Below are 144,179 nucleotides of genomic sequence, written 5' to 3'. Positions count from 1 at the left end.
TAATTAACAATGAATCCTATGAGCTGCTTATAAATATACGTTGTTGAGAAGGTCCTATGATGGGAAAAGTATAGTTTATACAGAGAATAGAATACTCTAGAAGCGCAGGATCTAGTAGAATTCACCAAGGACTTCCAAATATAGCAATTTTATATTCAAATGGCGATTCAGCACATGTTTGAGTTACAATGGCCATATGACTATTTCTGCAGTTTTTAAAGAGCGGAAATACAATTTCATATGAAAGTGAGTGCTTAGATTTTCGAATCAAACATAATAACTGGGACCCCAATATGCCCATTTTTCCTTGTGAGGCAAGGCAACTACTCACACAATTGGTGACTTATATACACTAATATTACATATTTTGCATAAATAATGGTTCCTTCATAGATTTTCACAAGACCATGGTGGTTCGACAAAATATTCAGTCAAAAACTATTTTTGAAACTCCCAAGTCAGCAATGACAAGGATTTTAAATGACCATTCATTGTCTTCTCACAAAATATTTACATGAAAACGTAGAACGACCATTCATTCTACCTGCCATTCAGTGGTTTTTTTCTTAATCTCTAGAAAAAAGTGTAAACATGGTAGATAAACACATTTTTTTTTAATCTGTAGAAAGAAGTGTAAACATGGGTAGATAAACACATACCGTTGTGTTTTTTTCTTTTTAATTCTACCCATTCCATTCACAGCGTTATACTGTGCAGTTTCCAATATTTTGGCCTCCACTAACTGTTCAACGATAATAAATATCTAATACACAAAAGGCCGATAAAACTACTAATTTTTCTATGAGAAAACACTCTAGGTTTTCTTACCTGAATCCCAAAAGTCCCTGGTGAAAATCACCACGACGCCATGGATGTCAAAAATGGAACGGTGAAGAGTTTTTACTTTGAAACCTGTAAAAGTCACTCACTTGGATGATGGTTTCACTTACTTGGGCTTCTTCCTAAAGCCGAATGGCTACAAAAGCAAGGATTGGGATTGGCTTCTTAACAAAATTGGTAAGCGACTAAAACAATGGTCTCACCATTGGATCTCTTTGGGAGGGCATCTCATTCTTATCAAGTCTGTACTACACAACATTCCCATCTACTGGATGCACATATTCAGACTTCCCAAAGGAGTTTCTTGTAATCTCAATGCCAGTATCTCAAGTTTCATATGGGTTGGCACACAACCAAAACGCAAAGTTCATCTTGCCAATATAGAGATCCACAACGTTGTGGTCAAAAAAGGTTGTCGGGGACTCACAGACATAACCTCTTTCAACTTGGCTTTACTTCTTAAAAGCCTTTGGAGAATAGTGTGCAATTATGGTCTATGGAACCAGATTATGAAGTCAAAATACCTCTAGAATAGAGATCTTATCAAATGGCTTCGTGTTGGTGCTCCGAACCCTCCCAACTTTTCGATTTCGTGGCACAACCTCCTCCTCACTAAGCACTGGTTTTTTGGGACCCTGAAATGGGATGTTGGTATGGGATCCACTTCAAATATTGGCCTGGACCCCCTCTCAAGCATAACAAGTCCACGTCTATTATCTCAACTCCTCGTTATTTTTTTGCAAAATCAAGGCATTTTTGTGATGAATGACAAAGAAAATGAAAATCTAACCTCTCCTACCACTGCACGTTAGAGAGACGCTGCAGAGCTAGAAATTTCAGTCCCTCTGATTCGAGAATGGTCAGCATATATTTCAAATCTTAAACTATCTGGGATTGTCCTATCCACAAAAGCAAACAAGTTTATCTACTTCCTTGGCTCACAACAGAAAAAGGTAATCGTAAATGAAGCATATCAGATAATCTTCCAACCTGCAAGCAATATATCACTCCTCTCTTCATTGGCCTTTCCTTATCAGCTAGAGAGGACATCAACCACCTCTTCCTCCACTGCCCATTTGGCTCTTCTATCTGGACACATGCACTACAACTGACAAAATCCTCTACAAATTGGGACTCCTTTGATGTTCATCTAGATCACCCTCAACACAAAACACTAGCCTTCTTTATCATCCTGTGGGATTTTGTGCCCAAGAAAGTCTCTAGCATGTGAAGCTTGACATCTCAAAAACCAGTTGTAGAATCTTCTCTTTCTATCTTTAGTACTCTCCATTGAAGTCATTGGTCTCTAAATGTCCCGCTCCACCTCAAAAAAGTTGGTCCTCTTACCCAGTTGTCGTCTTTGACAAGGCCTCCTCTTTTGACCTTTGTGGTTGTGGCATGGTCATCCATTCAGGACCTCAGAGTTTCTATAGGTTTCATTGGCACTGTGGAATTGGAACTATTACCTGCGTTGAATTACTAACTCTTTGGGGGTCTTACACTAAGCTTCTTGGCTTGACATTAGAGTTTTTACAATTTTTGGAAACTCCAAATCTATCATCAACTAGGCAAATGATTGAGGCTCCCTAGAATCTCCTAACCTCCACAGCTTGAAATTCATAATCAACAACCCGCTCATGGAGTTCCAATATGTCTCCATCACACTCCTTTATCGGAGTGAAAATGTTGAAGTGGATCGCCTCTCCAAGGAAGAATGAATTTCGAACACTCTTGAGATAAAATTCCATTTTTTTCTACCTCTAAAACTTATCATAGGTCTCGGTATATTTTGATCTAACTTTTGGCATTTTATTGTACATCTTGCACTCTGTTCCCTTTTTGTGCAAAATACCTCTGTTATGATCATTGTAATCAGACAACTCTCTACAGTTTTCATCTCTATCTAATGTATCCTATTACATATTAGAAATCAAATGTATTAGATATAGTGCTTGATTGTTGCTTTAGCTTTCACAAAGCCATCAATGAGATTTCCTCTCTGTCAATGTACGTTCTCTGATTATTAATAGAAAGTGTTTTTTTGTCTTTTGAAAAAAATACGATATATTTTGATCTAACTTTTGGCATTTTGTTGTACATCTTGCACTCTATTCCCTTTTTGTGCAAAATACCTCTATGTTATGATCATTGTAACCAGACAACTCTCCACAATTTTCATCTCTCTATAATGTATCCTATTACATATTAGAGATCAAATGTATTAGATACAGTGCTTGATTGTTGCTTTAGCTTTCACAAAGCCATCAATGAGATTTCCTCTCTGTCAATGTATGTTCTCTGTTTATTAATAATATGAAAGAAAATCAACCATAATTACATTACTTGAAAACTAATTTTAATAATTGAAAATTAATTACAATAATAAAATAAATTAGATAATATTTTCTTTGATTTAAATAATCAATTTTTTTTCTCACCAAATTAGAATTTTCCTATGTAAATTAGTTTGCCTTAATTTTTTTTAAAGTCATATTGTTTTAAGAAAATTTAATATAGGGTTATTTATGAAACTATTATTTAGTTAGTGTATATGATCTTTATTGTGTACATGATTGTATTTTTATTTCATATAAATATTTTGGAGTCGACATTAATCATAGATTTAACTTGACTTGTAGTATTTGAAAAAATATAATAGAATATGGAAAACCTAGTTTGCTCTCAAAAAACAACTTAGTTTTGTCATAATTACTTGCCCAGTATCATACTTATGACTTTAGTTTTGTCATAATTACTTGCCCAATATCTTACTTATGGCTTATGAAGGTCGGTAAAAGATCAAGATATAGAATCTTCCGATTATTTTTTTATTACAGTAATTTAATAAGGATGATTTGTTAGATATTTAAAGATGACATGGTAATTTAATAAGGATGATTTGTTAGATATTTAAAGATTAGCACGTTCGATAAAGATGATGTGCTTGATACTTAAGGACAACTTGTTTGATATTGCATCATATGGTTGTGTTAAATGTTAATTGTTGTATTAACACTTAAGGCAAAAGAAGTACATCCATAAATTTGAAATATACAAAAAAAAAAAAAAAAATTTAACAATAATAAACAAAAAATTATTTATAATAAAATTTGGACCAATTCAATTTGATTTTATATTAAGATAGTTTGTGTTATGAGTGAAAAAACTTACTAAGCAACCCCTTTTGTTTCTTATCACAATTAGAACACTTTAACATTATATTCATGCTCAATATGGTTGTGTTAAATGTTAATTGTTGTATTAACACTTAAGGCAAAAGAAGTACATCCATAAATTTGAAATATACAAAAACAAATTAACAATAATATACAAAAAAATATTTATAATAAAAGCTGGACCAATTCAATTGGATTTTACGTTAAGATAGTTTGTGTTAATACACTTAAATGCATGTTTTGTGTTTTTACACGTGTACATTTTCTTTGTTGCACTCTAACTACGCATACATATTTAATTTTTGTATTCTCACTATACATACTTTTTGTGCTCTTATTCTATTCTTTCCACCATAGATAAATAAAGGAATTTTAAAATATATATAAAAGATATATATATATATATATATATATATATATATATATATATATATATATATATATATATATTCCATCCTTAAATGTTAGTATTGAAATGGTAAAAGCTCAAATCTTTATCTATTTTTGCAAATTTTATTATAAGACATGTATATTGTACTTTAAAAATTTAGTCCTTTTTTGATAAATTCAAAAAATATATATATATATATACACACACAAAATCTATGTACTTCCATCTATTATTATAACTACACAAAGTTCCATGGTAATGATATGTTAGTCCATGCATGCAACATCCAATAAAATATAAATATATAAGTACCTTAACTTGCATATTTGATAATTTGTAAATAAAAATAAATAAATCCATTCTCACTACATTTATAAAACAAAGTTCCATGGTAATGATATGTTAGTCCATGCATGCAACATCCAATAAAATATAAATATATAAGTACCTTAACTTGCATATTTGATAATTTGTAAATAAAAATAAATAAATCCATTCTCACTACATTTATAAAAAATAATGTAACATTAATAGAATATAACATCAAATCCACATCATGAATTTAAAAGTCAATTAAAACATTGTGATATACACATATTTTATATAAGTACCTTAACTTGCATATTTGATAATTTGTAAATAAAAATAAATAAATCCATTCTCACTACATTTATAAAACAAAGTTCCATGGTAATGATATGTTAGTCCATGCATGCAACATCCAATAAAATATAAATATATAAGTACCTTAACTTGCATATTTGATAATTTGTAAATAAAAATAAATAAATCCATTCTCACTACATTTATAAAGAATAATGTAACATTAATAGAATATAACATCAAATCCACATCATGAATTTAAAAGTCAATTAAAACATTGTCATATACACAAGTCCAAATTCATGTATTTGTATTCAAAATTGGTTCAACTATAAATTTTTCTTTTCTACAAAATGGATCTTCATTCCCAACATAGATAATGAAAATTCATGCCCATAGAGATGACATAATGGAAAAATAGCATCATTGTTGATCTAGAAAATTGGTCTACAAGTCACTTTTAGCACTCCCAAGTGCATTTCCAAATTGAAATTGCTACAAAAATTACATTATAGAAAATATCATGGGTATCCTTATTTTGGCTATGAACCCAATAATCATCATTACTCTTTTCATCAGGCACACAATCTTCATTTGAGATTTGGTTAGCTCTACACTTGAATGAATTCAATTGTTCCTCAATTTTTCTGGGTCGTACAAAACCAGCGTCTTTTAAATGTTGCATACACAATTTTCATTTGAGATTTGGTTAGCTCTACACTTGAATGAATTCAATTGTTCCTCAATTTTTTTAGGTCGTACAAAACCAACTTCTTTTAAATGTTTCATATGATTGTAATATAATACCACTTTTGTTAACAACACATAAATTAACCAATCAACCCATCTATGGCATGCATTGTTCTTTTCACTTAGGTACCTTTCCTTGATATGCCAATGGTAAGATTCAATTGCATTGATGCTTTTGCTCACATATCTGTAGAAATAAATTTATTAGTTATGCAATAACAACCATACATATGACATGCAAAATAGTCATTAAATCCCCTTACAAAAAACTTGCATATTTTTTGTTGACTAACCAAGTGGTTTTAAAATATTCCAAAAACTCTTTATGTTCACTGAATTCTTAAAAGAACTTTTCAACTTTCTTACAAATTCATTATCTTGACATGTGCACATAATTTCTCTTAAAACACAAAAAATGTGTATTGGGTTTTCCCTTACTTGGACTTTATTTCTAACATTCTCCAACCATGCACGCAAGACATGCCACAGATAATAATATTATACACTTGATTGAAGACCTAGAATAACATAATTTTTAGAGAGGAGATACATTAACAATATTTTTTGTCTTACAAAAATAATAAACACATCATCTTAATGCTTCAATTTCGGCAGTATCATCATCTATGATGAAGGCTTGAACATGTCAATATGGTCGCTCTTTCTTTCCAATGGCAAGTTTGGTCGACATCCATTTAGAAATGATAGCTATAGTATTGTGGGATGATATCACCCAAGCTATTGAATAAAGCTCAAAAAGGGGGAATAAAAAATAATATCTTATTCATGAGTAGAAAGGTTAAATTTCTTCTCTATATGATAAGTTAGAGGCAATTTTCTATTGACAATGTCACTCAAGCTAAGAGATGAGTGAGATGACTGGGGGATAAAACATTGGAATTGATTGTTCTTTCTATGGATTGAGTGGATGAATGACATTGACCCCAAACTCAACCAACGTAGTATATTTGCTTCTCAAGCATCCAATTAACATTCAACGACTTTATACAATGAATGGGAGGAACGAGGTCAAGCCCATCAACTAATTTTTTGAGGTCAAAGAAGCCTTTTAGTGAAATGACAAAGGTCAAAGAAGGCACAACCAATAAGATTTTTCGTCAAGTGCATAAATGTGAGGGAATAATAGTTAAATCTAGTCAAGTAGTCTTAAGAGGGATTTATCTCTCATGACTTTTGATTGAATGAGAAATTCCTAATGGGGGGACCTTATTTTTAGCCTATCCAACTAACCAAATTAGTTAACATCTATTGGAGAAAAGAGAAAAAAAAAATTAAAAAGACCCGCACAATACCATCCGTATTTGCCTATTTTATTAAAACGACAATAGGTTGAAGCATCCCTCATTTAAAAAAACTTTCAATCAAGATAGTAATAAGAACTCGAAATATTTTAAAGAGAATGATTACCTCAATGCTAGGGTTACCAATGAAGAGGAGAGAATCTCAATGATGTGGTTGGTCATTTGTGGTTCGCTAACAACAATAGACCCTTGTTCACACTAAAACACAATACCATATTTCAAAATGGTTGATCGAAAAAAAAAAAGCTCACTGGTCCTAGTCTTGGCCTACGACCAATTCAATAAGCTAGCTCGCATTAAGATTGAAAAAATATATATTGTTATTGTCCCTTTTTCCATTATTTTAATCTAAGATATTTTTTTTAAATGCAACTTATTTTGTTAGCAAAAGGGATACTTCCTTCGGTTAATTCAAATGCAATGTGATTCATTTGCCACAAAAGTTGAATAATACATTGTGCGAGGGATATATTCCCTACAAAACTTTCGAGGGATATAAACCATTTTTCTAACAATTTTCCTTTGGAGATTGAGTTGTTTACTCAAATTGCTCTAATGGACGAAAGGTTAAAATCAATTCATGGGCCCTCTGCCTCGTAGCCTAGTTCACTAAATGAATTGAAAAAATTGAATATTGGAGCAAAACAATCCTCTAACATATTGTTCATTGGCATATATTATGGAAACAATTTACAAATTTCTACCACTCAAAGAAGAATACTCTAGAGAAAGCTCTGAATCACAAGAAATCGGGCAAGGAAGAAACAACTCTCAAGACAAGCAGGGAGAAAGTCTCGCCCAACAAATCAATAGTTATGACGATTCGAATACTGCACAAAATAAATCTTCATTTAACAACAAAGTAGATCTCCTAGACCAAACTTCTTCTCCGACTATCTTCAAAAAGACAAACACAATAGATCGCGAAGCTAAGACACCAATGTCCCAAGAACCAGAAGAGATGAAGGAGATGCAAGATAAAGGAAGTTGGAAGACCGTAGAGAAAAAAAAGAGAGCTACAGAACCAATCTCGCCAAGAAAGACGAGTAACCAGATAATTAAAACTAAGAAAATTGTAGGTCTGATAGACCAATTTGGTCTCAGTGGATGTTAACCATCATCATCATCATCAACAACAACAACAAAATTTGAGGAAGCTACCAATTCTTGCATATTTGGATCTCTATTTCAACTACTTTGTGGATAAGACAAATTCCATCTAATTTAGGTGATTTAAAAAAGGAGGCACTTCAATTTCCGTATGATATATAATTAACATATAGAGTTCACCCTAATCTTTGGAGTTCGAAAAGGTAGTAGCCATGTTTGTTGTTCACTCAGTTTTTGACATATCCACTGTACCAAATTCCTTAGATTTGGTCGATGCTTTATGCTTTCGCTAGTAATTTAACTATACAATCTTAGATTAGAATGGATCCTGTGGACTACTTATAACTATAAGCTATTGCAAAGTTCCTACCATGTGCAAAGTTGAGTGATCTTTTATAGGTGTTTGACTACTATCCACTCACTCACATTTATGCAAATTATAACTTTCATTTTATAAAGAACCTTTGAGGAAGCGTTGTTAAAATGAGAAACTAACTTTGCCTTTACTTGATCAAGCTAAAACTTAAACTAATCTGGTTGCTTAGGTTTTCGTATGGAACATGGTAACTAAGCCCACAATGCCCCTTTTCCTTCCAAGGCAAGACAACTACCCACACAATGCCCCTTATCTACACTCAAATGCTGCCATTCATATGTCATAACATTGAAGCAAATTAATGCATGGACTAGTGAGTAAGGTGGGTTTTTAGTAGTGAAAATGGCAAAAAAAAAGAAAGCTCCAAGTAAAATTTTGAATAATAATAGGTATTTCAACACAAATTGGGAGGTGGAAGCAAAAACCACAACACATAATTTATTATATATTTTATATCCCTTATGCATTCTCTACCCACCTTCTCACTCACAAATACCTATATAGATGTTAACTAAAAACACTACATTTTTAACATACAACAAATATTTTCTTATATTTTTCCTTTTGAATTACTCCTTTCTATAAAACACAAAAAAGAAAGCGAAAAGAAAAAATGGGTAATAATGAGTGTTCCCACACAAATTGGAAGGTAGAAGAAAAAAAACCATTAAAGGCCAATTGTAAGAATTCAATCGACCACTATTTTTAGAGGCTCAAAATTCATGGTCTCAAGTTACGATTGAAAAATGTCTTGTTATCTTGTTATTGTCCTTTTTCTTTTTTAACATTATTTTTATCTAAAGAGTTTCTTTTGAAATGCAACTATACTTCGTCAAAAAAATAAACAAAAAATATTTCCTTAGGTTAATTTGTATGTAATGTACTCCATTAGCTACAAAGGTACAAGGGATATGTTGGATTATCGTGTGAATCTCACTCCTTATAAACCATTTTTCTAACTGCTTACCTTCCTAGATTGGTTTATTGCCTCAAGTTGCTCTAATGGACTGAAGACTAAAATCAATTCATGGGTTCTCAGCCTCGTAAGCTTGGTTCACTAAATGAATTGAAAATATTGAATATTGGAGCAAAACAATCCTCTAGCAGCGTGTTCCATTGACCTAATCAAATTTTCAAGGCTTAATTCTATAGATTTAGGAGGCTACCAATTCCAATTCTTTCCTTTAAATGGTCAACACAAACTTAATGCTAAATTTTTAGACATTTATTGTTTAAACAATTGAATCTTGATTATTTAATATTTGTAATATTTAATATTTAATATTTTAAATATTTTTTTAATAATTTTTATTTATTATTAAAGTTTTAGTATTTAATATTCGTCGTGTTTAAATTTTTAGTATTTAATATTCGCAGTGTTTGTAATATTTAAATTTTTCACTCTTCATTATTTAATATTAAAAATGATTTTAATGATTAGTTATGTTTATTAGTACTGATCAAACCCACTAATGTGTGGAAAATTGCCTTCAAATTCAAGGAGGGCCTTTTCAAATGGCTAGTCATGTCTTTCAGGCTAACAAATTCCCTCGCAACCTTCATTAGGTTGATGGACGACATCTTACGAGTCTTCACCACCTCATTCGTGGGGGTGTATTTGGATGAAATTCTGGTCTTCAACCATAGTTGGAAAGAGCACCTCCACCATATTCGACAGGTCCTCCAAACCCTGTGGCAACACAAGTTGTGCACCAATTTGGAGAAATTCACTTTTGGTATGACTCACGTTCAATATCTGGGATACAATATTGATGAGCGAGGCGTGTATATGGACTCAGCTAGGTTACAATTCATTCGAGATTGGCCACCCCTAACCACTCTAACATAGCCCTGCAACTTTTTGGGCCTTGCCAACTTCTACCACAAGTTTATGTTGGGGTTCACGTTACCTGCAACAACCATTTGAGATTGAGACAAATTCCTCCAATTATGTTATTGGTACAGTTCTTACTCAGCAGGGGCATCTAGTGGCATATCATAGTGAGACACTTTCAGACATAGCAGAGAAGCACCAACAACATTGTAGACTTCCTCAGTTGACCACCGATCACGACGTTAACTAATGTGCTCGACTCTTGTGGAAACGACACGACGAGGTGGTCGCATATTTACAAGAGCGATCCAAAAATAAACTACACATACCAAATGCTCCTAGAAGGCAAGCAAATTACAAATTTTCACCTCCAAGATGCACTGTTATGCGACCTAGGACACCTATATGTTCCTTCAAGCAGGCGTTCCAAGATGATTTGGGAGGCACACTACAATGGGTTTGCTGGATATTTCAGGGTAAACAAAACATTGGCAGTGCTACATAAGTATTTTTATTGGCTGAACCTCCGATATGATGTTGGGAAGTACATCAAACCCTACACACTGCCTGTGCCATTCCCAAACCGACCATCAAGAAGAAAGGTCTATATACTCCTCTGCCTACTCCTATTCGAACTTGGGAATACATCTCCATGGATTACATGTTGGGCCTTCCTTCTACTAAGCATGGCTGCCAACAACTGTGATTTCATGGTCGTCGACAAATTCTCTAAGATGGGCATTCTGACACCCTGCAAGAAGAGTATCACAGCAAAAACCACTACTAAGCTCTTCTTTGAATGGGTGTGCCTACACTTTGGGATACCACAGTCCATTATCTCAGTTCGGGACAACAATTTCCTAAGTACATTTTGGTCAAGTCTCTCTTTGATGTCAATACCAAGCTCACTAATTCCACGACTTTCCACCCCCAAACTAATGGCCAAAAAAAGGTCGTCAACAAGACAATGGTACACATTTTGCGCATGTACAACTTGAAACATCCACGCACATGGAATGAAATCCTCTTTTATGTCCAGCACAACTACAACAGAGCTCTCCATAGCTCAATTGATCATAGCCCTTTCCAAGTGGGATTGGGATTCCATTCACTATGTCCCATTGATGTGCCATACAACCTGCGACTACTCCAGCAAATTCGGTTCATGTCCAATATGAAGCTAACAAGGTTAACAACTTCATTTAGAGAATTCAACACATCCACCGGCAGGTACATGACATATTGGACAGAGCCAATGCTAAGTACAAGTAGCGTCATGGTCAGCGTGAAGTGCAACACAAGTTCCAAGTGGGAGACAAAGTTTGGTTACATTGGCAGAAGGAGCGCCTCGCTGGACCCCACCGTAAGCTTCACCTACTCTGATATTGTCCTTACACCATCACTAAGGTTGCAGGGGAAAATAATTTCAAGCTCAACATTCCACCATTCCTTGACTTGCACCCAGTGTTCAATGTGGACCGCCTTTCATTCTCATTGCAAATAAAGCTCCCAACCATCTTTTAATATCATCTATGGTATTGCATGAAGAAATCATCCAAGCCATAAGGACACCATTACAATGTTTGTCGAATACCACTAAAGTATAAAGTTGATACTACATTCAAATCACATAATCATAAGTATTATGTTCAACAACAAAAAAAATCATTTTTATCACTCTAGAAATCAAAAGAGTGATAATACGCACCCATGGAAAATTTTAGGGGCTAATATTCACAAGTGGGCCTATTTTCCATGATTCTTCCACAAACATGTTTCGCTAATTTCCATTTTTTATAAAAATGATTCGCCTAAATTTTACAATATAAAATTAATTTACCTTAAAAATTGCCAACATTATATAGATACTATATATAAAACCATTATAAATTTGAATAATTTACAAATATATCAATAAACATTTTATATTTTTCATATTAGGGACTAGTGAGATTCCCCAATGTTTTTAAACTTCAAGATAATTTTTCATCCTTAAAATTTTCCTTGTACACACCCCATACATATTTGTAATAAATATAGAATCCATTGACATAACATTGTTTTGTGAATGTGTCACCATCATGGAATGCATCCAATGTGTTTGTATGCCTATAATAAATGGTATTTTTTGCACAATAACCTATTTTTTTATAGAAAAAGAAACTATCTGGAAACTTATTGTACCAACACTCGACACTTGTTGGATCACTGTTATCCTTCATATATTATTTTTTGTCTAATATTATTGTAGATGTTAGAAATATCCATCCTTGTCATTAAAGTAACCTAATCCATCCCTATGAATAACACACCAAGTTGGTTCTCCACATTAGAGATTAATTTGTCCCAAACCATTGTGACATTAAAACCACCTTCAACCATCCTTTTGAAACTAGCTCGTAAATCCAAGGATATATGTGGCACATACTTGAACATTTGAGTTCTTCCCACTAGACTCTTCCCCTAAAAGAAAACACTAGATTGATCAAAATATCTACACTCAATGTATGTTATAATAACATCATTTAGAAGCACATAAAGATGGTGCAAGATGAAGTGACGTCTACAACCAACGTTCATGCTTTCGCGTGGAATGTGTTTTTGTTGTTGTTGATCCTCTTGGATTATTTATATTTACATCACGTCTTTATTTACATGTCGACCCAGGACCATATGCACACCAATAACTAAAGAAGAGAAATGATAAGAAATTAGAAAACATGTATACACATTTCGACTTCATTTGAATTTGAATAAGATGTATCTGATTAATTGAACAAATAAAGACACACATGGCATATTTCATATATGTCTTAATGTGAGCACATACAACATCCTCCACTTTTTAAGATCTAATAGTATTAACAACAAATTGAGTGGGAGCATCTTCATCTAATTTCTCTCCATTTATAAAATATTTTGGTTGACTACAAGGAATAATAGCAACTTGATCCCCTTCAATTTATATCTATGTTAGATGTTTAGTAGAAAATTCTATCATAGTTTCTGAGTATTGCGCGTCGAGTTCCATAATTTCATCCCACTTTCCCATAAGCTTTTATAAATATTTTCCTATTTTCCTATATTGTCTATATATGCATGTTGTTATATATATGTGTTTACAAAAGTCACCCATATACAAATTTCAAAAGTGCATTTATGAAAGTTGATTCTCTATATTTGTTTGCATATCTATATGCATATACAAAAGTTCTTGCATACACAAATGGCTTCTTGCATTGAAAGGAATTGATTTTGGGGGAGTTGTTTTCATCTGTTGCGCTTTCCTGGTGGACACTAACATAGGGCAAGAGGTATGACAATGGAAAGCACATGGGTGAATTTTTTGTGGGGCTTCTTCCTTAAAGACACCATAAATTCTCTTTGGGGCTTCTTCCTTAAACACAAAATAAATTGTCAGAGGCACCTCATCCACAAGGTGCATGATGCATAGGACCACCACTAACAAGATAACCACCGGAAGGAAAAAGATCAATCAACTAAGGGCTTGATTGTACCACAAGAGGTATAGGGTCAAGAATTCCCCCAGTAGGTATGTGCATACTAGAAACATTGCCCCAATTGGAAACTATCTAGGGGTTACAACTAAGAAGAGGGTTCCAACCAAACAGATTGTTGAAGGTAGTCGAACTAATAGCACCGAAATGGGTGATAACTGAAGGTCAAGGAGATGATATGAAAAAAGTAAGGACATGAAAATGTTGAACACCACCCATAATAGGTGTAAACTATCTAGGGGTTACAACTAAGAAGAGGTTTCCAACCAAACAGATTGTTGAAGGTAGTCGAACTAATAGCACCGAAATGGGTGATAACTGAAGGTCAAGGAGATGAAATGAAAAAAGTAAGGACATGAAAATGTTGAACACCACCCATAATAGGTGTAGATGGGATTATTAGACTAGACATAGTTTGAATAGTAGGATAATAAATCAACAATGTTTCACTGGTTGTAAGAGGGGTAAGTAGCAGTGGAGAAAAGGTTTCCATAAATACCATGACTCACAATGCATCGATGGATGGTGATGTTCCAGATAGTGATAGGGATCTAGAAAGAAACTAAAGATGGAAGTCATGGTGTAGTATTATCCAAATCAAATGCCATAAAATGCAAGTCGGTAATGTCAATTGCACCTAATGTGGAAAGATGTGCTTTCCTTTGGGTTTGGCAGGTTTTCGAAACCTCCAATGCTAACATAGCTAATGCAAATTGAGGTAGAACATTAACAATGTTGTAGTTCTGAGCTGCTTTTGAATTATGTCTTACACGACATAGTGACATTTCGATCATTCGTTTGATGGTTTCTACAACAAGTCGAGTCAATGTCAAAGGTTGCATCGCTATAGCGTCAGTTGATGTGCAAGGATTGGTTTCTGGAGGGGTTTCGTAATCCTAGTTTCGAGTTTGTAGGAGAACATCTTTGACCATGAAAATGTCACGATTGGTTAGGTCACTGGAACTATCCTCGGTTGGGATTTGATACAATGGTGGGGGGTGCTCGTGTTGGGTTCGCACAACTCCTTAGTATGGGAAAATATTATGAATGACTACAGGTTGGTGGTTCGTCCTTGTCTACCTTCCTACTTCTCTCATCCTCTTACTCTGGGAGTTGTGGGAAATTATGGGTGTAAAGCCCATATTCCCCACAAGTAGCACAAGAGTGATTAGTCCTTAGTCTATTATTCTTACTCTAATTTTGTGGTTTATTATTGTTGTGACACTAGTTCTTTTTTTTTTTTTTTTTTAGGGGGATTTCCCCTATCCGATGTCCGTGGAGGTTGGTTTTGGTTGTTACGCCCTAGGTTCCCCTTTTTGTTTGTTCTTTCCTTTATTCTTATTAGCATTTGAAGGGTTTGTTGTTCTCAACTATTTAAATCATTGTCATTGTCGTGGGAAAGTAGGCTACACAAAATTGACCTCCACTAGGTTGAGCCTTGGGGTTGGTCTGTTGGAGTGTTCAGAAAAGGATGGTAAGTGTTCCCTTGTCTCGAGTTAGGGGAAGTTCCTTTGCGACACATGGCGGGTACTGGCCACCCTACCTGGGAGAATGTTGGTTACCCTAAAGATTATTGAGAGAGTAAGCTGATTAGGCTATATCCCGTGTTGGGTGAAATTTGAGTTGCAAGTGGATCACCATATGATGGGAAATAGGTTTGTCCAATGTACACATTTCCAGTTTGTTGGAAAGTGCTTCCAGGTTCATTTTGGGTCATCTGGATTGAAACGTGCCCCTATTCCATCCCTCTACCCATCCCTTCCCACACATCCATCGTCTACCTTTCCACCCTCTCATCTAGCGGTCTCCACTCCCCTGTGTCAGATGACCTTCCTACCACCCCCTTGTGTCATTTGCGACGTTTTCCTGAGCAGATAAAGTAGTTCATCCAACAGAGGGGTGGGGTCTCCCTACATGTAACCCGCGTTGTTGTTGAGCTCTATCGTTCCGGGGCACTGCCTTCACATGAGACAACCAGGGTTTTTTTGCCCCTCACTAGACACTACCATGATTTCGCCTCCTATGGACATTGTTCCAACTTCTCTCCTAGGCGGGCACAGAGGAGGTAAACATGTCGCACGAGCCCCATTTTTTGAAGGTTTTTTCCTTGTGGATCCTTTCCGTCATCCACGTTTCCTGAACTCTAATGGATTTTGGCTTTTGATCTTTTTACAGAGGAGAAATGCGGCATGCGACACAAATCTCGATAGTACTGGACCGCTGCCATATTATATGTCGCCTACCATGTTTTTATATGTTTGCATTGGCTGCTTTGAAGAGCTTGGGTCCGTAGCTCAAGGGTTGGCTTTTTCAGTTTACTCCTCGCTGTCTCTTGCCACAAGTTTACAAGTTAGGGTTTTGTCCTCGTTGTTTCTCTGCATGGGCGCTTTCTCCTTAGGGTTTGCATACTTGGGGTTTGTTGATGCTACGGTTTGCATGCTTAGGGTTTTTTGCTTCAAGAAACATAGTGTTTGTTTCTTTCAACTACTTGCATGTCGAAGGTTGCAAACCTTATTTGGGTTTTTTTAAAAACGTTTGACATATCTTGAAATTTCTGTGTTATGCAGGATTATTTGATTTTTTTTAAGGAACACTCATGCCATCTATTGCCCTTGCCGCAAAGAGAAAATTTTACTTTGAAATGTTATTTCCCCTATCTGATTTCGCGCCCCATGAAATTATTTTATGAATGTTTTTTAATTTCCTCGAAAGCAAAAAATTGTGTTTTATTCATGTGTCAGAGAGAATTTTTTTTTGCGAAACGAAAACTAATGTTCAAATTTTTCCTAAGTTTGGAAAAATAACTCTTAAAGTTTTTTACTCCTCTGTTGGCCTAAATGTTTTTAACCAACAACAATTTTTTGGGGTAATCAAGCTCAATTCTTTTACTGATTTCTATTTCATTTACGTATTAATATCTATTTCCAACTGCTAAAATTTTTTGTCTCTATTCCTACATTTTTTTCCAAGCCTGGGAAATAAAATCACTAGTTCTGTTGCCCCCAAAAGAAAGGCTTTCCCTCTCAAATAAATGTCTTTCATCGTCATAAACTTTTTTATCAATGTTTTCCGACTGAAAGGTAAATTCTACTCCTATAACATGCTTAATTTTTTACCTCACAAGAAATATTTTAGGCAATGGAACTAATTTTATCTCACCAAGCTTTTTTCCGTTTTTTTGAATATTTATTTCCCACTGGTAATTTTCTGTGTCTCCTTGTCGTTAAGTTCTTTTTTTCTTTTAACCAACGACAAATTTTTGGGGTAATCAAGCTAAATCTTTTTTCCGGTTTCTGTTTCATTTTTTAAATATATATTTCCAACTACTATTTTTTTTGTTTCAATTGCTACATTTTTCCCAAGCTCGGGGAAAAAACCGCTAGATTTTGTTCCCGCAAAAGAAAAGGCTTCCACTCTAAAATAAATGTCTTTCACCATCATAAATTTTTTTATTACTATTTTCCATCTGAAAGGTAAATTATACTCCTCTAACATGCTTAATTTTTTAACTCGGGAAATATTTTAGGCAATAGAACTAATTTTATCTCACCATTTTTTTCCTTTTTTTAATATCTATTTCCAACTAGTAATTTTTTGTCTCTCCTTGCACGCCTTTTGAACACCATATTTTTTTCTCTCTCAGAAAAAAGAGGCGTTTTTTTCCCTCTCATGCAAAGAAATGTTTTGGTTTTCAATAAATTTCCTTCGTTCAAACTTTTTGTTTTAAAGGAACACTCATGCCATCTCTCACCCTTTGTTTTGGTGAAAAACACTCATAGTGTCACAGGCTTAAGAGTTTGCACAAGCCTTGCTCTAAACTCTAAGTGTCTTTTGTTATTGTCGGCACAAAAAGAGCAAAATTACATGTCTCAGAATTACACATTAAGGAGGGGGATTGGGAGGAGACGCGGGAGGTGCACAAAAGAGAGCAACACATTCATGCATATGGTAATCAATGTGCTCCGCCAAAATCTCCAGGGCACGGAGATGATCATTAATGCATCTGTGTTGATGCCAGATATCTTCCACAAATTTTAGGGTCTCATTTTGCATATGTTGGAAGCCATTGATATAAGAAACCAATTTGTTCATGTCCTCGTACCTATGCGCCCTTTGTGTATCAATTTTGAGTTGTATGTTATTATGTTGGGCTACGATGGAATCCAAGGTGACTAGAGCTTCTATGTAGCTCAAGGAGCAGGCTAGAGACAAGGCCATATCCATAGCAGAGTGGTGGCTCTCAGTCTACTCAGATTCCAAGCTAGGCTCTCCATACTGCGCGCATTCATCCATATGTGGCCCGAAACCCCCCTGTGAGCACGCCCTCACTCTCGAGGCGTACAACCAACACCACCACCACCAACAATACCACCACAGGAAGCGTATTGCCTGACTAGAGAAACACACCACGAAATACTAAATTGACAATACTGAAATAAAGCTCCACTTACTATACCAGAGTCGTTGGACAACATTAGCCAATTAGTAAAGATCCTGAAGTCCCGAGCACCAGCACCGTAACCATAGGCAACAAATAAGTTGGAAGGCACGCCACAGGTCCCAGGGTCCGCAGAGCTCATACAACACCAAAAAGGGCCCCTGAAGTCGCTCTCCCCAGCAAAATGAAAATCGTGTGAAGCTTACTCGAACCAAAGATAGAGACAGACTAAGGAAAACTCATTGTCTGCTCCCCACCCACACAATCTGGGCCCGAAACCAAATAATTCTTAACGTCGGACAAAGAAATCTTCACCCATGTCCCATGTCCATGCTTGATGCAAGTGCCAATTCCCCTCCCAACCGCATTTGACGATCTTGTCCTATTTTGATGCCGCAAGTGACAGCCTGAGCTAGGGTGCAAACAAACCACACCTCGTTCTCTCTAGCACTCTCTCCTCGTCACCCAATACCTGTGAATGACCTCTTACATGTCCCTGTGCGATATTAAACACAACTTGCCGGGAGCGAGGTACGGGTTCCAAAGGCCATTCATTGCGTACGAGTGGCACATGGAGGCCCTTCTGGCTCCACGTTCCAAGGCACCACCAACTAGCCCCCTAAATGATCACCTCCATCGGGGACTTCAAGATCAACGTTTAACAATGATTGAAAAGACTAAAGTTCTCCAAGGTCCAGATCAACCTTTGATTTAATATCCACCCATGTCGTCCTAAATTCTCTCTGTGAAGTAGTCTCGCCATGGTTGGCCAACCAATCTGCTACTTTATTACCCTCCCGAAACACATGGTTGGTAATGACCCACTGAAAAGAGGTTAGGGTTTATTGGATGCAGGAGAGTTGAGATTCTAAGCACCAGCGTCCATCCACTTTCTGGGGAGAGATGTTGTTGATAATTCTTTGGACCATATAAACAATAAGGCGTGAGTCTCCCACTATTTTGATCCTTCCATAGCGACACTGAGAGGCTAGGCTAATACCCACCTCAAGTCTAGTCATTTCCACCACATTGTTTGTCATTACACCACAGGAACTTGAGTATATTGCACATGGGTAGCCGGAAGAGTCACGAAGGAGTCACAAAGGGTACTTCCAAAACCAATCGAGTCAAGGTTTCCCTTCGAAACCCCATCATTTTGATCCTTCCACAACGACGCTGAGAGGCCAGGCTAATACCCACCTCAAGTCTAGTGATTTCCACCACATTCTTTGTCATTACAGCACAGGAACGTGAGTATATTGCACATGGGTAGTCGGAGGAGTCACAAAGGAGACCCAGAGGGTACTTCCAAAACCAATCGAGTCAGGGTTTCCCTTAGAAACCCCATCAAAATTAAGCTGGATACAACCATCTAGGGGTGGGAGGAAACTGGAGGGGGAATGGGCAGGGGAAGGTCTCGGAGTAGGAGCCTTGGGATAAACCAAGTTGAACGAGAGATTCAACAGAGATAGAATCTGAGGGTTAGGAGGTCCCACATCCCAATCTGTTTGATCCCATTTTTCTGCTAGTACGGTTTCCCAGATGTTGGAAGTCGCCTGGCTCCAAATATGAGCATTGGTTGATATTTTCCCTTCAAAAATGGCTCAGTTTCTCTCTTTCCAGGTGTTTCAAAGAAGCAAGCCCAGAGTGAGCCACCAAGTTCGACTCACCATAGGATTGGAAAACTAATGAGTTGGCCAGCCTTCAAGAAACTCTCGAATGTCTTTTGGGTGGCAATATATTGGGCCGAAAAGAATGCACACCTAGTCCCATACGTCACGTGTCATGATACATCGCTCGAAGAGATGGCGCAGGGATTCTTCTGGCTTCTGGCATAAAGGACTAATCGATGGACCGACAAAGTCGTGCTTCTAGATTCTATCCAAGGTAAGTACATGCTTGTGGCCAAATAGCCAACGAAAGTGCGCTACCTTTGGTCATAAGTTACTGCTCCATATTTCCCGCCAGAAAGGGATATCCCAATGGATCATGGCATTATCCCTGATGAGGAAGGATTCCTTGATAGAGAAAAATCCAGTAGTAGAGACGACCCATCGGAGCTTATTCGTCTCTTGTGATACATGGGCAGGTCACTGTGAAAGATGGGCACCCAGTCGCTCACAGGTCCTGTGAGGAATATCCAGTAGCCACTCTACATTTGACTTCCATCTCCTCCATCCCTAATCATCGATGTCTTCGATCCAGTAGTCTGCCACCTGAGTGGATGAGATCGATTGGAAGAAGGGCATAAGATCTTAAAGGGACTAATCCTGATCCAGACAAGGGAACTGTTGCAAGGAGTCCCACCCAAAATACGAAAGACTATCAATTTCTTGACTTCATAAAAAAAATGGTTGTGGATCAGATCACTATTATTATTTGCAAGATTCCAAATTGTTGAACCTATACTCAGAAGAGGTTCGCGGATGAGGGCTTCCTGGGATTTCCCCTGTCCATATTTTTGGGTCCAGTTTGTTTTCCAAATATCATCTCCAACATAGCTTGGCTTCAAGGGTGGTGTTGAGTACTGCAGGGTCCCTCAAACTAAGGCCTCCTAGAGCCTTCGGGAGGTAGAGATTATGCCAAGCAACAGGCCGTTGTTTCTAGTCCATCGAGGCTCCGCTCCATAGGAATCATCTGAATATTGCCATTATCTCAGAAATATACATTTGGGGGAAGGGAGGGAGGACAATTGATACATCAGCATGGCTTGTAGTACATATTTCAAAAGGGTTGCTCTTTCAGTTTAGTTGAGGACATGGAAGTTCCAGTTCTACAACTTCTTGGATATCTTGAGCAGAGATCTTTCCATAGAGCAATGTGGAGGGGATTAAAAATAAGAGGAACCCCAAGATATTTAGAGGGAAGAGATCTGATGGTGAAGCCTAGAACTCTAGCCAGGCAATATTAAACTGTCCTCAGGGGTGTATGGAATAAATAAATACTCGATTTGTCCTTGTTTAGGAGCATACCTGAAGCATTTTGGAAGTCCACCAGAATGTTGTTCAACTAGGCCACTTCCATGATAGTAGCCTTACCAAATAAAATATTATCATCCACAAAATGTTGGTGTGTCATATGAACATTAGTTCTATGCAGGTTTATTTTGTCCAAAAAGTTTTATTGCTTGGCGACTTTTATCATTCTTCCCAAGCCCTCTGCTTTAATGATAAAGAGGAATGGGGATATGGGGTCCCCTTGACAGATTCCTCTAGAAGGTCTGAAGGTTTTCAAGGGGGATCCATTGATCAGGATTGAGAAAGGAGGGATGGATATGAGGGATCTGATCCAATGGATCAATTCATCGGAAAATCCAAAATCCTAGAGGATTGCCAATAGATAATCCCAATTCAGGCGGTCATAGGCTTTTGATAGATCCAGTATTAGCAACATACCTCTTATTTTGTGGACTTGCAAGGAATGGATGGTCTCATGGTCCGAGACAATGCCATCAAGAATTTGGTGTCCTTCAACAAAACTCTATTGTTCCTGGCTGATAATGTGATGGAGGATAGGTTTTCAAACGTCTGACACGAATAGTGGAGAGGTGTTTATAAAATGAAATTTCATAAGGAGATTGGTCAAAATCACTGCGAGACAAGACCCACTGGGCTCTAGGAATGAGTGTAAGGCAGATGTCTGAAGACCCGACCAGATTTGACGAAGACGACAGGATTCCTCCACCAGATCTTAGATGTCTTGACTCAATAAGGACCAACCCACTTTGAAGAACTCAATGGTGAATCTGTGAGGATGAAGAGATTTATTGGAGGGCATGGCCTTGACCACTTCTTCCACTTCAGAAAGCATGATGGGACTAAGCAAGGCATTGTTCTGAGCAGGAGAGACCATGGAAGGGATATGCTGCATGATGATCTAGATGGCTTCAAATCTATCATAGCCTTCGTCTCACAAAAAGGAGAGGTAGGTCTTCAATTATTTCTCAATATATTCTTGGTGTTCATAGTGAGTGCCAATAGATCCTTGATGTTGAGTGATTAGGTTACGTTAGCTATGATTGATCATGGATCTATGAAAAAATTTAGAGTTGCGCTCACCCTCCTGCAGCCACTGAACATGTGATTTATAACGCTATAGGTTCTCTTCTTGAAGTGTTCTTTCTTATAACTCTCATATCAAGTGCCCCACTTCATCCACAATCTATGGGGATTAGCGATCCTGTATTATTGTCCACTCAACTTCCTCCAATCGAGCTTCCAGCTTATGTTTCTCCTCGAAAATGTTGCCAAACTTCTCGCGGTTCTAGGTTTTGATTTTGAGTTTCAACACCTGGAGTTTCTTTTGAAAGGATTGTATATTATTGCTTGGAGGATCTTCCATCGTGGTATAACAAGTTTCAAGCTTCTCTAAAAGAGTCGGGTAACGCAGCCATAAGATTTCAAATTGAAAGGGCTTTCTCCAAGGAGAAACCTCGGTAGTCATCGTCAGATTGATGGGCTGGTGGTCTGATCCAAGGGAGGGTAAGATATCGATTTCAACATTTGGATCTTGTAAAATAATATGTACTGAAAGGAGAAGGCGATCCAACCGGTTGCCACTTGGTTCTGTCCACCTCGTCTATTATTCCACGTGTGAAGGTTGTGTTTGGGGAGAATGTCAACCAAGTGGAGATATTCTATGCCATCATTGAATATCAAGGAGGGATCCAATCTTCGGACTCCACCTCTCTTTTCTTCAAGATTTCTGATCATATAAAATTCCCCTCCAATAATCCAATCCTTTGTTGCCCAAAAGTGACTCAACCCTCGTAGCTAGGAGAGAAAGAGGTCTTTATCTCGTGGTGTGGAGGGACCATAACATGCATTGAGACTCATCGATACTTTCGTGCCTATCAATATAAAGGTCGTAGAAAGGGAGAAACAAGAGCCGACCAAATATTTGAGCATGAATTTGTTAGGATCCCAACGAATGTCCAAACCCCCCGCGACCCCGATTGCTTCTATGTATGTTTCTTTATTGTTCTTCCAACATCGCTGGTTGTTCTCAATAATTTTATCTTCATTCATTTTGGTTTCTTGTAAAAGGAAAATTTCTAGCTTATACTTAGCAATCTTTTCCTATAGGGATCAGATCTTACTTGGGCTATTGAAGCCCTGGATGTTTCAGGAGGTTATCTTCATTGGAAAGGAGGGACGAATCTAGGAAAGTAATCAGTCAGTTGTCCCATCTGCCCCGAATTCATCAGTAACTCCCCTGCTTCGTGGATCAGGTCTTTAGTCGCCTTCCTCCCCTTCTTGTCGTTCTATGAACCCCCCAGATCTACAATGGTGAGGGCCAATAAGTTGTTGTCTTTTCCTGTACCCCGCAGATATGGATCTTGTTTTCCTGATCTAGTTGCCCATTGAGAGTAGAGATGACCAAAGTGCGACAACCGATTCCATGGAATGCCTTCGACATCTGATTTGATCCAAGTTTTGAAGATCTCCAACATTTTATGCTCTTCTACACCTAATATATTGTTTTTCTCTTCCACTTCCAAGATTTTGCTAATATGGGTGAGGACTTCTTTGACCTATTGGTCATCCTTAGTGTGATCTGGAATTTTCTCTTGGTGGCCATCTTATCCACTGGGAGAACAAGTTTCTTATCAAATTCCATTTATTGAATGATCTCCTTTGAGGACGAAAGGGCTTCCATCGCATGCTCCAAATCTGGGTCTAGGGTTGCTAAGACAGCAAAAGGATTGTTGGAACTGGGGGTCGTTGGTGTTGTCGAGACCTTGGGGGTCATCTTCGAATGAGGCTGAGGGGCCGCTGAGAAGTGTCTTGTGGGGATCAATTCAGGTAAGGGCAGTGCCCCCATAACCTATTGGAACCCTTCTTCATTTTGGCGCTGAGTGGCAAACTTGGCTTCCTCCGCGATTGTCAGAGGGAAATCTTGGAATAGATGGCCATATTCATGGCACCACCGACGCTGGAAAGGGACATGTTCATAATCGAGAGGCTAGATCCAGGTGGAATCATAGTAAATCAACTCAATGGTCTCTAGAAATGGTTGAGAAATGGTCATATGCACACAGATCCAGTGGAAAATTGCTTAAAATTAGCCAATGGAGTTTCTTATGCCTTCCAATATATCATGTTAGCACACAGATCCAGTGGAAAATTGCATGATAGCGTCGTTTTGTAATCACAAATATTTTGAAAAATTAGCCAATGGAGTTTTGTGTGCCTTCTAGTATATCATGTTACCGAAAATAGTTTGGTAACAAGTATAATAACACCCAGACCGGAGCCACTTTGAATTCTTCCTTATTGGGGTTATAGCATTCCTCCAAGTACCTGAGGAATAGTCTTGCACTGCCCATGAAATATGGCCCATTTTCAAATATGTGTTTTCTGTCCTCGAGAGCCTCGAAAATGATTGTGAAAAATCCTTTTTCTCGAAGATAGCTGGAATTGTCCTCGGGGTACCCATTTGTGTTGGATCCACACTAATATGTCTTGCTTCTTGGGCCAAATACCCATAAATTTGCAAATCATGGCGTGATCTCTCATATAGTGGGGGGCTTGCTCCAAGGGGATGTTAGGGATTACAAACTTGGAACTGGTTACTTCTTTAGGCAAGCAGCGGCTTCTCCCTTCTCTTGCTTGCCATTGCGCCCCATCGCTGGGGTTTCTTCAATACCTAATGAAACAACCATGACATCTGCATGATTCCTAATGAAACAACCATGACATCTGCATGATTCCGCCCATGGATGAACATGGTGCGGTTCACTACGTCCCCTCACGTCGAGGCGGGGGACCATTCATTGTCGCACCTTCAATCTACAAGTACGATCCGGAAAGTCTAATATGCTACATTCGAATCAAATAAGTTCATCCATATTGGAGGTACTCAGTCGACAGGGTTCATAAACCCTAGCAGCGCTTCCCTTTGGACCCATCTCTCACCCTTTCCGCAAAGAGAAAAAATACTTTTAAACGTTGTTTCCCTTTTCTGTTTTCTCACCCCACTAAATTATTTTCATAATGTTTTGATTTTCCTTTGGAAGAATTTTTTTTTTTTAATTATGTGTCAAACCGCATTTTTTTCGCATAATAAAAGTTATGTTCATAATTTTTTTAAGTTTCGGAAAATTTCTTTCATTTGAACTGTTTTTTTGTTGTGTTTTGTCTATTCCTTCCTCGACGATTTTCACACAAACAATTTTTTCAAATATTTAATTTTTTCGCATAATAAAGCTATGTTCATAATTTTTTTAAGTTTTGAAAAATTTCTTTCATTTGAACTATTTTTTTCCTTTATGTTTTCTCTATTCTTGCCTCAACGATTTTTTTTTTGCCCTCCCTCACATAATTTTTTCAAATATTTAAAATTTCCTTTTTTGGGGCCTCCCAAAAATAATTTTTTCAAATATTTAAAATTCCCTTAATAATACGTTATCACGATGTCCTCCTAAGCAAAAAAATATGTTCTTCAACATATTTGAGTTCTCCATTATTAATTGAGTTCTATATTAACGAAAAAATACGATAAACAAGCTCTTCCCCTCTATCTGGGAGATAAGAGGTGCAAAATCTAAGAAAAAATCCATGTCGAGTGTTCTCCTACCAATATCATTATTTACAATCAGCTTCCCTGATTATTATAGAAAGATGTGCGTTACTGTCGAGGTTGGATGCAGTAGAAAGTTTTATGTTTGGTGTTTCTATTAAAAAAAACAATGATATAAATAAAAATAAAACAGTTATATAAATAACCAAAAGCCATGAAAATTTTCTAATTTGGATTATTTATATTTGCTGGGTAAATTTCCCTCCCTCTCGCAAATCTTTATCACTATCTATAATTTCATTTTTACTAGACATGCCTTTTCTCTAAATCAATTCCTCATTAGTCTCTGTCGGTAATTACCATCCATATGACCATTTATTTGGGAAAAAAGCAATCCCTGAAATGCATTCTTGTCTCTCCCCTATTCTATGTGCTTTATTTTTCTATATGTCAACAAATTCCCTTAAACCATTTTCACGTTAAACGCCCACTTCCTATTGCTAAGTTTCTGCTTACAATGCAGCTGTAAGAAAAATAATTTTTTCTTCGCAATTCATATTGCAAAACAAAAACATAGGAAGGCTCGCTGACCTTCTTAGCCCACGGAATAGCAAAAGAAAATCTCTGCAATTCGACATGACTGGAAATTGGCACTGTCCGAATTCAACCTGACCATCAATGGCCAATGACCCAAAAATGCTACACAAATGCTATGAGAATGCAGACCAAATGAACATGCAAAAAGATGTTGTTCCGGAACGCCGCTCTGCCAATATAATTTCCTACCACCTCAATTGTTTTAGTCTCCACTTGCCCTAATGAAATCGAGCCATCTTCCAATACAGCAGAAGCAACGACCTTCTTGTCCCCGACACTTGGTATTTGCGTTTCGAATCGAAACTAACAATTTTATTAGCGTTGTATATTCAAAAGTTTCAATTTCTAATATATCATGCTTATAAATTTCAATTAATGCTTGTACTTTTTTTTCCAGACATATGTTTCTTCAAATTTAATATCATATTCAATATCTCAATTTTTCATATTCAAATTATTTTTAAATATTTCATGTTCAATGGGTAAAGTTTTACTACATTCCTACAATTTTTTCCAAGCCTAGGAAAAAACAATCGCTACTTTTTGTTCTCGCCAAAACAAAGGCTTCTGCTCTAAAATAATGTCTTTCACTGTCAAATTTGTTTATCACTGTTTTCCAGCTAAAAGGAAATTCTACTCCTCTAACACGGCTTCATTTTTTTAACTCACTCGAAATATTTTAGGCAATGGAACTAATTTTATCTCGCCAAGTTTTTTTTCTTTTTTTTTGAATATGTATTTCCAATTGGTAATTTTTTTGTCTTTGTTGTCATTAAACTCTAAATTTTTATATCCAACGACAAATTTTCGGGTAATCTAGCTAAATTCTTTTAACACTTTTTAATTCAATTTTTTTAATATCTATTTCCAACTGCTAAAATTTTGTCTCTATTCCTACGTTTTTTCGAGACGGAAAAAAAAATAAAAATAAAAATAAAAAGATAAAAATCGCTAGTTTTTGTTCTCGCCAAAACAAAGGCTTCCACTCTAAAATAAATGTCTTTCACCGTCATAGATTTGTTTGTTACAATTTTCTTGCTAAAAGGTTAATTCCACTACTCTAACACGCTTAATTTTTCAACTCATAGGAAGTATTTTAGGCAGTGGAACTAATTTTATCTCGCCAAGTTATTTTTTTCCTTTTTCTTGAATATCTATTTCCAAGTGATAGTTTTGTGTCTCTCCTTTCGTTAAATTCCTCGCCTTTTGAATGCCATATTTTTTTCTCTGTGGAAAAAAAGAGACATTTTTTTTCCTCTCAGGCAAAGAAAAGTTTTGGTTTTCAATAAATTTCTTTAGTTGGAACATTCTCCTTGAGAGCAAAATTTTGTGTTTTAATTATGCTAAGGGTTACACTCAGATAGATGGTGTTGATTACAAGGAGACATTTTCTCCTGTTTCGAAAAAGGACTCACTAAGAATAATAATGGCATTAGTAGCTCATTATGATTTGGAGTTACATCAAATGGATGTGAAAACAGCCTTTCTGAATGGAGATCTTGACGAGGATGTTTATATGGATCAACCTGAGGGTTTTTCTGTAGAAGGTAAAGAACAATTGGTGTGTAAACTTAAGAAATCAATATATGGGCTTAAACAAGCATCCCAACAATGGTATATTAAGTTCAATACCATTATTACATCTTTTGGTTTTAAGGAAAATACGGTTGATCACTGTATATACCTAAAGATCAGTGGGAGCAAGTTTACTTTTCTGGTCCTTTATGTTGATGACATCTTGCTTGCTGCAAATAATTTAAGTATATTGCGTGAGACTAAGGAATTTCTCTCAACGAACTTTGAAATGAAAGACATGGGAGAGGCATCCTATGTGATTGGAATAGAAATATTCCGTGATCGATCACAAGGAATATTGGGATTGTCTCAGAAAGGATATGTCGAAAGGATTCAAGAGGCAATTAGAAACTGGTAATGCAAGATTCATTGAGAATGGTGAAGTCAGTGGGAGTATTAGATAAAAAAATGAAATATCTATAAGCTCATAACTAACGCGATTCAGATGTAGACATAATAGTATAATATAGCACTCCTTTGGGTAGATACTATCTTATACTTAACATAATTAAATACCAAAACATAAGCAGGTAATAAATATATTCAATCAAATAGAACTGACATCTTTGGATGATCAATATTTATTTAATCAAAATATCTATTAAACCTCATCATGTCAACTAGTTATAGAACAAGACTTTCCTTTGGGTAAGTTCTCAGGTTCTATCATTAGTGACGCCAGTTTTAATTGGTATTTTTATAACTGGCAATTTCTATCAATAATCATTATGTCACTTATGCACTAAATGATTATTCTGATTTTGACCACTTTGGTGATTAACAAAATCATAAATCTCATGTGCATAAATGATTTATAACACATACTTGATGCGAAACAATTAGTCAAGAGTAGGAGCCACTAGAAGCAGCCAGCTCAGCCATAATAAGGTTTCTAGATAATGAAGGTACATAAAGGGTACTGTATAAGTTTAATACATATCCACTTTCTAGAATTAGACGATAAGTCTCTTTTTAAAGATACGACATTGAACACTCTTTAGTTCCTTCTTTTCCTCATCCTGCCCATTCTTAGCAGGTGCCTTTTTCTTCTTGAAATGACTTGATTTTCCTTTCTTTTCTTTACCAGCTTTATTACTCACAAAACTTATTGAGTGATTCACTTGATTTTTCAAACGTCCTTCTTCCTGAACAAGTCTACTGGCCAATTCATTAACATTCCACTTATCCTTTATAGTGTTATAGTTAATCTGAAAAGGTCCATATTCAGAAGGTAGCGAGTTCAGGATGAACTGGACAAGAAAAAAATCCTCTACTGTAAGTCCCAGGGAGTTTAACCTTGCTGCAATATTAGGCATCTCTATAATGTGCTCTTGCATAGTTCGCGACCCATCAAACTTCATGGTCGTGAGTTCTGCCATAAGAGTACCAGCGAGTGACTTATCAGCTGAACGAAAACGCTCTTCCACAGACTGCATATATTCCTTAGCACTTTCTGTTTGTGGAATTGTTGACTTGATGTTGTTAGCAACAGTCATCTTAATAAACATAAGGCTCAATCTGTTACTGCGTTCCCATGCTTTATGGTGTGATTTTTCTGCCTCAGTACTATCTCTTGTAAGAGCAGCAGGCTTATCCACAAGGAGTGCCAAGTCAAGATCCTGAATACCTAAATGGAAATTGACTTGTTCTTTCCATTCAGAAAAATTAACACCAGTGAACAATGTAACAGATGAAGCATGTGTATTCATGGTAACTCCTGCAAATAAAAAATGAAATATCTATAAGCTCATAACTAACGCGATTCAGATGTAGACATAATAGTATAATATAGCACTCCTTTGGGTAGATACTATCTTATACTTAACATAATTAAATACCAAAACATAAGCAGGTAATAAATATATTCAATCAAATAGAACTGACATCTTTGGATGATCAATATTTATTTAATCAAAATATCTATTAAACCTCATCATGTCAACTAGTTATAGAACAAGACTTTCCTTTGGGTAAGTTCTCAGGTTCTATCATTAGTGACGCCAATTTTAATCGGTATTTTTATAACTGGCAATTTCTATCAATAATCATTATGTCACTTATGCACTAAATGATTATTCTGATTTTGACCACTTTGGTGATTAACAAAATCATAAATCTCATGTGCATAAATGATTTATAACACATACTTGATGCGAAACAATCAGTCACAGAACAATTACTATAGAGATCCATCATTATATGGATCCATCATTATATGGCAAAACAATCAAACGTCAATAATTTCTATTATCAACGCAATTACTCTGTGAAAAAATAAATTTCCAACACATTATTCTATAGAGCATGTTCTTGTACAAAATATATAATGGATTATATCAAGATATTTATATGTTGTTATTGATTTCATTATGGGCCAAAATCTTACGCCTCAAGCTAGCAGCAACCAAAACCTTGATTTTTACCACTCAACCACCACGGAACAACTTAGAGTTTCGCAGATTCTATTACAGCAAATACAAAATGATGAAAAATCACAATACGGGAAATTGGAGACAATTGAGCACGGTTGAAACAGGACGGCAAGTAATAACGATGGTCACGATGAATTTATGTGACATGCAATAGGATTGTGACGACCGAACAATAATACAGTTCCAAGGATGAGTTTTCCTTCGAGGCGATGATTGCCTAATCCAATCGAAACTGTAACTTTCCATAATGTGCTATTAAACTTTTCGACTCACATGCAGCCCAACAATCTTTTGTAATTCTTCGCATCATATTGACGTTTACAGATTCTCAAGATAACTTATATTCATTGCTTTTTAATACATTCATTCCAACATACACAGCTTCCCAATTTAACAGCAAAACGTAAACTAGAAAAACGTAAAAACGTATTTCTTCACAACTGCATCATATATCATATCATTGAGTATTTATTCTACGAGTTCCTTTCATAAGTATGTAAAACTAAGCCTATGACTCTACGACAATATCTCTCGCAAGAGACATTCCACAAAAGCTTTAATGCAAATTAGTTTTACCTCGTTATATGAATAGTTTTAATCAATAAACGCCAAAACAATTACTGGGTCTGAACATATGGAGGCCTAAACATAAACTAAAGAACCTCCTGAACCTTTAGCGAGAAGCTATATTTTCCAAAACGTTTAATAAATGGACTATGAAATCAAAGCTAGCACGAAAGGGTTACAGAAAACAAGCAAACTCGTCCTCTTAGCAGAGGAAAAGGATAAAACCTATGGTTCCACCATGTTAATTTAGAATACTTGCGTGCTTTGAAGAAAGAGTTTACCCACAATCTACCGTCTTCGTAACACAGAGTAACCACCCGGTTTTATAATTCATGTAAACAATCACCCTTTAAATGCCTGAAAGAAATTACTTACGAGAGGCCGAAATCTCCCAAATGTTTAAATGCACCCTTAAAACGAAAACCCATGAATAATAAGCATAGAATGCTCGGCGTGCAGATTGCCAGGGATTGAGATTGAGCGATTGATTTACATGCAATCATAGGAAATATTCAGTTATTGAACCTTGCTCTGATACCAAATGAAAAAAATCTTAACTGACAGCCCAAAGATCATCAATACCAAATATTTCACTAACAAAACTTAATATGATCTATTATGTAAGATGACATACCTTGACTAACAACGGAAGACGTAATGGCTGCCATCTTCTGTCTTCTGTCTTCTTCTCAGAATTCGGTTTCTCTCCTCTTGCCCTCACTTCCTTTATGTGTTTCTTGATGGAGAAGAATACAACTCTTGTGTGTGGGAGAGAGAGGACCCAATCCTTTATATATTATTTAACTCTAATCTGGTACGTCCATCATATACCAATTCAACGCTTAAGATCTAATGCTTTAGATTAGAAACTGCTTTAGGATAAAATCTAAATGCTTTAAGATTAGATCGGGTCACATTAAGATTAGAAACTGCTTTAACGTTAAAAAGCAATGAGCCTTTCGCTGTTTCTAATAGCAGTTTCTAACATGTCCAACCTCAATTTTGTTTGCATAACAAAAGTTGTGTTCATAATTTGTTTAAGGTTCGAAAAATTTCTTTCATTTGAACTATTTTTTTTTTTTGTGTTTTCTCTATTACTGCCTAGAACGATTTCTATTTTATTTTGCCCTGTCGTAAACAATTTTTCAAATATTGGAAACTTTCTTACTAATATGTTGTCACGATGTCCTCCTATCGTAAGCGAAAATTTACGTTGGCAGGAGTTATTTGTTCTTGAAAGGCAAGAATACTTGTCTTCTCCCTTCTCGATTATTATTTGAGTTCAGTATTAACAAACAATGACAGTTGAACAAGGAGGCCCCAAGGATATCCAACAGGTCCTGGAAAATGAACACTACTAGCCACATAAGGCGCATGATGCATAGGACCACCACTGACAAGATCCCAACTATCTGAGCACGACTTTGTCAGCATCCCAAAGAATTTCCAAACCCCCCGCGACCCCGATTCCTTCTATGGACATTGCTTCACTGTTCTTCCAACATTGTTGGTTGTTCTCAATAATTTTATCTTCATTCATTTTGGTTTCTTGTAAAAGGACAATTTCTGGGTTATACTTATCAATCTTTTCCTGGGCTATTGAAGCCCTAGATGTTTCATGAGGTGATCTTCATTGGAAAGGGGGGACACATCTAGGAAAGTAATCAATCAGTTGTCCCATCTACCCCGAATTAATTAGTAACTCCCTTCCTTCGTGGATCAGGTCTTTAGTGGACTTCCTTCCCTTCTTACCCTTTTTCGAACCCCTCAGATCTACAATGGTGAGGGCCAAACAAGTTGTTGTCTTTTCCTGTACCCCGCAGATATGAATCCGGTTTTCCTGATCTAGTTGCCCATTGAGAGTAGAGATGGCCAAAGTGCGACAACTAATTCCCTAGAATACCATTGACATCTGATTTGATCCAAGTTTTTAAGATCTCTAGCATTTTTTGCTCTTCTACACCTAATCTATTGTTTTTCTATTCCACTTCCAAGATTTTGCTAATATGGGTGAGGACTTCTTTGCCCTATTGGTCATCCTCGATGTGATCTCACATTTTCTCTTGGTGGCCATCTTATCCACTACGAGAACAAGTTGCTTATCAACTTCCATATATTAAATTATCTCCTTTGAGGACGAAAGGGCTTCCATTGCATGCTCCAAATCTGGATCTAGGTTTGCTAAGGCAACAAAAGGATTGTTGGAACTAGGGGTCGTCGAGGTTGTCGAGACCTTGGGGGTCGTCCTCGACCAAGGCTGAGGGGCCTCCTCAGTCACTGGGTGACGCTGCGAAGTGTCTTGTGGGGATCGATTTGGGTAAGGGCAGTGCCCCCCAACCTGTTGGAACCCTTCTTCATTTCGGCATTGAGCGACAAACTTAGCTTCCTTCAGAGGGAAATCACAAAATAAATGGCCATATTCATGTTCATAACCGAGAGGTTGGATCCAAGTGGAATCATAGTAAATCAGCTCGATAGACTCCGGCAATGGTTGAAAAATATTCAGATGCACACAGATCCATTGAAAATTGCATGATAGCGTCGTTTTGTAATCTCGGATATTTTGACAAATTAGCCAATGAAGTTTCCTATGCCTTCCAATATATCGTGTTACCAGAAATCATCTTGTAACAAGGATACTCACACCTAAATCGAAGCCACTTTGAATTATTCCTTATCAGGGTTATAACAATCCTCCAAGGATAGTCTCGCACTGCCCATAGAAAATGGCCCATTTTCAAAGATGTGTTTTATGTTCTCGAGACCCTCGAAAATGATTGTGAAAAATCCTTTTACTCGAAGACCAAGCTAAAATTATCCTCAGGGTGCCCATTTGTGTTATATCCACCCCAATATGTCTTGCACCTTGGGCCAAATACCCATAAATTTGCAAATGATAGCGCAATCTTTCATATAGTGGGGGGCTTGCTCCAGGGAGATGTTAGGGATTACAAACTTGGGACTGGTTGCTGTTTTAAGAAAGCACTGGCTTCTCTCTTCTCTCGCTTGCAATTGCGCCCCCATGGTCGGAGTTTCTTCAATAAATGATGCAACAACGACGGCCTCTGCATGATTCTTTTGCCCATGGATGAACTAGGTGCGGTTCACTACGTCCTTGAAGGACTGTGTCTATTGAAGATAATGGAAAATATCCTATAATAGGTAGAGTTGGTTCACATAACCTCAAGATAGAAATTAGTTTCTATTTCTTAGGATGTTGTTCTAACTTCCCTAAAACCATGTTTTCTATTTAATGTGTAATGTGCATGAACAATGTAGAGTGTTCTGTAGACCCAGACTCTCCTGGTTCAGACTCTCATTTGTAGCGCTGACCAGTGGGTTTTTTAATTCTTTAATACAAACAAACATTGCCATTTTTATCATGGTATAAGAGCGTCAGCGCTGAGGAACCTGTACGCTCGCTGATGGGTGGTTCTTTGAGTCGAGATCATTGCAATTGTGGGGAGGATAACTACAACAATTCCGAGATCGTCGTTGGTTCTGAGTGTACCTCTACGATGAGGGCACTGTAGCTCCTTCGCGCATAATCTTTAACTTTTTTGTCGCAGGAAAGTCGCAGGAAAGACATGTAAAGCTGCGACGACGTCGCAAAAAAGACAGGCATATCAACGACAATTGTGTAAGCCAAGAACAAGGCTGTAGCTGTGAGAGAAGTTGCGTGGGGAAGCCAAGAACAAGGCTGTAACTGACAACAAAAAGTTGTCTGGAGCTTGAGAAGGAAGCCATAGTGATCAGCGAGTGTGCTGTGAAATCAAATAACATTGAAGAATAGTGATCTGTCTCTGTCACAGATTTGGGGTAAATTTAACATCTTTTACCTATCGAATTTTTTTCTTTCTAAATCGCCAAAATGAATAACAATATATTTGAAGCATGCATGAAAGAGCATAACAAGCTCGATGGTTCCAATTATGCAAATTGGAAGTTCAAGATGCAGACTCTGCTAGAAGCGCAGAGTGCTTGGACAATTGTGAATGGAGATGAGCCGAAGCCCACGGTCAAATCAGCATTGATCCCAGATTGGGAGAAACGAGAAAGTAGAGCAAGGACAATGTTAAAGATGTCAGTGAAAGATTACATTATACCGCACATCAGAGAAGGTAAGTAAGCTAACGAGATCTGGGGAATTCTGAAGGAATTGTATGAGATCAGGAATTCAAATTGTCTTCTGTTCCTCGAAAGTAAGATCATCTCCCTGAAGATGGAGGAGAATGAAACAATTGCTTCATTCGTAACAAAGATCAAGGATCTAAAGAACAAACTAGCAGACATTGGTCATACAATTGACGATACATATCTTGTAACTATTACAATGAATGGTGTCACTGATGATTATCAAATGTTCATCTCTGGAATAAATGCCAGAGAAAAGATCCCGCATTTTGAAGATCTAAAAGGTATATTGATGCAAGAAGAGAGGAGATAGACTTTGAAGCCCCAGAGTGTCGATCTTGCCTTAATGGCGAAGAAGAACTTCTACAAAGGGAAAGGGAGTCCACAACAGCAAAAACGAAGGAAGTTAACAAAAACAACTAAATCAGATCCAAGGTATTGCATCCGAATAAAAACTACTTTGAAAATAAATGTTTCTATTGCAGAAAATTGGGTCATATTGCCAGGGAGTGTAGGAAAAAGAAATATCATGAAGAAAAACAAAAGCCAAAAAGACATGCAAGTCATCTCGCGAATGGTGATCAGTTGTAGAATTTCAGATTGTTCATGGCAGATCGTGATGAAAATGTTGATGCAAACATCTGGTGTGTAGATTCAAGAGTGTCAACACACATGACAGGGAATAAGCACTCGCTAGAGGATTTTAAATAAACCAACGCACAGAAGTCATCAAAGCAAAGAATGTGGGAAAGTTTCTGTCATTCTACCTAATGGTAATATGAAACAAATTTATAATGTTATATATGTCCCTGGCATAACAAAGAACTTGATTTTTGTATCCATGATTACAGATCAAGATTTGAAAATTGAATTTTTAAAATCTAACTGTTATATTAAAGATCTGCTAGATGGCATGAAAACAATTGCTACAGGGATCCGAATAGGAGGTCTATACAAGTTGGATGTGAGCCCTGCACCAGTTTGAGCATTGACAGCAGCGAGCCTCACTACAAAAGAGCTTTGAAGCAATGAGTATTGGAGTTTACTTGAAAAGTAGGAGTTCTACAAAAAGTCTCGAGTCTAAAACTCTTTTGAACCATTATATGGATATAAGCATGCAGTAAAACACTTAAGAATATTTAGATCTAAAGCATTTGCCCAAATTCCAAAGGAAAACGGAAGAAAATTATATTAAAAAGCCATCAGATGTACTTTTATAGGGTATTGTTCGTCATATAAAGCATACAGATTATTTAATCCCTCTACTCACAAGATCTTCGTTAGTAGAGATGTTAAATTCCATGCACAGGATCATGAAGAACCTGATGAGCACTATGAGGAATGGGACATTTTGTACTTTGAGGAAGAAGAAGCAGAGAATAGTCAGGGTCAGCAGCAAACAAAGAAAGAGGATGAACAATAGCAGCAACAGTAGCAACAGCAGCAGGAAGAAAAAGTCTTGAGTCCAAAACTCTTTTGAAGCATTATATGGATATAAGCCTCGAGTAAAACACTTAAGAATATTTAGATCTAAAGCATTTGCCCAAATTCCAAAGGAAGACAAAAGAAAATTATATTCAAAAGCCATCAGATGTACTTTTATAGAGTATTGTTTGTCATATAAAGCATACAGATTATTTAATACCTCTACTCACAAGATCTTTGTTAGTAGAGATGTTAAATTCCATGTGAGGAATGGGACATTCCGTACTTTGAGGAAGAAGAAGCAGAGAATACTCAGGGTCAGCCGCAAACAAAGGCAGATGATGAACAACAGCAGCAGCAGCAACAACAATAGTAGCAGCAGGAAAAAAAAGTAAATGATGATCAAATAAGGTTTGAAACCACCACCCCACCTCTCAGGGGATCAGGTAGGAAAGCTCAAATGCCTGCAAGACATAGGGAAAATGATTTTATAACTAGTATGATAAATGTGGTTGAACCGTCTAGTTATAAAGAAGCAAATGCATGTAGTGAATGGAAAATAGCCATGGAACAGGAATATGATTCAATAATCAGAAATAACACTTGGGAATTGATCGAACTTCCTAGAGGAAAATAGACTTAGGTTGTAAATGGTTATATAAACCGAAGATTAATTCAGATCGAACCATATAAAAACTAAAAGCTAGGTTGGTAGCAAAGGGGTACTCATAGAAAGACAAGATAGACTATGAAGAAACCTTCACCCCTGTAGCTAAATTGAACACCATCATAATGTTAATCGCTTTAGCTACTAAGAAACATTGGATGACGCACCAAATAGATGTAAAATCTGCATTTTTGAATGGAGAACTAAAAGAATAGGTTTATCCAAAGCAACCGGAAGGGTTTGTCCAGAAAGGAAAAGAACATTTAGTCTATAGATTGAAGAAAGCACTTTATAGACTAAAACAAGCTCCCAGGTCGTGGTATGAGAAAATTGAATCATTTTTTCTACACGCTGACTATAATAGAAGTAAGAATGACCCTAATCTTTACACCATGAAAGATAAACAAGGGTACATAGTGTTGATTTCATTATATGTAAATGATTTGATAATTATAGGTGATGCTACATATCTAATTGATGAAATCAAGCAACAGATATCAGAGATGTTTGAGATGAAACACCTTGGTGAACTCAGATACTGTTTAGGTCTTGAAATCTGGAGAGATTCAGGTCAAACATTTTTGTCCCAAGCAAAGTACGTCAAGGGCCTGTTAGAAAAGTTTAGGATGGATCAGTGTAAGCTGACACCAGTACCATTGCAATAGAACATTAAATTGCAGTGTGACGATTGCTCAAAAGCAGCAGATGCAACACTTTACAGACAATTGGTTGAGACTCTAATCTACCTAACCACCACTAGACTTGATTTGGCTTATGCAGTCAGTGTGCTAAGCGAATTTATGTCTAAGCCACTTGAAAGCCATTGGAATGCAGCGATGAGTGTTTTGAAGTATCTACAAGGTACTGTAGATTATGGAATTATTTACACCGACTCTTCTGATGTTAGATTGGCAGGATTTGCAAATTCAAATTGGGTAGGAAATGTAGATGATTGCAGATCTATAACAGGTTATGCATTCAGTCTTGGATCTGAGGTGATCACATTGAGCAACAAGAAGCATAACACAATATCCTTGTCCTCAGCAGAAGCAAAATATCAAGCCAAGTGTGCAGCAACGTCTGAGGCGATTTAGTTGCAAAGACTTTTGCAGGATGTTGGGGAAGAACAAACAATCGCAACAACAATCAGATGCAACAATCAGAGTTCAATCAAGCTAGCCAATAATTCAATGTTTCACAAAAACACTGAACATATTGATACTCAATTCCACTTTGTCAAAGAAAAAGTGCAATCCAAAGAAATTCATCTAGAATAGTGTAATACATGTGATAATGTTGCGGACATTTTCACTATACCTCTTAGAAAAGTTAAGTTTCAAATGTTTAAGGAGATGTTAGACATATATGTGAACCCATTCTCCATTAAGGGGGAGTGTTGAAAATAATGGAAAATATCCTAGAATAGGTAGAGTTGGTTCACGTAACATCAAAATAGGAATTAATTTCTATTTCTTAGAATGTTGTTCTAACTTAATGTGTAATGTGCATAAACAATGTAGAGCGTTCTGCAGAGCTAGATTCTCGTGGTTAAGACTCTCTTTCGTAGAGCTCACCAGTGGGTTTTTTAATTCTTTAATACAAACATTGCCATTTTTATCAATGTCCTCGGGTTCAATCTACCACAGCGATCACAAACCCTAGAAAAGCTTCCCTTTTACCCCATCTCTCACCCTTTCCGCAAAGAGAAAAAATAATTTTAAATGTTATTTCCCTTGTCTATTTTCTCGCGCCACTAAATTATTTTCAAAATGTTTTGATTTTCCTTGAAAGCAAAGTTCTGTTATTTAATTGTGTCAAACCCGCAATTTTTTTTCGCATAATAAAAGTTATGTTCATAATTTTTTCAAGTTTCGAAAAATTTCTTCATTTGAACTATTTTTTTCTTTTCTGTTTTTTCTATACCTGCCTCAAGTTTTGAAAAAAAAAATTCATTTGAATTTCTTTTTGTGTTTTCTCTATTCGTGCCTCGACGGTTTTTTTTCGCCCTCCCCTAATAATTTTTTCAAATATTTAAAATTTTGTTAATAATATGTTATCACGTTGTCTTCTTAAGCGAAAAAATATGTTGGCCTGAGTTATTTGTTCTTCAGAAGCAAAAAGACTTGTTTGACTTGTTTCTCCTTTTTCCATTATTGTTTGAGTTTATTTGTTCTTCAAAAGCAAAAAGACTTGTCTTCTCCTTTCTCCATTATTGTTTGAGTTTAGTATTAACAAAAATGTAAGATAAACAAGCTCTTCCCCTATCTGGGAGAGAAGTAATGCAAAATCTAAAGAAAAATCCATGTCAGAGTGTTCTCCTACCAATCTGATTATTACGGTCGGCGTTATTGATTGAAAGATGTGAGTTACTGATGAGGTTGGATGCACTGGAAAAAGTTTTATGTTGAGTGTTTCTATTAAAGGAAACAAAAAAATAAATATAAATAAAAAAGGTATATAAATAAACGAAAAGCCATAAAAAATTTCTAAATATTTTAATTTGGTTTATTTGAGAAATAAATATAAATTAAATAGTTATATAAATAAACAAAAGACATGAAATTTTTCTAAATATTTTAATTTAGTTTATTTATATGGTTTGGGAGCATCTCTCTTATTAGTTGCAAATCTTTGCCACTATCTATAATTTCATTGTTGCCCGACATTCCCTCTCTCTAAATCATTTAGATGTTGTTCCGGAACGCCCCCTTGGACAATATAATTTCCTACCACCTCAATTGTTTTAGTTTCCACTTGCCCTAATGAAATCGAGCCATCTTCCAATACAGCAGAAGCAACGACCTTCTTGTCCCAGGCAGGTCGAATCGAAACTAGCAATTCATTAGCGTTGTATATTCAAATGTTTCAATTTCTAACATAGCAGGCTAATATCATATATCTAAATATATCACATTCAATATCTCAATTTTTAATATTCAAATTATTTTTAAATATTTCATATTCAATATGTAAAGTCTTACTACATACCTGTATTTTTTTTTCGAAGCCTATCTAAAAACAATCAATTGTTTTTGTTCGCCCCAAAACAAAGACTTCCGCTCTAAAATAAATGTCTTTCACTATCATAAATTTGTTTATTAGTGTTTTCCAGCTGAAAGGTGAATTCTACTCCTCTAACAACGCTTAATTTTTTAACTTGAAGGGAAATATTTTAGGCAATGGAACTAATTTTATCTCGCCAAGTTTTGTTTTTTCCTTTCTTTTTTTTAAATATGTATTTCCATTGTCTCTGTTTTCATTAAATTCTAAATTTTTATAACCAACGGCAAATTTTCAGGGTAATCTAGCTAATTTTTTTATTAATTTCTAATTCAATTTTTTTAAATATCTATTTCATTAAATTCTAAATTTTTATAACCAACGGCAAATTTTCAGGGTAATCTAGCTAATTTTTTTACTAATTTCTAATTCATTTTTTTAAATATCTATTTCCAACTGCTAAAATTCTTGTCTCTGTTTCTAAATTTGGTTTGTTTACATCAGTTGGGTGAATTTCTCTCCTATAAATTGCAAATATTTACCACTATCTACAATTTCATTATTATTAGACATGCCCTCTCTCTAAACCAATTCCTTCTCGGTGTCTGATACTTACAGTTTATATGACCATTTATTTGGGAAAAAATCCATGAAATGCATACCTGTTTCTCCCTTGTTCTCTGTGTTTTATTTTTCTATGTTAACAAATTCCTTTAAACCTTTTTCCTATTAAACTCACTGTCTACTGCTAAATTTCTATATGACCATTTATTTGGAGTTAAAAATCTATGAGATGCATTCTTGTTTCTCCCATGTCCTATGTGTTTTATTTTTCTATCAGGTTAACAAATTCCTTTAAACTTTTTTTCTATTAAACTCCCATGGTCTACTGTTAAATGTCTATTTACAATGTCACTGTAAAATAAATTACATTGCACAACAAAAACATAAAAAAGCTCAATGAACTTTTTAGCCCACTAAACAACAAAGGCAAATCTCTGCAGTTCGACCCAACTAACAATCCGCACCGAATTTGACCCGACCATCAATCGCCAATGACCTCGAAATGTTACGCAAACAACCATGACCTAGAAATGTTAGGCAAACAACCATGAGAAAGCGGAGCAAAGGAACATGCACAAAGATGTTCTAGAACGCCGCTCTGCGAATATAATTTACAACCACCTCGATCTTTTTAGTTTCCACTTCCCTTTTTCTTCCACCCGCACTAATGAAATCGAGCAATCTTCCAAGAGAGAACAAGCAACGCCTTCTTGCCCCAACACTTCCTTTTTGCATTTTCGGAAAAAAAATATTACCTCGTATATCCAAATATTTCAATTTCTATTATATCATGCTTATAAATTTGGATTAATGCAAATAATTTTTTCTTTTATCAAATATATTTTTTCCAAATTTATTGCGATATTAAATCTAATATTTAAACCCCAACACTTCCTTTTTGCATTTTCGAAAAAAAAATATTACCTCGTATATCCAAATATTTCAATTTCTATTATATCATGGTTATAAATTTGGATTAATGCAAATAATTTTTTCTTTTATCAAATATATTTTTTCCAAATTTATTGCAATATTAAATCTAATATATTTAAATATATTAAATTCAATATAAAAATTTTTCAATAAACATTTCATTTTAATAAATCATTTTACAATAAATATTCTATATTTAAAGTCTTTTACAAAATTTCTCCATATATATTTTTCTCTATGTCAAATTTTAAATATTATGTTTTCTTTTAAAATCCAATATTTCATATTTTATATTAAAGTTCTCCTTATTTAATATCTTCTAAATTTTCAAAAAAACAATGCATTTTTCTAATATTTTTTTATTATATATAATTTTATATAATTTTAATAATTTCATAATTTTTTCTATATCTATTTTTTTATTTTTTAAGATATATTTTTTCAGTGTTACTTGGGAGCGATTTTTTTCAAATTTATTGCGTTATTAAATCTAACATATTTAAATATATTAAATTCATTATCTCAATTTTTAATATTCAATTTATTTTTAAATATTTCATATTTCATAATTAAGTATTTTAATGAACATTTCATTATATAATAAATCATTTTTCAATAAATATTTCATATTTAACCTTTTACAAAATTTCTCCATATATATTTTAATAAATCGTTTTTCAATAAATATTTCATATTTAACCTCTTTTACAAAATTTCCCCATATATATTTTTCTCAATATCATATTTTAAATATTTTGTTCTTTTAAAATTTAATTTTTCATATTTTATATAAAAGTTCTCCTTATTTAATATCTTCTAAATTTTCAAAAAACAATGCATATTTCTAATATTTTTTTGATCATATATAACTTTAATTAATTTTAATACTTTCATAATTTTTTTATATCTATTTTTTAAAGATATATTTTTTCAATGTTACTTGGGAGCGGGAGCGACCATTTTCAGAAGCTCCGGGTTTGGAGCGAGTCCGTGAGTGATTTTTTAAAAATATATATATCTATATATATTTTATATTTTTTAATTTTTGATACATATATGTCACCAAAAATACTTAGAATGATGAATTAGATATAAAAAACATAAAAAAAAACATAGATTGATCATTGAACCATATCACATCAATCATCTAGATTCTAGAAATTATAATTTTCATCAACCATGTCCACAAGTTAGTAAAATACATATTACCACTGCAACATAATGAGTCTCGTGAATCATGATTTATCAAATTCAATAATTTTCAACTTCAAGCTTTCAAAATTGAAAATTCAATATATAACATTTATCATCAATGATCATTGATCACCAAAGTTGTACTCGTAAGCTAAGTTTAACGAGTAACCATTACAAGAAGTAATATCTTAGATATTTCTAAGTCCTAACTTCTAAGTGTTAACATGAAATGAAATGTTATAAAATGAAACATGAATAATGAAATGAAATGAAATGAAACAACTTTAGTCTTTCAGGAAGCATCATATTCATAATTCACAATCATTACCAATGAGTTATAATTGCCAACTTCAAACTTCAAATTTTCATTGTCACAGTCATATATTGTTTACAAAAAATATCATTATGATATGAAAGAGTCAAGAGTCAAGAGTCAAGGACTCAAAACTCAACAGTTATGAAAACTAAAATCTAATAGAAACTAGAAAAGACAAGTAAACTGTAAATCTACATGTGGCCCTTGCCACGAGAATCTCTAGGAGTAGAAGCAGGTCGTGGTGGTCTTCTAGGAGTTTCCCACACAGACCGACGACCAGAACTAGAACCTCCACGTGAAGGTGTAGATGGAGGTGGAGGTGCCGACAGCAAAGTAACAAGACTCGGACCTCGAACACTGATATTGGATGGTGGAGGTGGAGGTGGCATCGCTGCTGCAGCAGCTGCACCGGCTTCATCTTCATCCCTTATAAGTTCCTCTTCTAGTTCTTCAAGATGCACTATACCATCCTCCAAATTGTCATCCTCTGTGTGATTGTCCAGAAGCAGGTCGTGGTGGTCTTCTAGGAGTCTCCCACACAGACCGACGACCAGAACTAAAACCTCCACGTGAGGGTGTAGATGGAGGTGCCGACAGCAAAGGAACAAGACTCGGACCTCGAGCACTGCTATTGGATGGTGGAGGTGGAGGTGGCATTGCTGCTGCAGCAGCTGCAGCGGCTTCATCTTCATCCCTTATAAATTCCTCTTCTAGTTCTTCAAGATGCACTATACCATCCTCCAAATTGTCATCCTCTGGGTGATTGTCCCAAATTCTATATGTGGGATCCTCATAAGCCGGATCACAATAATGACTCAACAACCTCAACCTTCCCTGTCAGCTGCATTTGTAGCCCTTTCCTTTAATATCTGCCATCCATTTAGAAATATTAGCTATACAAGTGATGATATGACCCAAGTTATTGAATAAAGCTCAAAAATGGGAAATCAAAAATAATGTCTTATTCATGGGTAGAAAGGTTAGATTCTTCTTTATATGATAAGTTAAGAGAGGATTTTCTGTTGACAATGTCACTCAATCTGAGGGATGATGAAGGATAAAGCATTGGGATTGATCTTTCTTTCTCAATCTATGGGATGATGAAGGATAAAGCATTGGGATTGATCTTTCTTTCTTTACTTTGGTGATTGTTGAGTGAATGAATGACATTACCCCCAACTCAACCAACATATATTCGCTTGTTGACCATCCAACTAACATTCAAGTGCTCTATACAATGAATGGGAGGAACAAAATCAAGCTCATCAACTAGTTTTTTTAAGTCAATTTTTTTTTAGTGAAATGACAAAAAGGTCAAAAAATAAAATAAAAAAGCATAACCAATAAGGGTTTAGATAAGTGCAAAATTGAGAGGGAATATCGTGCAAAATTGAGAGGGAATATCAAGCAAATCTAGTCAAGTCACCTTAAAAGGGATTGATCTCTCTTGACTCTTGAGTAAGAAAGTCCCAATGAGAACCGTATTTTTATGGCATCAAACTAACCATATTAACTAACCTTTATTTGAGAGAAGAGTTAAAAAAATTAAAAGAGGCCAACAATACCATCATTATTTATCTATTTTATCAAAAGAGCAATAGGTTTAGGTACCCCTGAATTTAAAAACCATTTAAATCAAGATAGTATTATAAACTTAAAAAGATTGATTACATCAATGCTAAGATCAATTTAAAAACCATTTCAATCAAGACAGTATTACAAACTCAATATTTTAAAAAGAAAGATTACAGCCAAGAAGGATTACAGCCATGGTAAGGTTGTCAATGAAAAGGGGAGAATCTCAACAATGTTGTAACCACCTGTAGATAGTCAATTATTATCATTCTTGTGTCAATGCAATGGACCAATAAAAATGGTGGGTTTTCAATAATAACATTACAAAGAAAATTAAAAATAATTAAAAATATACTACATAAAATTTATAAACTTTAATTGAAAAAATAAAATGCCAAATAATATTACATATTTTATATAACTTATTCATTCATTACCCACCTTATGACCCTATGAACTGCCACTTACCTATGCACTGACAAATGAAAGCACTTTCGTTTTTACCATACAAAATATGTTTTTCTTTTTCATTACTCCTTGTGAATAAACATTCTAATACCACTAAAAATGTAAATTTCAAAAGCCTCAAAATCTTTTATAATTATTACACAGAAAACCTATACCGTCATTTTCCTTTATATAACAAGGACAGGCCGCAATCCGTTGATTCCAGCCCAAAAAAATCATAAATTCGTTGATTTGGTTTGATACAGCGAATAATTCGTATTCGATAATGTCTTGTCGCTCATAGATTCCAATTCCAATTCCAATGGACTCGAAGCTTTCCACTGGCGGCAGTGGATTGTCACTTCCATTCAGGGTTCCAAAGTCCACTGCTATTTGTGCCTCAGCCAGTTTAAACACAAAAAGGAGAAAAGGCAAAGATCCAGCATATTAATCGTCCACATAAAAACGTGACATACGATATTTAATTAATTTGACAGAGAAAGAGGTAATTAATGAATAATTCTGTGTAATTAATGAATAATTGGAAAGAGGTAATTAATGAATAATTCTGTGTAGTATGAAATATGTAATGATTATTTTATAGAGGTCCTGGACTTGCCCAACGGAGAATACAAGATTGGAGTTGCCTTGCCCAACCTGCCTTGGTTGGTGAAAATAATGTAGAGAAAGGTAAAATTAGTTTGGAATTGTGTAGTTTTCATGGAAAATTAAAATAATACAGCTCAAGACAAAGTTAATTCAAGATACTTGGATGGAAAACTTGATATGTAATCTCCCAAGGCTTCTTATCGTAGCTAGAGTGTAATAATGCAGCTAAAGACAAAGTTAATTCAAGATACTTGGATGGAAAACTTGATATGTAATCCACGTAGACTAACTCCCAAGGCTTCTTATGGTAGCTAGAGTGTGCTTCTTGATGGTTGGTTTAACAATGGTACAAGTATTGCCCAATATCTGTTGAAGGTACACATAGCTGATTGGAAAGATCTATCAATAGACTATAGAGTGTACAACACTTTCTTCTTGATGGTTGGTTTAACAATGACACAAGTATTGCACAGTGTCTGTTTAGGATACACAATAGCTGATTGGAAAGAACTATCAATGGACTATAACTTTTGACCCGCCCACCAAATTTCTAAAGAAATTGTTTAGGGCCTCAAAATGGCCCTGTAAGTTTGGTTCGCAAAAATCATAAAAAAATTCCAAAAATATAAAGAATTATTGTGATAGTGGAAGAGGTGGATGGCCACCGATATCCAGGGGATCATAGTCTTTAACATTTCATTTTCCAGAATCCCACTGACATAGAATTATGAATAACAAAAAAATCATATGGTTTCATTTTCCAGAATCCCACTAACATAGAATTATGAACATAAAAAATCATATGGTTTCTCTAGATTCATCAAGATCATTGATATAAGATGACCATCATTATTTGAAAATTCCTTTCTACATTCACATAATTTTAAATATAATGTAGCTAAAGACAAAGTTAATGCGAGAATTAGCTTTTATAATTTTTTAAAAATTAATTAGCAAATTAGTAATACTCATTTTAAATATAATGCAGCTAAAGACAAAGTTAATGCGAGAATTAGCTTTTATAATTTTTTAAAGATTAATTAGCAAATTAGTAATTCTAGTATGAAAAACAAAAAAATATAAAATAGCAAAAACAATTTGCATATATATATATATATATATATATATCAAAAATTATAAAATAGCAAATTAGTTGAAAACCAATAACTCTTGTTTAAAATATATATATATATATATATATCAAAAATTATAAAATAGCAAATTAGTTGAAAACCAATAACTCTTGTTTAAAAAATCATATATATAACTCTTACTTTACCAAAAATTATAAAATAGCAAATTAGTTGAAAACCAATAAAGAAAAAATTATAAAATAACTCTTGTATAAAAAATTATATATATATAACTCTTAAATTATAAAATAGCGAATTAATTGAAAACCAATAAAGAAAAAATTATACAATAACTCTTGCATAAAAAATTATATATATATATAATTCTTACTTTACCAAAAATTATAAAATAGCAAATTAGTTGAAAACCAATAACTCTTGTATAAAAAATAAGAAAAAATTTATAAAATAGCAAATTAGTTGAAAACCAATAACTGTTGTATAAAAAATAAGAAAAAATTATAAAATAACTGTTGTATAAAAAATAACTTTCCCAAAAATTATAAAATAGCAAATTGGTTGAAAACCAATAACTCTTGTATAAAAAATAAAAAATGATAACTTCTATATAAGTAACAAAAAAATAAAACTACAAATTTAATATTAGAAAAAAAAATTATAAAATTATAAAATCACGGACCTTAATTGCAAATCCATAATCCATCTTTTTGTGAGTGAAAAATTTAATAAATTATAATTACAGTTTGGAATATAATGATGGTGCAGGTACATATATAAAGTATTTGTGAGACGTATAATATCTCATTTTTTCGTATTTTATATTATCAATTTTTTAATCAAATTCGGATTCAAATTTGTATTTTATATTATCGATTTTTTAATCAAATTCGGATTCAAATTTGGTAATTACTAAGAAAACCAACAAACGTTACCGACCACCCAAAAAGAGACGCTACTATTTCTGAAAAAATGCTCCACTAGAAACGAAAAACCTTACCAAACTGAATTTGTCCTTGGCCTAGGACCAATCTGGTAATTACTAAGAAAACCAACAAACGTTACCGACCACCCAAAAAGAGACGCTACTATTTCTGAAAAAATGCTCCACTAGAACCGAAAAACCTTACCAAACTGAATTTGTCCTTGGCCTAGGACCAATCCAATAAAGTAGTAGCTCAAGACGTTAAGATTTGGAAAAAAAAAAGTCTTTTGTACCAAATATTGTCACAATGCCTTTTTCCATTATTTTTTTTCTAAGATTTTTTTTTTAATTAACTTTTTCCGTTAACGTTTAGGCCTACGCACTAAATATTGTTACCATGCCTTTTTCCATTATTTTTTTCTAATATATTTTTTTTAAAATTAACTTATTCCGTTAACGTTTAGGTCTACGAACCAAATATTGTTACCATGCCTTTTTCCATTAATTTTTTTCGAAAATTTTTTAAATTAACCCTTTTTCCATTAATTTTTTTTTAAATTAACTTATTCCGTTAACGTTAATGGAAGGATACTTACTTCGGTTAATTCATATGCAATGTGATTCATTTGCCACAAACGTTGAATAGTACTTTGTGCGATGGATATATTGCCTGCCTACAAAACTATGGCTTGTAATGTGGTGAAAATTGTAATGTATGGAGTGAATCTCACTCCTTATAATCCATTTTTCTAATGGTTGGCCTTTGGAGATCGGATTGTTTTCTCAAGTTGCCTTGATGGACGGAAGGTTAAAATCAATTCATGGTTCCCGCTGCCTCGTAGCTTGCTTCACCAAATGAATTGAAAAGATATTGAGTATTAGAGTTAAACGATTATCAACAGCTTGTGAAACGATCAACAACAGCTTGTTTCATTGACATTATCCTGAACAAAATAACACAATTTTACATCTACCACTCAAATACCAAAATTTCTGCGCTTCTTTCTACAGAACTAAGAAGCTATAAATTCTTACAATTTGGACTCTATTTCAACTGCTTGGACGTGGACAGGACAAATTCCATCTGATTTAGTTATCTAAAAACGAGAGAGGCACTTCAATTTTTGTTTGATATGTAACCGTTCACCCTAATTTTTGGAGTTCGAAAACGCGGTTAACCGGTTTTTTGGAAATGCACTGCGCCAATTTCATTAGAATTCGCCGATGCTTTATGCTCCATTACAATGAATCCTGTAAGCTACGTATAATTATACGGTATTGCGAAGGTCCTACGATGGCCAAAGCTGACTGATCTTGCTAGGTGTTTGACCGCTATTCATTTTATAAAGAACCTTTGACCAAGAGCTGTTAACCGAAGCGAATGACCCACTAAAACTATGGACATAAAATGAAAAACTAACTTCGCCTTTCCTCGGAGTAACATAAACTAGATCCGGGACCGGAACAACAAAAAAAGCTGAGAACACTGCATCTTTCCAACGAGTGGTGAATATGGCTACTGCCACTCGCGGCCTGCTTTTCCTTGAGGCAACGCAATTGCTCACACAATGGGGGAGTTATATGCAATATCATTACATAGTTTGCAGAAATAATGGTTATTCATAGGTTTCACAAGACATTGTCTGTTCCACAAAAGGTTCAGTCCACTACTACTTTTCAAACTTAAACCTCAGCAACAAGTAAATTTAAGACGACCATTCATTGTCTTCTTACAAAATATTTACATGAAAACGTAAGCAGTATACACCATGTGTTTCTTTCCCCTTCTACCCGCCATTAAGCGATTTATTTTCATATTACAGCTCTGTCCTGTACCGTCTCCAACATTTTCGCCTCCACTAACTGTATAGTCATAACAAATATTTATTACACAAAAGGCGAACAATGCAGCTACTTTTTCTAGGAGAAAACCGTCGAAGTGTTTTACCTGAATTCCAGAAGTCCCTGGTACACACAGCCATGGCGCCATGGATTTCAGAAATGGAACTCTGAAAAGATTTTATTTTGAAACACTGGTGATGCCGATTCAAATGATAAAATACGAGTGAAATGAAAAGATACTGTTAGAGAGAGATCTAGATGGTGGATGTCACTGGTTTTAACAGTGACACACTTAACACTCTGAAAACTTACAGGCGTGCCTTTCACGCCACTGCCGCGTCGCACAGGTGATGTCCTTCAGTCTTATCAGTCACAAACCTAACACTATGAAAACTTGAAATCTGTCAATCCAACAGTGTACAGTCACATCAAATACAATACGGTACAACGCCAATTGTCACTACAATACAGCGTATAATCACATCAAATCATGTTTTAAAACTCAGTACAGTGCCAGCATTAAATATTTTAGAGCCGCCACCGATTGCGGACTTAATGGGGATGATAGGTAATGGGGGATGACATACAGTGCATTAAATTTAAATTGTTTTCCAAGCTAACACACTGTATACCACCCATGATAAGACACGGCCCTGGGCTATGGACTGTTGTGTAAAATTGCTGGGATGATCTAATCCGTGTCCAGGTCAGATGGATCCGCTGACATCGATTTCGTGTATGGAGGTTGTCCATGGGTCACTCCAATTCAAGTTATTCCGAATTGCCGGAGGTTTCTCGGTCATTTGTGCCTGGGATATGTGTCATTTTGTTTTTTTGTGTTCGCCCCGCCCCCGAAAACGCTCACTAATGTGAAATGTACTCTTGAGAGTAGGGGCCACGAGGTCGAGCTCAACAACATGATCTTCAAAGCGAATTTAGTGTCAGGGTTCTTGGTATTGATGTATAGTGTCAAAGATGGCAACTAATATTTATATTTGTGTGTAGTTCTAGTTCCAGGGTTCTTGGTATTGATGTATACTATCAAAGATGGCCACTAATATTTATATTTGTGTGTAGTGCTAGTTCCATTAATGTATTCGATATGGTATATTGGATTTTATATTTGGTTAAATTTAATAAATAATATATATTGTTTAAGTATATTAATAGAATTATAACTTCACAAATATTAATAATCATTGTCATTTTTTAATTTATGGTTGTATTTTTTACTAAATAGTTAGTTATGTTTTATTTGCTTAATATTTAGTTACATGGTATTTGAATTATTGGCATGTACTATATTGGATATATATATGTATGAGGGGTGTTGCATGCCTTTTGTCTAGATTTTGAAAATGGGGTGTGACTATGAGAGGCCTACCATGGAAGACTTTTTGTGTGTGTTTGGATTGTTTTATGTGGATGATAATATAATTTATAACTAATAAAATTAAAAATTAATAATATTTAAATTAATTTTTTTGGGTTGGGTGTGAGTTTAAATTGTGATTTGATATTTGGAATCACGTTGTTGCTAAACACCTATTAAAAAAATAGATGATCTTATTTAAGGTTAAGATATTAGCATTACTTAAATATCATTTAAATTTTTACTATCTTAATTTTTTGTTGCATTTATCACAGTGAAAATTTTTTTTTTTTTTTTATTTTGTTCATAGATATAATGATACTTATTTTACACAAATAATATAAGTATATTGTTAATATTGTCAACATTTATTATATCACTTGATAAAATTGAATTTGAATGGGAAGAATCTCATTCCTTTCTCTCTAATCACTTGAAATAACCCAAATTAATATTACAAACAAAAATTTATTTATTTACACATTAATAATATTTTTTTAAATAATATATATTTTTATAACAATAATAAATTAATCCATATTTATAATAAATAATATAATAATTATTTTTACCATAAATTTATAAATTTTACTATTTCCCAATAATTTAAACCAATCAATTATAAATTAAAACTAACGCATTATATATCCTTCTAAGTTTACAAAAGCATCATTTATGCCCTAACAATTTTAGTATGTGATTATACAAAATCGTTCAGACTTTCTATTTTATAAGGTTTGAGCATTATAATTACCATAAACAACCATTCGGAAGCTTTGTACCCAAGCATTTAACTCGGCAATGATCACGGAAACCGTTTGAAATGCCACCCAAATGCTTACGTATGTGATCAACTTCATTCATTCCTTACAATTTTAATTATAAAAAACCTTCCAAGCACGGGTGCCACCTGGATAAGGATGACACCTATAATTTCACTTTCTAATTTAATATTCAGGGTATATTACTTATTTGTTCAATTCTATTATGGATGATAGTTTACATCATCCAACTCTACTTTAGAAGACAGCCACAGCCATGATATTTTTGAATGTGGATTCCTTTCGATGTATTTTCTTTGGAGTAGGAAGATTCCAAACATCCAAATGTATAATTAATGTTTGATATAATTCCATCAATTACTTATTTATATCATAAAATATATTTTTATCAATTACTTATTTATATAATAAAATATATTTTTATGAACATAAAATGGTTTAGAATTATAATAAATTATTATAATTATAATTTTATACAATCTATTTGACATTTTTATACATTTAATAAATACATTAAACAATCAATTGTTCACGTAACAATCAGTGTTTTGCAATTACAAATTATAATAAATTATTATAATTATAATTTTATACAATCTATTTGACATTTTTATACATTTAATAAATACATTAAACAATCAATTGTTCACGTAACGATCAGTGTTTTGCAATTTTGAATCTTTCATAATCTATTTTTTCGAGTTATAATTTAACTATAAATAATTTCTACAAACATTTAAAATATAAAACTAAAATAAAATAGATTAACCATCTTAATTCAAATAGCTAAACATAAGCTTAGAATACTAATAATAATGATCCAATTAGTTATTGATTTAATCCATAGTGTAATGTTCTTATCCTCACATTAAGAGTACGAAAAACCAGAGGAATTCTCCTCTGCTAATCCACTAATTGATTTGTGTTTACTGTTCAAAAATGTAAGTTCAATTTAAATTCATACTCCCCAGAAATACACACTGAGTACTCAATAGTTGGAGTTTAGTGCACTTGAATTCCATCTTTGAAAGGGCTTGGGTTGACTTACACTTGAATTTTTGTGTTTACTGGTGATAACTATATTTTCAGTTTATATTCATACTTGCTGAAAACACACACTAAGTATTATTCTACAGTTGGAGATTATTACACTTGAATTACAATTGGAGATTATTACAATTGAATTTCAATTTTGACAGGGTTTGGGTTGAATTACACTTAAACTATAGAGCTTAATGGGAGGCTTCCAAGAGCGTTACCACTTGCATGTTGTGATAGGCACATGCCACTATGGAAGGATTTTTCTTTCTTTGCACCCTCAGCAAAATAGTGAAAAAAATATGGAGGGAGAGATGGCCAAATGGAAAAACATGAACCCTACCTTTATGTACTAAAAGCATAATACCTAGACCTTGGCTGCTCTACAAGGTTGAAACCAAACATAAGTTCAAGAACGAACCAACAAAACCATAAGTGCACAATCCCACCCTGTAACATAAATGATAAAGAAATATCTTCTAAGCTCTAATTCTCCAGATGACCACTTTCTTGAGACTCCAATAACTCCCTCATATCTCCATCCATGGACTCTGAATCAGGACTTGGCTTCAGTCCCACATTCTCCTCAGGAACACGGTAAGAATTTGGGTCTGGATCAGTTGTGTCACAATGTTGCAAGCCTTGAGCCACATCTAGTCCTTGATGATCCATTGCAGCCTACACAACAATCATTCATGTAATAGCTTCTGATAACGTACATGCAAAATATGCCCTCAACCTGCACAAGTCAAGATTGTTCTTTAAAAGAAGACCTACTAAAGACCGATGGCTTCTTACCATGTGCTTCCTTGGCTTCGAGACCTTCAATAGAAGGATCATTACCTTACCCAGAAAGCCTTCAACAACATGCCTAATCCCCGAGATTGGTCTCACCTCTGATTAGATTAGGAGCTTGTTTGAGGATGGGGAAGCCATAATGACCCAACTCACCTTATGAAAGGCCACACACTAAGTAATCAACTCACTTCCTTAATTTATTTTTTCTTGAGCTAGATTGAACCTAGACCAGGGGCATACCTTCTTTTTTTCCAATGTGAAAACACAGAAATAACTATGTAATAACCCAAAATATCACAATCTTCATTTCGTCCTTTTTCAAATTTTCCAACCTTAAATTCATTTTTTTTTAATTTAAATTTGTTAACGTTACAACCATCAACAAAGTGGATATTCCTTTACCCAAAAGCGTAAGAGGGCAGATCAATCATATTTTAATTTAATTCTCCTGTAATTTGTACAATTCACGTGTTTACACGACCCTGAGTAATGAAATACAAGTTGTAACAAGAAAACCCCATTGGTGGAAGAAAACCAAAAAAAAAAATGTGACTTTTGCTTCACATGTAGATGGTCTGGCCATGCTACTTTATGTTAATAATATAGGAGCCATGATCTCTGAGGATATGGCCCAACTTTAAAGCATATATTGCATGAAGGGTCATGATTTTCCACTTACATATAGGTCATGTCTTTCCATTCTTCCACTACTTCAAATTATTATTTCGTTCTCCAAAAGAATGCACCCTGGATCATGGGGCATTTGTTAAGTAAAAGGAACTCTTATCAGCAAATATTTTTATTGTTTATGAAATTAATTTAACAATCCACCTCCAATTTTGTGGGGTGTAGTACTAGGGAAACAAATTTTACACCATCCAGAAATGTAGGTTACTTAATAATGTTATCCCTTGTTCATTAATGTGCTCATATCTATTTCATATCCACTCGCAAGCAGGTAACCATAAAGAAGATGATTTCATGTATCCAAGACACCAAGTAGACACCAGTGGCTGCAATCTTTCTTGTGGAGTCGATCCAGTCCATGCCCATTCCCAAATAGTACAATGAGGAATGACCATCCTTTCTGAATTCAATCAAATATGTTATGTTTAATGATTGCACATTCTTATTGCCATTGATTTGTCTAATTGCTTCAGACATGATTTGGTTACTCACTGGCTCCCATTGAAACCAAGTAGAAATAAAATCTATCCAAGTTCCCTTATGACACTTCCCTCCAATTTTCCAGGACCGTCCTATGAATTTTAAGATGTTGAAAGACACATATATGAGATTAAGCTTTTAAATACAAGTATACCCTTAAAAATCTTCAAATCCTACCATTTAAGAGGAAGGCATGTTGTAATATTTGAGTCATGAGCTTGTGACCAATTCAAAATCAAAATCACATAGAAGAATGGTTCTATTTTCTTTTTTTGCATCTAGTACATAGATGTTTCATCCTATGAATTGAAACCATTTTCAATGGACCAGTGAGGCCAAAATTATTTGTAGTGAATAGCGGCGTAGCTACGCAAAATAGATGGGTTTTTTCAGATTTGACATGTTGGAGAAACCATTCAACCCATGTCTTCATTACTCTCTGGAGTGTGGTTTCGACATCCATCTTCATGTCCACTGTATTTCCCTCTTGGAAATAACAACCCCTACAAAAAACTTCTATCAAAAAATTACATTCCTTAAACTGGCATGGTTTTTTAATCCTCAAAAATGAAATATCAAAAACCATACGTACCCTTTAATTGTATTTCCATAGATCTACCAGTGTCCTATGTTGAAGATGAGCACATCCCCATTAGACCAAAGATGTGAAGTATAATCTAGGGTGTCGACTATCGGCGTGGTTTAGACCTCATGAGGAACTCCTCTAGGTGGGCAGCGCTGGAAAACTAGAAATGGTGCCCTGTAATACTCTATTGTACAATTGTAATCTACAAATCTGAAGGATAGAAATCCCTTGTGTTTTTTATGGGATTTCCATTGACTTCATAAATCTGTTTCTTGTTCGAAATTGCTTCTACAAGCATGCAAATCAGAGACTCCCATTGGTTCCTCCCAGTGGAATCACCCACAATCACCACATGTTTTTTGTAGATCCTCTTTAAGAAACCGCTTATATTGAACTTGAAGTTCAATTCAAACTAGACATTAAATCTATTTGATGAATGTTGAGAAGAATATAAGTTCAGAAAAATACAGAGACAAACAAATCAATGTTTTCAAACTTATAACCACTCAACGTTTATAAACATTGTATACTGGTGCTAACCCTTTTTTTCCCATTGAGCATTTTATGAAGAATTATCATATCAATGGCAGCTGGTAAACTAGGTGCAAATTTGATGAACGTGTTGGAAATAATACTGAAAGGGGGGGCGGGGGGTGAATCAGTGTTAGTCAAGTCAATAATCCTTTTCTTTTCTTACTGAATTTCATATATGCTACTTCAATGAAAGCAACCCGCATGTGTACGCAACTCTGTTTAAGGAAACAAGCGTATATCCAGCAAACTAATGATTATGTTAATTCATCATATGTTGATCTTTAATCTAAGTATCAATACTTTATTAAACATTAAACAATAACCATGTGCAGTTAATAACAAAAAGAACCATCACACATAAGCATCACACATGAACACCAAGATGTAAGGTGGAAACCCAATGTGGGTAAAAACCACCTGTCGCTGTCGTCTCTGTCTTCTTTTAATAACAAGAAACTCTGTTTACAACAATGTATTGGTGCAAACTCATACAAATACACATGCTTCTACCTGCAGAAAGCTACAACCTTCTTTCATTCTCCAGCTACTCTTAGAAGGGAGCTCCAATCCCCTTAGCTCTTGTACTAGCTGATGTGTTTACTAATACGTAGGTGCTGACCTATAGAAGGCTACGACCTTCTTTCTTCCTCCAGATACCACGTTTCATAAATTTTCAGACTAGATACTCTTGGAACACAACATCATAATCTAAAGGCCACGTTTCATCCAATTTTCATACTGGATCCATCAACAACATTGAAGCTCAAAATCAATCACCATTATAATACAACTATTGCATTACCCATTCATTAAATACTCAATCATTACTCTCTGAATCACCCAACAACTTAATCACTGAAAACTAGAACAGAGAGCAGAACCCAGAACTCTGCAACAATATTCAGAGCTAACTGTATCATCAAAAACCATGCATCAGAGTGCATACGCTACTTGGAAGAGCCGAACCAGTGTGTATACGCAACTTCATCAAAGCGAACCAGCGTATATGTCATCAAATATACCTGACTTCAGACATACCCAGATCATTACATACAAAAGGATAATACGTGTGTTAGCAACCAGATCTAGTCCATCAAATCACATAAAGATAAGTCTTTATAATCCTGATCCATTATTAGATTTCATCCATCAACACTGAAACTAATCACAATCAACCAATCTAAATATGCAAAACACTGTCACCAGTAAACAGTCACCAGACCTCAGAACTTTGCATCAACAACCATAACCACTTGTAACTTCAAACATCATAGTTCGTATGGTATATGCTAATTAGATGTGTCTAACCTGCGTGTATATTCTCTTTTATCAAAGTCAACTAGCATATACATCGGTAAATATTCATTCATAATTTTGCAGCTATTCTAAACTTCAGTTATACCCAGATCATAATATTTATAGAACATCACATGTGTCAGTACACAAATCTAGAATAAGCATGATCAAACCATATAGAGCTGATACATTCCAAGCCAGAAGATCCTGATCCATCATTAGGTCTTGTCCTCCATCAATCGCTGAGATTCCTCCTTGGCTCAGCATCATAAACCCATAACTTTCATACTCGATCTCACACTTCATCAGATATTCGAGACTTGCATCATGGCTTAATGATCTTCTCCTCCTTTTATAGTCTTAGTCCTTACTCAATACCATGGTCCAAAACCACTTAGAACTAATACCTTGGACCAAATACCTGGGGTCAACACTTCGAACCAAATACCATGGACCAATACCAAGATACCATGTACCAAATACCACAGACCAAAACTAAGCTTTCCAACATGTACACGCCTTTCCTTCCGTGAAAGTGCGTGTGTACGCTATACGCGCCTTTTGATCTGCGAACCCGCGTGTATCTACAGCTTGGTATATAGTTAACCTGCATATACCTTTCTTTCTTCATTCTTGTTGTTTACCTGCTATACTATGATCTTTCATCTGAGAGAGTTGCCTTCTGAACTGATTCCTTGAAGTTGCCCTACCTTTCATCACATCTATAAATACTACTGTCATCATATTCTGTCACATCTGATATCTCTTTTGTAGATTCATCTAGTTACCATGTACAAGTGAGTTGTTCTGCTACAAGTGGGTTGCCATCAAGTACAACACATTTATCATAATGCCAACAGAACACGCATGAACTCTCGATGACAATGGAATCTAAAAAAACATCATATTATTTGCAAAATTCTATTGCTCTCAACGGTGTTGGAGTTTGACGATCAAGGCAGTTGGATGTGATGCCACCCACCGAGGTTCAATTCCCTTAGAGAAAGGAATAACCGTTGAGATCGGGTGCAAGTTCTAGGTGATTTCAATGGAATAGTGCACTCTATTCTAAAAGCTTAGCTAAACAAAAGCTAAACAGAAGATCCTTGTGTTCAGTGGTTTGTTGCACTTCGAAAACAAAAAGAATCATTTGTCCATAACTTCTAACATCACCTATATCCCAGAAAGAAAAAAAAAATGATATTTTTACTTTGAGCTAGGAAAACTCAGAGCTCCAACCAACAAAGCCTGGCTTGCTAAACATCCTGAAATCCCAAGAGAATCTTAGTCAATCCTAAAATCCTTGGATTATAAAAATATTCACATTTTTTGTTCAATGGGAAGGAAAATAACCACGTTATCACAGTGGCAGACAAAGCTCAGGGTTCAAATAAAACACTCACAATAGTTCGATGGCTTAGCAGGTCACACCAGTGACTTACTAATAAAAGGGCTACAGTAAGATTATTTCATTGTACAATTTCATTGAATTGGTAATTTTCATAGAAATCAAGCACGAGAAGGAAAGATTATTATAATTGGTGTTGGCCTAATAGGGTTCTATAACCACTAGAGGTCTCTTAGGTGGATGAAAGTGGTCCACTGTTGTGGGTTCAGTATTCAAATCCTCCAAAAAACTTCAGTCACAATTGAGTGAAGGAAAATGGCCATTGGGTCACTCTGTAAATCTATGTAACATGAATAAATAAAACAAATGGAAATATGCCTCACAAATGTAATAGAGTCCCTATGAAGAGTGGATCCATAGACTATTTAATGTTCAGAAAAGGGTATTAGAGGGTGGTTGATACATTGTTGCACAAAAAACAATAATTTCATTTTTTCCAAAATTACAATTTTTTTTAAATTGCAATTTTGAAAAGTTCAGAAAATCAGAATGTTAACTCTTAGTTACTAGATTTTGGATTGGATTTTACACTAAGGCTAATTGCGAGAAGCTCTACACTAAGCAAGGCAGACATCTATGGTCGTGAATTTTACATACAATGAAATTAACATGCTCAAATTCTTCGAGTCAGTTGGAATACATTTATCTAATAAAAAGCTTCATAGTAACAGCTAGAGGTGTTGCAAGAATAACGATCAAGAACCCACAAAAATGCGTGAGAGAACAATTATGTGATTTTTAGTGATGTTGAAGGCGAGAAAATAAACCACCATGATGATTGTTATAACATTGAAAGTAGAGAAGCTTTGAGCTTCTTCTATTTCTTTTCTTTCATTGGAGGAACAACGAATAGGGTGTAGGAATATCATGGAAGTCATGCACACGATGCCCGGTAAGCATGAGCACAAAAGATATGAAAATTGGCCTGACAATTTTCAAGAAGAGAAGCCTATCAGTTTAATTATTGAAATTATATTTTTATATAATTAAATATAATGTTTAAATCTTTTGAAATATTAATATTAAAATTACAATTATATATATATATATATATATATATATATATATATATATATATATATATATATATATATATATATATATATAGATATATTTCAAGGTGATAATTTTATAGTTGGTGCAACCAACATTGCCTCTCCAATGATCCTCGAGAGCAAGGGAGGTCAATTCATCATTAAATTCCATTTCTAGATGGAAAAAAATTTCTCTCTTCCGTTGTAAACTTTTGCACAAAAAACCGGTCGTCTGGCCGTGCAAAAAGAATAGGCCAGTGTCATGAACTACAAAACTGGTTGTCAATAAGATAAAAATTTGGTGCTAACAGGTGAGGACGAATTCTTTATTTGGTCTCTAAACGTTATAGTCATTTACTGCATGATGCTAAGTTCCAAGAGGAATCTCTTAATATATAATCGAAATGGCGGGCTACTCTAACAGAGTTTTGAGAATCGCCTCAATACGCTCGTGCCCCAACTTTTACCATATGGTGTTTTGGAGCTTAATATGTTCAGGAAATATAACGAAAGGCATTTATTAAATCACTGGAATTGGGTGTTATGATTTTTTTTGGGGGGAATTTTGTGGATTTTAAATTTAAATTAAATATTTTAATATATAATTAAATTTAATTATTTAAATTCATCGTTTTGGAAGAATTCCTACAATATTTAAATTATATAAAATTAATAATTAAAGATTTTTTTTTATCAACTTACTTAGAAAATAAAAAATATATATATGGAAAATTTAATTTGGATTTTACAATTTTAACGATGATCAACACGACAAATGTTTATTCAACCTCACAATTTTAGTTATAATCATACACTTAAGCTTACTCTAATTCTAGAAGGGTCCAACCACTCAAACTATGGATTCTTATGCAGATTGTTGTTCAAATCCCGATAAGAGAAAAATAAAACACAAAAATTCTTGAGAAAAACCTAAAGCAATCCTTGTCATCAACATAACGTGATTGTAGGTTATATTCGAGTCAATGGAAAGATAAGCACACAAGATCAACCATTGAAATTGAAACGGGACCCTCTGATCCAACGAACGTTGGCCCTGTATGGGGGTGTTGTACGGGTTCTCTATCATGGTTTTCTCCAATTTCTGGAAGGCTTTCGATATATCATAATGGAGCTCAACGCGAACATAAAGCTTTATTTGCATACGTCATTGAGATTGACAGTAGAAAAGATTTTCTTCATCGATTTCTTCAATGTTATATGTTTCTTTCCCAACTACTGTGTCCCTTATAGTATTTGGTGCAACGACGAAGAATCGATTACTTTTCAAGCAGGTATTTGTGTCTGCCTCAAGCAAGCTTGTATGAATGCAAGAGCCTCTGCTTGTCCAACTACTATTGCATAGCTGAGTTTTATTGGAAATCCTCTGGATCTTGTTTGCGTTACGAAGAGATTTTGTCTATGAGAATCATCTAGGATCAAACCCAGGTAGCGTTCATCAAGGTCATGGACGATTCGACCTAGCCAACAGAAAAACTTGGAGGTATTGTTTTTGGAAGCAGGGGGGGAACATCATCCGCATCAGTTTGGGGGCTCGTCTGTTGTTTATAATTTTTTTTTTATTTTCTCTTTACCCTGTTGTGACACAAGCAAAGGATGAGAAAAGCGGCGACCCCCAAAGCGGACGACGGATTGTTGAAGACACTAGAAATCTATTGGCATAAAAATATGTGGAGACCACGATCATGCAGTATGGGGAAGGTTCACAACTAAGAATAAATGTCTTTTACACACCACGGGACATATGTCATCACAGGACAACAAGTGTAGACGAAGGTTGGGCTCACCATTTTCAAGAAGAGGCGCCTATCAACGTAAATATAATTTTGTATATAAATGTATAACGAATGTTTGATATAATTTTATCAATAATCAAGTTGTGTATAAAATCAATCAAACAATAGATCTCATTGACAACGACTTTGCACATAGCTTGTGCCACATTAATAAGTTAATCGGACAAACACGATTACCATACCACATATGAACGTAACTACATGTTGTCGATAATATCTTTAATAATCATCTCATTTCAAAGTAGAGTGTTATTAATGTGTACATTAATAACTATCCTCTACTTGCATATATGTATATGCAATCTAATTTATAGAAGAAGTCGTCTTTTTGGGACATTTTTTCTATTTAATTTTAACTAAAGTCGAACAAAGATTTTTAAAAACTTAGGTTTAAGTTGTTTAATATGTAGAATTTGAGTGTCACGAGGGGGTTTCAGGGTGTTGAATCTATTTATGCATTCAAAAAAACATTTCAAATAACAAAAATCACATTTCAGTGAAAAAATCTATTCCATCCATAAGTTAGACTACGCATATATATAAACTAAGAATGCGTAAAAGTGCAAGCATGTCACATTATATAATGCAATGGTCAATTTTCTTGCTATTTAAATTGTGAGTAGTTTTTAAGTGAGACGTTTTGAAAAGTTTTTCGATTTATTTTCCGATCTAATTTGTTTAGAATCTGGGATTCATTGAAATCAAAAGTTTCACTGGTGAATTCTTCACAATAGATGTGCCCCAGGGGTTTTTTAGGGCTTGAAACAATATATCAAGTAAAAAAACTAGTTTAAACAACACAAATAAAGATTTGGACACAATTTTTTTTGCCGGATTCCGACCAAAAATCCACCGAAAACTCTAGAAAGTTGCACTTAAAGACTACTTTTAATTGTAATTTTTATTAATATAAAGTTGTATTTTTTTAATTGCTTTTGACTCTAATTTAAATTATATTTAAAGTAAGCAAGAGTACGTACATTGTATCCCTTGTTAAAATTTGAGAGCTAGTTCATATCTTTCAAAGTTAATTAATTAAACTTAGCGGCAGGGGATGCTAGCTATCTGGCCTTGTTGTGAGGCAAATACACAAATCTAGATCTCATTAAAACATAGCTAGCGAAGACCCCAAGATCATGTAAGAATTAAAACACAGCGAACTCAGACCCCGATATCATGTCAGATTGCAATGTAATTAAGCACATCTTGTTGTAGAAACTCAAAAGAACAAATGCACGTAAGTTTTCGTAGCATTAGCGATATATGGCCCACCAGAAAATGAGAAAACTCAAACAAGAGGCCATACATGAAAGCAATTCTTAAGGGTCGTGCACTAATCCAATCATTGGCTTAGTGCATGGCCATGGTGATGTATGCCATGGATGAAGCTTTTACATTCCCCAATGACTTCAGTGAATTTTCCAGTGTCTAAATTTATGACGGATGTGACTTGCTAGTTGTAGATGGGACGATGACTAGTTGTTTGAGGGATGAGGGAACAATGCTCAATTAAGCCAAGTTACTGTTGAATTTGTTGACACCTAATCCTTGTGATTGGGTGACTTTATGTAAATAGATAAATAGGAAATATGAACAGTCATCGGGAGACGAACTGAACAGTCTCTCCCTATAGTATATAATGAAGACCTACCTAATGGAATAAACACACGAATTAGTTTTTGTTTTGAGGAGTTACTGCCTGGTCTGACATGGTATCGGATACAGCGCCATTTTTAGCCTTTATGCCCTAGTAACTCCCTTTTGCCATTTCTGCAGTCTGTCATATTATCCATTCCTATGCTCTCTATCCTCTACTGTGCGTTTGGTATCTGCGCACCCACAAATGTTTCTCATACTCTTCCTGCATTGTTGGTCTTGACCTTCTACATTTTTTCAGCATTGCATATTTTGGTTTCCATATCCTAGTTACCCTGTCACTGCCATATGCTCCCTCTCAGCGTCGACTTCACCATCGATGTCCTAAACACTGGGCGTTGGCAGTACATATATGTTTTTCTGGCCTCCATACACAGGTGAACTGTTATATGAATGAAAGCGTTTGAAAGTTTCTGGCGTTTCCCGAGCTTTTCGTCAGTGCCTTTCTTGTGCGTTATTTGGAGGATTGTGCCAGTTTAGAGACCACATTTGACAAATTCATGTGAATAAGTCGCCCTCGAGATAAATTTTACGTAACTCAGACCTTCTGTCAGTTATTCGAGATTGTGTAAAGTCAAATTGAGAAGGGCTTTGTTTTAGGCACGGGTTTTCCTTTTTTGTCTTCTTGTGTTTTGAAGCGATGTTGCTGGTGCTGTTTCGTAATGTTCAACGATAATATGCCCTGCTCCTCTGTTGAATGACTCCCGTATAATGAGCTAATACCTCCTCCATACCATACTTTCCGTGTGATTCTGAAGTATTCGCTCTCAAATGTTTCGAATCATCTGTGGTGGACGAGTGGCTCTACCAAGAAATTTGGCATTTCTCTTCTTGAATTATCCGTTAATGCACAAAATACACCTGCCCACTTTTGTATTTTGTTTCAGTTTTGAGCAAATGCATGCATGGGATATGTGCTCATCAAGCAACTTCAGAGATGGGTATGATTAGAACTAGAATTCAGTAGGTGGGTTGTTAGTTCGGTGTCTGCTGCACAATTGGGTCTAACAAGAAGTCTTGGATAGATAGACGGGTGCACATCACGCAACAAGAAGCTGCTCCATATACACAGTCGATTAGCCCGGAAAGGGTTGTTTTTTTTGGTAATCTTTACTCTTACGAATAACTGCTCCGATATTTTTTTTAACACTGGTTGACAAAACGCTGCTTTGAAGTTTTTCACATTACGATTGCTGGTTTTTGTCTGAGGGGCGGAAGAGGGTGACCATCATCCAAAGATTGGCAACGGTGTTCTCATCGGTGCAGGGGCTATGATTTTGGGCTTTCATTGTATAAAAAGCCTAGACAACATTCCTATGTTATTGGTTTGCAATGTCCTCCTATAAAAAGGTGCGAGAGCATTGCTATGTTATTGTATGGCAATTTCAATTGCCCGGAAAAAGGTTTTTTCAATGGAACCAAAAATATATATTGTATTGGGAGTAGCTTGTTTATTTCTTAATAAACATAGATTGTACTGAACACAAAAAAAAACCTCTGGTTAGTTGCCTGCGCAACGTTTAGCGTTTGTTTGTGGTTGGTGTTGGGATCAAATTCCATCAGTGGTCTAATTATGTTATTTAGTATTAAGAAGGTTAAACTCAGGGTCTCTTATTTGGGATATAGACTCGTTTTCTCATTTTCATGTGAGTACACCTGCAGAGAATGGAAACTGCGCCTTACAATCCACGCTCACTACCCCTTGGTGATTGAAAAGACGTAAATATACCTTTGTTGGAGCGCTGTCCAGTTGAATACACTCTGCAGTTTTGTATATTTACAGAGTTTTGTGTATTGACACTATATTTTTCCTTTCCATTAAGAGGAAAATTTTGCAGCAAAGTTTTTGCAGCAGAAGTATTTTTTTTGTTACAGTATGCATTCAAGAGGAAGAGAAAGATATTTAAGAGGCAGGGGGGGTAGACACCCTCAAGGAGAAAAGGCAGATTTGCACTGCAAACTACCATGGGACAAAATTGAGCAGCAAAGAAACCAACAGAAAGGTAAAACTGATGATACAGACAAAGGTAAAGCACCTGAATCCGCTCACTATGTTGTGGCACAATGTAACATTGGAGTAAATGAAGATTTATTTAATGCTTCACTTGCTTCTTGGAAAAATGATTGGTTGCTTGATTTAGGAGCAACCTGCCACATGACTCATAGAAAAGATTTTTTTGAAGATTTCACTGACAATGTTGATGGAGCAGTATACTTTGCAGATCAATCAAAAATCAAGCCATCAGGGCTTGGCACAATCAGGCTTAAATTGTCTGGTCTTCCAGACGTTCTTCTGCATCATGTTCTATATCTCCCACAGCTCAAGAGAAACTTGTTGTCCTTGGTCCACATCCGCCAGCAAGGTCACTCCATTCATATGTTTGATGGCAAGATTGAGGTAAGAAAAGCATCTGACCACTCACTTGTCATGAGGGGAATAGAAGAAGAAAGGCTTCTCAAGCTGCAAGGAACCTCTGCTCATGCACAACATTTCTCATACAATTCTCATCATGAAGAAGGTACACTTCCATCAAGTTTATTATGGCATGCTAGATTTGGACATTTGAACTATGACAGTCTCCGCTTGTTGAAGAAAAACGGTGTTGCTGGTTTGCCTACAATTTCGAGGAAACTTAAGCAATGTGATGCTTGCATTCTAGGAAAGCATAGCAAACAGTCTTTTCATGATTCACATTCGAGAGCACATAGGAAACTTGAACTCATTCATTCAGATTTATGTGGTCCAATACCTGTTCCTTCTGCAAATGGAAATATTATATCATGACATTTATTGATGACTACACCAGAATGTGTTGGGTTTATTTATTGAAGAACAAATCTGATGCTTTTCAAACATTCAAGAATTTTTATAAATGGATTGAAAATGATGGACAATCTCATATTGGGTCCATTCGCACTGATAATGGAAAAGAATACACATCAAATGAATTTGAAAACTATTTTCGCCAACATGGGATCAAACATCAAACAATTGTGCCTTATAATCCCCAACAGAATGGTGTAGCTGAAAGAATGAATAGGACAATCTTAAATATGGTACGATCCATGCTCTTCTTCATGAATGTAAAGATAATGTTTTGGGTTGATGTTGTTCTATGTGTTGCATGTATAAAGAATAGATGTCCATCTAATTCTATTAGAAACAATAGTCCTTATGAAATGTGGTATGGACATGTTCCTTCGGTAAAGCATCTCAGGGTCTTTGGTTCCACCTGTTATGCCTTGATACCAAAGGTACATAGAAACAAACTTGGTGCTAGAAGTCGTAAGTGTATCTTTCTGGGATATTCAAACACCTCCAAAGCATACCGTCTTTATGATGAAGTAAATAAAAAGTTTGTTCTATCTAGAGATGTAATTTTTCTTGAATCATCCAAAACTGACAATGTTGTTGAGCGACAACTTGATCGCTTGGATAGATTCGCAAAAGCAAAATCATTTCAAGAATTTGATAATCAGATTCCACATATTGAAGGGGGGATTCCTATACTAGATCAACATGTGGAATCTTCTTCTGAAGAACACTCTCCCCCGCATGAAACTCCAACAACGGATGTTGCTTTAAGTGATGTGATTGATAGAATTGGGAGACTCAATCTTGATTCAGTCCAACTCAATCAACGGAGCAGCCTGGACCATCTGAGAAAGGTCCCCCAAAGTCGCTGACAAAGACAATTGAAAGTGTTCATCCTGATGAAGTTGGAAAGACAGGAACCAGAAATTCAAACCGGCAAAATGGAGGTGATGTAGATGACTCTAATTCACCTGTTGATATGGATGTTTCTCATGATTGTGAATTGAACTTGTCTACAGATTTTGAACCAACTTCCTTCAAAGAAGCTGCTTCTCATGATGAATGGAAAGAAGTGATGCAAAAGGAGTATGATGCCCTCATAAAGAATGGCACTTGGAAGCTGGTTGATCCTCCATTATGAACCAAACCAATTGGCTGCAAGTGGGTCTACAAGAACAAGTATAAAGCTGATGGCTCACTTGACAAGCACAAAGCTAGGCTTGTGGAAAAAGGTTTTGCACAGAAGGAAGGGGTTGATTATGAGGAGATTTTTGCCTCCACAGCAAAATGGGCTACCATCCTGACACTCTTTACACTAGCAGCTCAGACTGGTTGGAAAGTCCATCAAATGGATGTAAAAACTTCTTTCTTGAATGGAGATCTAAAAGAGAACGTTTTTATGTCCCAGCCTGAAGGATTTGCTATGAAAGGACATGAACATAAAGTATGCAAACTTGTGAAGTCCTTGTATGGCCTCAAACAAGCATCGTGAGCCTGGTATGAAAAACTAACTAAGCATCTTCTGAAACTCAATTTCAAACATTTTGATCTTGATGATGCAACATTATCTGTCAAGAAAGTTGGCAAAACAGTTGTATATCTTGTGGTATATGTGGATGATCTTTTGATGACAGGGAACAATGAAATCTACATTGCATCCGTAAAGAAGGAATTGGGGAAAAGTTTTGAAATCACTGATTTGGGCTAAGATCATTACTATATTGGCATTGAAATAACCCAACATCCAAAGTCCATATTTCTTTCTCAAAAGAAATACATTGGAGATTTGTTGAACAGTTTGGCATGACAGAATGCAACCCTCTTACTACTTCAATGGAACAAAACTTAAAGCTCACATCTATTTAAGGAAAAGAATTTGAGGATGCAACAAAGTATAGACAGCTTGTAGGAAGTCTCAACTACCTAACTACTACCAGACCAGACATTTCGTTTGCTGTTGGAATCCTCTCCAGCTTTATGCAAAAGCCTTGTGAGGGACATTGGTCTGCTGCAAAAAGAGTTCTAAGGTACCTGAAGGGAACTCAAGACTTTGGAATCAAGTACACACAGGTGGACGACTTCAGTTTGATTGGATACTCTGATTCAAACTTCGATGGAGACAAGGAAACCACGGTATCAACTTCAGGATATGCTATGAGTCTTGGATCAGGAGTTGTCTCCTAGAGATCACACAAACAATCAGTTCCAGCAGATTCCACAACAGAAGCAGAATACGTGGCAGCAGTTGAAGCAACAAAAGAAATTGTGTGGCTCAGGAAAATTCTTGAAGATTTGCAGGTAAAACAAGTACAATCAACTCCACTCATGATTGACAATACCTCTGCAATAAAGTTGGCCAAGAACCCAAAGTTCCATGATCGAACGAAGCACATCAATACTAAATATCATTTGATTCGACAACATGTTGAGGCCAAAACAATCCATCTCCGTCATTGTTCCACAAATGAGCAAATTGCAGACATCTTCACCAAAGAACTTGGAAGAGAAAAGCTTGAACAATTCAAAATGATGCTTGGACTCACCAACATCCCATCAGATTAAGGGGGGGGAATGTTGACACCTAATCCTTGTGATTGGGTGAATTTATGTAAATAGATAAATAGGAAATATGAACAGTGATCGGGAGACGAACTGAACAATCTCTCCCTCATGTATATAATGAAGACCTACCTAATGGAATAAACACACGAATCAGTTTTTGCTTTGAGGAGTTATTGCTTGGTCTGACAGAATTAACTCACTCATCTACCCTTTTGGATCCCACATCTTACTCTGACACCTCGACTCTCATCCATGTCAAGCAGTAGTTGGAGCGTGCCCTGTTGAGCAGAGAACAGAAGTGTAATTCGTTGTGAACGAAAATTTAGTACCAACATAAAAGATTCGTAGAGGGTGTGAGTGGAAATTTCTTGTGTTAGTCTCTCCAATACATCGCACGCCCAGGGCACAAGTAATTTTCTCCCAAACTAACCATTAACAAAAGCTTCCCTTTTTTATGTGGTCATGCCTGCTTATTTGTGCGAGACCTTGAGAGTTAGTAAACAATAAACACTAAATAACAAAGTATTAAGATCACATTGTTTTATGTGCATACATTTAAGGTTGTCTCTTAATTCAGATTTTTATATTGTTGTTCTCATGGTTTTCCATATCCCATGCAGAATACTCGAATGGTTTGACATATTAATGATGATAAACTAGTAATGTAGTGTAACCATTGGCATCTTTTCTTGGTATTTTTATAGGTTCAAGTTTTCTAGAAATCAAACAATAAATTTTTTGAAACTGTGTTAAATTATTATTATTTTTAAATTTTTCTATGCAATAAATTAATACACAGGGCCAAATTAATGAACATTGGTATTTATTTACAAAACGAACTTTCAATAATCCACTATAAGTGTTTCGAACTCATTATGCATCAGAATTTGGGAGAAGTCGAATTATTGAATAAAATAACCACACTCAAAAATCTTAATTGAAAACTTTATTGCCTCTCGAAAATGTTAAACCTTACCAATAATCTATTTCTTTGACCCTATATGTATTTCAACTCTTGTATGTTCTAATTGTTGTGTATGTATTACAAACTCATCAATTCTACCCTTATTTCTCCTCAATATTTTTGTTTATTGTCACCCATATCAAAGCCATGACCCATAAGTTTTACTAGTTTTACTTCCCATCCTTCAAATTTGGGAACATGCAAACTCTTCATGAAAACAATTTTAGGGTCATACAGGGTCTTATTTTTATAATATCTCAGTAATTACAAAAAGAAAAGAAACAACAAATTATACACAGTGGTGAAAGTATTAACAAGGTGTATTTCCATATTGGAGTACATATAAGTTAAAAATATATATATATATATTGAAGTCGAGGTTTACAAATACTAATTCATAGGTGATTCATTGCATGGTTGATGTAATGATCACAATCAATTGAATTGTCTTGCATTCTAAAATTGCAATTCCTCGTAATATTACGATAAGTAAAATTGTTTAGTGCCCAAGTTGTCATAATAATTGTCCATAACTACATTTCCCACCTTCAATAATATTATTCCTTTACATATGTAATACATATGTAAATGTGTATCTAAATCATTTGCATTAATAGAAACTAAAATTATAGAAAGAAGGGTTTACCATGAATATTTTCATATTTATAAATGGTTTAAACTTTCCTTTGTTGTACTCATATTTTTTTTAGCAATTTGTGGGACATAATGTCCTATATAAACAAACAAATTAAGATTTTTAACATGAAATTTACAGTTGAAAACATAATGGGAAGTGTGAATTATTGTTCCCAATTATCTCAAATAAATCCAATCAAAATTTTGTGTTTTCAACTGGCACTTTAAAATTTGTCAGCCACTTTAATTTGATGATTAAAGACTAAGGTAGACAACATTTTACAAAAATGAAATTTGTATTAATTCAAGATTTTACATTTTAATTCAGAATTTCAAGATTTTCGTCTATTGTCACCCATATCAAAGCCATGCCCCGCTTAGAAGCAACAAAAGAAATTGTGTGGCTCAGGAAAATTCTTGAAGATTTGCAGGTAAAACAAGTACAATCAACTCCACTCATGATTGACAATACCTCTGCAATAAAGTTGGCCAAGAACCCAAAGTTCCATGATCGAACGAAGCACATCAATACTAAATATCATTTGATTCGACACCATGTTGAGGCCAAAACAATCCATCTCCGTCATTGTTCCACAAATGAGCAAATTGCAGAGATCTTCACCAAAGCGCTGGAAGAGAAAAGCTTGAACGATTCAAAATAATGCTTGGACTCGCCAACATCCCTTCAAATTAAGGGGGATTGGGTGAATTTATGTAAATAGATAAATAGGAAATATGAACAGTGATCGGGAGACGAACTGAATAGTCTCTCCCTCATGTATATAATGAAGACCTACCTAATGGAATACACACACGAATCAGTTTTTGCTTTGAGGAGTTACTGTCTGGTCTGACAGAATTAACTCACTCATCTACCCTTTTGGATCCCACGTCTTACTCTGACACCTCGACTCTCATCCATGTCAAGTAGTAGTTGGAGCGTGCCCTGTTGAGCAGAGAACAGGAGTGTAATTCGTTGTGAACGAAAATTTAGTACCAACATAAAAGATTCGTAGAGGGCGTGAGTGGAAATTTCTTGTGTTAGTCTCTCCAATACATCGCACGCCCAAGGCACAAGTAATTTTCTCCCAAACTAACCATTAACAAAAGCTTCCCTTTTTTATGTGGTCATGCCTGCTTATTTGTGCGAGACCTTGAGAGTTAGTAAACAATAAACACTAAATAACAAAGTATTAAGATCACATTGTTTTATGTGCATACTGTCACACGGAATCTGTCAAGGGTGCGGACACGACTGACCTTCCTAGAAGTCTAAGACATTCTAATGACAAACAAGACAAAAAGGAGTGATCTTTCTCTAAATACACCTTTTATAACATGAAAACTACAAGTGTTTAGGCTTACCTTATTCCAAAACGTTGTTGTTGAAGTCCGTTCTTGACGATCCGGATGAGCTCCTCCTTCAAGTCAATTCCTGCAACCACAAACAATCAAACAATTACCAAGCACTTGCATTTCATATAATAAAACATATATCCAACATGCAGACCAAGGAACACATGAAATAACTCATTAACACAAGCTATTGAGAAAAATAAACCAGTTTGTATTAATAACGAAACAAAGAAACTCTTACAACCTGGCCTTGGTGTTGTGCAAGTTCCTCCCAGGGTCCATCAAGGGTTTTTCCTCTACTTTGACAAAGCTCACCCTCTCCCAAATAGAATCAAGTGAAGACAATCTCTCCTCACAAAGGCTCTAATGGAAGACCTAAATCCTGCAGCATTTACCCAAAGAAAATGTATAGCTCCAACCTCCCTCCTTCTGGCTCAATGCCTTTATTTATAGTGCTGTAAAGAGGTTATTCAGGTCCACTATCAATGGGATCATCCCCCTCTTTGGGTGGGATAGCTCCCTTATTGATGGGATAAGTTCCCCCTTTAATAGAGATACATGAACCAACTGGAGGCGCATCCATTTCATCAAACCGACCTCTAGAATGTTCTAGAAGTAACCACAAGTAACTTTTTCAAGATAAAACTCGCGCATTTTGCCTTTTACAGAGGGACGCACCTGTCCCTTTACATACAGAGCGTCCATGGACGCAGTTTTTGTGAACAAGGTCCGCGTCCCCGCAGGTAAGACTAGAGAGAACCTGCGACCCCAGAGATAAACATGATTTTTACAAGACTTTCTCTCTTCTTTGAGTTTGAGATGGATAACAGAGGCATAGACTTGCCTAAGAGGGTAGCATGACTGTTGATTTGAGCCATACTAACTGTAAGTAGTCAAGGTGACATTTTTTAGTGTAACAGATTGCCCCCTAAAGTGCGAAGCCTGGAATAGAATAGGGTTTTGTAATTCTAGGAAGGGTGAAGCGCTTTATCATTTCAAGGATTGCCTTGTGGATGGCCTGGTTGGAACCTGCAATTTTCAACACAAAATACATGGATAAGATTATATCATCACTGAGGTAGGCATTCCCATACTCAGATTCAAAACTTTAACTAATGGACTAACTATTCTGATACAGGAATGATCTTGCAGTACATCATTTTTATAGACTTTTGTAGACACAGTATGGACGCAGCCATCTGTTTATGATTAGTCTACATAGATAATGAATACAAAACTCCTCGCAGCCTGGATGGTAGAAACTAGATCCAGGGTCTTCACTTCTACTTCCCGAATTGGTACGATTCTAGCCATGTGATTAAATGATTCGATGTCGAACATGGTAGAAACCACTTGATTACCAGTCAATGATGTAAACTGTTAACAAGCGTGAGAGAAACCACCAGTAATGTCAATGGTCCCCAAAGTACCAAGCACAACCCGTGAAATGTGAATAGATGTTTTGATGTCGAACACTTCACGGAATCCTCTGATCGAAAGTCAATGATGTAAACTGACGTCAAAGGCGAGAAACCTGCCATTGATGCATGCAGACTTCAAGGTACTGTCGATTCCTAAGTCATCTTTCTAGATAATGTGTCGATGTCGATAGAAAGCGACCCGTTGCAGGCAAGCCCGCAACACGAAATCATTGTTCAAGTTGAAGAAATGTTGCTGTAAGGACTGACTCAGGGATGGTCAAATGGATGACAAGTATTTTGCAGATGAAAGTTTTTTGCTTGCAGACCTCTTGAACACATAACGACACAACAGATGGCTTGGTGACGAATAACTCAAAGTTAATCCCCGAAACCCGGTTAAAGACTTTCAAAGTGACTTGGTCAACTGTGAGGTAAAAGATTTCCCAACCCAGGTGAATGAAAAGTGTCGTGTTCAAGAGCGGTAATAAAGTTTCTTCTGAGACAAAAGGTGACAAATAGGTTCATTCTTCTCTTTTTTCCCCCACCATTTCTGGCAAGTACCTCTTTATTTTTAACAAGCTTGAGGAGGATAACATATGCTTGATTATAAGCTCATCCTTCGGACGAGTCCAACCTAGTTTAAATTCGAACCCTAGGAAGGAGTGGTTCGTTCCTGTTTGTAATTGAACAGGTCCTCTACTGTAAAAATTTAACGAGCCCAGTATAGGAGAAACTCGGCGTTTTTCATTTTTAGAGAGTCTGAAAAAACTAAAGGAGACTCCACGTTGAACTTTTTCGTATATTTGTGTCCCTCAAGCCCGAAAAAGTATAAAATAATACCTGGGGGAACCGCTTGATCTTGCGACCAAGGAGTACTTTCATAATAGTGTCGTTAACCTGAAAAGTAAAAAGCGATCAAGGACACGTCGTTTTATTTCCTTATCGAGTTCGAAACGACAAAAACCCGGCAATCTTTTCCTGATTTTGCGGTCAGAAAAGAGCTAAAAGGGGACCGTCTTTTAATTCCGTTTTAACGAGTGAAAAAGAAACACTCGGCGATCTTTTCATTTTTAGGAGTCAGAAAAGGGCTTAAAAGATGACTCTGAAATTTTGTTTGTGAAAAATTACAATTTCCCTCGAAATCCCTTTGTCCTGCACAAAAGCGACACATTACTCATACCTGTTTAAAATAGGCAAAAATACATTCAAAAACATCTTTTCATGGTAAAAAATGAACTAATTCATCCAAAAAACCTATAAAAAGACCTTTTACCATGTCATTTTTACCGTTTCACTGTTGAGGTTGAAAAAGGGCTTTTGACAAGAAACTTCCCGTGGTCGCTGCGGAAAATCTGACCGTTGGAATCGAACGCCGTCTCATCCAGGTATTTTACACATCCTACTCTGCATTTCTATCCGTTTAGAATCAATTTTTAGGTTTTAGTTTCATTTTTTGGGGGGGTTTTGGTTTTGGAATGCGCCTCTCGGCGGACGCAGGTGCCCTTCGGGTGACCTGCGTCCCCCGACTTTTTCTCATACGGGAAAACGGTCGGAAGACGCAGCCCGCCTTCAGGCCAGCTGCGTCCGGGCGCCCTGTGCTACAAAGCCGGGGTGCGTCCTCCGAGAAACGCGCATTTCAAAACCCCAACTCTCTCAAAAAACCACCAAAAATTCCCAAATTAATTTCTAATGCTATTTTTGATATGCAGGGCATTAATCATGTTAGACTGGAGAGAAAGAGAGCATGTAGAGGAAGATGAAGCTGCAATAAATCATCAACCTTCCCTGGATGCCCTAAGAGCATGCGGATTATACAAATATTGGACCATACCGGGCATGAGGGGCCAGGTAAGATTCTTGGAATGGCTGGTTGAGCGATGGAACGTACAAGAACAATGCTTTTACATAGGAGGGCACCAGCTCGAGATAGAGCCCTCGGATGTATACTTTCTCACTGGCTTGCCAAACAGAGGTGAGCAACTCAGTCTTGCGGGGACTAGGCCGGGTGGCCAATCCCTTGATAGTCTCCGCGAGATTGGTGCACACCTGGGGCTCACCATTCAAAAGGCATAGAGATAAAACACATCACTCTGCCGGAACTCAAAGTCATAGCGTTCACGGTTACCAGAATTTGCGGCGCGGCCGCTTTACACATTGCTTCCGGATCCCAAATGCGGATGGCAATTGACTGTTACCAAGGCACCATTTTCAACTGGTGTGAAGCTGTGTCGGCTCATATGAAGAGCCAACTGACCAAGGCAAAGAACGGACGACTAAAGACTTTTGGATATGGGCCTATAGTCGTGAGCTTTGCCTTGGAGAGAATTCCAATGCTGATCCCTCAGCAACTCACTGTTGATATCTTGGGTCCTCAGCAGCCAAAGCTGATACGATGGGTTGCGGTGATGGCCCGGCATCCTGACGAGGGCGCGACAGTAGTTCGATTCTCAGATAGTTATTTTGACTGGTTAGAGGGCCAGCTTTTTGTGATACAGGACTTTCCGTATGCCGGAATGGATTTCAGAGGTGATCCGGACATGGTTCTTCCACAGGGAGAACAATGGGACGACAGAGGTACTTTTTATTTTCACAAGTTTTCTAGTTATGTATTTTTTGTATTTTTTATATATATCGTCTCAAAACTAATAGTAAATCTTTCAAAATGCAGATGTTGGTCCACAGCGTCCAGCCAACCTCCGGCCTTATGATAGACTACATCCAGCTGCACCGGTACCGGCCCCACAGGATGCGACAGCAGAAGTACTAGCTGATTTGGAGCATGATCTAGAGCGTCTCACGGCAGATATACCTGAGACTACTATGGATGACATTCCTATCAGGCTTCAGCGCTTCGTAGTCGCGGTCCCTGGACCGTTTAGGAGATTTTTGCGTAAGGTAGCCCGCGCAGTGGTGTCGTACAGAGAGCACCACCAGTGATTGACTAGTCACTTTTGTAGTCACATGTGACATTTTGACTTTTTGTACTATCATTTTGCCGATCATAAGGTGTTTTAAACCTATGATCGAAGACGATGTATATATTTTTTGACACACTTCTATCTATATATATCACTATTACCGGCTTATCTTGTTTAACATATGTGATGAAATGTTTTTAAATTTACTTGCATGATTATTGTAAATGTCTGTCCAACATTCGAGAAGCAATTGCATCTGCTAATGTATTCAAAGACCTTGGAATATGTTGATATTCAATGTAATCAAATTCACGTTCCAAGAGACGCACTCTCAAAAACAACCTTAATAACACAGGATTTCTAATGGCATAAACTCTATTAAGCTGTAATACAACAAGTTCAGAATCTAACCTCACTATCAAACGTCGAATTCCAAATGAAATAGATTCGGATAATAATTCAACCACTGCACTGTATTCTGCAATGTTATTCGTTGTTTGACCGAGGCTTACCCCATGCATAGAAACTAACTCGTCAGAGGGCGAATAGATAACCCAAGCTGCGGAAGAGATATTCCGTGTACTACGACAAGCACCATCAGCAAATCCAATGTATGTTTGGAGAGGCGTCGACATCTACAATATCAAGAGTAAAACCAAGATAAGCCAAAATAATGACGAAAAACCACACTTAAGCTAAGCACACTGACTAAACTAACACACTTGCTAGCTAGAAAGAAAATCTAACCTATCTAAAAATTTCTCCATACCCATCATTTTAAGCATAATACCTCTTTAGGTAAAGTCCATTTCTGGGTTTACCCAAAGAGTCCCCATCAAAATCAACTAACTCATAAGCCCCTTTTGCTAGCTTTCGCTTTACAATGTAGGGCCCATGCCACATGGGAACGAATTTTCCGGCACCTAGCTTATCGTTAGCTTGATCATATAATAGTACTAGGTCTCCTTCCGAAAAACTTCGAGGGGTTACATTTTTATCGTACTGAGCTTTCATTCGTTTCGCGTGAGTCTCGATAGCTAAAGTAGCGTCACGTCGAGTCTCATCTAATTTAGCCAAGTATAATAACCGTTTCTCCTCTTCGGAAGTAGCTGGAAGTAATTCGACAGCCATTTGAAGTGATGGGATTTCGCATTCAATAGGTAACACAGCTTCTAAGCCATAAACTAGCTGAAAAGGGGTGAAACCTGTTGAATTTTTCACTGAAGTTCGATATGCCCATAGCGCCGAAAATAACATGTTATGCCAATTCGTTCGATGGATACCAATGATCCGTCGAATCATGATGACTAGAACTTTGTTGATTGACTCAACCAAACCGTTGGCTTGCGGATAATAAGGAGTAGAGCTATCGTGGCGCAAACCAAGCTGGCTTGTAAGCTCAGTCATCATGACGTTTCGAAAATGGCTCCCATGGTCAGTAATGATTGCTTGTGGGACACCAAACCTAGTTATGATATGATTGAATACGAAAACTGCAGCTGTCTTGCCGCTTGCGTCGAATGTAGGCATCGCCTCGGCCCATTTTGTAAAATAATCAACCGCGAGGATGATATACGCATGCCCCCCGGCCGAGTGAGGGTTACAAGTAATAAAGTCAATGCCCCATTTGGCGAATGGACCAGCGGCAATTATAGGGTGGAGAGGAGCAGGTGGAGCGCGCATCTTTCGATCAAACACTTGACAGTTGTGGCATGTTCTGACAGCAAGGATACAATCTTTAAACATAGACGGCCAGAAATAGCCAGCGCGCAACACCTTCTGAGCTGTGGCATACCCAGACATATGACCGCCACATGCTCCAGAGTGACAATCATTCAAAACTCTCTCAGCCTCTTCGTGAGTTAAACAACGTCGAAAAACTAAGTCTGCCCCCCGGCGATAAAGTGTATCTCCAATAATTCTGTATTGCTGGGATCGAAACCGAATTTTTCGACGGTCTTCCTTGGAAGCTTCAGGCCGAAAGGTTTGGGTTTGGAGATAGATGATTATATCCCCATACCACGGATCTAAAGTGCTAATAAGAAACAAAGATTCGTCCACAATGGACTCCTCTGCCACAGTCTCTGTGTCAGCACTCGGGAAATCACACATCAATTCCGCAAAAACTAAAGATTTCTTAGACTTGGACTTCTCGAACTCCAAGTCGAACTCTTGCAGGATAACAATCCATTTAGAGTACTTGCCCCCTAGCAGTTGTTTTGTCAAAATATAAATCATAGGGTTGCAATCCGAAATAACTGTAGTCTTGCGGAGAAGAATGTAGTGACGAAAACGCTGGACAGCTTGAACGGCTGCCAGGGCCAATTTCTCCACATGCGAATATTTTAACTCAGTGGGATTTAAGGTTCTACTAAGATAATATATCACATGCTCTGCTTTGAATTCATCTTCTTGAACTAACACCATTCCAATGGTGGAATGCGAAGCTGCGAGGTATAAGAAGTAGTCCTGGTTGTAGTTGGGAGGATGCAATAACGGTGCATGGGTCAACGCGTGTTTCAGTGCATCAAAAGATTGTTGGGCAATCTCGTCCCAAAAGAATTGTGCGTTCTGTTTCAACAACCGTGTAAAACCTTTAGTGACCTCGGCGTAGTTTGGGATGAATCGGCGTAAAAAGTTCGCTTTCCCTTGCAAACTTTGGAGTTGGCGCAAACTCGAAGGAGGAGGCAATTTGATGATAGCCTCGACTTTCGAGGGATCGACGCGAATGCCGGTTTTTGAAACAACAAATCCCAGCAATCGACCTGTTTCTATACAGAAAACACACTTGTGGGGATTCAACCGAATTCGATAATGCCTACACCTCATAAAGATTGCTCGTAGGTGGACAAGGTGATCAGCTCGTTGTAAAGAATGAGCAGGCAAATCATCGAGATAGGGTTGCACAATGTGCTTGATGTCATGAAATGCATAAGACATGGCCCGTTGAAAAGTGGCCCCGGCATTCTTAAGTCCAAAAGGTAATTTGCAATAAGCAAATGTCCCCCATGGACAAATGAATGCCGTTTTTGGTTGATCGGCAGGTAGAATATTGATTTGATTATAGCCTGAGAAACCATCCATGAAGGAAAACATCTCACTTCCGGCACAATCATCAATAATTTGATCGATATAAGGCGTAGGATAGTTGTCTTTTGGACAAGCTCGATTGATATCCCTATAGTCGATACAGATTCTTATTGTTCCTTGTTTTTTATTGACGGGAACAATATTCGATACCCAATCCGTTAACGGGATCGGATAAATGAAACCTGCTTTCAACAGCTTTTCGACTTCTGCTTTAATTGCAGCCGCTTTTCGAGGGTGAATCTGACGCAACCGTTGCCGAATGGGTTTAGCATCCGGGTAGGTTTTGATTTCATGAACAACAATGGCAGGATCAATTCCCGGCATTTCCTCGTAAGACCAGGCAAACACGTCGCGGAATTCTTGGAATAGGGCCTTGTAAGTTTGGATTTCTTTTCAGTACATGCGGCACCTATATGAATGTTCTCCTCGATTCCGGGCTTCACTGAAATATCAATGGGAATAGTACGAGAAATATTCCCTAAATTCAGCTCTGAATCAGAATGTTTCGTTGGATCCTGAGCGTCTTTGACATATTCAGCGGTAAAGATAGATGAAAAATCATTTTCAAATGCATCATCCTTAGGTAAAAACGAAGATCTGTGATGGAGATCTTCCCATGGTAGATCATCTACACTTAGGATTTCGCGAAGTTGTTCGTCAGATGACACTTCTTCGGGAAACGTTATCCGTTCTAAGGGTGAGGTGAAAAGTGACTCTTCACTGACCACATTCATTTGGTCGGTTGAATGAAAGTCGGTAAAAGACATAAGAGCTTCATAAGCAATCTCATACGGACTCAACGGCATAACATCACCGAGTGAGTCTAGCTCAGAGTCAGAGGGAACATACCAAGGATCATCATAAATAATGTTTTCTGACGTGATCATATGAATTGTTGCGAACGAAGGGTCTGCATTGAGTGGAGGGAGAGGAAAAGTTCCCAGTAAACCGGAATCCTTAACTAAACCTACACCAATGTCCCTATAAGGGATTGTCGTTTTACCAACATGCTGGATAGTTTCTAAAGAGGTTGGGTCGGATGAAAAGTATGTCAGCTGATCAATAGTCACGATCTTACCGTTATGTGGAAACTTAATGACTCTGAAGACCGATGAAACGACCGCTGTCATAGCATATGACCAACTTCGACCCAAAAGAAGGTTGTAGTCTAGAGGGGCATCAACCACTTCCACATCCAGACTAACGGTTTTACCTTCGACCCCTATAGGCAATTCTTGTAGAATACCAAACGGACGGAACCCACGGCCATCAAAGGCCTTAAGGATGGTGGGGGATTGGTTCAACGAAGGAGAACCAAGCGATCTCCAACATTGAATCGACATAATACACGTAGAAGCTCCCTCATCAATCACAGTCCGATGAATAGGCCTGTTTTTGACTATCACTGGAATTTGGAAAGCCATTTGATGGGGGAGACGCGGTGTACTACTTTCTAGATCAAAGATCATTAGGTTCGGGTCCTGAACATCGACAGCTCCAATAGCCGACAAAAGCAATTTTCGTTGCGCTGGACATGATTGCAGCACTTCGAGTGCCGACATTGCTGAAGGTGAAACAGCTAAGTCTTCAACAATGTTGTAATTCTGGGCTGCTCTCGCATGTGGATTGAAAGCAGACCTTCGAAGTACACCCTTGGCGGGCGGCTTAATCACTAAGTCTGGGTTAGGTTTTTCGATCTGTAGTGGATCGGAACCAGGAGCTGAGGTTGATGGGTTAGAGTGAGAAGATTCTGCTTCCTTACCATCAACAGGAGCCTTACTACCATAATCTTGCGATCGAGTCGCAATCCTGACATGAGACATCATCAAAATGGGTTCTTCACTGGCATTCGAAGAAGAACCTATCATCTTATTCTCCTGCTCTGGAAATGGATTCTTTAACACAGCAGGAGTCGGAGAACCTTTGACTATTTTCACTACCTCGGCCCGATGAGGGCAGTCTCTCGTAAAATGATCTTCTTCACAAATAAGACAAGGATATCGAGGTTTGCGCTTTTCGTCATTGGTTTCCGACTTTTCCGTTTTCTCCTTTGGAGCCTTGTCTGCTTTAGCCTTCTTCTTTCCTTTCTTCTTTCCACCGTTTTTGGATTTGGCCGTAGATGACTCTACAGCGTGAATGTCGGCGGTAAGTTCAGGAGGAGAAGACTCTCCTGTCGGAGAATCAGGCAAAGTGATAATTGGAGTATTGGAGGTCTTGGAAGACTTCTTCTTACTCTTCGTAGTCACGATACCGATCATACCATCAGCGGCATGAGATCCCGAAGGAGCAGCAGCGATTTGGTTTGACTTTGGAAGATCCGGAATTTTCTCGTGTAACGTACCCGACTGAGTGTAAACTAAGTCAAGGTATTGTGCCTGAGCAATGACTTGCTCCTCAGTAACTACTCCGGCCTTAGCTACATCTTCAGTAATTCTTGGTAATAATGATTTGACAAACCATTCAGCTAAGATTTGGTCCGGGATAAAAACTTTCACTAATCTTCTTCGACGTCTCCACTCATGGATGTGATCAGAAATGTACGTGGATGTCGATTGTTTTAGCGAAGTTAATAATTCTGTACCATTATCGTATCTGACTGGTAACTGAAAATGAGTTAAGAACGAGGTAGCTAACTGGCTAAAGTTGTAAAAAGAGGCCCGTGGTAACTCAATGTACCACTTGGCTGCGAGACCAATGAGTGTACGCTGGAAAAGACGTAAGCGGATGGAATCATCTGAGATGGAATTTGATGCACACCAGAGGTGGTAAGTCATCACGTGATTAGACGGATCCTCTCCAGACTTACCTTCGAACTTGGGTATATCGCTGGGCAACTTATTTGGCATTGGCGGCCAGAACGGAAGATATTGAATTGGATCGTTCGTTAGGCGCGTCAAGTCGGGTAAATCTAAAGTTGCAATAAATGGTAACTGCCGGTTAGGATCTCTAAAACTCTGAGTCACAATACCAGCCCCAGGAGGAGGATATCCAGGATAACTAGGAACAGGAGTCGCATTGGGGATATTATATCCTCCTGGAAAACCAGGATTAACCGGACCGTACTGGGGTTGTTGAGGTGGTTGATAAGTGTACCCAGGATACGGTTGATACTGGTAAACCGGTTGTTGGGCAGCTTGCCCAGGTTGATACTGTCCCTGGTACGGAGGTTGAACAAATTGAGGTTGAGTAGTAACAACCGTACTTGTACCAGGTTGGCCTACAGGCATCTGGACTGTGGTTTGAACCGTGGGTCCAGACAACGGTACAGATGTCTGAGGAGTGGTTACAGGGACAGTAGAAACCGGAGCTGCCGATACTCCAGAAGTAAGCATGGTAGATGAAGCGGTAGTTGCTGCAGCCGTGTGAGGTGGAGTACCAGGTGCAATTGGCGGCTGAGTAACTACAGAAGTTACAGGGGTCTGAACACTTGACTGGACAGGTTGCGGTTGCTGGGGTGGACCAGGAACTGCAGGTTGTCCTGCTTGAGGTACCGACTGTATACTTGGTTGCGACATCTGTTGACCCTGTGACGGATCCCATGTTAACATTCCAGGGTATTGACTCGTAACAGGTTGAGGATACTGAGATCCATAGCCGTATTGAGGATAGGGTTGATAACTGTAAGGTGCAGTCCCATATGATTGCCCTTGAGGTGGTTGATAACCTTGACCAGGGTATTGACCCGTAGGTTGATAACCTTGAGGTAAATACGAATACTGGGGTTGACCTTGACCTTGAGGTTGGTATCCTTGAGGTTGATACCCTTGGGGTTGATACCCTTGGGGTTGCCATCCTTGAGGTTGCCATCCTTGAGGTTGATACTGATACTGAGGTTGACTTTGGGGTACATATTGAGGCTGGGGTTGATACCCTTGAGGTTGCCCCCCAGTCACGAATGAAGTACCTTGAGGTTGCCCCCCAGGCATTAACGAAGGTTGCCCCCCAGGCGGTAATTGGCCACCTTGAGGTTGGTTAATGGGAGTTGAACCTGACATCATATAAACGTCACCTATACTCAATGGTACATTACCACTGTTTCCAACTAATAACCCATGATCAACAGGTTGAGGAGATGCTCCCGCAAAGGTACCAGAAAGTGATTGATACCCAGTAGGAACAGAAGGACCGCCATGTAAAAATGATTCAGGACTTTGTGAAAACACAGATGACTGACCAGACATATTTACAGGAGAATGAATTCCTCTAGGTGGAACCGGAGTACGAGGTGTAGAAAAACCTACTGAGTTGTCTAAAAAATTGGTTAATGCAAGGTACCAAGATTCACTTCTAGGAGGACTGTAAAAGATGGATTCACGCTCCCTTAGATCAAGGGTAATTAGATCTTCAGAATCAGAAACGCCTATTTCTTCCTCTGGAACAAGTTCTTCTATAGCAATTAATCCAACAGGAAGATTTTCGGTGATAATTCTTTCTATTCTTGGTGAATCAGGAACACTAGGAGTTGGAGTAACAGGTTCTGAAATTTCAGGTTCTTCGCCTGTTTCACTGGCAGATGAAAAACTACCAGCAAGCTCGGAAACTGTAACAGCTTCGGGATTGTAACCTGTTTCTAAACTTTGGTAATCTGGATGGACTACCAAGGAAGATTCTCCTTCTTCAGGTGATCCTACTCTACTGCCACTAGGAGGAGTTACAAGGACCTTTAACCCTTCTAAATTACCTGGTCGTCTCGAGGAGGGGATCCCCTAAGTCTACGGGATCTTCTCAACAATTCGGCCACAGAACAACTTCAGGAGACTGGCCCGCAATTCGACGGGACCTTCTCGGTAATTCCGCCACAATTAAAGATTTTAACTACAACACACGAAAACAAAGTAAAAAATTTCAAATCAAACCACCTAAAGTCTTCTAAAGAACCAATCAAATTTGAAGCACACGCCTAAATAATCTAGAGCGTCAAACCACACACAAACAGTAGTCTTCCGGACCAAAAGCGCTAGTTGGTGATTAGGCCCAACCTCGCAGGATTCAGTACAGAAATAGTGGGTGGAACAGTTACCCCGGCAACCTGCTTAATGAATAGACTGGACCAAGTTCCTCCACTTTAACCGTCTCGAAGTGAAGCGAACCCCCCAGAAAATCCAAGTGAGTATAACCGACGTCTGCTCCAGGTACAGTGGGACCTTCCCTCCACCGTCACCTTGGGTAGAATCCTAGATATTATGGCCACTAAGGTTACCAATCACAACAATTACACCTGGGGGAACAGTCTAAACTCCGACAGCACGCAAGGGCAGAGTAGCAAGCTCCAATCCCCTTACCGGCTCCTTGACAACAATCCAAGGTTTACCGATAAGTGACCCCTGGCTCCTCGACAATGGTTAATCCGAGGTTTACCGTTTGTAATACGTACTGCCTGGCGTCGTTCCCAACGAGGGAGGAATGATCCCCTCACTGGTTCGGACACGAGCTCGTGCTTCTCCTTTAAGAGGAGCTTTCCCAGAATGTAACTGAAACAATTGGATTTGTTCTACTCAAGATAGACTATCTGTTTGGTTTTGTAGTCTTGGAGAGTTAAGTACTCACCTACTCCAAGACCCTAGCCTAAGCTATGTTGGTGCTTCAGAGCCCTAGAAAAATAAAGATTACTAGATTGATTTTAATTTAAGCGTTACTTTTAAGGTTGTTTCTTAAGTCAAAAGGTGATGGAAGTGAAACTAGTGGTGTGTTGACTCGACTCGAAACCACTACAAAATGCACCTAGAATGATTTATCCACTACTTTACTTTTTCGATGAATTGCTTAACTAAAAAGTTGAGAGAATGCAATCTTTATAAAAGCAACTTCTTAATTGAAGACAATCAAAGAAACAATTCGTTTGTCTTTTCCAAGCATAAAAACATAACTTCTCTTTACATGCACGAAAAAACTCTTTTCTTCTTTTGAAAACAAAAAGCTACTTGAAACAAGACTTTTTAAGAAGATGTTTTTGTATTTTTCTTTTAATAAAGCAAGTAAATCTAATATAAACAAAAATCAATCTTAACAACTCTTAAAATCTATGAAAATGCACTCATAAGCAAACTAAAGGCAAATTTACTCTAAGCAATCTTAACGAGGCCAAAACTAACAATGATTATTTCTAAGGTGTTTTACTTGATCACAATCAAATCAAGGACTAGCTTATTGCAGAATCAAAAACTAGCCAAAACAAAATTCTAATCTTTTTGTTCTTTTTGTAAAATGGAAATCAATACTTTATAAACAAGTAATTCGAAATTTGACCCAAAACAACTCAAATGGCAAGTTGCTCACAAAAGGAGACTTTACGACAGGCCCGACTTCTAAGAAGGTTGACTAACCAGAGAGATCTAAGGCTGGACAACTTTCTACTATCAAAGTCACTACAAAGCCTTTCCAAAAATCAAACCCTAGGTCTAAACTTCGTTGAAAACCACTAAAACACTCAAAGCTCACAAAACTAGTTCAGGTGAAAATTCTTGACAGGGTACTAAAGGATCTGGGCAGAAAACACTAAGGAAAAACAAAATCTAAAAGCAAATTGAAAGCAAAAATGGAATTTTCTTAAGTTTTACAGGAAGACGCAGGCAACCCGTTGTCACAGGTGCGGCCCCGCTCTGTGCAGACGGCAACAGCGCGTCCAAAGACGCACTGTGCAGTACTAAGAGGGTGCGTCCTTCTGGAAAAATGAAGAAAAACCAAATCTAACTAAATCTAAAGCTAAGCCACCCAAATACTAATTCTCACAGTCAAAAACCAGAAAATAAAAATGATTTTCTCAAAGCAAAGTTCATATAAAGGAAAAGACTCTCTCATTAATGGATTCCCCAGCGGAGTCGCCAATTTGTCACACGGAATCTGTCAAGGGTGCGGACACGACTGACCTTCCTAGAAGTCTAAGACATTCTAATGACAAACAAGACAAAATGGAGTGATCTTTCTCTAAATACACCTTTTACAACATGAAAACTACAAGTGTTTAGGCTTACCTTATTCCAAAACGCTGTTGTTGAAGTCCGTTCTTGACGATCCGGATGAGCTCCTCCTTCAAGTCAATTCCTGCAACCACAAACAATCAAACAATTACCAAGCACTTGCATTTCATATAATAAAACATATATTCAACATGCAGACCAAGGAACACATGAAATAACTCATTAACACAAGCTATTGAGAAAAATAAACCAGTTTGTATTAATAACGAAACAAAGAAACTCTTACAACCTGGCCTTGGTGTTGTGCAAGTTCCTCCCAGGGTCCATCAAGGGTTTTCCTCTACTTTGACAAAGCTCACCCTCTCCCAAGTAGAATCAAGTGAAGACAATCTCTCCTCACAAAGGCTCTAATGGAAGACCTAAATCCTGCAGCATTTACCCAAAGAAAATGTATAGCTCCAACCTCCCCTCCTTCTGGCTCAATGCCTTTATTTATAGTGCTGTAAAGAGGTTATTCAGGTCCACTATCAATGGGATCATCCCCCTCTTTGGGTGGGATAGCTCCCTTATTGATGGGATAAGTTCCCCTTAATAGAGATACATGAACCAACTGGAGGCGCATCCATTTCATCAAACCGACCTCTAGAATGTTCTAGAAGTAACCACAAGTAACTTTTTCAAGATAAAACTCGCGCATTTTGCCTTTTACAGAGGGACGCACCTGTCCCTTTACATACAGAGCGTCCATGGACGCAGTTTTTGTGAACAAGGTCCGCGTCCCCGCCGGTAAGACTAGAGAGAACCTGCGACCCCAGAGATAAACATGATTTTTACAAGACTTTCTCTCTTCTTTGAGTTTGAGATGGATAACAGAGGCATAGACTTGCCTAAGAGGGTAGCATGACTGTTGATTTGAGCCATACTAACTGTAAGTAGTCAAGGTGACATTTTTTAGTGTAACACATACATTTAAGGTTGACTCTTAATTCAGATTTTTATATTGTTGTTCTCATGGTTTTCCATATCCCATGCAGAATACTCGAATGGTTTGCCATATTAATGATGATAAATTAGCAATGTAGTGTAACCATTGGCATCTTTTCTTGGTATTTTTATAGGTTCAAGTTTTCTGGAAATCAAACAATAATTTTTTTGAAATTGTGTTAAATTATTATTATTTTTAAATTTTTCTATGCAATAAATTAATACACAGGGCCAAATTAATGAACATTGGTATTTATTTACAAAACGAACTTTCAATAATCCAATATAAGTGTTTCGAACTCATTATGCATCAGAATTTGGGAGAAGTCAAATTATTGAATAAAATAACCACACTCAAAAATCTTAATTGAAAACTATATTGCCTCTCAAAAATGTTAAACCTTACCAATAATCTATTTCTTTGACCGTATATGTATTTCAACTCTTTGACCCTATATGTATTTCAACTCTTGTATGTTCTAATTGTTGTGTATGTATTACAAACTCCTCAATTCTACCCTTGTTTCTCCTTAATATTTTTGTTTATTGTCACCCATATCAAAGCCATGACCCATAAGTTTTACTAGTTTTACTTCCCATCCTTCAAATTTGGGAACATGCAAACTCTTCATGACAACAATTTTAGGGTCATACAGGGTCTTATTTTTATAATGTCTCAGTAATTACAAAAAGAAAAGAAACAACAAATTATACACAGTGGTGAAAGTATTAACGAGGTGTATTTCCATATTGGAGTACATATAAGTTAAAAATATATATATATATTGAAGTCAAGGTTTACAAATATTAATTCATAGGTGATTCATTGCGCGGTTGATGTAATGATCACAATCAATTGAATTGTCTTGTATTCTAAAATTGCAATTCCTCGTAATATTACGATAAGTATAATTGTTATAGTGCCCAAGTTGTCATAATAATTGTCCATAACTACATTTCCCACCTTCAATAATATTATTCCTTTACATATGTAAATGTGTATCTAAATCGTTTGCATTAATAGAAACTAAAATTATAGAAAGAAGGGTTTACCATGAATATTTTCATATTTATAAATGGTTTAAACTTTCCTTTGTTGTACTCATATTTTTTTTAGCAATTCGTGGGACATAATGTCCTGTATAAACAAACAAATTAAGATTTTTTAACATGAAATTTACAGTTGAAAACATAATGGGAAGTGTGAATTATTGTTCCCAATTATCTCAATTAAATCCAATCAAAATTTTGTGTTTTCCGCTGGCACTTTAAAATTTGTCAGCCACTTTAATTTGATGATTAAAGACTAAGGTAGACAACATTTTACAAAAATGAAATTTGTATTAATTCAAGATTTTACATTTTAATTCAGAATTTCAAGATTTTTGTCTATTCTCACCCATATCAAAGCCATGCCCCGCTCCTAATTTAAAGCGACTCCTCACCTGCATAGCTCTTGCCAGTAAAATACAATTTCATGTTTATACTGAGGAAATCTTTCAAACTAGTTGATTGGAAAACGAGGAAAATATATAATTATGATCAATATATTTTTGCAATAACTTTATATAACTAAGTAGATGGATAAAAATACCAGTTCGTTTGTCTCCAGTATCTTTTAAATTTGAGCTTGTGTTTGTATAAGAATATCCCACTCCCACAAGAGACTCCAGAAAAAGTAAATTGGCCACTGCTAATTTTTTAATTTACCCAAATAAATGGTTATGTGAACGAACAATATAACAAGGTAATAAGGTAACAAGGTGAAGATTATCCAAGAAAGAAATTCTGAATTTTATTGGGGATTTTGGGAACATTTAGAATTTGATGAAAATGAGTGAAGTTAATTATTTGACTTTGTTTTTTTATTTTATCTATTGAATTTTGAAACATTAATTTTGCTTTTATCTATTTAATTTTGAAATATTCTTAAAACTTAGAAAAGTTAATTATTTGACTTTGACTTTCCGTTTGTTATTATATATTTAATTTTGAAATATTCCTAAAATCTACGATCAAAAAATTAATATTTCTAGTACTCATCATTCCATAGTGCTCATCATTCCAAAAAGTGGGTCAATTTCCTAACATGATTTCAATAACTTAGATTTATTTCATGTGAAAGGATTCAAGTGCCGACCAACGCTTCTCTTATTTAATCAAAATGGGCCTATCTCTTTCAATTCTCCATAGGTTATTGATGAGCATCTTGGACCTACAATTAAACAATATTATAATTATTATTGTCATACTTTAATAACTCATGTTATGATTGAATGCTAATCATTTTTGGATCACTTGGAGAAAAAAAAACATTACTTTTGCTTTTATCTAATTTAATTTTGAAATATTCTTAAAACTTAGAAAAGTTAATTATTTGACTTTGACTTTCCCTTTGTTATTATATATTTAATTTTGAAATATTCCTAAAATCTATGATCAAAAAATTAATATTTCTAGTACTCATCATTCCATAGTGCTCATCATTCCAAAAAGTGGGACAATTTCCTAACATGATTTCAATAACTTAGATTTATTTCATGTGAAAGGATTCAAGTGCAGACCAACGCTTCTCTTATTTAATCAAAATGGGCCTATCTCTTTCGATTCTCCATAGGTTATTGATGAGCATCTTGGACCTACAATTAAACAATATTATAATTATTATTGTCATACTTTAATAACTCATGTTATGTTTGAATGCTAATCATTTTTGGATCACTTGGAGATAAAAAAACACTATACATAGCTCATGAAACAACATGGTTTATTCTTTAAATTGCCATTGTAAATAATAAGAACATCATGGCTAATTTATGATTAACAAGAAAGAAATAGATATGAATATTGATTCTTATTTGAAAGTGTTTTTATGATGGTTTTAACATCACTATTGTTTACATGTTCATTTATAAGGGACACAAGATATGCTTTGGGAAACCCTTTTGGGAGAAAACCCACCTGGAAGGTGAGGTTGCTTCACTCTCTTTCTCTGTCTATAAATTTGTTGCAAGTACAAAGAAGTTAGTCTTGTGGCTCGTAGGCTGCTACAGTGCACAAACCCTCCATGTGTTCTCTACCTCCTATACCTTTTAGCCACCTTTGCACAGTTATGAAACAAAATGTTCTCGAAAGGATGGAATGCCTCTTCCTCCTAGTGGCTCGACTATAAGATAACCTAATAGCCTACTAATGGTTAAGTTTGACTACATCAACTCTTAACTAGAGTTACAATATAGATTCTTCTAGATTCTTTTACATCACAAACACGTGGCTAGTCCCTTTTCCATGAATAATGGGGGTTGACACAACATCCTCCCGAATTATAGGTGTGAAAACTGGAAGGTCAACATCTAAGTGGCATAACCTTTGCATACAGACTCTCATTGATGTGCTTCTTGCGTCGTTGGCAATATTTATATGTATAATAGCATAAAAGGTTTGGGGCTAAAGCGAAAAAGTTTTAACCCCCCAAAAAATGTTGTTTGATGCTTCAAAACGCTCCTGGAAGGTTTCACACATTGTTTCGCCAAAATGGATCCCGGTGGTAAAAACAATCCCATGAACTGATTCCTCCACGTTTTCCACTTCAAATGCATCGAGATGGATGAAAAACAATATAATGATCCAATCCACATCATTTATATTGTTATAATTTTATCATATTTTTACATTTAATTCTATTTGAGTCAAATACTTATATATGTGTATAATATAATGTTCAAAGTAATGAATATACATCTCCCAAACACCTTTGCACATATATGTTAGAGGACATGATAGTCAATGTGTGTGTGAGGTTATTTTTTTGTTGTCTATTTTTCTGCATAATTTTCATTTGCATGCATACAGTAATTACAGTAAAATTTACAGATCTAGAGTTTTAATAAAACTGTAATAGTGTAGAAATTCAAAATTTTAATATATTATTATCATATATGTTGTGACGAACTGTCTAGTGAAATATCCATGACAATTTACGAATCAATAAATAAATATAAACTTATTTTGCAATATGACATTAGATGTGAAGATGGTTGTAGCATTTGAACCATTTCATTTCCATCTTTCTTAAAACTTTGACCATCTTGTGGGGTTTTCATTGATTGCACTGGTTCCAAAGCAACACCTGCACCATAAATAAGAAACAACATATAGATCTTAGAAAATTATATATATATATATATATATATATAATCAAAACAAATCAAAGATAACAATATAAAATATAGAACATCCATTTCTCATCCCATCGTTATTCTAAAACATACCAATTTATATATTAATGCTTTTATGGAATAAGTTATATGGATTAAAACTTACTGGCCCAATAACCCCTTGAAATCTTGGTGAGCGTCATAATGGTTGGTAGCTTGAAGTTTGTTGTATATCCAAGTCTATGGATCTATACTTAGCAACCAAAACATGTGGAGATCTCTCTAGGGAATTTTTTTGATTAGGCTATGCATATCAATAACAATGGGAAATTGGTATACAATTTATAATAAAAGTAAATATGATTTAATGTTAAAATGTCTTGAAAAGTAATACATGCAAAAAAATGCACTGAACTGTGTAGTCATTGTTATTATTAGTTTCATCAAAGTTTAATATATGGGTATGACCATCTAATCCTTCTTCCCCTACATCATCAGGAACCTTCGTCCTTACTTTCCATTTTAAAACATTATCTATGCACTTCATTGTGCCATATGTCTATGAGGTAGACTCTGATCCCAACGATGATTTTTTTCACAAAGTTTTTGCTTTGAAGTATCACTGAGTTGATCAAATGTAGAAACTAACTGTGAAAACAAGTTTCAATGAATTTATACCATAACAATAAATTTATATTATTAAAAAACATATGCACATAAATACCAATAAATACTTACAACTGAAACAATTTCTACATTGACAAATGTTTTATATGCTTGTTGGCATGCACAACATAACCTTGCATCTAAATCATATTGTATTTTTGTATTTTTCATTTTAACTACACTTATTGATTTGGCAGTGCATTTAGCATTTACATCTCTTACCCGACATCTTTGACATGGATGAATTAGAGGGATATTATGTATGATAGCACGATGGTGATTAAGGCCAGATAATTTAGATTGAATCAGGATCCCAACACAATCGCCAACAAGACAAGTAAACACTTGCTTGGTGCCTTTGATAGCTACATGTCATTCATGTCTATTTTCCTCCATTTTCTAAATTCCTTGGGTGAAAATGTGAAGTTGGGTTACAATTTTTCTGTTTAGAATTTCATTTTACAATAAAAATAAACTTGTCAAAAATTTTAGCTTTCTATTACTTATTGGAATTTTTTATTCACATCTAATATGTCAACTTAGCAATTCTTCACTGTGTGTTCTTTAAAAATCAAGGGATTCATAAAAAGTCATGTTTTTGGCACTAGCATATTCTTTGTTAACTTGGCGTTTTTGAAAAAAAAAACAGTGTTGCAACAATATAGACAGACTCTACTTTGATATTGTTATATTTACGAAACCAAATAATGCACATCATAATTACTAGAATTTTTTGAATTGAACCAATACGAAAAACTGCAGATTTTGAATATGTTAGCATAACGTCAAGTTTCTCAACATGTTAGTTAAAAACTAAAAATATAAAAATTCGCAGAATTTTCTAGGGACTTCTTGCATAAATTGAATTATATTATGGTCCATGTTCGTAGCGAAAAAATAAATAAATAAATAGTATATATATATTTAAAAAATTGTAGATTATTGATCAATTCCATTCTGATGCCTCTGTTGTCATGGCACGGGACCTATGATAACACACTGAGCAGACAGGCACTTGAGAGCAGCCCGATATCTGGACTCCACCTATGTTGTTGGGATATGAGCATACAATCTGGCTCATTCCACTATTCTAAATGACGGGATGAATACTCTCCCTTTTGCAAATATCAATTGAAATGTCTCTCTCCATCCAAAAGCCCCTCCTCTGAGAAGCAATCCCATTACACTCTCCACCTCACCACTAAACAATCGTTCCTCACAGCCTGCCCCTAATAATAACATCATAACGATCCCTTATCCCACACCCTCTATTAAATGTCTCATCTCTAATAACATCCATGGCTTTATCTCAAACCCCCAAACTATACCCCCAATTACACATCGTAACCCAATCATCAAATATTTCTCATCAATCATACATAAGCCCCTATCAACACTCCTCAAACACAATACCATGCCCCCCCCATATAGCGAATCTTGAAAGGAAATATGTGTCCCCAACAATGACTTAATCATCTGTTGATCAATTTTTTTCTTCCCCTATCAAATTTGGGGCTCCCTAAGGTCGAACATTCTCCCCTTTCTCAGAAGACGTGGAGCTAGAAGTCCTAGTTCGGGAGACGCAATTTTCTCTAGAACCACTAACAATTAAAAAATCTTTCTTTGATTTGGATGACTTCAATCCCTATCGTGTTACCCATAAAAACGTCACGATTCGACGAAAGAAAGGTTCCAAACTCAAAAAAATATCAAACTACACTATTGCCCCATTCAATCTGTTGGAACAATTTCAATAGCCTCCAGTCAACCTTGCATAAATCAGTGCCCCTTCATCCTCCCAGACTAGTCATTTGGATCTAATTACCCCAAAAACTGAGGTCCTTAGAGTAGATCCCCCTGAACATGACCTTCCATAATGACCATAATGTCACTAAATGTTAGGGGTTTGGGGTCATAGCACAAATGAAGATCCCTGAAAAGACGATCCCTGAAAATCCTAATTGCATTCACAATCTTGATATTGTTCTACTACAAGAAATAATGAATAGGAAAGATAAGATGTGGGTATACTTATTGCAGGATTGTCCAAATTGGAATATATGTGCAATCACTGCATCTGGATTATCTATGGGAATGGACGCAATGTGAAATCCTTTATTGTTCCTCATCATTATTGATGGTTTGTCTAGAAAAATCACTCATGCTCATGATCATGGTCTCATATCTAGATGTAGAATCATTAATAGGGTCTCCCTCTCCCATCTAATGTTTGTGGACGAACTTCTTACAATTGGAAACGGGGAGTTGAAGAGGCTACAAAATCCGCCTTCAAATCATCAATATATATGGACCCTACTCAAATAGAAAGGTGTTAGGGAACAATGCAGATCACAATGGTTTCCTTGAGCTCAACTCATTGATGCTAGTTGGGGATTTCAACTTCTCCACTGATTCTTCAGAAATATGGGGTTCCCACTATAGGCCTGACTCCTTGGGGACATTCTTCAAGGAATTATTCAATCAAAAAATCCACCAAGACATCAAACCGGACCCTATTGGACCCACATGGAAAAATTGGCAATGGCGCCGACAAGGAATTGCAAAACAACTTCACTGATTCTATGTACAATATTCAATCGTCAAAAAATTACAAGAATTGAATTTCACGATCCTCTAAATCAAAATCTCAGATCATTTTCCCATTTTGCTAAAATGGTATGGGGGAACAACAACAAAAATCTCCACCTTTCAAATTTAAGCACTTATGGCTTAAGGAGTCAGACTTCATCGTCCTTGTCCAAATCTTATGGTAGACAACTATTGGAGACCATGGCTCCTAGAAAATGGATAAGATTGATTGTAAATTGAGAGCTCTAAAAGAAAGGGTCAGACGATGGGCTCAACAGAAGAAAAGGGATCTGACTAGAGAGCTAATCTAGATTTAGCATCAGGTTAAAAAATTGGACGACGCTTCTGAACTAGCTTACTTCTCTGATCCCATAAAGCAAGAGATCCTACAACTGGAGATTCACAGATCATAAATCTTGATAAGACAAAGTGAAGAAATGCAACAAAAAAGTCATATTATGTGGGTCGAGGAAGGAGATAATAACAACAGGTTTTTCCATAAACAGATCAAAATGAGGCAACAAAGAAATTCTATATGGAGCATAAAATCAGAATCAAGTCAACAAATTTCAACAGAGCAAGAAATCTAAAGGAAGGCAACGAGACACTTTTGCAACACATTCCACTCCTGGGAACAAGTCCCACTAAACAAGCAACGGGAAACATGCGACCTATTTCCTTTTTTCACCTAGCATGGGGGACATTAGGAAAATGGACCACCCCATTACATAACATGAATTTCTTTCAATCTTAAAATAAATTTCCCAGGGAAAAAATCCATGTCCATATGGCTAGACAATGCAACTGTTCATTCATTTTCAAGAGATCATGATTGTTGATCTCACTGAGATGGTGGAGGAATCACGTAGCCTTCGTTTGGTCTCTGCTGCTACAAATGCTATGTTCATCACCCTGATCCCGAAGGTCCCTCACTCTGGCACCTTCTCTAATTATCGTCCCATCTCTTTGTGCAACACTATCTACAAACTGATCTTGAAAACCATCGCGAACCAGCTCAATTTTTTTTTGTCAAAACACATTGATGCTTAATAGTTTGGCTTCCTAGAGCATCGACATATCCATGATGTTGTAGCAATTGCACAGGAATGAATTCATTCTATTAAGACCTACCATCTAGACTCCTACCTCATGAATAATGATCTTACCAAGTATTTTGACTGTGTTGATTGGGAACTGCTTTAAATGATCCTACAAAAAATTGGTATGGGGTTCACTATGATAAATTGGATAAAATCGTGCATCAAGACTACCTCCCTTGCAATAATAATAAATGACTCACCCACATAATTTTTCAGAATCTCCATAAGACTCAGACAAGGCTGCACTTTGTCTCCTTTATTGTTCCTAATCATTATTGATGGTTTGTCTAGAAAAATCACTCATGCTCATGATCATGGTCTCATATCTAGATGTAGAATCATTGATAGGGTCTCCCTCTCCCATCTAATGTTTGTGGACGAACGTCTTACAATTGGAAAATTAGACCCTTTTGAATGGCAGGTGCTCTTCAATACGCTCTCTGATTTTTTACTCGCCCCGGGCCTTCTCATGAACCAATTTAAGTCCAATATGATCTCTAGTGAACCTGATGCAAACTAGAGCAAGGAGATTGGTAATATCTTTGGGGTAAAATTCACTCACTTGGATGATGGTTTCATTTTCTTGGGCTTCTTCCTAAAGCCGAATGGCTATAAAAAGCAAGGATTGGGATTGGCTTCTTAACAAAATTGGTAAGCGACTAAAACAGTGGTCTCATCGTTGGATCTCTTTAGGAGGGCGTCTCATTCTTATCAATTTTGTACTACACAACATTCCCATCTACTGGATGCACATATTTAAACCTCCAAAAGGAGTTGTTTGTAATCTCAACGCCAATATCTCAAGTTTCATATGGGTTGGCACACAACCAAAATGCGAATTTCATCTTTCCAATTCAGAGGTCCTCAACCTTACAGTCAAAAAAGGCTTATGGGGACTCTTAGACCTAACGTCTTTCAACTTGGCTTTGCTTCTTAAAAACCTTTGGAGAGTATTTTTGCAATGATGGTCTATGTAACCAAATTATCAAGTCAAAATACCTCTAGAACAAAGATCTCATCGAACGGCTTCGTGTTGGTGCTCCAAACCCTCCCAACTACTCGATTTCATGGTGCAACTTGCTCCTCACTAAGCACTTGTTTTTTGGGAACCTAAAATGGGGATCCACGCCAAAGATTGGCTTGGACCCCCTCTCAGGATTAACAGGTCCACATCTATTATCCCCTCCTCTCATTATTTTTTTTCAAAATCAACGCATTTTGTGATGAATGACACAAAAAATGAATATCTCTCCTCTCCTACAACTACACATTGGAAAGACACTGTAGAGCTAGAAATTTCAATCCCTATGATTCAGGAATGGCCAGATACATTTCAAATCTTAAACTCTTTGGGATTGTCCTAACAACAAAAGCAGACAATTTTATCTAGTTCAGTGGCTCACAACAGAGAAAGGTAATCGTAAATGAAGCACATTGGATAATCCTCCAACCTTCAAGGAATATATCACTCCTCTCTTCACTGGCTCAGTGTTTTTAATGGAATTTTTCTCTCAAAATCAAGTGTTTCTTCTGGTTGGTGGCACACAACCAAATTCTAACCTAGGAAATACTCTGCAAGAGAGGCTACCATGGGCCGAGAATATGATTCCTTTGCTTATCAACTAGAGAGGACATCAACCACCTCTTCCTCCACTGCACATTTGCCTCTTCTATCTTGACACATGCACTACAACTGACAAACTCCTCTACAAACTGGGACTCCTTTGACGTTGCCTCTTGTCTTGGCAGTTGGATTGTGGATCACCCTCACCACAAAATTCCAGCCTTCTTTATCATTTGAGGGATTTGGCGCTCTAGAAATTCTCTCATCTTTAAGCATATGAAGCCCGACATATTGAAAAACAGTTGTAGAATCTTCTCTTTTTATCTTCAGTACTCTCCATTTAAGTCATTGGTCTCTAAATGTCCTTCTCCTCCTCAAAACATCTCGCCCTCTTACCTAGTCGACTTCTTTTACGGGGCCTCCTCTTTTGACATTTGTGGTTGTGGCATGGCCATCCATTTAGGACCTGGGAGTTTCTATAGGTTTCACTAGCACTATGGAATTAGAACTAATACGTGTGTTGAATTACTAGCTCTTTGTGGGGTCCTACACTGCGCTTCTTGGCTTGACATTAGAGTTTTTACAGTTTTTGGAGACTCCAAATCTATCATCAACTGGGCAAATCACCGAGGCTCCCTACACTCTCCTAACCTCAAAAACTGGAAATGCATAATTGAAACCCTGCTCATGGAGTTCCACTCTATCTCCATAACACTCATTTATCGGAGTGAAAATGGTGACGTGGATCACCTCTCCAAGGAAGGATGCAACTCGAACACTGCTAAGATAAAATTCCAATTTTTTGCCTCTGGAACTTATCAGAGGTCGGGGCATATTTTGATCTAACCTCTGGAATTTTATTGTACAACTTGCACTCTATTCCCTTTTTCTGCAAAATACCTCTATTTTATGATCATTGTAACTAGGCAACTCTCTATAGTTTTCATCTCTCTATAATGTATCCTATTACATATTAGAGATCAAATGTATTAGATACAGTTCTTGGTTGTTGATTTATCTCTCACAAGCGATCAGTGAGATTTCCTCTTATGTCAATGTACTTTCTCTTATTATCAATAGAAAGCCTTTTAAAAAAATATATAAATAAAATATGAATATGAAAGAATATCAACAATCATTACATTATTTAAAAACTAATTTTAATAATTGAAAATTAATTACAATAATAAAATAAATTAGATAATATTTAGTTTGATTTAAATAATATAATATTGATTTATTAGTTTTTTTTGTAAATCTTTGATTTACTAGCTATCTTTTTATAAATTTTGAATTAAGTTATTTGATGTTTTTTTTCTCTCCTAATTTTTCATACATTTTATTATTATTATTATTCAAACCTAATTAAAATTGTCTAGCCACCAAATTAGAATTGTCCTATATAAATTGGTTTGTCTTAATTTCATTTAAAGTTATATTGTTTTAGGAAAATTTAACACAAGGTTATTTCTAAAACTATGATTTAGTTAGTGTATATGATCTTTATTTTGTACATGATTGTATTTTTCTTTCATATAAATCTTTTGGAGTTGATATTGCTCATAGATTTAACTTGACTTATAGTATTGGAAAAAAGATAATGGAAGATGGAAAACTTATTTTGCTCTCAGAAAACAACTTAGTTTTGTCATAATTACTTGCCCAATAACTTACTTATGGCTTACGAAGATCGATAAAAGATCAAGATATATAATCTTATGATTATCTTTTTATTACGGTAATTTAATAAGGTTGACTTGTTAGACATTTAAAGATGACATGTTCGATATCTAAAGATGATGTGCTTGATACTTAAGGATAACTTGTTTTATATTTGCATGATATGGTTGTGTTAATTATTAATTGTTGCATTAACAATTAAGGCAAAATAAGTACATAAATTTGAAATATACAAAAAAATTAACAATAATAAACAAAAAAAAATTATAATAAAATTTGGACCAATTCAATTTGATTTTGCGTTAAGATAGTTTGTGTTATGAGTGACAAAACCTTCTAGAGAAACCCCTTTTGTTTCTTATCACAATTACAACACTTAACATTATATTTATCCTCAAGTTTGAAAGAAAAAAATTAAATAAATTCTAAAGCTACCACCTACCATGCATGTTTTTTGTTTTTACATGTGTACATTTTCTTTGGTGCACTCTCACTATGCATGCATATTTATTTTTGTATTCTCACCATACATACTTTTCGTGCTCTTGCTCTCTTACTCCCACCATAGATAAATAAAAGAATTTTAAAATATATATAAAAGATATATATATATATATATATATATATATGAGCAACTTAACAAATAAAGTTTCGTCCTTAAATGCTAGTATTGAAATGGTAAAGGCTCAAATATTTATCTATTTTTCCAAATTTTATTATAAGACATGTATATTGTACTTTAGAACTTTAGTAATCTTTTTGCTAAATTCAAAATTAAAATAACTCTAAATCCACACACACACACACACACACACCCTATATGTACATAAAACATCTATTATTCTCACTAAGAAAAGTTCCATGGTAATGATATGTTAGTCCATGCATGCAACATCGAGTAAGATATAAATATATAAGTAACTTGTAGATTTGATAATTTGTAAATAAAAATAAATAAATCCATTATCACTACATTTATCAAAAGTAATGTAACATTGATAAAATATAACATCAAATCCACATCATGAATTTAAAAGTCAATTAAGACGTGATATACACAAGTCCAAATTCATGTATTTGTATTCAAAGTTGGTTGAACTATAAATTTTGCTTTTCTACAAAATGGATCTTCATTCCCAACATGGATAATGAAAGTTCATTACGATATAGATGACATAATGGAAAAACGGCATCATCGTTGATCTGGATAATGGGTCTACAAGTCACTCTTGCCACTCTTAGCACTCCCAAACGCATTTCCAAATTGAAATTGCTGCAAAAATTACATTATACCAAATATCATGGGTATCCTTATTTCGGCTATGAACTCAATAATCATCGTTACTCTTTTCATCAGGCACACAATCTTCATTTGAGATTTGGTTAACTCTACACTTGAATGAATTCAATTGTTCCTCATTTTTTCTGGGTCGTACAAAACCAACTTGTTTTAAATGTTGCATATGATTGTAATATAATACAACCTTTGTTAACAACACATAAAATAACCAATAATCTGTCCATGGCATGCATTGCTCTTTTCACTTAGGTACCTTTCCTTGATATACCAATGGTAAGATTCAATTGCATTGTTTGTATCTTGATTGGAGTATGGAAAATTTATGTATGTTTTTGCTCACATATCCATAGAAAGAAATTTATTAGTTATGCATTAACAACCATACATATGACATGAAAAATAGAGTCATTAAAACCACTTACAAGACACTTGCATATTTTGTTGTTGACTAACCAAGTGGTTTTAAAATATTCCAAAAACTCTTTATGTTCACTGAATTCTTAAGAGAACTTTTCATATGTCTTTCTTACAAATTCATCATTTTGACATGTGCGCATAATTTCTCTTAAAGCACAAAAAAGCAGATTTCGTTTTCCCTTACTTGGACTTTATTTCTAACATTCTTAGACCATGCACGACAGACATGCCACACACATAATAATATTATATACTTGATTGAAGACCTAGAATAACATAATTTTTAGAGAGATTATACATTAATAATATTTTTTGTTTGTTATAAAAAGAATAAACACATCATCTTAACGGTTCAATTTCAGCAGTAGCATCATCTATGATGAAGGCTTGAACATGCCAATATGGTCGTTCTTTCTTTCCAATGGCAAGTTTGGTCGACATCTATTTATAAATATCAGTTATAGTATTGTGCGATGATATCACCCAAGCTATTGAATAAAGCTCAAAAAGGGGAAATAAAAAATAATATATGAGTAGAAAGGTTAAATTTCTTCTCTATGTGATAAGTTAGAGGCAATTTTCTATTGACAATGTCACTCAAGCTAAGAGATGAAAGGAGGATAAAGCATTGAGATTGATCTTTCTTTCTATGTGTGGAGCGATAAAAAGGTGTCTTTTGAACTCCTAATTACCTTCACATTAATTATCAACCCAGGGACGACTTTTTATTTCAAGAGTGTACTCAATCTGAGGCGGCTATTTACTCAAGAGTAATGTTTAGTAGTACAGCGTTCAGAGAACACAAGAGTAGACGGATGCTAAACTATGACTAAATTACTTCAAAAGGATAAAATCACACAAGGCAGCTTATCAGTCAAGGGTGCAGAAGTGATAACCCATCCCTCTAGAAACTGATGGAAAGGAAATTAGAGCATGGACCATAGGTCTGGGAGCTAGGCAGCGTCTTGCTGAGGCTCACGACAGCCTTAGACCTTCTCTCTCACCAAAGCAATAAATGCAAGTAAATGGACAGCAGAAAGTAAAATAGAACAGCAAACAGGAAATGGAATAGCAAGTCTAAAATGGAACGGCCGTAAATGGAATAGCAAACTGGAATTAAAGGAACTGAACAGCAAACTCTAATTTAATGGAAACAAACAACAACAAAGCCAAATCAAATAAATCAGACAACAAACGGAAATAGAATGGCAACCAATTAGAAATGAAATATGGAACAGCCTACGGTGCTAAAATAGATAATACACACAGCATACAGGGGTATTAAGAAATGGTAATCTGAGTCTGATACGCAAGTATTAATCCTGGTTAGAAAGGGTAACGATTACAATTCATAATAGAACCACGATGTCAATTGAACAGCAATCGTATGAAGTATAAACCATAGACAAATACAGTAATACCAGCTTAAGAAGGTTACAGCTTGATTACTCCGCAATTAAACAGCAATAGCATTCTGTAGAGATCATCAATGTTACATTAACGACTTTAAAGGAATAGCAATACGTTATAAGATCAGAATGCACATTACGACTTTCTTGTTGCAGAGAATGATATATGAAATATAACATAACTGTAATGTAAGATAATAAAACACACCAGATTACCAATTCAAGCTGATAATACAAACCACGCATAAACCAAAAAGATAATATACAGCAGTAGCAGCATACTCCACCAGAGGCTGGGCCCTTAGCCGCCAACGGACGCTGCTGGGTTACTTCAGAAGGAAAAGAGTGAACAACACTCCCAAATCATTTATTAATCAGCCAATCGTGGAATCATTACAACAGCAACAGCTTAAGAATTACAGCATGAATAATCCACCATCGTTGTCCATCATTTCTCATTCCCCAAATCCATCATCACGTCTCCCCCTCTCTGATCTTTGTTTTCGTTTAAATAGAGAAAGATCAGAGAGCATAGATAATTACAACATGATTTGTTTTACAAATTTGGGTTGATTCTAACCAGATGATCAACAAGAAAATATATTTCCTTTCATCTCTCAACAAAAGCAAGACGAATTTGGGTTTGCAGCTAAAGTTTGGAGGGCGCCGCAACTGTAAATCTGAGAAAATCGTGCTCAAAGAACCCTACGTTTCTCTCTGTACAAGCCGAATTTGGGCAAACCGTTCTTTGCCAAAGTTAATTGGGCCCGTTCTGGACAAAACCCATGTTCCGGATTTCTCAAATTCGTCTTCATTTGCTCAGAATCTTAACCGCAAAACTGTCACTCCTTAAACCAGCGAATTTCTGAGTTGGCAGATTTAAAAACCAAATCTTCAATCTGGAAGTTACTTTGGAGGCTACAAATGGTGAATAATGTTATAACCAACTTATTAGAACTATCATTGATAAAATAATGCATAATAATCAATTTATTAGAAATAAAGGAGAATAAATAATATTCATCCATGAGAGCATAAATCATTTACAAAATGGATTTAAATGATAAATTATAATAAATGATATAATAGAGAAGAGTAAAAATGGATGAAATAAGTGTTACAAAGTGGTCATATTCATGGCCCAACACTATGCTTGGGTGATTGTTATGCCATCACTTCAACAACTTATAAATGAACCCATCCACCTAATTGAGTGAATGAATAACATTGACCCGCAACTCAACCAACATAATATATTTTCTTCTCAACCATCCAATTAACATTCATCTTCTTTATACAATGAATGGGAGGAATGAGATCAAGCCCATCAACTAACTTTTTGAGGTCAAAGAAGCCTTCTAGTGAAATGACAAAGGTCAAAGAAGGCACAACCAATAAGATTTTCGGTCAAGTGCATAAATGTGAGGGAACGACAGTTAAATCTAGTCAAGTAGTCTTAAGAGGGATTCATCTCTCACGACTTTTGATTGAGTGAGAAATTCCCAATGGGGGGACCTTATTTTTAACCTATCCAACTAACCATATTAGTTAACATCTATTGGAGAAAAGAGTAAAAAAAATATAAAAAGACCCACACAATACCATCCGTATTTGCCTATTTTATTAAACAACAATAGGTTGAAGAATCCTTCATTTAAAAACAATTTCAATCAATATAGTAATAAGAACTCAAAATATTTTAAAGAGAATGATTACCTCAATATTAGGGTTGTCAATGAAGAGGGGAGAATCTCAACAATGTAGTTGGTCATTTATAGTTTTCTAACAACAATAGACCCCTTGTTCACACTCAATTGTTGTCATTCTTGTGTCATAGCTTTGGGAAAAATCAATGCAATGGACCAATGAAAATGGGGGGTTTTCAATAATAAATAAGGCAAAGAGAAAAGAAGACAAAAGGATGGTCAATAAAGTTTCAGTTTAAAAAAATGTCAAATAATATTACATGTTTTATATGGCTTATTCATTGGCTATGCACCACCCACAAATACCTATTTAAATACTAACCACTAAAAACACTCAACATTTTTACCATACAACATATAGTTTCTATATTATTCCTTTTTAATTACTCCTTATAAATAAACATTATAATACCATTAAAAATGTAAATTTCAAAAGCATCAAAATTCTTTATTATAACCATAAAATATATAACCTCATTTTTCTTTCTATACAAGGACAAACATCATTTATAATCCTCCTTAGAGGACTAACAACGACCAACCAAAGTTACGGACAACCCAATAAAACACAATACCAACTTTGAAAATGGTTGACTAGAAAAAAAAAAGCATTACTAGTCCTAGTCTTGGCCTAAGACCAATCCAATAAGCTAGCTTGCGTTAAGATTGAAAAAAAAAATATATTGTTATTGTCTCTTTTTCCATGATTTTTATCTAAGATATCTTTTTTAAATGCAACTTATTTTGTTAGCAAAAGGGATACTTCCTTCTGTTAATTCAAATGCAATGTGATTCATTTGCCACAAAGATTGAATAATACATTGTGCAAGGGATATATTCCCTACAAAACTATGGATTGGTGAAAATTGTAAGGGATGAATTGAACTCCTTATACACCTTTTTTCTAACAGTTTTCCTTTGCAGATAGAGTTGTTTGCTAAAATTGCTCTAATGGAAGGAAGGTTAAAATCAATTCATGGGCCCTCTGCCTCGTAGCTCAGTTCACTAAATGAATTGAAAAAATTGAATATTGGAGCAAAACAATCCTCCAACATATTGTTCATTTTCATATATTATGGAAACAATTTACAAATATCTATCACTCAAATAACAAAATTTGAGGAAGCTACCAATTCTTACATATTTGGATCTCTATTTAAACTGCTTGGATGTCAACAAGACAAATTCCATTTAATTTAGGTGATTTAAAAATGGAGGCACTTCAATTTCCGTATGATATATAATTAACATATAGAGCTCACCCTAATCTTTGGAGTTCGAAAAGGTAGTAACCATGTTTGTTGTTCACTCGGTCTTTTACACATCCACTGTGCCAAATTCCTTAGATTTGGCCGATGCTTTATGCTTTCGCGAGTAATTTAACTATACTATCTTCGATTATAACTATAAGCTATTGTGAAGGTCCTACCATGCTCAAAGTTGAGTGATCTTTCTACGTGTTTGACCGCTATCCACTCACTCACATTTATGCAAACTCTAACTTTCATTTTATAAAGAAACTTTGACGAAGCTTTATTAAAATGAGAAACTAACTTTGCCTTTACTTGATCAAGCTAAAACTTAAACTAGATGTGGTTGCATAGGTTTTTGTATGGAACATGGTAACTAAGCCCACAATGCCCCTTTTCCTTCTAATGCAAGACAACTACTCACACAATTCCCCTTATCTACACTCAAATGTTGCCATTCTTATGTCATAATTTTGAAGCAAATCAATGATAAGGTGGGTTTTTAGTAGTGAAAATGGCAAAGAAAAAGAAAGCTCCAAGTAAAATTTTGAATAGTAATAGGTATTTCAACACAAATTGGGAGGTGGAAGAAAAACCACATCACATAATATTTTATATTTTATATCCCTTATGCATTCCCGACCCACCTTCTCACTCACAAATACCTATGTAGATGCTAACTAAAAACACTACATTTTTAACATACAACAAATATTTTCCTATATTTTTCCTTTTGAATTACCCCTTTCTAAATAAACAAAAAAAGAAAGCAAAAAGAAAAATGAGTAATAATGAGTGTTCCCACACAAATTGGAAGGTAGAAGAAAAAACGCATTAAAGGCCAATTGTAAGAATTCGGTCAACCACTATTTTTAGAGGGCCAACTCATCTCGGGTCCGACGACGACCAACCAAGTTGCTGACCTAATAAGACACATAGAATACCATCTTTGAAAATAGTTGACTCAAAACGAAACACCCTACCAAACTGTTTTGGTATTGGCCTAGAACCAATCTAGTAAGCTAGCTCAAAAATCATGGTCTCAAGTTATGATTGAAAAATGTCTTGTTATCTTGTTATTGTCCTATTGTCCTTTTTCTTTTTTAACATTATTTTTATCTAAGAGATTCTTTTGAAATGCAACTATATTTTGTCAAAAAAATAAACAAAACATATTTCCTTAGGTTAATTTGTATGTAATGTACTCCATTAGCTACAAAGGTTGAATACATTGTACGAGGGATATATTGGATTATTCTGTGAATCTCACTCCTTATAAACCATTTTTCTAGTTGCTTACCTTCCCAGGCGGTTTATTGCCTCAAGTTGCTCTAATGGACTAAAGAGGCTAAAATCAATTCATTGGTTCTCTGCGTCGTAGCTTGGTTCACTAAATGAATTGAAAATTGTTAAACACACACATGGCAGCAAGAGAATATGAAGGATAAAACATGAGAGTACGATTTTATTAACAAATGATATACATTTATAGTACATTATGTGACCCTTAGGTTCCACATCCCAAGGTCTCTTGAACTCCTTTTGTCTATTCGGCTTCCACACTAACCCATTGAGGATTAGGTGTCCAACATTCCCCCCTTAATCCGAAGGGTTATGTATGAGTCCAAGAAGAGAGCTGTAATACAAAATGTGCAAAAATGCATGGCAGTACTAAACTGAATGTGCTCTCTGAAATGTTGGTATAAAGGGCGGTGGTTTAAGGATGACCACCAACACTGGAACGCTTAGTGTAGTTCCCGGAACTCTTCCAAAACTAGCAAAAAGCTGAAGTCTTCCGCTAGAGGAAGTACTCCTATTGATTTGAAGAGGGAAACCTTCAACCATGAAAGGGAGGTCTCACCCCGCATAAAAGGGAGAACTTCAACCGAAAAAGGGAAGTCTCAACCTGTGATGGTTCAAGGATGACCAACAACTCTGGAATGCTTAATGCAATTCTTAGAACTCTTCCAAAACTGGCGAGAAGATTAAGTCTTCTGCTAGAAGAAGTGTTCTCAATTTTGTTCTTGGAATTCTTCCGAAGCTGGCAAGAAGCTGAAGTCTTCTGCTAGAGGAAGTGTCCCAGATTACCAACTGAAGGCATGCTCAGGGGCATCTTTGTCTCTGGCTACAACTCTGAATCTAGTATGGCAGGTTGTGGCTCAGGCTCGCTTGATGTGGCTTTGAAGCTTGTAGATGACCATCATGTTCCCCCCTGTCAAATACAAGGTGAGATGATGGAGAAAACTCAACTGAAAGACTGTTCAATACTCTGGAACAAGTTTTTACATGTGATTGGACTATCTTCTTGGTTGTTGATGTCGATTGCCAAGAACCGATCCATCCAAGATGAATCTTTGTTCTTGCAGGACGTTTGTTTCTGAAGCATCTGTGTGAAGAATGTGTGGTTTTATGACAGTGCTTACATGGATGAAGATCGAAACAATGATATTTCAAATGGCCAACTCGGTCACAGTGTTGGCATTTTACAATCTGTTGTTGTTGTTGTGGAAGAGGAGCAGAATCTGGAACAACTGGATGTGAACTGTCATGAAGGAATCCAACACTCTGAAACTGAATGGGCTTTGAGTAGTTTGGAATATGAAAGGACAAGTCCTTCTCATATCCAAGACCAGTTTTATGCTTGTTGTGGACACGTTGTTGCCAAGGTATGATGATGGGCTTGGGAAGTGCAGACTGAGTTTCTGCCTCTGCATGTACAATTGCTGCTTTATGGGGTCTGTTTCAGTGTTCTGAACAGAAACAGGGTCGGAATGATGACTCCTCAATTTTAATTCTTCTTGATGTAGCTGAGTTTCGAGCTACAAAAAATCAATTTTCTCTTGTGAATTTTGTAGACAGACCTGAATGTCTATGAGAGAAACTTTGCTAACTTTCAATGTTTCATGATTAGTAGACAATATCAGAGTTTTAAGGAACTCTAATATTTCACTGGTTTTAGCCATTTTTTTCTTTACTGTCAGAATTACAGCTTAAAAACTGATCACAACTACTACTCAATGCAGAAAAGTAATACCCACTCACAGTGCACAACAATATCCTTTGTAAATGTGCAACAAATGATCAGTGTGCAACCAGCAAGAACCAATTAAAATCCATATAAAAACAAGATGATGAAGCTACGTCACTGTTGAAGACCTTAAATTTGATGCTATGATGATATCTCTGAAATTGTGTATTTGATAATGATCAATACAATATTTGAGTACTTGATATCACTGCACTTGAATGTTAAAACACTGTATCAAAGGTGAAGTGATTGTTCCAACTACAGAGTTATAGTGTACTACTACAAGAACACAGTGACAAGGCTATGCTCCAATGCAACTGTGAAACCTTGCTTACTGTACGAATACACCCTGATTATTCCTTAATTACTGTAACTAGACATCATCAATATATATGTGGCATCTCTGTTCTTGAGAAACCCTTGCCTTTTCATGGCATCAATACACAAAACCTTCACCAATCTATCCTCAATCATCTTGTCTTATTGAAGGAGAAGGGAATTAAATCTTCGAAAACAAAAACTACTACAAAACATATCTTGTTAGTTTTAAGAACATTTGATTTGACCAACTTCCATACAATATTCTTCTCTATACTGTCACTGTAATGAGTCAATTTTTTACTGCTGCTTAAATGATAGTAAAGTTGGCCTCAACCAGGGTCGGCTTCATTTTGTTAGGCATTGTAACAAATATATATATAGATCTTCCGAAACCTCCATTGTAACAATCTAGGTCTCAACAAACTCTGGACATTTCATAAATGAAGACATTTAAGTCTGCTAGACATTAGAGACTTTCAAGGCCGCAAGACGCAGAGGTATTTTAACTTTAATGATAAGATATTCTTGAAGCAACATGGTCTTAAATGCAACATTAGATTTTCTGAACACACATTTTTCTTTTTTTTAACAGCATACATCATTTATTTCTTATACATGAAATAATTCACAACATGAAGAATAACAAGAGCCTGGGTAAGTGATGCTCTGATTTGGAAATTCTGGAATGTAATGCCCAAGTAAAACATAGACAGTTAAGGCTCCAATTTTAAGCACACGTCCAGTCAGCTTCTGGTGATAAATGGGACCACCCAAGATGGCCCTCCACTGAAATATGACGAGCACGTTACTCAGAGAAAGAGATGTATGCATGGGCAAAAGTCTTCAGCTCCCAAGCAATCTATGATGACTCCTGCATGCACCCAAACGTAACTAATTTGATACATACGCACATGTAGTGTCTCTGGCCTTCCAACAGAGATATATTCATCCCTTTAATGCAGAGATTCGACCTAGGAAATTGGTAGCACATTCAACAACAAATTTTGACAACCGCTTATCACAATACTCAACGAGGCATTGAAATGGAACTTGGGTATGTGAGCGGATTCAGCGAGCTTTTTTTTATTATATATATTTGAGGTGGTTTGCATGGGTCCAGCCAACCATTCAGGACAGAGTATGTGGCAGGAAAATAGGAGTTACAGGAGAATCTAAAAAGTCTATGAGGCTAGCAGCGTGGAGGGCGCAGCATATGGAGGCTAGCAGCGTGGAGAGGGCTTCAGCGCTAATGAGCGTATAATTAAAATGACTCACACTATGCCACGAGTTCGATCAACCGCGACCAGCGTCTTGAAAATCAAAGGCAGTAGACTGTAAAGAGATAAGCGTAGAATTTTAGCCCGAGATAATTAAGAATTGTGAAACACCCGAAAGAGTCCGTCAGACGCTTGGCATTCCAAATGATCTTTCTCCGAAAGTTGAGCAGCAGGACAGAGAATAATGGTTGTGGAGTTACGATGTTAGGTAGCATTCACGGTGTTAGGGACGAGCCAATGACCACATACTGTTAGGATACTTTCAGTCCTCAAACAAGTATTCATATAATTCAATGCATATAATATGAATCGACATTGAGGGGAGAGAGAAAATACGTTGAACACTGTCTTCAAACCCACGCTATACCCATTACATACCGAACATGAATGTTTGACCAAAGTATGCAGCATATATTAAGTTCAAACATACCATTCAATTCCGAGTTTTTTTCTTTAATTCTATTTGTCTGAGAGAAATCCCAATGATGGAAGGAGTTGGAATTCGATCTCCTTCAACGCACACTTCCAAATTATTCAAATGAAAATAACGCTCAGTGCAACGCAGAGAACTAATACTGCAGAGAACATATATAATGGATTTTTTCAGATAACAAATTTTAGTGGAGCATTACGATTCCTATGGACAGGACAGACACATAATAAGGAATAAAATGTTTAATTCTGACAAGCAGATAGGGCATTACTTAATGTTGTCAAGAAGGCTGTTGGACTGGCAAAATCTGACCAATTTAGAGGCATATTTGACCGCTGTGGAAAAGAACTCAGCAAGATTCATGTTGAGAGGTCATATCCATAGGCCTGTGGCAAGGAAAATGGACAAATACCCTGTAAAATCTGCTTAGTAATGAAAAAGGTATGTATGCACACAGTAAAACGCTCTATATGGCGGCAATTCTGATCAATTCTGATTAGGAGAAAGGCATAACCGACATGTATATAGAGATCACAAAACAAGTGGCTCAAATTGGATCAGGACCAACAATCGTCTGCTCTGATACCATGTTAAACACACACATGGCAGCAAGAGAATATGAAGGATAAAACATGAGAGTACTATTTTATTAACAAATGATATACATTTATAGTACATTATGTGACCCTTGGGTTCCACATCCCAAGGTCTATTGGACTCTTTTTGTCTATTTGGCTTCCACACTAACCCATTGAGGATTAGGTGTTCAACAAAAATATTGAATATTGGAGCAAAGCAATCCTCTAGCAGCTTGTTCCATTGACCTAATCAATTTTTCCAATCTTTATCACTCAAACAACAAATTTTCAAGGCTTAATTCTACAGATCTAAGAAGCTACCAATTCTTTCATATTTGGATCTGTTGAGAAGATAAATTCCATCTAATTTGGATGATCTATTGATTTACTCCTAAAAACGAAGAAATTTAACCAAAAAAAAAAACACTTCCAATTTGTGTTTGATATATAACCAAACTATAGAATGAACCACAATTTTAGTATTTATTTTTATCCAATGCTTTGTTGTTCACCCGTTTTCTTGGAAATCCATTGTACCAATTTCCCTATATTTGGCCAACACTTTATGCTTTTGCAAGTAATTAATAATGAATCCTGTGATCAGCTTATAAATATACGGTGTTGAGAAGGTCCTACGATGGGCAAAGTACGATTTATGCAGAGAATAGAATACTCTAGAAGCGCAAATCTGGTAGCATTCATTGGGGACTTCCAAATATAGAAATTTTATATTCAAATGGCGATTCAACACATGTTTGAGTTACAATGGTCGTATGACTATTTCTACAGTTTTTAAAGAACGGAAATACAATTTCATATGAAAGTGAGTGCTTAGATTTTCGAATGGAACATAATAACTGGGACCCCAATATGCCCATTTTTCTTTGTGAGGCAAGGCAACTACTCACACAATGGGTGACTTATATGCACTAATATTACATAGTTTGCAGAAATAATGGTTCCTTCATAGGTTTTCACAAGACCATTGTGGTTCGACAAAAGATTCGGTCAACCACTATTTTTGAAACTCCCAGGTCGACAACGACAAAAATTTAAAATGACCATTCATTGTCTTCTCACAAAATATTTACATGAAAAAGTAAAACGGCCATTCATTCTACCTGCCATTCAGTGGTTTTTTTCTTAATCTCTAGAAAAGAGTGTAAACATGGTAGATAAACATGTTTTTTTTGTTCTTTTTGTTTTTTTTTTAATCCGTAGAAAGAAGTGTAAACATGGGTAGTTAAACACATACCGTTGTGTTTTTTTCTTTTCAATTCTACCCATTCCATTCACAACTCTGTAATGTGCAGTTTCCAATATTTTGGCCTCCACTAACTGTACAACGATAATAAATATCTAATACACAAAAGGCCGATAGAATAGCTAATGGTTCAATGAGAAAACACTCGAGGTTTCCTTCCCTGAATCCCAAAAGTCCCTAGTACAAACCACCATGGCGCCATGTATTTCAGAAATGGAAATGGTGAAATTTTTTTACTTTGAAACCTGTAAAAGTCAGTCACTTGTATAATGGTTTCACTAGCTTGGGCTTCTTCCTAACGCCGAATGGCTACAAAATCAAGGTTTGGGATTGGCTTCTTAACAAAATTGGTAAGCGACTAAAACAATGGTCTCACCATTGGATCTCTTTAGGAGGGCGTCCCATTCTTATCAAGTCTGTACTACACAACATTCCCATCCACTGGTTGCACAATTCAGACTTTCCAAAGGAGTTTCTTGTAATCTCAATCCTAGCATCTCAGGTTTCATATGGCTTGGCACACAACCAAAACACAAACTTCATCTTGCCAATATAGAGATCCTCAACCTTAGGGTGCAATGATGGTCTATGGAACCAAATTATCAAGTCAAAATACCTCTAGAACAAAGATCTTATCGAATTGCTTCATGTTGGTGCTCCAGACCTTCCCAAATTTTTGATTTCGTGGCACAACCTCCTCCTCACTAAGCATTGCTTTTTTGGGAACCTGAAATGGGATGTCAGTATGGGATCCACTTCAAATATTGGCCTAGACCCCCTCTCAAGCATAACAAGTCCACAACTATTATCACCTCGTCATTATTTTTTTGCAAAATCAAGGTCTTTTGTGATGAATGACAAAGAAAATGAATATCTCTCCTCCCCTACAACTACACATTGGAAAGACGTCGCAGAGCTAGAAATATCAGCCCCTTTGATTCGGGAATGGTCAACATACATTTCAAATCCTAAACTATCTGGGATTGTCCTATCCACAAAATCAAACAAGTTTATCTAGTTCCTTGGCTCACAACAGAGAAAGGTAATCGTAAATGAAGCATATCAGATAATCTTCCAACCTTCAAGTAATATATCACTCCTCTCTTCATTGGCTCCATGTTGGAAATGGAATATTCCTCTAAAAATCAAGTGTTTCTCCTGGTTAGTGGCACAAAACCGAATTCTAACCTGGGAAATACTCTGCAAGAGAGGATACCAAGGCCCAAGAAGATGATGCCTTTCCTTATCAACTCGAGAGGACATCAACCACCTCTTCCTCCACTGCCAATTTGGCACTTCTATGTAGGCACATGCACTACAACTGACAAAATCCTCTGTAGATTGGGACTCCTCTAACATTGTCTCGTCTTTGGCAAGTTGGAATCTGGATCACCCTCGACACAAAACACTAGCCTTCTTTATCATCTAAGCGATTTTGCGCTCCAGAAATTCTCTCATATTTAAGCATGTGAAGCCTGACATCTCGAAAACCAGTTGTAGAATCTTCTCTTTCTATCTTGAGTACTCTCCATTAAAGTCATCGATCTGTAAACGTCCCTCTCCTCCTCAAAACAGATGGTCCTCTTACCCAGTGAGCGTCTTTGACAGGACCTCCTCTTTTGACCTTTGTGGTTGTGGCATGGACATCCATTTGGGAGCTGGGAGTTTCTATAAGTTTCACTGGCACTATGGAATTGGAACTAATCCCTGTGTTGAATTACTAGCTCTTTAGGGATCTTAAACTGAGCTTCTTGGCTTGACATTAGAGTTTTTAAAAATTTTGGAAACTCCAAATCTATCATCAACTAAGCAAACGATTGAGGCTCCCCAGACTCTCCTAACCTCAACACCTGGAAATGCATAATCAAAACCCTGCTCATGGAGTTCTACATTGTCTCCATCACACTCATTTATCGAAGTGAAAATGGTGAAGTGGATCACCTCTCAAAGGAAGGATGCAACTCAAACAATCGTAAGATAAAATTCCATTTTTTTCTTTGCCTCTGAAACTTATCATAGATCTGGGTCTATTTTGATCTAACTTTTGGGATTTTATTGTACATCTTGGACTCTGTTCCCTTTTTGTGAAAAATACCTCTATGTTATGATCATTGTAACAACAAAACTCTCCACAGTTTTCATCTCTCTATAATGTATCCTATTACATATTAGAGATCAAATGTATTTGATACAGCTCTTGGTTGTTGCTTTATCTTTCACAAAGCCACCAATGAGATTTCCTCCTTGTCAATGAGCTTTCACTTATTATCAATAGAAAGAGTTTTCTTTTTTTTGAAAAAATAAAATATTAATATGAAAGAAAATCAACAATCATTACATTACTTTATAACTAATTTTAATAATTGAAAGTTAATTACAATAATAAAATAAATTAGATAACATTTACTTTGATTTAAATAATCTAATATTGATTTATTAGTATTTTTTTTAATATCTTTTATTTACTAGCTATCCTTTTCTAAATTTTGAATTAAATTATTTGCTGTTTTTTTTCACTTAATCTTTCATATATTTTATTCTGAATTTTTTTTTTTTTTTTTTTTTTAAATTCAAATTGTGTACATGATTGTATTTTTCTTTCATATAAATATTTTGGATTTGATATTGATATTGATCCGAAAAACATTAATAGAATATGGAAAACATATTTTGCTCTCCGAAAACAACTTAGTTTTGTCATAATTACTTGCCCAATAACTTATGTCTTATGAAGGTCAATAAACGATCAAGATATAGAATCTTACGATTATCTTTTTATTACGGTAATTTAATATGAATGATTTGTTAGATATTTAAAGATGACATGGTAATTTAATAAGGATGATTTGTTAGATATTTAAAGATGTCATGTTCGATAAAGATGATGTGATTGATACTTAAAAGATGATGTGATTGATACTTAAGGATAACTTGTTTGATATTGCGTGATATGGCTGTTTTATTTATCCATAAATTTCAAATATACAAAAAAATAACAATAATAAACAAAAAATTATTTATAATAAAATTTGGACCAATTCAATTTGATTTTACTTTAAGATAGTTTGATTTGTTAGATATTTAAAGATGACATGGTAATTTAATAAGGATGATTTGTTAGATATTTAAAGATGTCATGTTCGATAAAGATGATGTGATTGACACTTAAGGATAACTTGTTTGATATTGCGTGATATGGCTGTTTTATTTATCCATAAATTTCAAATATACAAAAAAATAACAATAATAAACAAAAAATTATTTATAATAAAATTTGGACCAATTCAATTTAATTTTACGTTAAGATAGTTTGTGTTATGAGTGACAACTTTCTAGAGCAACCCCTTTTGTTTCTTATCACAATTACAACACTTAACATTATATTTATGCTCAAGTTCAAAAGAAAAAAAATCAAATAAATTCTACAACTACCACACTTACCATGCATGTTTTGTGTTTTTTCGTGTACATTTTCTTTGTTGCACTCACTATGCATACATATTTAATTTTTGTATTATCACCTTACATACTTTTGGTGCTCTTATTCTCTTCTTCCCACCATAGATAAATAACAGAATTTTAATATATATATATAAAATAAAAAGATATATATATATATATATATATATATATATAATAATAATTGGAGCAGCTTGCCAAATAAATTTTCATCCTTACATGTTACTATTGAAATGGTAAAGGCTTAAATCTTTATCTACTTTTGCAAATTTTATTATAAGACATGCATATTGTACTTTAAAACTCTAGTCATGTATTTGATAAATTCAAAATTAAATTATATATATATATATATATATATATATATATACATATACACACACACTTCATGTACATCATCTATTATTATAACTACACAAAGTTCCATGATAATGATATGTTAGTCCATGCATGCAACATCCAATAAGATATAAATATATAAGTAACTTAACTTGCAGATTTGATAATTTGTAAATAAAAATAAATAAATCCATTCTCACTACATTTATCAAAAATAATGTAACATTAATAAAATATAACATCAAATCCACATCATGAATTTAAAAGTTAATTAAAACATTGTCATATACACAAGTCCAAATTCATGTATTTGTATTCAAAATCGGTTCAACTATAAATTGTTCTTTTCTACAAAATGGATCTTCATTCCCAACATGGATAATGAAAGTTCATGCCCATATAGATTACATAATGGAAAAATGGCATCATCGTTGATCTAGAAAATGGGTCTACAAGTCGCTCTAAGCACTCCCAAGTGCATTGCCAAATTGAAATTGATACAAAAATTACATTATACCAAATATCATGGGTATCCTTATTTTGGCTATGAACCCAATAATCATCATTACTCTTTTCATCAGGCACACAATGTCAATTTGAGGTTTGGTTAGCTCTACACTTGAATGAATTCAATTGTTCTTCAATTTTTCTGGGTCGTACAAAACCAACTTCTTTTAAATGTTGCATATGATTGTAATATAATACAACCTTTGTTAACAACACATAAATCAACCAATCAAACCCTCTATGGCATGCATTATTCTTTTCACTTAGGTACCTTTCCTTTATATACCAATGGTAAGATTTAATTGCATTGTTTGTATCTTGATTGAAGTGTGGAAAATTTATGTACACTTTTGCTAACATATCTGTAGAAAAAAATTTATTAGTTATGCATTAACAACGATACATATGACATGAAAAATAGAGTCTTTAAAACCACTTACAAGGAACTTGCATATTTTGTTGTTGACTAACCAAGTGGTTTTAAATTATTCCAAAAACTCTTTATGTTCACTAAATTCTTAAAACAACTTTTCAATTGTCTTTCTTACAAATTCATCATCTTGACACGTGCACATAATTTCTCTTAAAGCACAAAAAATGTGGATTGGGTTTTCCCTTGGACTTTATTTCTAACATTCTCCAACCATGCATGCGAGACATGCCACACAGATAATAATATTATACACTTGATTGAAGACCTGGAATAACAAAATTTTTAGAGAGGACATACATTAACAATATGTTTTGTCTCTTATAAAAGGAATAAACACATCATCTTAATGCTTTAATTTCAACAGTAACATCATCTATGATGAAGGCTTGAACATGCCAATATGGTCGCTCTTTCCTTCCAATGGCAAGTTTGGTCAACATCCATTTAGAAATGATAGTTATAGTATTGTGGGATGATATCACCCAAGTTATTGAATAAAGCTCAAAAAGAGGAAATCAAAAATAATATCTTCTTCGTGAGTAGAAAGGTTAAATTTCTTCTCTATACGATAAGTTAGAGGCAATTTTCTATTGACAATGTCACTCAAGCTAAGAGATGACAGTGGTATAAAACATTGGAATTGATCGTTCTTTCTATGCTTGGGTGATTTTTGTGCCATCACTTCAACAACTTATAAATGAACCCATCCACCTAATTGAGTGGATGAATGACATTGACCCCCAACTCAACCAACATAGTATATTTGCTTCTTAACCATCCAATTAACATTCAAATGCTTTATACAAAGAATGGGAGGAACGAGATCAAGTCCATCAACTAATTTTTTGAGGTCAAAAAAGCCTTCTAGTGAAACGACAAAGGTCAAAGAAGGCACAACCAATAAGATTTTTCGTCAGGCAGGGGTATAAAACATTGGAATTGATCGTTCTTTCTATGCTTAGGTGATTTTTGTGCCATCACTTCAACAACTTATAAATGAACCCATCCACCTAATTGAGTGGATGAATGACATTGACCCCCAACTCAACCAACATAGTATATTTGCTTCTTAACCATCCAATTAACATTCAAATGCTTTATACAAAGAATGGGAGGAACGAGATCAAGTCCATCAACTAATTTTTTGAGGTCAAAAAAGCATTCTAGTGAAACGACAAAGGTCAAAGGCACAACCAATAAGATTTTTCGTCAGGTGCATAAATGTGAGGGAACAACAATTAAATCTAGTCAAGTAGTCTTAAGAGGGATTCATCTCTCATGAATTTTGATTGAGTGAGAAATTCCCAATCGGGGGGCCTTATTTTTAACCTATCCAACTAACCATATTAGTTAACATCTATTGGAGAAAAGAGTAAAAATAAAACAAAAAGAACCACACAATACCATACGTATTTGCCTGTTTTATTAAAACAACAACAGGTTGAAGCATCCTTCATTTAAAAACAATTCCAATTAAGATAGTAATAAGAACTCAAAATATTTTAAAGAGAATGATTAAATCAATGCTAGGGTTGTCAATGAAGAGGGGAGAATCTCAATGATGTGGTTGGTCATGTTTGGTTTGCTAACAACAATAGACCCCTTGGTCACACTCAATTGCTATTATTCTTGTGTCATAGCTTTGGAACAAATCAATGCAATGGACCAATGAGAATGGTTGGTTTTCAATAATAAAGGCGGCAAATAGAAAAGAAGAAAAAAGAAAGATGCTGAATAAAATTTCAGTTAAAAAAATGTCAAATAATATTACATGTTTTATATGGCTTATTCATTGGCTATCCACCACCCACAAATACCTATTTGAATAATAACCACTAAAAACACTCAACATTTTTACCATAAAACATATATTTTCCTCCTTATAAATAAACATTATAATACCATTAAAAATGTAAATTTCAAAAGCATCAAAATTCTTTATTATAACCATAAAATCTATAACCTCATTTTTATTTCTATACAAGGACAAACATCATTTATAATCCTCCTTAGAGGACCAACAACGACCAACGAAAGTTACAGACAACCAAATAAAACACAATACCATCTTTGAAAATGGTTGACTCGAAACAAAAACCTTACCGGTCCTAGTCTTGGCTTAAGACCAATCCAATAAGATAGCTCGCGTTAAGATTGAAAAAAATATATATATTGTTATTGTCCCTTTTTCCATTATTTTTATCTAAGATATATTTTTTAAATGCAACTTATTTTGTTAGCAAAAGGGATACTTCCTTCGGTTAATTCAAATGCAATGTGATTCATTTGCCACAAAAATTGAATAATACATTGTGTGAGGGATATATTCCCTACAAAACTATGGATTGGTGAAAATTGTAAGGGATGGATTGAACTCCTTATAAACCATTTTTCTAACAGTTTTCCTTTGGAGATCGAGTTGTTTACTCAAATTGATCTAATGGATGGAAGGTTAAAATCAATTCATGGGCTCTCTGCCTCGTAGCCCAGTTCATTAAATGAACTGAAAAAATTAAATATTGGAGCAAAACAATCCTCCAACGTATTGTTCATTGGCATATATTATGGAAACAATTTACAAATCTCTATCACTTAAATAACAAAATTTGAGGAAGGTACCAATTCTTACATATTTGGATCTCTATTTCAACTTCTTGGATGTGGACAAGACAAATTCCATATAATTTAGGTGGTTTAAAAATGCAGGGACTTCAATTTCCATATGCTATATAATTAACATATAGAGTTCACCCTAATCTTTGGAGTTCGAAAAGGTAGTAACCATGTTTGTTGCTCACTCGGTTTTTTATAGATCCACTGTGCCAAATTCCTTAGATTTTGTCGATGCCTTATGCTTTCACGAGTAATTTAACTATACAATCTTCGATTATAAAGGATCCTGTGGACTACTTTTAACTATAAGCTATTACGAAGGTCCTACCATGTCCAAAGTTGAGTGATCTTTCTAGGTGTTTGACCGCTATCCACTCACTCACATTTATGCAAATTCTAACTTTCATTTTATAAAGAACTTTTGACGAAGCGTTGTTAAAATAAGAAACTAACTTTGCCTTTACTTGATCAAGCTAAAACGTAAACTAGATCTAGTTTCTTAGGTTTTCATATGGAACATGGTAACTAAGCCCACAATGCCCCTTTTCCTTCTAACGCAAGACAACTACTCACACAATGCCCCTTATCAACACTCAAATGTTTCCATTCTTATGTCATAACTTTGAAGCAAATTAATGCATGGACCAGTGAGTAAGGTGGGTTTTTAGTAGTGAAAATGGGAAAGAAAAAGAAAACTCCAAGTAAAATTTTAAATAATAATAGGTATTTCAACACAAATTGGGAGATGGAAGAAAAAACCACATCACATAATATTATATATTTTATATCCCTTATGCATTCCCTACCCACATTCTCACTCACAAATACCTATATAGATGCTAACTAAAAGCACTACAGTTTTAACATACAACAAACATTTTCCTATATTTTTCCTTTTGAATTACTCCTTTCTAAATAAACAAAAATACAAAGAAAAATGAAAAATTTGAGTAATAATGAGTGTTCCCACACAAATTGGAAGGTAGAAGAAAAAAACACATTAGAGGACAATTGTAAGAATTTGGCGGACCACTATTTTTAGAGGCCCAACTCATCTCAGGTCCGAAGACGACCAACCAAACCCAATAAAACGCATATAATACCATCTTTGAAAATAGTTGACTAGAAACGAAACACCCTACCAAACTGTTTTGGTATTGGCCTAGAACCAATCCAGTGAGCTAGCTCAGTAATCATGGTCTCCCATGAAGATTGGCTCAAAATTCATGGTCTCAAGTTACGATTGAAAAATGTCTTGTTATCTTGTTATTTTCCTATTGTCCTTTTGCTTTTTTAACATTATTTTTATTTAAGAGATTCTTTTGAAATGCAACTATATTTTGTCAAAAAAAAAAACGAAAAGTATTTCCTTAGGTTAATTTGTATGTAATATACTCCATTAGCTATAAAGGTTGAATACATTGTACGAGGGATTCAATCAACAAATTTTTAGGGCTTAATTCTACAGATCTAGGAAGCTACCAATTCTTTCATATTTGGATCTCTATTTCAACTCCTTGGAGGCTGAGAAGATAAATTCCATCTGATTTGGTTGATCTATTGATTTACTACTAAGAACGAAAAAAATTCACTTCCAATTTGTGTTTTATATATAACCAAACTATAGAATGCACCCTATTTTGGTAATTGTTTTTTAATTCAATCCTTTGTTGTTCACCCGTTTTTTTGGAAATCCACTGTACCAATTTCCCTAGATTTGGCCGACGCTATATGATTTTGCGAGTAATTAATAATGAATCATGTAAGTTGTTTATAAATATACATTGTTGAGAAGGTCCTACATGGGCAAAGTACAGTTTCTACAGAGAATAGAATACTCTAGAAGCGCAAGATCTGGTAGCATTTGCTCAGGACTTCAAATTATAGCAATTTAATATTCAAATGGCGATTCAACACATGTTTGATTTAAAATCACTACAAGAAAAAATGACAATGCCAAGGGGCGAAAAATGTCACCATAAGCTCATTGGTGACAATCAAAAAAGCATTCATCACCAAAAACTGAACGTCACCAAAAGTATAGGTGTTGTAGTGACATACAAAGTTCGTCACCAATAATGATTTATAATGACAGGGAACGACCGTCACCATTTCATATGATCAATGGTGATGGACCATAGCCTCCGTCACCAAAAACTAAACGTCACCAAAGGAATCATAATGATTTATAATGACGGATAGTGACTGTCACCATTGCATATGAGCAATGGTGACGGACCATAGCCTCGGTCACCAAAAACTGAATGTCACCAAAAGTGGCGTCGCCAAAAGTATAGGTGTTATGGTGACATTCAAGGTCTGTCATGAATATTGATTATAATGAGGGATAGTGATTATCACCATTTCATATGAACAATAATGATTTATTGTAATGGATCTTTAATGGCCGTCACTATTGGTGCATATATACGGTGACGTTCATTGACCATCACCAAAAGACATATTGCTAAAAGTATAGGTGTTGTAGGGACATTCAAGGTCTGTCACGAATAATGACTATAATGATAGACAACGACCATCACCATTTCATATCAACAACAACGATTTATGGTTACAATCCTTTGAAGGTCGTCACTATTGATGCGTATACAAGGTGGCATTCGTTGACCGTCACCATTTCATATTTTTGGTGAGGGTTGAAAAATGTCACCAAAGCTCATTGGTGATGGTAAAAATACTGTCTGTCACCACAAATCCATCGCCATTCCATATGGATGTCAGGGCACGATGGAATCGAACCACCAACCTCTTACTTTTAAAACAGGTGCCCTTCCATTGAGCTCGCATGCTTTAAAAAATTAAATTTTTAAAAATTAGACCTTGAAACTTCATAAATTGTAAATTCTACAACTTTGAATAAATTAAAGCCTCAGCAATATTTTACTAAACAAGCAAAAAACCATTGAAGTTGTAGGTCCCTACCTAATTGTTATTGAAGTTATGAAAATTAGGTGGAGGGAAAAATAGTTATGCATAAGAGAATCAATATGTTCAGTTGAATAATCAATTAGAAGTGAAACTATGAGAACATTTATAACTTATAAATGACCTATAACTATCATATGCACCAAATATTGCAAAGTAAATGTCATAAGTGGATAGCATATGGAAGAAGAGGAGGCAGGGACTTGGAACCCTTGTACATCTTGGCATGCCTTGGCACTTGGAGCCGCTTAGCTTGTTTGACATGTCTTCGTACTATCTTTCACATCTTAGCATGCCCTAGCATTCCCTAACACACCTTGATAGTCACGACCTCACAACTAGCATTGCATTTTTCTATGACTTGGGGACGTTACATTCACTAGAACACCTTGGCACTTCTTAGTTGCCATGCCCTCTGTTATCCTCCATAATATCCCAAGATGATGAGGAGATCAACAGAGGTAACCACAAACCAAGCTTTTAGTTTGGTATCTAACCCTACCAAACTAAAGAGGGCTCACCCTATGAAATCACAACTAAGAGATGGCTGGAGTGTAAAGGATTTTAGACTATATAGCTAGGCTCAGGGGGGTTTTTGGAAAATTTAGGGACTTGGAACTCTATCCACCGGTGTCTTGTCTGGCAAGGACTTTGTCAAGGAGGCAAGGACTTGGAACTTTGTCTAGGATAAAAAACCTAACATGCATGACAAAAGCTCCCTAGAATAGAATACCTCCTACCTAAAAGAGTGACCCCTACCCAAAATATAAAACCCTTCTCTACTGTGAACTTTTCTTAAAGATAAATATGTGCATAAAATAGTACTAAGAAAAACACCTAAATTAAGGAAAGTGAGCATCTAAGTCAAACTATAAAAGTATAATAAATATGGCTCTATATAAGTTTGGGAAACAGTAGACAAGCATGATTTCATACAACAACAATAAGATGCCTAAAATTGATGTGATTCTTTCATCGTTGCTATACCCTCGTAACAAAACTGGAATCTATAGCATGTACCCCAACGTTGTATGCATCTGCTAAAGGTGTAGATTGAAAGGATCTACTGAGATGAAGTACTATTAAAGGAGAAACACCTTCAAAACAATAGATAAATTCTACTGTGAATTCAACCCATTTGCACACATACCAAGGCTGCTACTGGGTACACTTCTCCGTTGAATGGAAACTTCAATGTATTGTAGTGCTTCTGAAGAAAAAACACCTTTAGTGCAACACATATAAAACTCTAACAGATATTGTCATTGTGGCCTCGGTTGTCGATGATCTCATCAATATAGGTAACAATTTCGATAATTGAAAAACCAAAAGGTGAGATGCATAAATCATTTGAAATGACAAAATTGGGCATACTTTATTATTGTTTAGGAGTGTTAGTATAGAAAATGCAAGGTAGCCTGTTGCATCTTTATGTCACAGGCCAAGGATCCGAAGAAATACATAAAATATTAAATAGCATGGTACACGTTGATTGCAGGTTCTTTTGAAACAGGGATGGAATTCTCCTTGCACGGGTTCTAATCTAATAGGTATAACTTTAAATAAGAAATTGATACTTATGGGGTTGAAATTGTCTCACAATTCATGAAAAGGCCCAAATTCGTTCACTAGAAAGAAGCAGAGCGAGTTGTCAGGTTTATGGAACGGAACACCGTATTCGCAAGAAAATAACTTGAAATTAGTCAGGCATATTATTTCGCGTCTTCTTGTACGCGTGTGATTTGAAAAGATAACCACATCCAAAGACTCAATAACGACTCTGTAAAGTTTATAGATGTAAATCACTTCTGAGAAAACCCATTGCTTAATGACAATTGAGTGAGGAATATGTCGAAGGATTCAATCTTGCACTCAGTCATAAAAAGGAAGTTGGGGTATCCAACATCTTGCCAACAAACCGACTCCAACCATAATGTGAAAGGCAAGTTAACTGTGAAACCTCTTTCCCACTTTGTATTATTGTTCCCTCTTGAATTTCAACAGGTATCTGTCTGCTTAGATCCGCAAAGCTCGTGCCAAGTAAACTCTGCATGATACAATTGTGACGTGCAAGCTTGACACACGCTATAGTTTCCCTCTTAAAGAGGGTAATTCAAAATATTATGACAATCTTAACTGTAATTTGATCATACACTATTGAGGTATTGCATGGAATAAACAATATACTATCAATGCACTAATGAAGAACTCAAAATAAATGAATTTCTTATTGTTACAATAGCGCCTCTTAGGATTCTCGATAAAGCACCTAACCTGCATGGAAAAAGCTTCCTCGAATAGAGTACCTCCTACCTAGAAGTGTGTCCCCTGCTCAAAATATAGAACCCTTCTATACCATGCACTTTTCTTAAAGATAAATATGTGCATAAAACATAACTAAGAAAAACACCTAAATTAATAAAAGTTAGCATCTAATTCAAACTATAAGAGCATATTAAATATGGTTGTATCTAAGTTTGGGAAACACTAAACAAACATGCTTTCATACAACAACCAAAATATGCCTAAAATCAATGCACTTCTTTCATCGTCGCTACAACCTCATAGGAAAACTATAATCTACAAGATGTATCCCAAGGCTGCATGCATCTACTAAAGGTGCAGACCAAAAGGATCTAATCAGATGAAGTATTGTTGAAGGAGAAGCACCTTCAAAACAACAGATAGAGTCTAATGTTCATTCAACCCATCTGCACACAGGCCAAGGTTACTACTAGGTACACTTCTCCCCTAAAAGGAAACTACAGTGTATTGCTGCTCTATTGAAGGAGAAACACCTTCAAAGAAACACAGATAAAACTATAACATATATTTTCGTTGTGGTATCGGTTTTAAAAGATCTCATCAATATAGGTAACAACTTCGATAAATGAAAAAACAAAAAGGGAGCTACATAGATAATTTGAAATTATAGATTTGGGCATACTTTATTATTTTTTAGGAGTGTTAGTATAGAAAATGCAAGGTATCATGTTGCATATTTATATCACAGACCAAGGATACGAATAAATAGAAAAGATTAAATAGCATGGTACAAGTCGATTGCAGGTTCTTTCGAAACAATAATGGATTTCTCCTTGTACAGATTCTAATCCATTGGGTATAGATTTAAATAAGAAATTTATAGTTATGGGGTTTGAATTGTCTCACGATTCCTGGCAAGTCCCAAAGTTTTTCACTAGATAGAAATAGAGCGAGTCATCAGGTTTATGAACCCTATTCACAGCTAAATAACTTCAAATTAGCCTGGCATATTATTTCTCCTCTTCTTGTACATGTGTGCTTTGAAAATCTAACCACCTCCAAAGACTCAAGAACAACTCTAGTACAGTTTATAGGTTTGAAGCACTTTTGAGAAAACCCATCACTTAATGACAATTGAGCGAGGAATATATCAAAGGATTCAATCTTGCACTCAATCATAAAAAGCAAGTTGGGGTATCCAACATCTTGCCAACAAACACACTCCAACCATAATGTGAAAGCGAGGTTAACTGTGAAACCTCTTTCCCACTTTGTAGTATCGTTGCCTCTTGAATACCAAAAGCTATCTTGTTGCTTAGATCCACAAAACTTGTCCCAGGTAAACTTTGCATGATACAATTGTGACGTGCAAGCTTGACACACACTCTAGTTTCCCTCTAAAACAGGGTAAGTCAAAATATTATGACAAGCTTAACTGTAATTTGATCATACATTGTTCAGGTACTGTATGGAATAAACAATACACTATCAATGCACTAATGAAGAACTCAAAATAAACGAATTTCTTGTTGCTACAATAGCGCCACTCTTGGATTCTCCAAGGAGCCACTAATTTATAAACATTTGGAATCTTTACTTGGTCTGCAGAAATATTAAGCAATTGTAGTGATCAATCTTTACCCTCCCATGGAAGGTCTATACAGAGTCAGCAATAAATTGATTTAAAGGTGAGGTATATGCCTGACAAATAGGAGTCTGACTCTTCAACTCTAATTTAGTGGCAAGGAAATATTCAACTGTAAATGCTTGATCTTCTACAGTGTAAATGTCTAGATAAATGGCTAGCGTAAATCTGTCCATTGTCCACATATCCCAAAAAACCATGTATGTCTCGACTTTGGTTGTTTGTAAGAGATGGGAGATCACATAAATAATCCATTGTCAAAAGAAAAAGTTAAATCATTTCTAGATAAATGGCTAGCGTAAATCTGTCCATTGTCCACATATCCCAGAAAACCATGTATGTCTGGACTTTAGTTGTTTGTAAGAGATGGGAGATCACATAAATAATCCATTGTCAAAAGAAAAAGTTAAATCACAACATTCTATGGAGATTTTTTTTTAATTTTATTACATACCTTAGAACGTTTGAAAGGACATAACTGAAGCTTCCCTCTCCTTCCACACTTCATTAAATATGCCCCTTTTCCAACGCAGATGTGGCCAGCAGAATCACAACGAGCGAATAGAATATGAAAAGTAAGTTTAATGAATTAAACTAACTTTGTTATACCTCAAGCAAATGGACTATGAGAAATTGGATTCATTCTCTATGAAAGATGATATAGCAAGATCTAATTACATTTTTAACTTAAACAAAGGTAAATTGGATTCATGCTCTGCAATAGACGATATAACTTTGAGATCTAATGACATTTTCAATTCAAACAAAGTTAAGTTGACTACGCTCAAGCTACAAAATGATGGCATCCAACTTCTGAGTGGAAGTTACTGTATATATCTAGCTAGAGGCTATAACATAAAGATATTTGTTATATGTGAAGATAAAAAATGAAAGGAATGTGAAATTTTGACCATCAAGTATAAGTTCCTTTCAAGGACTAGATCAAACCATGACAGTGTTCTCAAGATAATCAACTCACCCATGCTAGTACGCTTCTAGCAGGTTTATGATAAAATTTAAACTCACTAAACTTCAAACAACATAAATTAACCAACAATATGTTTGAAGTTGGTTACCTAAGGATTATATCATACTAAATTACCTTTTGCATCTAACATTGAAAATGATTGTGAAAGAAATGAAGACAAGTAAGTGATTATGATGGATGCATGTGATGAAATAAAATTAAAAAAAGACCTTTCTTCTCATTACTGATGAGCCTTTAGGGGATTCTTGGATGAAGTTGATCCTGATCTCCTTTCTGAAATCAATGAGACACTTTGTAGCTACTTTGATTTGACGGAAAACAGCCCTAATGCTCATGAAAATGAATACGAAAAGAAATAAGCATCGATGAACCTGGTCTTAAATAAGGTGTCTCAAAGTCTAATATGGATAGTATTTTAAATTTCTACATCTAACAAAGGGTTTTCCCAGTTGGGTTCCCTAGAAAATTTTGTTTTTTTTTTGCTATAGTGTCACTGTGTTTTATTTTTGTTCTATTCCACTACAAATTGGTAGAGATATTTTTTGTCTTGGTACAACAATTAGTTTCAGCTTTATTCATTCAAGCAATAGCATAATTTCAAGGAAATTCTACACAAGGGACAATTAATCTATAATTTCACTTATATATTTACAACTAAATTTTCATCCAAAGTGTTTAGGTTACTAGCAAGTGGTATCACAACATATCTCAACATTGCAAGGCATAAATCATACTATTCAATAAGGCTGAGACTTGAGATACAAAAATCTTCCCAAGTTATGCAAGCAAGAAAATTGTTGATTTTTAGTTCTAAATCTATCCAACCAGAACAAGGCTATGCCCTTTTCAACACCTTCTAGTCAAAGTTATTCCTGCCCTCATTCAACTCAATTAAGAATATGTCAATCTCATTGAGATTTTTTCTTCATTTCATGCTTCTAAGTTATATGTTTATGTAACCTAATATATCATTTATGTTAAGTGATTATCCATTTAAAATTATTTAGTTCGTCCAACGCATCTACCTAATTTTCTGATCAGTTTCTGGGCAAACTCTATCAGAGATTTGCAACAAAAAATAGAACATTGTTTTGGTACCTAGTGTTATAAAACTCTAATCTGGAAAAAGTATTTTGGGTTGTTTCCCTAAAAATATTTACGGAATTTTCAATCCTAAAGCCATTTCAGGGAGAATTTTAGTATTATTTTTGGAAATTTTGAATGCAACTAAAAGAAATTATTCTCGTTTTCTCAAAATATTCCAAAACCAAATATGAGTGAATTCATAGAACTTAAGATTTGGAAAGAATTAAAGTTCACTTCTCTTTTCCAAGACCATATATGAGTGAATTCACAAAACCTGAGATTTGGATTCTGGAAACACTTAAATTTCACCTCATTTATTAGGATTGGAAGTTCCTTGAGATGCAAACATGTAGCATTAAGGATTTACTTTGCTTGTTTAAGGACAATGTTTAGTTTATAAATAGTGATACAAGAATCCTTGTATACGTGCCTGACATAGTTCTTTGGTCACAACTAATGAAACTGAAATCCATCAATACATAACAGACAAGGTAGAATGTAAGAGAGAATCTACTTTTCAAAGTATACTCTGACAACAATAAACATCTATACAATCTATAAAGTTGTCACCACACCAAAAAAGCAATTAAAAACCAAAATAAAAATAAGAACAATCTTGGATTGTTATGGTTACTCTAACAAAATGTTAAATAGGATCAATATGTTAATATGGCAAATAGTGTAGTTGATTATGATTTATTGAGCCCAAGGGGTTAGCCCAACCGAATGTCATTAATGTTATTAGGTATTTGGCTAGTTCTGTGCTGGCAAGTGCCCTGTCCCAAATCCCTTGGGTGAGGTGCACTAGTCAATGCCAATGGGTTTACCAGGGATGCCATCCATGAATGAGGGGGAAACATCCATTGGGATTCCCCAGAGAGTTTTTCTTGCAAAGAATAAAAATAGGATTTCCTAAAGAGAAATTTTGAGATGCATACAATGTACACCCAATAACATCAACTCTATAGAGACAAACAATAAAAGAAGGAAAAATACAAATGGTTTTACCTATGTTCCCTTGTGAGTGTGCACTTCATGTGAGATTTTACCATGGAGATCACCTTATCCTTTTCACCTTCAACTTTGCAGACTCCATTTTCATGAGGTTAACTAAATGAAGTACCATTGTTTAGTTGATGATGTAATCTGTTACTTCTTTCATATAATCTTATACCCAATATCTCATTAGAAACACTAGGTGTTGGCAACCTATTATTTCCAACATCCCTACATGAGATCTCCTCTGTTATCTTTTTTTGGTTTTCCAAATAGTTAGTAGTTGCAGGAATGTGTCTATCTTGACTATAGCTAGTTCTTAATCGTACGTGAGCAATTAAGATGCTTCCACTCACAACACTTGACCTTGCGTTGCCCATCATTCTTATAAATCATTTTTTTATGACCAGAAGATGATCCCTGCCAATGTCTTCTATCTTTATGAGAATTAGTCGGACCTAAATTATCTTATATTGATGTTAGAGTATGTTCCATCATTGCCCACGCCTGATCAAAATTAGATTTAACTGTATAATTTTCCATCTCTAAAACAAGGGCTAAATTACTTCTCCGAGCTGATTCACGAAAGAGAAGCAACTTGTTGTTGGGTGTGGGTTGTACAATTGCATCAGTCCCATCTCTGGCCCCAAATCTGTCAAGGGAAGCGCTAGGTGAAAACTTCTAAAAGCCTTTTCCTGGTACATACCGCCATAGGAAGCGTACTTCCTGACTAGAGAAACACCACGAAATACTAAATTGACAATATTGAAATAAAGCTCCACTTACTATACTAGAGTCGTTGGACAACATTAGCCAATTAGGAAAGAGCCTGAAGTCCTAAGCAGCAGCACCGTAACCACAGGCAACAAAGCAGTAGGAAGGCACACCACAAATCCTGGAGTTTGCAAAGCTCATACAAACCCAGAGATGGCACCTGAAGTCGCTCTCCCCAGCAAATCGACAATCTAGTGATGCTTCCTCGAACCAAAGATAGATCAAGACTAAGGTTTTGTGTCTTATCCCGTATCCCATTTCCATGCTTGATGCAAGAGCCAATTCCCCTCCCAACCGCATTTGACGGTCTCATCATGTTCTGTTGCCATAAGCCATAGTTTGAGCCAGGACGCAAACAAACCACACCTCATTCTCTCTGGCACTCTCTCCTCATCACCCAACGCCTGCGAATGACCACCTACATGTCTCTGTGCGATATTAAACACAGTTTGCAGGGAGCGAGGTACGGGTTCCAAAGGCCATTCATTGCATACGAGTGGCGCATGGAGGCCCTTCTAGCTCCACGATCCAAGGCACTGCCAACTAGCCCCCTAAATGATCACCCCCATCGGGGACTTCAAGATCAACATTTAACAGTGATTGCAAGGCCTGCAGTTCTCTAGGTTCGAGATCAACCTTTGATTTAACATCCGCCCATGTCGTCCTGAATTCTCTCTGCGGAGTAATCGCACCACAGTTCGCCAACCAATCTGCTACTTTATTACCCTCTTGATGCATGTGGTTAGTAGTGACCTACTCAAAAGAGGTCAGGGTTCGTCGGATGCGGGAGAGTCGAGATTCTAAGCACCAGCTTCTGGCTACTTTCTATGGGGCGATGTTGTTGATAATTCTTTGGACCATATAAACAATAAGGCGCAAGTCTCCCACTATTTTTATCCTCCCACAGTGAAGGTGGGAGGTCAGGCTAATTCCCACCTCGAGTCTAGTCATTTCCACCACATTGTTCATCATTACACCACACGAACTTCAGTATATTGCACATTGGGAGCTGCAAGAGTCCTAGAGGGTACCTCCAAAACCAGTCAAGTCGGGGTTGCCCTTAGAAGCCCCATCAAAATTAGTTGGATACAACCATCAGGGGGTAGGAGGAAGCAGGAGGGGGAATGGGCAGGGGAAGGACTTGGAGTACGAGCCCTAGGATAAACCACGTTGAATGAAAGATTCAACATAGATAGAATCTGAGAGTTAGGACGTCCCGCATCCCAGTCTTCTTGGATCCAAATATTGGAAGTCGTCTAGCTCCAAATATGAGCGTTGGTTGGTAGTTTCTCTTCAAAAATGGCGCAAGATTATCTTTCCAGGAATTTCAAAGAAGTAGCCCCGAAGTGAGCCACCAAACTCGACTCACCACAAGATTGGAAAACTAATGAATTGGCCAGCCTTCAAGTAGCTCTCGAATGTCTTCTGGGTGGCAATATATTGGGCCAAAAAGAATGGAAACCTGGTCCCATTCCTCATGTGTCATGATGCATCCCTCGAAGAGATGGAGCAAGGATTCTTTTGGTTGCTTGCATAAAGGACACATCGAAGGACCGACAAATTCTTGCTTCTAGAGTCTATCACAAGTAAGTACACGTTTGTGTCCAACTAGCAAAAGAAAGTGTGCTACCTTTGGCCACAAGTTACTCCTCCATATTTCCCACCAGAAAGGGTTATCCCAACGGATCATGGCATTAGCCCTCATGAGGCAGGCTTCTTTCATAGAGAAAACTCCAGTAATAGAGAGGACCCATCAGAGCTTATCCGGTTCTTGTGATACATGGGCAGGCCACTATGAAAGATGGGCACCCAGTCACTCACAGCCCCCCTGAGGAATATCCGGTGGCCACTCTTCATCTGACTTCCATATCCTCCATCCCTAATCATCAACCTCTTCGATCCATTAGTCCGCCACCCGAGTGGCTGAGATCGATTGGAAAAAGGGCATCAAATATGAAAGGGACTAATCCTGATTGAGACAAGGGAACTATTGTGAGGAGTCCTGCCAAAATAAGGAAACTACCCATTCTTTGCTCCATAAAAGAAATGGTCATGGATCAAACCACTATTATTATTCACAAGATTCCATATTGTCAAATCTGTACTCGAAAGAGGTTCGCAAATGAGGGCTTCCTGGGATTTCCCCTACTTGTATTTTTGGGTCCAGATTGTTTTCCAAATCTTCATCTCCCCCTTGTATCCATCTCCACCATAACTTGGCTTCAAGGGCAGTGTTCAGTATTGCAGGGTCCCTCAAACTGAGGCCTCCCAGAGCCTTGGGGAGGCAGAAGTTATGCCAAGTAACAAGCGACCATTTCCGGTCCATCGAGGCTCTACTCCACAAGAATCGTCTAAATATTGCTATTAGCTCCAAGTATATACATTTGGGGGCAGGGAGGGAGGATATTTGATACATCGACATGCCTTACAATACATATTTCAAAAGGTTTGCTCTTCCAGACAGGTTGAGGAAACGGAAGGTCCAATTCGACAGGTTCTTGGTTATCTTGGAGCAGAGGTCTTCCCAGGGAGCAATCTGGAGGGGATTAAAGATGAGAGGAACCCCTAGATATTTAGAGGGAAGAGATCTAATGGTGAAGCCTAGAACTCTAGCCAAGCAATATTGAACTGCCTAGGAGTACGAAATAAATAAATACTTGATTTGTCCTTGTTTAGGAGCATACCTAAAGCATTTTTGAAGTCCACCATAATGTTGTTCAACTGGGATGCTTCCCTAATAGTAGCCTTATAAAATAAAAGATTATCCTCCACGAAATGTTGGTGTGTCATATGAACATTAGTTCCGTGCAGGTTAATGTCGTCCAACAAGTTTGATTGCTTGGCGACCTTTATCCTTCTTCTCCGACCCTCTACTACAATGATAAAGAGGAATGGGGAATGGGGTCCCCTTGACGGATTCCTCGAGAAGGTCTGAAGGTTGTCGAGGGGAATCCATTGATCAGGATTGAGAAGAAAGGTGTGGATATCAGGGATCTGATCCAATCATCAACAAATCCAAAAGCCCGGAGGATTGCCAACAAACAATCCCAATTCAGGCAGTCGTAGGCTTTTGATAGATCTTGTTTTAGAAACATACCTCTTATTTTGCAGACCTGGAAGGAATGGATGGTCTCATTATCCAAGACAATGCAACAAGAATTTGGCGTCCTTCAACAAAACTCGATTGTTCCTGGCTGATAATGTGATGGAGGATAGGTTTCAGACATCTGATCAGAATTGTGGAAAGGATTTTATAGATGACATTCCATAGGGAGATTGGTCTAAAATCACTGTGAGACAAGGCCTCCTAGGTTTAGCAATGAGTGTCTGGAATGTATCTTAAGACCTGACCAGATTTGACAAAGACAATGAGATTTTAAGAAGGACCTGCACACTTTGAAGAATTCCACAGTGAATCTGTCAGGACGAAAAGCTTTATTGGAGGGCATGACCTTGACCACTTATTCCACTTCAGAAAGCGTGATGGGACTAAGCAAGGCGTTGTTCTGAGCAAGAGAGACCAACAAAGGGATATGATGCATGATGGTCTAGATGGCTTCAAACCTAACATAGCCTTCGTCTCACAATAAGGAGAGGTATGTCTTCAATACTTTGTCAATATCTTCTTAGAGTTCATAGCGAGTGTCAATAGATCCTTGAAGTTGAGTGATTAGGTTACATTAGCGATGATTGATTGTGGATCTATGAAAAAATTTAGAGTTGCGCTCACCCTCCTACAGCCATTGAATGCACAATTTCTATCGCCATATGATCTCTTCTTGATGTGTTATTTCTTCTAACTCTCGTATCAAGAACCCCTCTTCGTCCACAATTTCCCAGGATTGGCCATCCTGTATTATTGTCCTCTAATCTTCCTCTAAGCGAGCTTCCAACTTGTATTTCTCCTCGAAAATGTTGCCAAACTCGTTGCGGTTCTAGGTTTTGATTTTGAGTTTCATCACCTGGAGATTCCTTTGGAAGGATTGCATCTTATTTCTCAGAGGATCTTCCATCGTGGTCTACCAAGTTTCAAGCTTCTCCAAAAAAGCAGGGTAACGCAGCCATAAGCTTTCAAATCGAAAGGGCTTTCTCCAAGTAGAAACCTCGGTAGTCACCGTCAGACTGACAGGCTAGTGGTCTGATCCACAAGAGGGTTATATCGATTTCAACATTTCGATCTTGTAAAATAAGTTGTTCTGGAAGGAGAAATCGATCCAACTGGTTGGCCACCTAGTTTTTTCCACCCCATCTATTATTCTAGGTGTGAAGCCTGTGTTTGGGGAGAAAATCAACCAAGTGGAGATCTTCTATGGCATCATTGAATATCGAGGAGGGATCCAATCTTATGACTTCGCCTCTCTTCTCTTCAATATTTCTGATCATATTAAAGTCTCGTCAAATAATCCAATCCTTTGTTGCCCAAGAACTGGATAAGTTAACTACTTTATTATTATTATGGTTAGTAATATTATTGTAACCACTATTATAATTATTGGAATTATTATTATTTTCATTAATACCAATAAATTTAATAATATTTTTTCCTCTTTATTATCATTTATATATTTAAGAGTTCCTTCTTTATTACTTTTATCGTATAATCTAGTAATTTCATTATTATTAACTAAAGTGTTAGATTCAAAATTATTTATATTATTCACATTATTCACACAACTACTTTTGGAAAGGGGATTGAATTTTGCCCTTGCTCCTCAAAATATTCTGGTCGCTGATATTATGTGTGACGTCGAATTTGGGATAAAGGGCTTACCGAATAATATTAAAGATATTATTTGTCAAGACTGCGTTGTTATTCTTAGAAAAGTGAAGCCCCCTAAGAATAACATCAGCAAAGGTGAGTTCAAAGCCCTCAAATCCCTGAATAGGAACCCAGACATAGTTGTTTTGAAAGCTGACAAAGGGGGGGTTGTTGTTATCCTTGACAAGGATGATTATCGCAAGAAGATGTTGGATCATTTGGTCAACAGTGGTACCTATGGAAAGCTTGACAAGAATCCCTTGAAAAATATTTCTAAGACTATCGCTCTTGCTATTAAATCCAGCAGCACGGTTGTCTCCTTTAGCCATAAGCTGATTGAAAGTATCCCTATCACTCCCAAGATTTATGGGCTTCCAAAAATCCATAAAGAGAGAGTCCCCCTTCGACCCATTGTCAACACCATTGGTGGGCCGACCTACCTTCTAGCTAAATTTTTAGCCATGAAGCTAAAACCCCTGGTGGGGTGGACGAAGTCCTTTGTCAAAGAATCCTCTTCTTTTCTTAATGAATTAAAATATATGAAGTTTGAATCTGGCAATAATCTTGTAAGTTTTGATGTGGTTTCCCTATACACTTGCATCCCCATTAAAGAAGCCCTTGATGTCATCTTTCGGCTTACTAATCCCGACACGGCTAAGTTAGTTGAGATCTGCCTCACTTCCCCTTTTTTTGTATTGAAGGTGTTCTATGAACAAACTTGTGGGGTTGCAATGGGTTCCCCCCTATCCCCTATCGTTTCTAACATGTTCATGGAAGATTTTGAATCCAAGGATTTATCCTCAGCTTTATTTAAAACTAAGCTTTGGAAAATATTTGTTGATGACACCTGCACCATTTGGCAGCACGGGCCTGAAAAATTAGATCTCTTTTTCCAACATCTCAATAATCAATCTAACTCCATCCAGTTTACGATGGAGCGTGAGGTTAATGGTTGCCTTCCTTTTCTCAATGTCCTCATTTCTAGGAACGCTAATGGATCTTTCTCCCATGAGGTATATCGAAAGAAGACTCACACTAAGTAGTATCTTCGTGCCAGTTCCCATCATTTTCCTGCCCAAAAGATAGGTGTCATCAGCACGTTAGCCACTCGTGCTTTAAGAATTTTTTATCAAGACCACTTTTCTAAAGAAAAGTCCCATCTACTTAATGTTTTTGTCCATAATGGCTATAGTAGGCAGCAAGGTGTCAAATCCTTCCTCAAAGCAAGCAAAGGTCCCAAGGTCAAGAAAGAACCCATTGAACGCAGTTCAGGAGTCCACCACCCCTTAATCCAAGGAACGACTGACAAGATTGTGAGAATCTTGAAGAAGCATAATATTCCCTTGACCTTTAGACCCCTCAGCACCATTAGGAGTTCCCTTAAGTCTGTTAAAGACCAAGTGATGAACCCTATGGATATGAAAGGTGTTTACATCATCCCTTGTTCCTGTGGAACCTCATACATAGGTGAAACTGGTCGTTCTATAAACCAAAGGATTAAGGAACCCGTTGCTGATATTAAACAAGGGAGGACCAAATCTTCAGCTTTAGCCGAACATGCAGAAAATACTAAGCATCATATATGCATTGAGGAGGCTAAGGTTATCTCTAAGATTCCTCATTTTGATCATCGTAAGTTTAGGGAAGCCATTGAAATTGAGGTCTTCCAGTAATATTAATAGGGATGACGCTTGAAAATTAGTAGTTGTTGGATTCTCGCCCTCTCTTCTTAATTTTCTTCATTCTTTCGTTCCCCCTTTTTTCCATTTTCCTTTTTATATCCATACTAGTAATATTATAATTAATCTATTATTTGTTATTTATATACATATTGATATAAAACAATATGTATTAACATTCTGATAGAATTAGTATTTGCATTATAAATATTTTTGTGGAAATATTATAGATTCATTATTGTTTTTAATCTTGATTATATATGTAAAATAAAATAAAAAGAATGGAATTTTATTAAGACCCGAATTAGATATAGTCGTTAAGTTGATAAATATAATATATAAATATTAGTAATTCTAATATTAATATGAATGTTTAGTTTTTAATATATAGTGATTTATAGATATATTGTTATTATATATATACAATTTAATGTTAATATTATTTATTAGTAGGAGTGTGAGTTTTATCAAGAATCCTTTTTATTATATATATATATATATAATCTTTATTATTAGTTTTAATCTATAGTTATTTATATATATATTGATAAAGTAAAAAAGAATTGAATATTATTAACCTTAATCAGATATAGTCGTTAAATAGTTAACTAATAAAATTAAAAATATATTTATTTATTTATTTAAATATTATTAAACCTGCCACCTCTCCCTCCGAGAGTCAAACATAGTCGTTTTCTTCTAGCTGTTAGGTTATCCCGTCTCCCTATTTAACCCTCTTCCTGGATCTATTTCTTCATCGTGTCCTGAAGATGAACCACACTTGTTGGTTCGAAACGTGTTGACCCAAATCTTCAATGTGACTTCTTCTGAAAAACTCTTTATACATTATGATATGGATCACATAAGCTTGAATTCAAATATTGCTAGCTGTTCTCAATAATTTTATCTTCGTTCATTTTGGTTTCTTGTAAAAGGACAATTTTTGGCTTATACTTAGCAATATTTTCCTTTAGGGATAAGATCTTACCTGGGCTATTGAAGCCTCGAATGTTTCAGGAGGTGATCTTCTTTGGAAAGGAGGGATAGATCTAGGAAAGTAATCACGCAATTGTCCCATCTGCCCTGAATTCATCAGTAATTCCACCGCTTCGTGGATCAGGTCTTTAGTCGACTTCCTCCCCTTCTTGCCCTTCTCCGAACCCCTTGGATCTACAATGGTGAGAGCCAATAAGGTGTTGTCTTTTCCTGTACACATCAGATATGGATCTGATTTTCGTGATCTAGTTGCCCATTGAGACTAGAGATGGCCAAAGTGCGACAACTAATTCCCTGGAATGCCTTTGACATCTAATTTGATCCAATTTTTGAAGATCGCGAGCACTTTTTTCTCTTCTGCACCTAATATATTGTTTTTCTCTTCCACTTCCAAGATTCCACTGGTATAGGTGAGGACTTCTTTGACCTGTTTTTCATACTCAGTGTGATCTGGCATCTTCCTCTTGGTGGCCATCTTATCTCTTCCACTTCCAAGATTCTACTGGTATAGGTGAGGACTTCTTTTCCCTACTTTTCATCCTCAGTGTGATCTGACATTTTCCTCTTGGTGTCCATCTTATCCACTAGGAGAACGAGTTGCTTATCAACTTCCATATATTGAATGATCTCCTTTGAGGAGGAAAGGGCTTCCATCGCATGTTCCAGATCTAGATCTAGGGTTGCTAAGGAAACAAAAGGATTGTTGGAACTGGGGGTCGTTGGGGTTGTCAAGACATTGGGGGTCATCTTTGACCGAGGCTTAGGGGCCTCCTCAATCACTGGGTGACGCTGCGAAGTGTACCATAGACATTGGAACGAGACATGTTCATAACCGAGAGGTTGGATCCAAGTGGAATCATAGTAAATCAGCGTGATGGACTCTGGTAATGGTTGATAAATGTTCATATGCACACAGATCCAATCGAAAATTGTGTGATAACATCGTTTTGTAATCTCATAGATATTGACAAATTATCCAATTGAGTTCCCTATGCCTTCTAATATATCGTGTTCCCAGCATCTGGTAACAAGTATAATCACACCCAGGCTCGAGCTACTTTGAATTCTTCCTTATCGGTGTTATAGCATTCCTCCGAGCACCTGAGGAATTGTCTCACACTACCCATGAAATATTTTGACAAATTAACCAATGAAGTTTCCTATGACTTCTTGTATATCGTGTTCCCAAAAATCGTCTGATAACGAGTATAATAACACCCAAACTCTAGCCACTTTGAATTCTTCCTTATCAGGGTTATAGCATTCCTCTGAGTACATGAGGAATAGTCTCGCACAACCCATGAAATATAGCCCATTTTCAAATGTGTTTTATGTCCTCTGAATCCTCTAAAATAACTTTAAAATATTTTTGCTCGAAGACAAAGCTCAAATTTTCCTCGGGGTGCCCATTTGTTTTGGATCTACACTAATATGTCTTGCTCCTTGGGCCAAATACCCATAAATTTGTAGATCGTGGCGTGATATTTCATACACTGGCTGGCTTGCTCTAGGAGGATATTAGGGATTACAAACTTGGAATTGGTTATTTCTTTAGGCAAGCAGCGGCTTCTCCCTTCTCTTGCTTGCCATTGCACCCCATGGTCGGGTTTTCTTCAGTACGTAATGCAACGGCGATGACATCTGCATGATTCTTTTGCCCATGGATGAACAATGTGTGGTTCACTACGTCCCCTCACGCCGAGGCGAGGTACCATTCATTGTCGCGCCTATAATCTACTAGCGTGATCCAATAGAGCTAATAGGCTACGATCGAATCAGAGAAGTTCAGATCCGTCAGGAAGGTACTCAGTCGACAAGGTTCAAAAACCCTAGCAGAGCTTCCCTTTTGCCCCAGCTCTCGTCCTTTTCACAAAGGGAAACAATACTTTTAAATGTCGTTTCCCTTGTTTGTTTTCTCGCCCCACTAAATTATTTTCAGAATGTTTTGATTTTCCTTGAAAGCAAATTTTTCTTTTTTAATTATGTGTCAAACTGAAATTTTTTTCACATAATAAAACTTATGTTCATAAATTTTTTAAGTTTTGAAATTTTTCTTTCATTTTCATTTGAACTATTTTTTCTTGTGTTTTATCTATTCTTGCCTCAACGATTTTTTTTCGCATAATAAAACTTATGTTCATAATTTTTTTAAGTTTTGAAAAATTTCTTTCAATTGAACTATTTTTTCTTTTGTGTTTTCGCTATTCTTGCCTTTAACGACTCTTTTTTTCGCCCACAAATAATTTTATCAAATATTTAAAGAAACTTGTGTTCATAAATTTTTCAAGTTTTGAAATTTTTCTTTCATTTTCATTTGAACTATTTTTTTCTTGTGTTTTATCTATTCTTGCCTCAATGATTTTCTTTCACGTTCTTGCAAATAATTTTTTCGCATAATAAAACTTATGTTCATAATTTTTTTAAATTTTGAAAAATTTCTTTCATTTGAACTATTTTTTTCTTGTGTTTTCGCTATTCCTGCCTTTAACGACTCTTTTTTTCGCCCACAAATAATTTTATCAAATATTTAAAATTTCTTTCATAATATGTTATCACGATGTCTTCCTAAGCAAAAAAAATATATTGGCAGGAGTTATTTGTTCTCCAAAAGCAAGTAGAATTGTCTTCTCCTTTCTCCATTGTTATTCGAGTTCTGTATTAACGAAAATTTACGATAAACAAGCTCTTCCCCTATCTCAAAGAGAAGTGATGCAAAATCTAGGGAAAAATTCATGTCGGACATTCTCCTACCAATTTGATTATTTATGATCAGCTTTCCTGATTATTATAGAAAGATGTGAGTTATTGTTAAGGTTGGATGCAGTATAAATTTTTATGTTTGGTGTTTTTATTAAAAGAAACAAAGATATAAATAAAAATAAAATAGATATATAAATAAACAAAAGCCATAAAATTTTCTAACTTGGTTTATTTATATTGGTGAGATGAATTTCTCTCTCTCCATTGTTATTCGAGTTCTGTATTAACGAAAATTTACGATAAACAAGCTCTTCCCCTATCTCAAAGAGAAGTGATGCAAAATCTAGTGAAAAATTCATGTCGGGCATTCTCCTACCAATTTGATTATTTATGATCGGCTTTCCTAATTATTATAGAAAGATGTGAGTTATTGTTAAGGTTGGATGCAGTAGAAAGTTTTATGTTTGGTGTTTCTATTAAAAGAAACAAAGATATAAATAAAAACAAAATAGCTATATAAATAAGCAAAAGCCATAAAATTTTCTAACTTGGTTTATTTATATTGGTGAGATGAATTTATCTCTCTCCATTGTTATTCGAGTTCTGTATTGACGAAAATTTACGATAAACAAGCTCTTCCCCTATCTCAAAGAGAAGTGATGCAAAATCTAGGGAAAAAATTCATGTCGGGCATTCTCCTACCAATTTGATTATTTATGATCGACTTTCCTAATTATTATAGAAAGATGTGAGTTATTGTTAAGGTTGGATGCAGTAGAAAGTTTTATGTTTGGTGTTTTCTATTAAAGAAACAAAGATATAAATAAAAATATAATAATTATATAAATAAACAAAAGCCATAAAATTTTCTAACTTGGTTTATTTATATTGGTGAGATGAATTTATCTCTCCTATGTGGTGCAAATCTTTGTCACTATCTATAATTTCGTTGTTACTAGACATGCCCTCTCTCTAAATCAATTCCTCCTCGATCTTTGTCAATACTTACAATCTATATGACCATTTAGTTGGGAAAAAAAAAATCCATGAAATGCATTCCTGTTTTTCCCCAATTCTATGTGCTTTGTTTTTCTATCATATTAACAATTTCCCTTAAAAAAATTTCTTGTTAAACACCCGCTGCCTATTGCTAAGTTTCTACTTACAATGCAGCTATACAAAACATTAAATAAAAAATAATATTAAATAAAAATAAAAATTAAACAAACAAAAAAAAATTACTTCACAATTCATATTGCAAAAACAAAAACATAAGAAGGCTTGCTGACTTTCTTAGCCGACAGAATAGCAAAAGAAAATTTCTGCAATTCGACATGACTGGAAATTGCTCTTCAAAAGCAAGAAGCCTTTTCTTCTTCTTTCTCCATTATTATTTGAGTTTTGTATTAGCAAAGATTTACGATAAACAAGCTCTTCCCATATCTGGGACAGAAACAATGTGAAATCTAAGGGAAAATCCATGTCAAGTGTTCTACCAATCTAATTATTTACGAAGATATTTGGAAGGACATCTTCGTTGCTTTGTATCTGATAAACAAACACAATGGGTCAATTGGTTGCCTCTGGCTGAATGGTGGTATAACACTTCCTTCCATACAGCAACAAAAATGACCCCATTTATGGCACTTTATGGATATCAGCCACCATCCATCACATCATATTTAAGAGAAAATTCTAAGGTTCAAGTCGTGGAACATCACATCGAACATAAACAACAAGTCCGCCAACTCTTAAAGGATAACCTCATGTTGGCACAGAATAGAATGAAACAACAAGCAGATCAACATCACAGCGAAAAAAGTTTTGATGTAGGTGATTGGGTATTCCTACAGCTACAACCATACAAGCAAATGTCCCTCAAGCAAGCTAAGAAGGATAATAAATTATCACCAAAGTATTATGGTTCGTACAAGGTGTTGCAAAAGATTGGTACTATGGCATACAAATTGGAGCTTCCTGCAGCTTCTCAATTGCACCCAGTGTTCCATGTTTCATGTTTAAAGAAGGTTATAGGCGACAAGTTCCCAGTTCAAACAATATTGCTAGAACTTGACGAGGAAGGAAAAATTATATCGGAATCGAAAGCAGTCACAGAAACAAAAACTCGACAACTACGAAATCAATCAATTTCGAAGTATCTTATCAAGTGGAAGAACTTATCCGCTGAAGATTCCACATGGGAGGATGAGAATTTTGTACAGAAGCATTAAGAACTACTCAAGCGTTGAGGACAACACTTTTTTAAAGGAGAGGGGCATGTTGGGTCCCTATAATACTAGTGATTACCCTATTACTATTGTCGTTTCATCCCTTATTAATATTGTTGTGCCCCTATTATCCCCATATTGTTATTACTATGCTCCATAGAATCCCTCTATTGTTATTTTTGTGGCTTTATATTATTATTGTTAGGTCGACTGGGTTATATTGTGACTCCTTAGACTCCTATATATAGAAAGGAGGTTTTGTCATTTGAATCATCCAAGAATTGTTCATTTATGTAATGTAAAGGAAGTTTCCCCCTTGAAGAGGCTGAATTCTAAGGCGTTGATCTATCTTTCCTTGAGCTGGTTTCAAAACAAATATTAACATTTTATAATTAATATTTCAATATTATTATTTAATAATTCATATTAATGCGCATCATTTTTTCTTTTTCCAAACATATTTTTGTTCAAATTTACTGAGATATTAAATCTAATATATTTAAATATATCTAATTTAATATCTCAATTTTTAATATTCAATTTATTTTTAAATATTTCATATTCCATATGTAAAAATTTTAATTAACATTTAATTATAATAAATCATTTTGAATCAATATCTTTTTTATTCAATTAATATTTCATGTTTAATGTCTTTTACAAGATTTCTCCATATATATATTTTTTTAATATCATATTTTAAATATTTTGTTTTTAAAAATTTAATTTTTCATATTTTATATTAAAAAGTTATATGGTAGTATTTTGGAAAAGAAGTTAAGCATATGGCTTGAAAGTGAAGGTAAGCGAGCTAAAGGCCAAGCAAGTTTCAGAAAGCATCACTCAACAACAAACCACCTTGTTACGCCTAGGATCATTGCGAAGGAATGTTGTAATGATAAATCCAATTTATTTTATTGCTTTGTGGACTTTATAAAGGCTTTCGATACAGTTCCTAGATACAACCTTTGGAATAGATTAGAAGAGCTAAAAGTTCCTCTCAAGTTGCGAGCTGTCGCTATAAGGTAATACGAGAATGCAATTGCCAAGCTAAAGAATAATGAGGGGTGGTCGAAGGATATTAAGTGTAACATCGGAGTTAAACAAGGTTGCCCCCTCTCCCCTACCCTATTTCGCATTCACATCTATAAGCTCGAAAGCTATTTAGAGGAAGCAAGATTTGATGACACGATCTTAGCTGGGATAGTCGTCATCTATGCTGACGATATTGTTCTTTTCGCAAGGTGCCCATCTAATCTTGATAAGCAACTCAAGCTTCTTAAGGATTTCTGCTTTACCATGGGTATTAAAATTCTCCTCACGATCTTAGCTAGGATAGTTGTCATCTACACTGACGATATTGTTCTTTTCACAAGGTGCCCATCTAATGTTGATAAGCAACTCAGGGTTCTTAAGGATTTCTGCTTTACCATGGGTATTAAAATTCTCCTTAATTTTTTTATTTTTTTTTAAATTAATTTTTCATATTTTATATTAAAATTTTCCTTGTTTAATATTTTAATTTTTTCAAAATTTTCAAAAAAAAAGTTAATATTTCTAATATATTTCTAACAATTTTTTAACAATATATAGCTTCTATATTTAATTTTAATAATTTTGTATTATTTTTTATTATATGTTTATTTTAGATTTTAAATATTTCATATTCAATATCTCAATATTTTCAATTTTATATATATATATATATATATATATATATATATATATATATATATATATTTCATATTTAAATGTTAAACATTTCATAAGTTATATTTGGTAGCCTATGTTTAGACATGGATATTTCATATTCAATATCTCACAATTTTCAATTAATATATCATTTCTTTTTTTTGGTAGGTAAGCACCCATAGGGGATTTGAACCAGTGACCTATCACAAGTAGTGCCTTAACAGTGCACCCATTCACCGTCAATCCAAAGCCCCGTAGGCTAATTAATATATCATTTCAATATCTATATATATAATTTAATATTTAAATATTTATATTCAAAATTTAAATGTTATTGTTTCATAATTAATATTTCAATGTTATTATTTAATAATTCATATTTGAATGTTATTATTTAATAATTCATATTTGGTAG

The 144,179-nt window shown here is 35.7% G+C and overlaps 1 pseudogene; it reads right to left on the bottom strand.

Moving 5' to 3' along the window:
- Positions 1-54,666: 54,666 nt before the first annotated feature.
- LOC149253237 (protein trichome birefringence-like 11) lies at positions 54,667-137,619 on the bottom strand (annotated as a pseudogene).
- Between the last annotated feature and the right edge of the window lie 6,560 nt (positions 137,620-144,179).

The sequence above is a fragment of the Pinus tabuliformis genome, chromosome 7 (assembly GCF_031772625.1).
Source record: "Pinus tabuliformis cultivar Carrire ecotype Pingquan chromosome 7, CPIR1, whole genome shotgun sequence".
NCBI classification, from domain to species: domain Eukaryota; kingdom Viridiplantae; phylum Streptophyta; class Pinopsida; order Pinales; family Pinaceae; genus Pinus; species Pinus tabuliformis.
This window is presented reverse-complemented; position numbering and strand designations above follow the sequence as displayed.